The 144,179-nt window shown below is 44.5% G+C and overlaps 1 protein-coding gene and 1 long non-coding RNA gene across 2 annotated transcripts in view; one reads left to right on the top strand and one right to left on the bottom strand.

Moving 5' to 3' along the window:
* Window positions 1–27,626: 27,626 nt before the first annotated feature.
* LOC110529912 (forkhead box protein O3) lies at window positions 27,627–91,891 on the bottom strand. Its single transcript, XM_021612572.3, has 3 exons — window positions 89,072–91,891; window positions 37,291–38,763; window positions 27,627–36,367 (listed from the first exon to the last, which is right to left on the bottom strand). The coding sequence occupies exons 1-2, from the start codon at window positions 89,597–89,599 to the stop codon at window positions 37,324–37,326; spliced, it is 1,968 nt and encodes a 655-aa protein (XP_021468247.1). The 5' UTR covers window positions 89,600–91,891; the 3' UTR covers window positions 27,627–36,367; window positions 37,291–37,323.
* Window positions 91,892–143,474: 51,583 nt separating this feature from the next.
* The window catches only part of LOC149981654 (uncharacterized), a 7,076-nt gene continuing 6,371 nt past the window's right edge, over window positions 143,475–144,179 (top strand). Inside the window, exon 1 of the long non-coding RNA XR_016497792.1 lies at window positions 143,475–143,858. This is a non-coding gene — a long non-coding RNA (uncharacterized LOC149981654). The remainder of the gene's footprint in view (window positions 143,859–144,179) is intronic.

Below are 144,179 nucleotides of genomic sequence, written 5' to 3' on the forward strand. Positions count from 1 at the left end.
GAGGCCAGTTCATGAAGGAAGTCTTGCTCATTAAAGTTTTTTAGCAAGCATCTATGACAAATCAGGACAGGACGTTTCACTGAGCAGCCATTACGAACACAGGCTGTAAAACAGTTATCACTAAGGTCATTACAGAAAACACCAGACTGATACCTATCAGGATTATTTGTGACAATAACATCGAGGAGAGTAGCCTTTTCTGGGTGTTTGGAGTCATACCTTGTAGGATTGGTAATAATCTGAGAAAGATTTAGGGAGTCCCATTGCTTTAGGACTTGGTCAGGTGGTTTAAGCATGTCCCAGTTTAGATCACCAAATTCAGACTTAGTGTAAGGGGCCAGGAGAGAGCTTAGGGCAGGTAGGGTACAGGCCGGTGCTGATGGAGGATGATAACACCCCTCAACAGTCAACGAAAAGTTATTTGAAAGTTTAATGCTTCAAACCATCAAATCAAATTGCTTGTGGACAGACTTGGTGGAGACAACAGAGCACTGAAGGTGATCCTTGCCACTCCCCCACCTTTGGAAGATCTGTCTATAGCCAGAAAGGTTGACATCAGTATTCAAAACACCTTTTCATAATTAACCAAGTCCGATTTGGGGCTAGCAACTGTAGATGGGCCAGGGTGTACATGCACATTTCCAGATATCAACAGTAATACAATCAAGGCACGGCAGAGGACAGGGAGAGCTCTGCATTGTTGATTTATGACATTTGAATGTGCATTAGATGGCAACAGGATCATATTATACGGCAATTTCAACAGGTACCATGAATACCAAGCCAGCGAGAGGTGGTTAGAATGGGATGGTGGGCCAAAAGTCTGTGTAACCAATAGAGAGTCGGGAGTCCCGAGTATGGGAACAGTAGGGTAAACAAGAATGTTCATAGCCAACAAGGCATGCAGGAGTCATGAGGCAAATAGCAAAATGCACAAGAAAAAAAATAATTAAAGACTTGGGGCGGGAGACAAGCCAGGGCAGACGGTGAGCCCATCCACTTGCATTTTCTACAAGAAATCTGCCTCCAGAAATAAAGGCTGCCTGCTGCACTGCTGCTTGGATTCCACCTGGCGATCTGTTCACCGTCTGCCCTGGCTTGTCTCCCTCCCCCTGTCTGGTACAGGTACCCCCAACACCCCCTCCCCCCTTTCTTCCCGAGCTTTCGATCGCTTCCAGCACACAGGCACTGTTGGGGCGAGTGACTCTGAACAATGGAAATGAAGCTTTATTTCTGGAGGCAGATTTCTTGTAGAAAATGCAAGTGGATGGGCCTGAACAGCAGGAGGGTGCTTCAAGGCCTCTGGATTTGTGCCTCCTGCCATGTGTCCAGATAGTGACAAAAACAGATTGGTGTTGGTTAAATTGTGATTTTAATGAATGGAGTGAATTTAGAGCGGCAGTTTTTTTTCCTGTGAGTGTTGAGCATTTTTTTGAGGAGTGAACTGTTCCATGAGAGATGAGCGGGATTTCAAACTGCTCAACTCTGCTCACATGCTCTGTTCTAGACTAGAGTAACCAAATGTGACAAAGGCCTACATATTTTTTAGCAGCTCTAGTATTATATGGGTTTACTGTCATCTAGGATAAACTTGGACCTGAAATGTAAATGGGGTCCCCTGAGAAACTGTAATTGTATCAAACAAATGAAGTGGTTATCAGTGGCGGTCGGTGCCGTTTAAGATGAGGGAGGATGATTATTTTTTTCATGAGCATGGCCTTGTTTCTATTACAGCATATTGGATGACTGTTATTCATATTCCATTCACCCCGTTCAATGTAACATCAATAGGTTTAGGCTACTACACGATATTCACATTTTCCCCATACTATTGTTTCTGTTGGACAAAATCAGGTATGTTTATCCACATTTTGTTCAGTTTGCTTCCGTTTAAGAAATGTTTTTCAACAGAAATGGCGGAATGAATACACCCCTGATCACACGCAAACATGGTTCACTTTCATAGCAGCCACACCCAAACAGCTCGTTGGATTCCTTCTTGCGTCTACACGCTCTCCTCCTCTCACCTTTTCCCTTCGCTTGTGGACTTCAATGCACAACACATCAGCTGTCTGTGACCAGGCGAAAAAACGTTTCCAAGCAACATTCAAATCATAACCGTTAGCCACTACACACAGCCTACATTGTTGTCACAGTATTAGCTAAAGTCTCATCATAGTCAACATATAAAATATAATTAACACGTTAGTAAACCTGCTACAATCATGCAGTGCACTGTAGAGTCAGTAAGCAGTTTACCAGTTACACCAGCAGACCCCGGTGGAAATACATTTGTAAAACCAAAAGCTTACGTTGACTTGGAAGTGTTCCTGTGTTGGATAGTCATAGCCAGCTAGCTAACATATAATCCCTCTGTTTGAACCGGGTGTTTGAGTAGGCTAAACTCGCTAGCTGTTTTCGCCAGCTAAGTGAGTGGGCTCCCGAGTGGCAAATCAAATCAAATTTTATTTGTTCCATACACATGGTTAGCAGATGTTAAAGCGAGTGTAGCGAAATGCTTGTGCTTCCAGTTCCGACAATGCAGTAATAGCCAACGAGTAATCTAACCTAACAATTCCACAACTACTACCTTATACACACAAGCATAAAGGGATAAAGAATATGTACATAAAGATATATGAATGAGTGATGGTACAGAACGGCATAGGCAAGATGCAGTAGATGGTATAGAGTACAGTACATACATATGAGATGAGTAATGTAGGGTATATAAACATAAAGTGTCATAGTTTAAAGTGGCTAGTGATAATTTTTTTTACATTAATTTCCATTATTAAAGTGGCTGGAGTTGAGTCAGTATGTTGACAGCAGCCACTCAATGTTAGTGGTGGTTGTTTAACAGTCTGATAGCCTTGAGATAGAAGCTGTTTTTCAGTCTCTCGGTCCCTGCTTTGATGCACCTGTACTGAAATCGCCTTCTGGATGATAGCGGGGTGAACCGGCAGTGGCTCGGGTGGTTGTTGTCCTTGATGATCTTTATGGCCTTCCTGTGACATCGGGTGGTGTAGGTGTCCTGGAGGGCAGGTAGTTTGCCCCCGGTGATGCGTTGTGTAGACCTCACTACCCTCTGGAGAGCCTTATGGTTGTGGGCGGAGCAGTTGCCGTACCAGGCGGTGATACAGCCCAAACAGGATGCTCTCAATTGTGCATCTGTAGAAGTTTGTGAGTGCTTTTGGCAGTCTAAGGCAGTCTAAGGCAGTGCTAGAAACTCTGGTTTGAATCCAGGCTGAATCACAACCGGCCTTGATTGGGAGTCCCATAGGGCGGTGCACAATTGTCCCAGCGTCGTCCGGGTTTGGCCGGTGTAGGCAGACATTGTAAATAAGAATTTGTTTCTTAACTGACTTGCCTAGTTAAATAAGATAAAAAAAAGTGAAAATATAGCTAGCTCTCTCATGTTTGAATGAATTAATTTTTTCAAAACTGTTCAACTATTCTTTGTCTCTCTCGTACCAGAAGGGAGATGACGAGGGCTTTTGGTTTGGGCGCAGACTGGACAGGAGAGTACGTAATCCCTTATGTCGGATGCCAGTGAGGACCATCAGAACTTACGGGGTAGAACTTACGGTGGTTTGTGTAATTCCCGGATGTCCTGACCCCAAGGATGTGTAACACCATTTTATCAGTTGGGGTCTAACAGCTGCTGGTACGTTACTCTTCCCAGCTGGTGTCTCAGGAGGAGCTGGGTCTGAGGTTAGGGCTTCTTGTATGGCAGAGTGAGCCTCCCACTGTACCGGTCCCATAATACAAGAGGAAGGAAGAATGGGTGTAGGGTCTGAGTTACTGGTCGGAAGGTCAAACTGGCGGGAGAGAGCATCAGCTTTTATGTTTTATCTCTCCAGGGATGTAAGTAACATGAAAATGGAAGCTGGTGAAGAGAGCCCACCGGGCTTGTCTGGAATTCAACCTTTTGGCCCCTCTGATATATTCCAGATTACGATTATCTATTAGGGCGAGAAAGGAATGTTGTGCGCCCTCCAACCAGTTGCGCCATTCCTCGAGGGCCAGCTTGATGGTAAAGATAACTGTTCCCCATATCGTAATTCCTCTCAGCGGATGATAACTTCCTGGAGAAGAAGACACAGGGATGTGATTTTGGAGGTGTTCCCACCCACTGAGAGAGTATGGCTCCTACTTCGGAGGCATCCACCTCCAGGGTGAAAGGAAGGGGCGGATCAGGTTTGGCGAAGGACAGGAGCTGAGGTGAAGAGACGTTTCAAGTTGTGAAAGCAGTCAGGGCGGTATCAGTCCATTGAAGGATCCTGGTCTTTTTGGTGGTAAGGGCAGTGAGCGGAACGGCAGTAGAACTGAAGTTCTGAATGAACCGACGATAGTAGTTGGAGAACCCAATGAAACGTTGGAGTTCCTTAATGGTGGTGGGTTTGGGCCAGTTACTGATGGCGGTGACTTTGTTCTCATCCATGCGGACCCCTTAATGTGTCAGTACAAAACTGAGGAAGTTTACCGAGGTTACATGGAAGGTGCTCTTTTCAGTCTTCACATAAAGGTTATGGTCAAGGAGCTGTTGAATAAGCTTTTGCACATGCTGTCCGTGTTCCTTCAGGGAGTGGACGTAAATCAGCATGTCATCAATGTAGACGATGAGAAAGCGTTTGATCATAACCTGGAAAACCTTGTTCATAAAGGATTGGAAGACGGCGGGGGCGTTAGTAAGGCTGTAGGGCATGACCAGGTATTCGTAGTGCCCTCGTGCGGTGATGAAGGCCGTCTTCCATTCGTCGCCTTCACGTATACGGACAAGGTCATATGCACTTTGCAGTTTTGTATAGATGTTGGTGCGGCCAACTTGTTCAAGGGTCACTGGGATCAGAGGAAAACAGTTTTTGACCTTGACATCCTTCAGGGAACAGTAAGCAATACAGTACATTTTTTCCAACGAAGAAGCTGGACACAGCTGGGGAAGAAGAAGGAAAGAATGAAACCGTTTGAGTGTTTCAATGTAGTTCTCCATTGCCTCATTTTCCAGGATAGATAGGGCCATGTTTACCCTCTACAGTGGAGACACTCCAGGGAGTAGGTAAATAGCACAGTCCCCTGGGCGATGTGGTGGCAGAGTGGAGGCCTTGATTTTGCTGAAGACATTGCTGTACTGGGTGTATTCAGATGGTATGGTGGGTGGCACTGCAGAGGCATAGTCCTCAATGGTGGTGGCTCTGCAGGGTAGGCTGAGACAACTGGTGAAGCAGGTAGAAGACCAGAAGTCGGTCTCCTTGTCGCCACAAGATTGCAGGGTCATGACGAAAAAGCCAGGGGTGTCCGAGGATGAGTAGCTGTTTGGGGGATGAGAGTTCCAATGGTTTCGGTGTGGAAGACTCCAATCTGGAGGGTGATGCTCTGTCAGGTACGTAATGAAGCCCGTGCCCAATGGCTGCCCGTCCAGGGTGTTAATCCTTATTAAGGGAGGGGTGACAGGTGTTAGGTCAATGTCAAGCTCTTGTACTAGCTGGTGATCGATAAAATTACCAGCTGATTCCGAATCTATCAAGCCCTCTACGTACTTAGTAACCCCCTTCACGGTTATTAATACTGGGATGGAGAATTGCTTCTGGGAGATAATTCGAAATAATGACACGCCTACCTGCATGGCAGCGGAGGGACCCTTCTCATCCCTTTGTGGGGGGCGAACAGGGCAATGGCTGAGTAGATGATCTTTCCCTTCACAGTATAGGCAGAGCGCTTCTTGGATCTGTCTTTGATACACGGGAGAGGAGCATGGCCCAACTGCATGGGCTCTGTACGACTCGGACGGGATGACAGAATCATGGAAAGAGAAGGTTTCGGGTTCCTGGGTGGCAGAGTTCTTCAGCGGTCGGTGATGAGGTGGTCGATGGAGATGGACATACGAATGTATTGATTTAAATCCTGAAGGTCACCTTTACAGGCCAGCTCCGCCTGAAGTTCCCTGTTGAACCCTCTTCGGTAGATGGTAAGTAAAGTAGCCTCACTCCATCCACTTCCTGCAGCCACGGTGCAGAACTTGAGGGCATACTCGGCAGCTGAATTGCATCCTTGTTGAAGTTCTAGGAGGTCTCCTATAGGATGACCGGAAGGAGAGTGATCGAATACCTATGTGAAAAGGGTGTGGAAATGGATCTCGGATCCGAGTTTTTGTAGGATAATGGACGCTGCTTTTCAGGGTATGAAGTGCTGTTCTGGACAGGATTTGCATCTGTCATGTCTTTGGCATCATTAAACTGAAGATTCATCTTTATCAAATAACTCTCTGTAATTATTATTATGTGATTAATCATGTAACTGTAATTAACTAGGAAGTCGGGGCACCATGGAAAATATTCAGATTACAAAGTTATAGTTTTCCTAATATAACTTTTCAGATATTTTCATATCTGATCAATAGTCTTCTGATTAATGAATTATTCTTTATCTCACGTTAGTCTCATTCCAAACGTCGTAAATTGTTGGTTATCTGCACGAACCCAGTCTTCACTATGAGTCATCCATACATCAATTGTCTTAAATAATGTATTTATTAACTAACTAACCAATCACAGAAGTGAACACACAAACAAACAAAGTAAATATGGTTACAATAAATGATAGGGGAATGTGCCCTAGTGAGCTAAACCGGCATGGCGACTTGTTAGACAAAAGGGGAGTGGGGGTCAGCTGAGATGTCACTACAGAGTTGATAATTATAACAATTGAAATGCTAATCCTTTGCACATGAACGCTCACTCATTCGGGAACAATTGCAATCAATATATATATTTACGCTCAGTGTGTCGGCGGGGTCTCTGGTGAAAAGTTTGTTTCTGTTGGAGAGTGTTCGTCCTCTCTCTCTCTCTCTCTGTCGTGGTTAGAATGGATAGTTCAGAGTGACATTCATTCATGTCGTTATAGAATAGGTGTTTTGGCGGTTGCCAGTCTTCGTGTTCAATGATACCGAATTCCTAGCTGCAGACTAGTAATTAATATCAAAGACTTATTCTTATTCTGTCGGTATTGATAGTCTAAGAGTTTAACCACATGGTATGGTTAAAATATTCAGCCATCTACTCAAACCTTGGCCCTCTCGTCATCGAGGTAAGCTGGTCTGCAGCCTTTGTCCTCTCGTAATTGAGGGAAACCTGGTCTGGTGAGAAATTCTCAAAGTGGGGTTTTTTATTCGGGAGAGCAGAAAAAGGCTGTCTCATGATGCCAGGTCTTAGCTGTGCTCATAGGCGGTCTGATTTAGTGAAACTCAAAAGGGAATTGGAGTTTCCTTCATTAAACAGTCCAAAATCACATTACACAATTTTACAAACAGTATCATCTTCACTCATTCACCTTGTACAACAATTAGATTAGACCTCATATCTGAGGCTATTATATAAACAGCGTTATGGTAATGTGGCCGTATTGTCTCCCATGAGTTTCACAAAATTGTACCAAACGGACCAGTTCGTAGCTGGATTCTTCACAGATCTTTTATACCTTCTCCAGAACATAAATGTTGTTCGGACCTCAAGTTCTGTGAAGTGGAAGAAATTCCTTTGTTCTCTTCTATGAAATCTCTCTGTACTGTGGCCATGAGGAGATAATCTCCTCAGGAATTTACGACCTCTCTCTGACCACAGCAGCCTGGGTGTAGGAGACAGGGAGAGGGGGATGGGGCTTGCTGTACACAAAGAGGGCAACGTCATGACACATCCTAGATCCGCCATACAGGGATTGTTACATCCACACCAATGACCAATGCGTGGCAGGTAGCCTAGTGGTTTAGAGCGTTGGCCCAGTAACTGAAAGGCCGCTGATTCGACTCCTTGAGCCATTTTGCCCTCATTTTGTCCTCGAGCAAAATGCTAGATCTTTAGGAGCAAGGTCTATGCATTGATTCTAACAGTAAACCAGTAGCATATATAACAGAATGGAGATATACCCTTCAGTCTCTCCAGGACTTGGGACATTCTTTTAGACCTTCGTCCGCAGACAGGATTCAGCAGCTTTCACAGGTCTCTGTATCTGAGGTTATGAAATATATAAATTAGACCAGGACTTGCTTTATTATTCTCAAGTGATATAACATTTAATATTTCGTTGCAGTTGTGTTTTTGTATTGTCATAGTTCCCGCTTTGGGACTGAAAATATGTTCATTAGCTATCTAGCTTAGCTACAGTGCCTTCAGAAAGAATTCATACCCCTTGACTTATCCCACATTTTATTGTGTTACAGCCTGAAATCAAAATGTCTTAAATAAATAAAAAATCTCACCCATCTACACACAATACCCCATAATTACAAAGTGAAAACATGTTTTTAGGCATTTCAGCAAATGTATTGAAAATGAAATGCAGAAATCTAATTTACATCAGTGTTCACACCCCTGAGTCAATACATGTTAGATACATGTCACCTTTGGTATTAATTACAGCTGTGAGTCTTTCTAAGAGCTTTTCACACTTGGATTGTAAAATATTTGCACATTATTCTTTAAACAATTCTTCAAAGTCTGTGAAGTTGGTTGTTGATCATTGCGAGACAGCCATTTTCAAGTCTTGCCATAGATTTTAAAGCCGATTTAAGTCAAAAATGTAACTAGGCAACTACAGTGTATATTTGGCCTTATTTTTTAGGTTATTGTCCTGCCGAAAGGTGAATTTGTCTCCCAGCGCCTGTTGGAAAGCAGACTGAACCAGTTTTTCCTCTAGGATTTTGTCTGTGCTTAGCTCTATTCCGTTTCTCTTTATCCTAACAAAAACTCCTAGTCCTTGTGAATGGCTGCAGCCACCACCATGCTTGAAAATATTAAGAGTGGTACTCAGTGATCTGTTGTGTTGGATTTGCCCCAAACATAAAGTACATTTCTTTGTCACATTTTTTTGCAGATTTGCTTTAGTGCCTTATTGCAAACAGGATAGATGTTTGGGAATATTTTTTATTCCGTACAGGCTTCCTTCTTTTGACTTATTTAGGTACGCATTGTGGAGTAACAACAATGTTGTTAATCCATCCTCAGTTCTCTCCTATCACAGCCATTAAACTCTGTAACTGTTTTAAACTACTCAACATTGGTGAAATCCCTGAGCAGTTTCCTTCCTCTCCTGCAACTACGTTAGGTAGGAGGCCTGTATCTTTGAAGTGACTGGATGTATTGATGATACACCATCCAAGTGTAATTAATAACTTCACCATGCTCAAACGGTTATTCAATGTTGTTTTTTTTGCCGTTCTTTGCGAGGCATTGGAAAACCTCCCTGTTCTTTGTGGTCGAATCTGTGTTTGAAACTCACTGCTGCACCGAGGGACCTTACAGATAATTGAGGTGAAGTAGTCATTCAAAAATCATGTCCATGCAATTTATAATGTGACTTGTTAAGCAGATGGTTGCTCCTGAATTTATTTAAGTTTGCCATAACAAAGGAGTTGAATACTTATTGACTCAAGACATTTCAGCTTTTACTTTTTTTATTAATTTGTAACAATTTCTAAAAACATACACTACATTCGGAAAGTATTCAGACCCTTTTACTTTTTCCACATTTTGTTACGTTGCAGCCTTATTCTAAAATGGATCAAATAAATATATTTTTCCTCCTCAATCTACACACAATATGTCACGTCCTGACCTTAGTTCCTTGTTCAGGTCTCTGTTTTAGTTTGGTCAGGGCGTGAGTTGGGGTGGGCATTATATGTTGTGTTTTCTAGGTTTTCTATTTCTATGTGTTTGGCCTGGTATGGTTCCCAAACAGAGGCAGCTGGCAATCGTTGTCTCTGATTGAGAGCCATACTTAGGCAGCCTGTTTTCCCACTATGATTGGTAGGTAGTTGTTTTATGTTTAGTGTGTTGTTTCACCTGACATGACTGTTTTGTTTCTTTCATTCACTTTGTTATTTTGTTTTGTGTGTTCAGTTCTAATAAATTAACATGGACACTTACCACGCTGCGTGTTGGTCCGATGATTCCTATTCCTCATCATCAGACGAGGAGATTCGTTACACAATACCCCATAATGACAATGCGAAAACAGGTTTTTATACAAAATGTGCCCAACAATGTTTGTACCCTGTTTTGTGCTGCTGCCATTTTGTGTTGCTAACATGTTGTTGTCATGTTGTGTTGCTACCATGCTGTGTTGTCATGTGTTGCTGCCATGCTATGTTGTTGTCTTAATCTCTCTTTATGTAGTGATGTCATAAAACACAACATCTTGTCATAATGTGTGTTTTGTAATACTTTTTAATTTAATTTATTTTTAATCCCAGCCCCCATCCCCAGGCCTTTTGCATTTTGGTAGGCTGTCATTGAAAAAATAATTTGTTCTTAACGGACTTGCCTAGTTAAATAAAGATTCAATAAATTAAACAAAGGACAAAAAATGTACGAAAGTATTCAGACCCTGAATACTGCATGCTATGAGACTCGAAATTGAACTCAGGTACATCATGTTTCCATTGATCATCCTTGACATGTTTAGTGGTAACATTTAATTGATTGGACATGATTTTGAAAGGCACACACCTGTCTATATAATTTCCCACAGTTGACAGTGCATGTCAGAGCAAATACCAAGCCATGAGGTCGAAGGAATTGTCCATAGAGCTCCGAGACAGGATTGTGTTGAGGCACAGATCTGGGGAAGGACACCAAAATATTTCTGCAGCATTGAATGTCCCCAAGAACACAGTGGCCTCCAGTATTCTTAAATGGAAGAAGTCTGAAACCACCAAGACTCTTCCTAGAACTGGCCGCCCGGCTAAACTGAGAAATTGGAGGAGAAGGGCCTTGGTCAGGGAGGTGACCAAGAACCCAATGGGTACTCTGAAGGAGCTTAAGAGTTCCTCTGTGGAGATGGGAGAATCTTCCAGAAGGACAAACATCTCTGCAGCACTCCATCAGTCATGCCTTTATCGTAGAGTGGCCAGACGGAAGCCACTCCTCAGTAAAAGCACATGACAGCCCGCTTGGAGTTTGCCAAAGGCACCTAAAGTCTCGGAAACCTGGCACCATCCCTATGGTGAAGCATGATGGTGGCAGCATCATGCTGTGGGGATGTTTCTCAGCGACAGGGACTGGGAAACTAGTCAATATCGAAGGAAAGATGAACGGAGCAAACTACAGAGAGATCCTTAATAAAAACTTGCTCCAGAGCGCTCAGGACCTCAGACTGGGGCGAAGGTTCAACGACCCTATGTACACAGCCAAGACAACGCAGGAGTGGCTTCGGGACAAGTCTCTGAATGTCCTTGAGTGGCCCAGCCAGAGGCCGGGCTTGAACCAGATTGAACATCTCTGGAGATACCTGAAAATAGCTTTGCAGTGACGCACCCCATCCAACCTGATAAAGCTTGAGAGGATCTGTAGAGAAGAATGGGAGAAACTCCCCAAATACAGGTGTGCCAAGCTTGTAGTGTCATACCCAAGAAGACTCGAGGCTGTAATCACTGCCAAAGTTTCTTCAACAAAGTACTGAGTAAAGGTTCTGAATACTTATTTAAATGTGATATGTCTTTAGCTTTGCTAAAATGTCTAAAAACCATTTTTTCTTTGTCATTATGGGGTATTGTGTGTAGATTGATCAATTTGAATCAATTTTAGAATAAGGCTGTAACGTAACGAAATACTGAAAAAGTCAAGGGGTCTGAATACTTCCCGAATGCACTTTAATTCCACTTTGACATTATGGGGTATTGTGACACAACATATCTATGTATAACATTTGCACAAAGTCAAGGGTTGAATACTTTCTCAAGGCACTGTCATGACATGGCCCTTTATGGGTATAGCTAGTGGCTTCCCTCCTCTCTCTCGCTCTCTCGTACACCTAGGTTCTGTTATCTCAGGTTGTACATTCCTGGAGGAGACTCTCTCCCCCTGGCCATGCAGAAAGAGACACATAGAGAGAACAACGGATTTCACATGGCAAACTCCTAAATCCCCAAAATTAGGATTTGATACAAAATGTCCACTTGTGAGGAGGTGGGAATGGTCCGTGGACACTTAAGGGACGGGTATGAAGAGTGTGTTTCATTTGGTGACCTCAAAGAGGACAGAAAACACACATAACTATATCTCTGAATATGTCAATTTCTCAATGATGGGGTTTGCATCTAATTCTTGAATAAAATGAATGAGTAAAGATTAAATTATTTGTGAAATTATGTAATGTACCTTTGTCCACCAAGCCATCATTTTGGCTTAGCCCACTAAGGAACCTCCCCCATCATTTCCTTGTAACTATATCTACTGTGTTGTTTGCTTATGTAGCTAACATTGTTGTTTTTAGCAGATCAAGCATACGTTACTCTTCATACAGGCAATGCAGACCGCTGCGATTTTTCTTTGGGAAATCTATCAACTTTCATTTTCAAAAATAGATGTGTCCCTGGATGTAAGGACCATACCCCGTGAATACTATTATCAAGGCAACAAGGCGAGACCCAGATGCAGACACAGGAGGCAGATGGTTGGAGTCTTACAATGTTTATTCATCCAAAAAGGGGTAGGCAAGAGAATGGTCGTGTACAGGCAAAAGGTCAAAACCAGTTCAGAATCCAATAGGTACCGAAGGGCAGGCAGATTCAAGGTTAGGGCAGGCAGAATGATCAGGCAGGTGGGAAAGTAGCCCATAGTCAGGCAGTGGTACAAACTAGGAAGACTAGTAAAAGTGAATAGAAAAGGTGTATGGTGAAAACCACGCTGGTTGTCTTGACTAAAAATTCAAGGCGAACTGGCACAGAGAGACAGGAAACACAGAGATAAATACACTGGGGAAAATAAGCGACACCTGGAGGGGGTGGAGACAATCACAGGGACAGGTGAAACAGATCAGGGCATGACAACTATGGTCCATGAGAAAACAACTACACTAAGTTAGCTAGCTTAGTAACTAGCTGTTTACAGCCACGACAGAACCACTGTTGTTATGTAGGCAGGTAGCCTAGTGGTTAAGAGCGTTGGGCCAGTAACCAAAAGGTCACTTGTGTGAATCTCCAAGGTGGAAATATCTGCTATTCTACAAGGCAGCAAGGCTTTTAACCCTCAACATCAACTGCTCTCCAGGTGTTGATGATGTCGATTAAGGCAGCCCCTGCAGCCCCTGTGGTTGGGTTAAACATGGTAAACACAATTCAGTTGTGCAATTGACTATTTTTCCCAATGCACCGGAAGTTCTTTGGGGTTCCAGGGTTTACTTCAGCTCCTCCTCAAAAAGCCATAATTGTTTTTGATAATAGATAGGTTAGCTGACAGTGTCACAAAAACTATGTGCACGCTTCAATGGGGCATAAGTCCATGACTTGTTGTGATTCTTGATGGCCAGATAGCTACCAACAATGACAACCTGTCATGAGGGGAAACTTAAGTGACTCGTTTCAGCTAGATTCATCTTGTTTGATTGCATGTCAACACTAATATGGCTCAAATTTGCACGCTAACTGTAACGATGTATTTGAGAGACAAGAAGTACTCATTGTGCAAATGTGCATGTGTCTGCTCAAACGGTCAGAAACAGACTCTATGAGGGTGGTATGAGGGCCCGACGTCCACAGGTCGGGGTTGTGCTTTACAGCCCAACACTGTGCAGGACGTTTGGCATGTGCCAGAGAACACCAAGATTGACAAATTCGCCACTGGCGCCTTGTGCTCTTCACACATGAATGCAGGTTCACACTGAACACATGTGACAGACGTGACAGTCTGGAGACGCCGTGGAGAACGTTCTGCTGCCTGCAACATCCTCCAGCATGACCGGTTTGGCGGTGGGTCAGTCATGGTGTGGGGTGGCATTTCTTTGGGGGGCCGCACAGCCCTCCATGTGCTCGCCAGAGGTAGCCAGACTGCCATTAGGTACCGAGATGAGATCCTCAGACCCCTTGTGAGACCATATGCTGGTGCGGTTGGCCCTGGGTTCCTCATAATGCAAGACAATGCTAGAACTCATGTGGCTGAAGTGTGTCAGCAGTTCCTGCAAGAGGAAGGCATTGATGCTATGGACTGGCCCGCCCGTTCCCCAGACCTGAATCCAATTGAGCACATCTGGGACATCATGTCTCGCTCCATCCACCAACGCCACATTGCACCACAGACTGTCCAGGAGTTGGCGGATGCTTTAGTCCAGGTCTGGGAGGAGATCCCTCAGGAGAACATCCGCCACCTCATCAGGAGCATGCCCAGGCGTTGTAGGGAGGTCATACAGGCACGTGGAGGCCACACCCACTACTGAGCCTCATTTTGACTTGTTTTAAGGACATTACATCAAAGTTGGATCAGCCTGTAGTGTGGTTTTCCACTTAAATTTTGTGTGTGACTCCAAATCCAGATCTCCATGGGTTGACAAATTTGATTTCCATTGATCCTTTTTGAGTGATTTTGTTGTCAGCACATTCAACTATGTAAAGAAAAAAGTATTTAATAAGAATATTTCATTCATTCAGATCTAGGATGTGTTATTTTAGTGTTTCCTTTATTTTTTTTGAGCAGTGTATATAAGGGAATTCACTAGGGAGTTACGACAAGCAGTGAACTGTTTTATATGGAAGCTTAAACCCGCTACCCCCAGAAAATTATTCAATGAAATGCCTCATGATTAGTCAAATCGTGCACATTTAATCTGCGCTTCAGTTTTATCTACTGCAGCCTATAACAACCACAGCTGCCTGGTCAGGAGAAACTAAGAGGTAATTTAATGTATTTATAGCCTTAGCTATGTATGTATTTATAGCCTAATATAGGCCCATTTATTTGTGTTCTGAGAAAATGTGAATAAGATCAAATTTGGTTTATATTCAAACTTCAGGTGGCTAACTTGATCTTTTTTATCCAAATAATTATTAACTGGAATTTATCAATCAACACAGTAGTGATGACATACTCTCTGAATATCCGTACTTATGTCCTAAATAGTAGTATATTTGAGTATGTGGGAAAAAAAGAAAGTTTAATAGTATGTGAAATTTTGTAAATCAATTATACTCCAAATGCCCGGATGTCATACGCATTTTGACTTTGTTAACAGCTGATGTCGGGACGTGCTACCGAAATCAACGAATAGCGGGAAACAATGCAATCACGCGTGACACATTCTCAGTATGCAAAAAATCTATATGCTTTAAATGCCAATATGTTATACTAATTTTGGCTTTTCATTCATTAGAATTCGCTGCACACTTTTCGGGAATTTCACAGCCGCAATGCATTGGAAGGGGGGGGGACTGCGAGTTGTGATAGATCTCTTCAATGAAACAACTTTGAAGATGGCGAATAGCGAAGATTCTGCGGTGGTGTTCAAATGTAAGTCATTTTTCTTCTCCTTAAAATTATCACTACCATTTATTCATAACGTTACAGCTTTGAAAACAGATCTACAGCCTGCTGCCTTTAGCTAGTTATGTGCTTTAGAAGGACTAAAAGTTAGAACTGTTTGAACAGTAATGTTAGATACAAAGTGACTTGCACGCTGTTGAGCGACAACTTCATGTACTGAACAAAAATATAAACGCAACATGTAAAGTGCTGGTGCTGTGTTTCATGAGCTGAAATAAAAGATCCCAGAAATATTCCGTAAGCACAAAAGCTTATTGCTCTCCAATTGTGTGCACACATTTGTGTGCAAGATAATCCATCCACCTGACTGGTGTGGCATATCAAAAAGCTGATTATGCAGCATGATCATTACACAGGTGCACCTTGTGTTGGGGACAATAAAAGGACACACAACACATTGCCACAGATGTCTCAAGTTTTGAGGGAGCCTGCTATTGGCATGCTGACTGCAGGAATATCCACCAGAGCTGTTGCCAGATAATTTTATGTTAATTACTCTACCATAAGCCGTTTTAGAGAATTTGGCAGTACGTCCAACTGGCCTCAAATCCGCAGACCTCGGGTAACCACGTGTAACGGTCTTCTAGGTGTGAAGGAGAGTCGGACCAAAATGCGGCGTGTAGATTGCGATCCATGTTTATTGTGACTACAGCAACATGAATCCAAATACAAACAGTGCAAAATAATAAACGTAATGAAAACCGAAACAGCCTAAACTGGTGCAAACTAACACTAAGGACAATCACCCACAAACACACAGTGAAACCCAGGCTACCTAAATATGGTTCCCAATCAGAGACAATGACTAACACCTGCCTCTGATTGAGAACCATATCAGGCCGGACATAGAAATAGACAAACAAGACATCCAACATAGAATGCCCACCCAGTTCACGTCCTGACCAACACTAAAACAAGGAAAACACACACGAACGATGGTCAGAACGTGACAGTACCCCCCCTCCAAGGTGCGGACTCCGGACGCACAACTTAAACCTATGGGGGAGGGTGTGGGTGGGCATCTGTCCGCGGTGGCGGCTCTGGCGCTGGACGTGGACCCCACTCCATAACAGTTTTAGTCCACCTCCTTAGCGTCCCTAGATAGGTGACCCTTCTTAATGACAGCTCGGGACAGAGGGTCAGCTCGAGACAGAGGGGCAGCTCGGGACAGAAGTAGCTCGGGACTGATGGGTAGCACAGCACTGAGAGGAAGCTCAGGCAGGTAGTTAGATCCGGCAGATCCTGGCTGGCTGGCGGTTCTGGCAGATCCTGGCTGACTGGCAGATCTGGAAGAGTCTGGCTGACTGGCAGATCTGGAAGAGTCTGGCTGACTGGCAGATCTGGAAGAGTCTGGCTGACTGGCAGATCTGGAAGAGTCTGGTCGACTGGCAGATCTGGAAGAGTCTGGTCGACTGGCAGATCTGGAAGAGTCTGGTCGACTGGCAGATCTGGAAGAGTCTGGTCGACTGGCAGATCTGGAAGAGTCTGGTCGACTGGCAGATCTGGAAGAGTCTGGTCGACTGGCAGATCTGGAAGAGTCTGGTCGACTGGCAGATCTGGAAGAGTCTGGTCGACTGGCAGATCTGGAAGAGTCTGGTCGACTGGCAGATCTGGAAGAGTCTGGTCGACTGGCAGATCTGGAAGAGTCTGGTCGACTGGCAGATCTGGAAGAGTCTGGTCGACTGGCAGATCTGGCTGCTCCATGCTGACTGGCGGCACTGGCTGCTCCATGCTGACTGGCGGCCCTGGCTGCTCCATGCTGACTGGCGGCCCTGGCTGCTCCATGCTGACTGGCGACCCTGGCTGCTCCATGCTAACTGGCAGCTCTGGCGGCTCCTTGCAGACTGGTAGCTCCTTGCAGACTGGCAGCTCTGGCGGCCCCTGGTTGACTGGCGGCGCTGGCGCTGGGCTGACTGGCGGCACTGGCGGCCCCTGGCTGACTGGCGGCACTGGAGGCCCCTGGCTGACTGGCGGCACTGGCGGCCCCTGGCAGACGGGCGGCACTGGCGGCTCCTGGCAGACGGGCGGCGCTGGCGGCGCTGGGCAGACGGGCGGCGCTGGCGGCGCTGGGCAGACGGGCGGCGCTGGCGGCGCTGGGCAGACGGGCGGCACTGGCGGCGCTGGGCAGACGGGCGGCACTGGCGGCGCTGGGCAGACGGGCGGCACTGGCGGCGCTGGGCAGACGGGCGGCACTGGCGGCGCTGGGCAGACGGGAAGCTCCGATGGCGCCGGGCAGACGGGAAGCTCCGGCAGAGGCGCCGGGCAGACGGGAAGCTCCGGCAGAGGCGCCGGACAGGCGGGAGGCTCCGGCAGAGGCGCCGGACAGGCGGGAGGCTCCGGCAGAGGCGCCGGACAGGCGGGAGGCTCCGGCAGCGGCGCCGGACAGGCGGGAGGCTCCGGCAGCGGCGCCGGACAGGCGGGAGGCTCCGGCAGCGGCGCCGGACAGGCGGGAGGCTCCGGCAGAGGCGCCGGACAGGCGGGAGGCTCCGGCAGAGGCGCCGGACAGGCGGGAGGCTCCGGCAGCGCTGGAGAGGAGGAAGGCTCTGGACGGATGGGCCGGAGAGACAGCCTGGTACGGGGAGCTGCCACCGGAGGGCTGGGGTGTGGAGGTGGTGACGGATAGACCGGGCCGTGCAGGCGCACTGGAGCTCTTGAGCACCGAGCCTGCCCAACCTTACCCGGTTGAATGGTCCCGGTCGCCCTGCCAGTGCGGCGAGGTGGAATAGCCCGCACTGGGCTATGCAGGCGAACCGGGGACACCGTGCGCAAGGCTGGTGCCATGTAAGCCGGCCCAAGGAGACGCACTGGAGACCAGATGCGTAGAGCCGGCTTCATGGCACTTGGCTCGATGCCCACTCTAGCCCGGCCGATACGCGGAGCTGGAATGTACCGCACCGGGCTGTGCACCCGCACTGGGGACACCGTGCGCTCCACAGCATAACACGGTGCCTGCCCGGTCTCTCTAGCCCCCCGGTAACCACAGGAAGTTGGCTCAGGTCTCCTACCTGGCGTAGCCATACTCCCTGTTAGCCCCCCCCCAAGAAATTTTTGGGGCTGCTTCTCAGGCTTCCATCCGCTACGTCGTGCTGCCTCCTCATATCTGCGCCTCTCCGCTTTCGCCGCCTCCAGTTCTTCTTTGGGGCGGCGATATTCTCCTGGCTGAGCCCAGGGTCCTCTTCCTTCTAATTCGTCCTCCCATGTCCATACCTCCTCTTTGGGCTGCTCCTTTGGGCGGCTACACTCCCCTGGTTTAGCCCAGGGTCCTCTCCCGTCGAGGATTTCCTCCCATGTCCAGAAATCCTTATTGCGCGTCTCCTCGCGCTGCTCCTGCCTGTTGACACGCTGCTTGGTCCTTTTGTGGTGGGTGATTCTGTAACGGTCTTCTAGGTGTGAAGGAGAGTCGGACCAAAATGCGGCGTGTAGATTGCGATCCATGTTTATTGTGACTACAGCAACATGAATCCAAATACAAACAGTGCAAAATAATAAACGTAATGAAAACCGAAACAGCCTAAACTGGTGCAAACTAACACTAAGGACAATCACCCACAAACACACAGTGAAACCCAGGCTACCTAAATATGGTTCCCAATCAGAGACAATGACTAACACCTGCCTCTGATTGAGAACCATATCAGGCCGGACATAGAAATAGACAAACAAGACATCCAACATAGAATGCCCACCCAGTTCACGTCCTGACCAACACTAAAACAAGGAAAACACACACGAACGATGGTCAGAACGTGACACCACGCCAGCCCAGGACCTCCACACCTCCACCTATGGGATTGTCTGAGACCAGCCACTCGAACAGCTGATGAAACGGAGGAGTATTTCTGTCTGTAATAAAAAAAAACGTGTTCTGCTTGGCTGAGCCTGGCTCCCCAGTGGGTGGGCTTGAATTCCAAATGGGTGGGCCTGTTCCCTACCCTCTGTGCCCCTGCTCAGTCATGTGAAATCCATAGATTCGGGCATTATTTATTTCAATTGACTGATTTCCTTAAATGAACTGTAACCCAGTAAAATTGTTTAAATTGCTGCAAGTTGCGTTTTATATTTTTGTCAGTATAGTTAATCTTACAGACGTGGTTCCTGCACAGGAACACCTCAGCGGAAATTTCAGAGCGCCACCTATAGTACTATAGTATAGTACTCGATAAATCTCAAACTTTCATTAAAACACACACGCAAGACACTCAATTAAAGCTACACTCGTTGTGAATCTAGCCAACATGTCAGATTTGTAAAATGCTTTTCGGCGAAAGCATGAGAAGCTATTATCTGATAGCATGCACCCCCCCAAAATACCTGAACGAGACCTAAACAAAAGATTTTGCGGTAGCCGGCGCTACACAAAACGCAGAAATAAAATATAAAACATTCATTACCTTTGACGAGCTTCTTTGTTGGCACTCCTATATGTCCCATAAACATCACAATTGGGTCTTTTTCCCGATTAAATCCGTCAAAGTATGCCAAAAATGTCAATTTATGAAGGCCGTCTGATCCAAGGAAAATGCACCTTTACACGACGCAACGTCACTTTTTAAAATTAACAAAGTTGCCTATAAACTTTTACAAATCACTCCAAACTACTTTTGTAAACCAACTTTAGGTATTAATAAACGTTAATAATCGATAAAATTGATCACGGGGCGATCTGTATTCGATAGCAGCAAGTCTTGAAATCATCGTCCATTTTTTTCACTTTCATAATTTCCTGGGTGCACCCCAAGACAGGAAGTGCCTATACGTCATCCCACCAAGGATAAACGTGCAAAGAAATGCCAGTATTGGCGACATCGTGTGGAAGCTGTGGGCGTTGTAAACGGAACCTCATCTATTTTCTATCGCCTTAGACAATTCAAAGACTGGCAGGTGAATTTCTTTTTTGTGTTTTTGGTGAACAGTTTTCCCTGGGATTTTTACTCCTGAACACGTTCTGTTATAGCCACAGACATGATTGAACCAGTTTTAGAAACGTCAGAGTGTTTTCTATACACACATAGTTATTATATGCATATACTATATTCCTGGCATGAGTAGCAGGACGTTGAAATGTTGCGCGATTTGTAAAAAAAAGCTGCGAAAATTCGCAGCATCCTTAAGGTAACATTAGCCTAGTTAGCAAGCTAGCTAGCTACTTGTAAATACTAGAGCTGTCACACCCTGATCTGTTTCACCTGTCCTGTGCTTGTCTCAACCCCCCTTCAGGTGTCACCCATTTTCCCCATTTTCCCCTGTGCATTTATACCTGTGTTGTCTGTTTGTCTGTGGCCAGTTTGTCTTGTCTCGTCAAGCCTACCAACGTGTTTTTCCGTACGCCTGTTCGCTTTAGTCCCTGTTTTCTAGTTATTCTGGTTTTGACCATTCCGCCTGCCCTGACCCTGAGCCTGCCTGCCGTTCTGTACTTTACGGACACTGCCCTGGATTACGGACCTCTGCCTGCCCTTGACCTGTCGTTTGCCTGCCCCATGTTTTCTAAATAAAACTCATGTGATTCGAACTGTCTCCCCAGGCCTCCCCGGCTTCCCGAGAACCCCGCTTACCTCCTCCGGAATGCTTCGCTGGAGAGTCAGGAACCTGTCGAGCATTTCTCTCCTAGTGTTCCCTGATCTTCGAGCTGCAGCCCTTGTCCTTTTCCTCACACCATCTGTAAATAGTCCACCCAACTACCTCATCCCCATATTGTTATTTATGTTTTGCTCTTTTGCACCCCAGTATCTCTACTTGCACATGCATCTTCTGCACATCAATCACTCCAGTGTTTAATTGCTAAATTGTAATTATTTTGCAACTATGGCCTATTTATTGCCTTTACCTCCCTAATGTTACTAGATTTGCACACACAGTATATAGACTTTTCTATTTTCTTATTGACTGTATGTTTGTTTATCCCATGTGTAACTCAGTGTTGTTTGTGTTGCACTGCTTTGCTTTTGTGTTGCACTGCTCGCAGTTGTAATTGAGAACTTGTTCTCAACTGGCCTACCTGGTTAAATATAGGTTAAATAAAAACATTATAAAAAGACCAGGTTCATCAGTAGGTACGAGTACTCTGGTGGGCCATATGGATAATTTTCCTTCTCCCTTTCTCCGCTATCCCGCTCCATGCCATCCTGCGGTGGAACGACCAGTCAAACTCTTTCCGTGTAGTCATTGACTCTGGGGCCGATGAGAGTTTCATGGACACTCTCCTGGTGTCAAAGCCGGGAATCCCCACTCACTCCCTCTCCATTCCCATGGACATTAGAGCGCTGGATGGGCACTCTATAGGCAGAGTCACCCAAGATACAACTCCTATTAACCTTTGAGTGTCAGGGAACCAAAGTGAGACTATGCAGTTCATGCTCATCAAGTCTCCTCAGTTACCCGTGGTATTGGGGTTTTCATGGCTCCATCATCACAATCCCCTCATCGACTGGACTGCTGGTGCTATCATGGACTGGAGCCCGTTCTGCCATGCTCATTGCGTGAAGTCCGCAGCCTGCCCCGGGACGTCTTCCTGTGGGCTCAGAAGAAGCCTTGAACCTCTCCACCATTCCTATGGAGTACCAGGACCTCCGAGAGGTTTTCAGCAAGGCCCGGGCCACTTCGCTTCCTCCACATCGACCCTATGACTGCGTGATCGACCTTCTCCCGGGCACCACACCACCCCGGGGAAGGCTGTATTCACTGTCGCGTCCAGAGACCAGAATACCTGATGATGCCATTCGGTCTGTTCAACGCTCCTGCTGCGTTCCAGGCTCTGGTTAACTTGTTATGGCTGGGGGCAGTATTGAGTAGTTGGATGAATAAGGTGCCCAGAGTAAACGGTCTGCTACTCAGGTCCAGTTGCTAATATATGGATATTATTAGTAGATTTGGATAGAAAACACTCTGAAGTTTCTAAAACTGTTTGAATGAGTATAACATAACTCATATGGCAGGCAAAAACCTGGGAAAAAATCCAACCAGGAAGTGGGAAATCTAAGGTTGTGGTTTTTCAACTCTTTGCAGTGTCTATGGGGTCAAATTGCACTTCCTAAGGCTTCCACTAGATGTCAACAGTCTTTAGAACCTTGTTTTATGCTTCTACTGTGAAGTGGGGGCGAATGAGAGGGGAATGAGTCAGAGGTCTTCTAGAGAGGCATGAGCTGACCACGCGCGTTCACGTGATAGTTAGCTTGCGTTTCATTGCAATTCCTCAGAAAAAGGAATTCTCCTGTTGGAACATTATTGAAGATTTATGTTAAAAACATCCTAAAGATTGATTCTATACATTGTTTGACATGTTTCTACGGACTGTAACGGATCTTTTTTTACTTTTTGTCTGCACCTAGTGATCGCGCGTCATGAATTTGGATTACTGGGCAAAACGAGTGAACAAAAAGGAGGTATTTGGACATAAATGATGGACTTAACCGAACAAATTAAACATTTATTGTCGAACTGGGATTCCTGGGAGTGCATTCTGATGAAGAACATCAAAGGTAAGTTAATATTTATAATGCTATTTCTGACTTCTGTTGACTACACAACATGGTTGATATCTGTTTGGGTTTTTTTGGTCTCTGAGCGCTGTACTCCAATTATTGCATGGTGTGCAGTTTCGGTAAAGCTTTTTTGAAATCTGACACAGCGGTTGCATTAAGGAGAAGTTTATCTAAAGTACCACGCATAACACTTTATCTTTTATCAATGTTTATTATGAGTATATCTGTAAATTGATGTGGCTCTTTGCAAAATCACCGGATGTTTTGGAACTACTGAACATAATGCGCCAATGTATACTGAGATTTTTTTATATAAATATTAACTTTATCGAACAAAACCTATTGTGTAACATGAATTCCTATGAGTGTCATCTGATGAAGATCATCAAAGGTTAGTGATTCATTTATCTCTTTCTGCTTTTTGTGACTTGGCTGGAAAAATGGCTGTGTTTTTCTGTGACTAGGCACTCACCTAACATAATCGTTTGGTGTGCTTTGGTCGTTAAGCCTTTTTAAAATCGGACACTGTGATGGAATTAACAAGAAGTGTATCTTTAATATGGTGTAAAATACTTGTATGTTTGAGGAATTTTAATTATGAGATTTCTGTTTTGAATTTGGCACCCTGTACTTTCACTGGCTGTTGGTCCCAACACTTCTCTTTTCTTCTAGTACTCCTGATTTGTCAATTTGGTTTATCTGTGTTGTAATGTTCATGCTATGCAATATTAGTTTCTATCTCAACGGTTACAGCCTGACTGGGTCTAGGCTAGCTAGCTACAGTGTACATAAACTGTTGGTGAAAGTAATGGTAAGCTCCACCCGTTACTGTTTCACCTTGGCACTCCAAGGTGAAATAAAGGATGTGGCAGTCTAGCTCTCTAGAGAAAGTTTGCACAACTCTACTTTGCTCATGTTTTGGTGAATGCTCATGTAATGTTGAATTTCTTATGTTTTTTCAGGGTCTACTTGATGGAGTGTGAGCTGGAGGGGCAGCTATCACCTGCATGGGTGGAAAATAAGTGGGAGAACCATAAGCAAAAATAGTATGTTATCTTGACATTTGTTAGCCAAGTATAGCACAGCAATAAAGTTACTCTTTTCTCTGAGAGCAACAATACTTTCCCATCTATTTCCTATGCTTCATTGGCACATTCAAGTGTGAAGATATACATGTTAGAACGGTGCAAGTATTCCAGAGAAATATACTGCAATTGGCATAATACCTTTTACAGGCCTTTACATGTAGCTAGTATGTTTGATGCTGAAAGCTATCCTTTTCCATATTTTTCAGGAGTTGAAAGCTACCCCCACCGGAGTCAGCACGGAGGGAGGGGAGGCCACAGCCACTCCACCACCCCACCGGTCATCTCCTCCCTCCCAGAAGGGTCCAGATGTGGAGGCGGGAGAAGAGGTGATTGCCAGGGAGACACGCCTTATGTCCATTTTAGAGGCCCTGATTAAGAAGTAGTACTATGCATTTTGTATGTAGCTATTGATTTATTTTTATACTGTTTTCAATTAAGTCCTTTTTTTTATTAAGTGGATTTCTGTTTTCTCATTGAAAAGTGTTTGTTTGTAATAAACATTTATTGTTGGTGTGTTTTACTTTCAACATTTCAACATTCAAAAATGTACTCGCAAATCTGAGCTATGTTGTTGCAGGTGCATGGTAACAATGAGATAAGTTGAAAGAAAAAATGAACCTGCACACTGCTCTTGCTAGTATCACTTTTTTATTGAAGCTTAAAGTGCCGGCTTCTTGGCCTTCGTCAGAGCTTTTTGCTCTACTAATATAAATAAACCATCTTTTTATAATAATAATTGATTACATTTCCATAGCGCTTTTGATAACAATCTCAAAGCGCATCAAAAGCAAAAAACAAACAAGCAATACATCATCAGTAGCCTAGTTGACTAGGGCAACCAAGAGAGGCCAGGTCTTTTGAGTGGATGCACTCTCCATAGATGCGTGGCTCCCGAGTGGCACAGCGGTCTAAGGCACTGCATCTCTGAGCAAGAGAAGTCACTACAGACCCCGGTTTGATACCGGGCTGTATCACAACCGGCCGTGATCGGGAGTCCCATAGGGCGGCGCACAATTGTCCCAGCGTTGTCCGGGTTAGGGGAGGGTTTGGCCGGGGTAGGCCGTCATTGTAAATAAGAATTTGATCTTAACTGACTTGCCTAATTAAATGAAGGCAATAAAAAGATGGAGAGGGACAGTTCATGGCTTGATCAGAGGAAGGTGGTTGGGGAAATGGTTGATGAAGATAAAGTCTGGTGACCTTGTAGAGGGAGAGCTACTCTGGGGACCAGCCCGAATCATGTAGCCACTGGACTTTTCAGCTGTGTAGTGGCTGATTCAAATAATCTGAAAAAACATGCTCCAACTCGGAATTACAAGTCAAGAAACTTGGGCATCATCCTAGACCTCCTATTTATTTGACCTGAAGATTACAGACATTAAGATTTTTCCCAATCTGAGCTCATTTTGTTTCCAAATTCCCAGTTTAATGTTAAAAACATTTGTTTCGTATGATCTACTATCAACATTGTACATTTTGGTGGTGGGGATGGGCTTTCATAGTTTTACTTGGCTCAGTGCAGCCGTTAATTTCAGAATGTAACAGGCTGTTACTGCAACTTCAGGTAAAAACTCAATAAAACAAGTCTCAAATATTAGGAAAATGTCTGCACAAAATCTTATCTCTGCTATTACCATACTGTCGGAGAGTTGGGCCTAATGAGACAATTCTGTTCTCACTGCCCTGCTCGGAGGGGGGCAACTGTCGGAAGCGCTACTTCTGGAGGTAGCGGGAGAGCCGTAACAAGTTCGCAAGTTCACATTATTAAAAAAGGTGTAGCTGAGGGTATGCTCTCGAAACTTCTAGAGAATCTGACATAGTGTGAAAAAGGTCATAGTTCCTGACAAATAGGAGTCAGACAGAAAAAAAGTGAGAGAGAGACAGAAAAAAAGACAAACAGTGAAACCTGGAGAGAGGTAGATATAAGTTAAGTCAAACCCCATGACTTCCAGTGAGTATGCAGCAGACTGGTCAAATTGGCTGAATCAGTTGTCTAGGTCACATTTTGTTTTTTGCCCAAGCACTACACAGCTGATTCAAATAATCGAAGCTTGATGATGAGTTGGTTATTTTAATCAGCTGTGTTGTGCTTGGACAAAAAAAAAAAACATGCACCTGGGGAATGCCACACAGAAGAAACATCAGCACGTGCAGAGAAGCATGAGATTGAACTTCACTCAACTTTATTGCTTTTCCCCCATTAGTTAACACTATCAATGTTTCCCTTTACTGTGGGAATTGTGATCGAATCAACACAATATTAGCCACTTTCAAGACAACATACTGAAACAAAATGAACTATGCAAGACTTAGTATTCAAAACAAATTATATAAGAGATTTTGTTGTAGGCAGAACGCATTGGAGTAGGATTCTATTGCATTGACAGGCACGACTCAAGCACCTACTCTACAAAGACCGGTGCACCATAACCAATCAGTGCTACAGTAGGCCTATACGCAAATAGACCATTGTATGGAAATGCCATTCACTTTGAATTGGACTGTTTTTACAGCATCAGCGGTCGTGAGTAGATGCGCTTGTTTTGAGATCAAAGCGAGAGCTACATGTAGTAACATGTGCACATTTGTACATTTGTTCATATCCTTTGCTAGTTAGTGAGTTATTAGCCCAGTTATACACAATTTGTAGTCAGCAATGTGGGAGTGATTGATTCCTACAAGAGAACAAAACGTGTGCATTTCTAGACAGCAAGTCAGGTAAAGAGCTTTTTTTTTTTGTCTTAAAAGGGAAGTGTTGTATTTTGAGACCGGCTTGAATAAGCTTAAGTAGCCAGCATGCAGAGGGTAGTATGCTCTGTCTGATTCTCTGTAATAATGGTATGGGAATTATAATGCATTTTATTTTGTAAAGTATTTATTTTGCATCAAACAACACAACATTTTCAGTCACCTCGTTGTCTGAAGGACAGGTGGATAAACAGGTTAATGTCAAGCCCTGCATGCTTTTGGAATGTAGGCCTACATTGAACATGAAACATTAGCTGCTACTGTAGGCTGAAAAATGGAACAGCTATTTCCATGTTAAAATGTTATTGGATGCATTTTCTCCATTGTTTTTGATGGAAGGCCACTCTGTTAGGCCTACATTACAATAAAATTGCCACAGTAGCCTACTTGACCACTGTTAAAACTAACTTAAAGCAGGTACAGCCTCAGTGTTCACAGTGAACAGTTTGCACTCAGCAGGCCTGAAATTTGCTCAGTGATGAAAACAATTACAGGGAACATAGTTTAGTTCAATATAAATGCCCTGAAGCTAACTCACCTCTGGCCTCATAGCTGAAAATACTGGCCTTTCTTAGTTAGCCAGCTGGAAACTTGACACCATAGAGATAAAAGTTTCTATCCGACCGAAACCTTACCTTGAGGAGGTGGCAGGCATTGTGTGAGGGGTGGTCGGGGGGCTGCGTGATGGAGATTTGGGCTGACAAAGTGTTTATGAGCAACATTACTACACTAAATATGTTCTCTACATCCTCTTCTCCCCGTGATGCAATAATTATGGGAAAGTACCCATCCCAAGTCTCAGATGTCCGAGTGTACTTAAGGTTTTATTAATAGTAACTATTAATAACCAATATATTACCTATTCGTTCTGCTTTTCTAATTTCGAATAACCAAAAAATGGCACATTCATGTATAGTTGTACATTTGAATACATTTTATAATCCTATGTGCATTTTCAGTAAACCCAAAACATGTCATAAAGAAAATGAGCACTTCTGGAAACAGTAGAGTGTGGAGCTTCACCAAGGTTTATTTACATGCGCACCATTTGTTATACAAACTAGATTACAATTCAAAATGGAATACACAGGAAAAATACCCACTAACATCAACATCGTTGAGAATAAGCGAGTGTACTCCAGGGGTCAAAGAGCAGAGATCACAACTTGCAGACTTGTTTTTGATTTGCTGTGCGTTTTGTTGCCAACCTGTTTTGCTACCTGACAAATTTACGGTTTTTACTTTTTAATTACCATTTATATTTTTGTTTTTTCCTCCTCAACTTTTTCACGCCGGACGCTTTATCTGGACACGATTCGTCAGGACCTCCAACAGCCGAAGCTAAGTAGTAACATTAACATGATGCCTTCTAATCTCACTAGGATAAAGACCACCTCCATTCCTGTCATTATTGAAAGAGATCATGATACCTCACATCTCAAAATAGGGCTACTTAATGTTAGATCCCTTACTTCAAAGGCAATTATAGTCAATGAACTAATCACTGATCATAATCTTGATGTGATTGGCCTGACTGAAACATGGCTTAAGCCTGATGAATTTACTGTGCTAAATGAGGCCTCACCTCCTGGCTACACTAGCGACCATATCCCCCGTGCATCCCGCAAAGGCGGAGGTGTTGCTAACATTTACGATAGCAAATTTCAATTTACAAAAAAAAAAATGACTTTTTCGTCTTTTGAGCTTCTAGTCATGAAATCTATGCAGCCTACTCAATCACTTTTTATAGCTACTGTTTACAGGCCTCCTGGGCAATATACAGCGTTCCTCACTGAGTTCCCTGAATTCCTATCGGACCTTGTAGTCATAGCGGATAATATTCTAATCTTTGGTGACTTTAATATTCACATGGAAAAGTCCACAGACCCACTCCAAAAGGCTTTCGGAGCCATCATCGACTCAGTGGGTTTTGTCCAACATGTCTCTGGACCCACTCACTGTCACAGTCATACGCTGGACCTAGTTTTGTCCCATGGAATAAATGTTGTGGATCTTAATGTTTTTCATCATAATCCTGGACTATCGGACCACCATTTTATTACGTTTGCAATTGCAACAAATAATCTGCTCAGACCCCAACCAAGGATCATCAAAAGTCATGCTATAAATTCACAGACAACACAAGGATTCCTTGATGTCCTTCCAGATTCCCTCTGTCTACCCAAGGACGCCAGAGGACAAGAATCAGTTAACCACCTAACTGAGGAACTCAATTTAACCTTGCGCAATACCCTAGATGCAGTTGCACCCCTAAAAACTAAAAACATTTCTCATAAGAAACTAGCTCCCTGGTACACAGAAAAGACCCGAGCTCTGAAGCAAGCTTCCAGAAAATTGGAACGGAAATGGCGCCACACCAAACTGGAAGTCTTCCGACTAGCTTGGAAAGACAGTACTGTGCAGTACCGAAGAGCCCTTACTGCTGCTCGATCATCCTATTTTTCTAACTTAATTGAGGAAAATAAGAACAATCCGAAATTCCTTTTTGATACTGTCGCAAAGCTAACTAAAAAGCAGCATTCCCCAAGAGAGGATGACTTTCACTTTAGCAGTGATAAATTCATGAACTTCTTTGAGGAAAAGATTATGATTATTAGAAAGCAAATTACGGACTCCTCCTTAAATCTGCGTATTCCTTCAAAGCTCAGTTGTCCTGAGTCTGCACAACTCTGCCAAGACCTAGGATCAAGAGAGACGCTCAAGTGTTTTAGTACTATATCTCTTGACACAATGATGAAAATAATCATGGCCTCTAAACCTTCAAGCTGCATACTGGACCCTATTCCAACTAAACTACTGAAAGAGCTGCTTCCTGTGCTTGGCCCTCCTATGTTGAACATAATAAACGGCTCTCTATCCACCGGATGTGTACCAAACTCACTAAAAGTGGCAGTAATAAAGCCTCTCTTGAAAAAGCCAAACCTTGACCCAGAAAATATAAAAAAACTATCGGACAATATCGAATCTTCCATTCCTCTCAACATTTTTTGAAAAGGCTGTTGCGCAACAACTCACTGCCTTCCTGAAGACAAACAATGTATACGAAATGCTTCAGTCTGGTTTTAGACCCCATCATAGCACTGAGACGGCACTTGTGAAGGTGGTAAATTATATTTTAATGGCATCGGACCGAGGCTCTGCACCTGTCCTCGTGCTCCTAGACCTTAGTGCTGCTTTTGATACCATCGATCACCACATTCTTTTGGAGAGATTGGAAACCCAAATTGGTCTACACGGAAAAGTTCTGGCCTGGTTTAGATCTTATCTATCGGAAAGATATCAGTTTGTCTCTGTGAATGGTTTGTCCTCTGACAAATCAACTGTAAATGTTGGTGTTCCTCAAGGTTCCGTTTTAGGACCGTTTTAGGACCACTATTGTTTTCACTATATATTTTACCTCTTGGGGATGTTATTCGAAAACATAATGTTAACTTTCACTGCTATGCGGATGACACACAGCTGTACATTTCAATGAAACATGGTGAAGCCCCAAAATTGCCCTTGCTAGAAGAATGTGTTTCAGACATAAGGAAGTGGATGGCTGCAAACTTTCTACTTTTAAACTCGGACAAAACAGAGATGCTTGTTCTAGGTCCCAAGAAACAAAGAGATCTTCTGTTGAAACTGACAATTAATCTTAATGGTTGTACAGTCGTCTCAAATAAAACTGTGAAGGACCTCGGCGTTACTCTGGACCCTGATCTCTCTTTTGAAGAACATATCAAGACCATTTCAAGGACAGCTTTTTTCCATCTACGTAACATTGCAAAAATCTGAAACTTTCTGTCCAAAAATGATGCAGAAAAATTAATCCATGCTTTTGTCACTTCTAGGTTAGACTACTGCAATGCTCTACTTTCCGGCTACCCGGATAAAGCACTAAATAAACTTCAGTTAGTGCTAAATACGGCTGCTAGAATCCTGACTAGAACCAAAAAAAATGATCATATTACTCCAGTGCTAGCCTCTCTACACTGGCTTCCTGTCAAAGCAAGGGCTGATTTCAAGGTTTTACTGCTAACCTACAAAGCATTACATGGGCTTGCTCCTACCTATCTCTCTGATTTGGTCCTGCCGTACATACCTACACGTACGGTACGGTCACAAGACGCAGGCCTCCTAATTGTCCCTAGAATTTCTAAGCAAACAGCTGGAGGCAGGGCTTTCTCCTACAGAGCTCCATTTTTATGGAACGGTCTGCCTACCCATGTCAGAGACGCAAACTCGGTCTCAACCTTTAAGTCTCTACTGAAGACTCATCTCTTCAGTGGGTCATATGATTGAGTGTAGTCTGGCCCAGGAGTGGGAGGGTGAACGGAAAGGCTCTGGAGCAACGAACCGCCCTTGCTGTCTCTGCCTGGCCGGTTCCCCTCTTTCCACTGGGATTCTCTGCCTCTAACCCTATTACAGGGGCTGACTCACTGGCTTACTGGGGCTCTCTCATGCCGTCCCTGGAGGGGGTGCGTCACCTGAGTGGGTTGATTCACTGATGTGGTCATCCTGTCTGAGTACTTCTCCTGTCCTATTCGGTGTCCTGTGTGAATCTAAGTGTGCGTTCTCTAATTCTCTCCTTCTCTCTTTCTCTCTCTCGGAGGACCTGAGCCCTAGGACCATGCCCCAGGACTACCTGACATGATGACTCCTTGCTGTGCCCAGTCCACCTGGCCATGCTGCTGCTCCAGTTTAAACTGACCTGAGCCCTAGGACCATGCCCCAGGAATACCTGACATGATGACTCCTTGCTGTCCCCAGTCCACCTGACTGTGCTGCTGCTCCAGTTTCAACTGTTCTGCCTTATTATTATTCGACCATGCTGGTCATTTATGAACATTTGAACATCTTGACCATGTTCTGTTATAATCTCCACCCGCCACAGCCAGAAGAGGACTGGCCACCCCACATAGCCTGGTTCCTCTCTAGGTTTCTTCCTAGGTTTTGGCCTTTCTAGGGAGTTTTTCCTAGCCACCGTGCTTCTACACCTGCATTGCTTTCGTGTTTGGGGTTTTAGGCTGGGTTTCTGTACAGCACTTTGAGATATCAGCTGATGTACGAAGGGCTATATAAATAAAGTTGATTTGATTTGAGATCATAGGTGACAGCATGAAAGGTGAGGGGCGCGGTAAACAATGTTCACAAGGTTCTAGGATCAAGAAGAGCTTTGAAGAACGGGGGGCTCGTGTCAAGACTAAAAGAGTAACTAGTGGCACTTCTGTCTTTTTATTCTGGACATGGGGGTAATTATTATTATTATTATTATTATATTGAACCTTTATTTAACTAGGCAAGTCAGTTAAGAACAAATTCTTATTTACAATGATGGCCTACCCCGGCCAAACGCGGACGACGCGGTGCTAATTGTGCGCCTTTCCATGCGACTCCCAATCACGGCCAGATGTGATACAGCCTGGTAATACTGTGTGTGGATGGCATGCGCCATCATTATGGGGCTAAACGCAGTAGCAAAGAATGCATTTCTTTGCATGCCCTTCTCTGTCTGTCTGTACACTATAATACAGGGGCATTTCTAAAAGGGTTAAGGTGCAGTGAAGAGTCAGAAGTTCTAGGTTTGTTGGAAGTCACAGATTCCAGAAAACAATGGGGTTAGAAGATTTCAAGTTTAGGGGATCTACTGGGACTCATAGAGATTCTCCCCATACTGAGAGAGCTGAGTGCACCACTGGTGTAGAACTTCAGTGAAGGGGTGCAGGCTGTAAAGAAGCAGTTAGGGGTCATGCACTACATTTCGGGTAGCACTGCTACAGTAGATCACCTACCCAGCCATACACAAACACTCCTCTGCCTCAGCCTCCGGGTGACGGATATACATACACATGTTTGTTTGTACACTATTTTACAGGACAGCCAGGCCAGGACAACCCTCTGAGTAACTACCCCAGACACAGAAGGGGTACCTGCGGCCCAGATGCTGCTACAATGATGGTTTCCTGGTTCTCTATCTGGTTCAACAAAAGCATTGCTAATACTAGCGTAGTGTCTTCCCTCCCACCCGGCAAGTAATGTAAAGTTCTTTCTTCAACTCTACCTTTCCGAGGCATCACAAAAAAACAAGGGTCAAGTACTACATGAGTATATAAGGACATAGACTGAGTATATATATATATGCATTTCACATAATTCATTATGCATAAATACAGTACATGCATACAGAGGGGGTGCTGTATGCGCCATGAAGGATAAGGAAGGATAACATATCCTTGTGAGATAAAAATCAATAATTGAGATAAAAGTCCCCAGTCACACACACTTGAACACACACTCGGGAGATACAGGAGAGACCTGTAGGAGCACCAGGTGTGTCTGTGAGGGGTGTGGGTGTGCGCGCATCATGAATTCCACATGAGAAGAAAAAACTACGATGACAAAAAAATGAAACGACAGGACCAAGTGAAGATTTTCCTCTTGAAAGGTCATAGTTCACAGGTTACAGGTTCACGACACAAGTATTACTTTTTTGCCAACAAAGGACATGTTGTTGCGTGTCCTACCATGGAGATGTGACCTAGGGTAATGTTAGGTATGGGCTAGCTCCCTCTTCCCCCTGAGTGATGGTATATGCAGATACTAACATGCCCCTCAAGCCCACAGCGAAACAACAAGCAGAGCTAAAACACATATCCCTGCTCTTATTTTTTATTTTTCAATGTGTGTGTGTTGTGAATTTGGCTGCCAGCATCACCTACATGTACATGTTTCAAGTAATTTGGCAATATACACAGATAGCTTATGGTTTTGCTCAAGAAAAACAAAATGGCTGCCAGAGGGGGTGGAGCCTGACTGTACAACCTCCTGGCCTCTCAGCGCCACCCTGCTGTTGCTACTTCTATGGCTACGGCTCAGCAGGCCGCGTAGGTAAAACGCACGGATCGCTAGAGCCTGGACTCAAACACTGTTTACATCATAGCACCTGTTATGGTGTGTAAATGTACACAACGCAAGAACATAGGTATTCATTTTGGCTACATATGCTGTACTACAAGTCCTGGATGCAACCTTCCAATTAGCTAAGAAATAACGGCTAAACTCCCCCCTCCTCCTCGGCTCTTCCTTTAACTTGAAGCTTCCACTGCAGTGTACTTTACATAGATCCATGACAGATTATTTATTTATTTTTCCTTTTTTTACAGTTACAAAGTCGGAAGTTTACATACACTTAGGTTGGAGTCATTAAAACTTGTTTTTCAACTACTACACAAATGTCTTGTTAACAAACTATAGCTTTGGCAAGTCGGTCAGGACATCTACTTTGTGCATGACACAAGTAATTTTTCTAACAGACAAATTATTCCACTTATAATTCACTGTTTCACAATACCAGTGGGTTAGAAGTTTACATACACTAAGTTGACTGTGCCTTAAACAGCTTGGAAAATTCCAGAAAATTATGTCATGGCTTTAGAAGCTTCTGATAGGCTAATTGACATAATTTACATCAATTGGAGGTGTACCTGTGGATGTATTGGAAGGTCTACCTTCAAACTCAGTGCCTCTTTGCTTGACATCATGGGAAAATCAAAAGAAATTAGCCAAGACCTCAGAAAAAAAATGGTAGACCTCCACATCTCTGGTTCATCCTTGGGAGTAATTTCCAAATGCCTAAAGGTACCACGCTCATCTGTACAAACAATAGTACGCAAGTATAAACACCATGGGACCATGCAGCCGTCATACCGCTCAGGAAGGAGATTATGTTCTGTCTCCTAGAGATGAACGTACTTTGGTGTGGAAAATGCAAATCAATCTCAGAACAACAGCAAACCTTGTGAAGATGCTGGAGGAAACGGGTACAAAAGTATCTATATCCACAGTAAAACAAGTCCTATATCGACTTAACCTGAAAGCCCGCTTAGAAAGGAAGAAGCCACTGCTCCAAAACCACCATAAAAAAGCCAGACTACGGTTTGCAACTGCACATGGGGACAAAGATCATACTTTTTGGAGAGATGTCCTCAGGTCTGATGAAACAAACAGAACTGTTTGGCCATAATGACCATCGTTATGTTTGGAGGAAAAAGGGGTAGGCTTGCAAGCCAAAGAACAACATCCCAACCGTGAACGACGGGGGTGGCAGCATCATGTTGTGGGGGTGCTTTGCTGCAGGAGGGACTGGGGCACTTCACAAAATGGATGGCATCATGAGGAAGTAAAATGATGTGGATATATTGAAGCAAAATCTCAAGACATCAGTCAGGAAGTTAAAGCTTGGTCGCAAATGGGTCTTCCAAATGGACAGTGACCCCAAGCATATTTCCACAGTTGTGGCAAAATGGCTTAAGGACAACAAGTCAAGGTATTGGAGTGGCCATCACAAAGCCCTGACCTCAATCCTATAGAACAGTTAAAAAACATGTATTTTTTAACCTTTATTTAACTAGGTAAGTCAGTTAATAACCTATTCTTATTTTCAATGACGGCCTAGGAACAGTTTGTGGGCAGAACTGAAAAAACGTGTGATAGCAAGGAGGCCTACAAACCTGACTCAGTTACACCAGATCTGTCAGGAGGAATGGGCCAAAATTCACCCAACTTATTGTGAGAAGCTTGTGGAAGGCTGCCTGAAACATTTGACCCAAGTTAAACAATTTAAAGGCAATGCTACCAAATACTAATTGAGTGTATGTAAATTTCTGACCCACTGGGACTGTGATGAAAGAAATAAAAGCTGAAATAAATAATTCTCTCTACTATTATTCTGACATTTCACATTCTTAAAATAAAGTGGTGATCCTAACTGATTAAATGTCAGGAATTGTGAAAAACTGAGTTTAAATGTATTTGCCTAAGGTGTATTTAAACTTCCGACTTCAACTGTAGATACACACAAATAATTACCAATCTCTCTGTATAGTATTTGGCTAAGGATAATTGTACATCATTATTATTTTTATTATAAGTAATTTTAAAAATGGAACTAATCAATCAAACTCATGTAAAACAACAAAACCTGAAGTGCATGGCGTTATGTTTATGTCATCATCGCTCCTAAGGGGCTATGGAGTCTTGTCATTTTGGGAGGTGTGTGGGTGTGTACCATGTGTGTGTTGTCGCTATTTTAAATGCAGATATTGTCTCCTTCCTTCAATTGAATCAATACTTTTTTTATACAAACAGGTGTGGTGCAGATACAGTGATGATGATAAAACAGGAATTTAAAACAAAAATTAAATATTTAAAATCACTGAGTGAAAACAGAAGGAAGATGTTCAAGGTAACTCACCCCAGAAACCACTGTATTAGATTTCACACAACATTACTTTTGTTTTTGTTCAACTTTTTTCATCTTTCAAACAGGAATTACTTCACTGTACATTACAACCTTTGCTTGCCACATTTCCTGTTGTCCCATCCCAAGATCCCTTCAAATAAACAAAAGAGTCTCTCTCTCTCTGAAATCTTTCCAATTAATTTTGTCCCGACTGGTATTTTCTCAAAGGAAGATTGCATAATTCTGAGATGAGCTTTTTGTGAAGATTTCACATAGTTTATTTTTTATTTGTTTGTTTTGCAGAAGGCTCTGAGTAACTGACAGTAGCGTCTTGTGAGTCTGTGTCTCTGAAATCATTCATGGTTGGTCAGAGTGGGAGCAAAGGTAGGTTTCTCTAGAGGAGGTCTTGTGTAAACAGAGGGTTTTTATTCCACGTTGTGCTGATGGCAGGTTTGGCAAAAAGGACATTTTGTGTCTGATCTTCTCATGCTTTACAGTTGGGACCTGGAGAGAGGGAGATATGGGAAATGACATCAGTTCTGAGTGAATGGGATGAATTTATAATCATAATTCAATATCAGATTATTACCCAGCAAAAATGTCCACATTGGCACTATGTGGGCCCAAATATTGTCCCCATGTAAATTTATTGTGGACAGACTATGTAAACATAAATGGTACCGTAGATAAAGGGTGGTGTAAAGAGAGAGAATGGAGCTTTTCGTTCCAGTTCCGATACTTGTTCTATCTCTTCTCTTAACACGTATGGACCCAGAACTTAATTCAGTGTCTGACCAATTACGCAAGACTTCCCAAATTGGGCCAATGCGCCTTTGCTCATGTTGGCCCCCAAAGGCATTTGCCCAGTGTGGCCCAGTGTGTATGGCCCATATCTGGTGAAGGCACCCCTCACTTTACCTGAAGTAAGCCCATCTGTTCCCAGAAAACATGTCTAAATTGGCATAACGTGGGCCCAATACAGGCATAAATATTGGGCTGCTGATGCACTTTTTCTATTTAAAAGGAATTTATTAAATTATAATTTATTTATTACAATTTAATAACTGTGTGGGCTAGCCTGTGTTGGGCTGGTGTAGGCTAGCCCATGTTGGGTTTGGTGAGGGCTGGACCGTGTTGGGCTGGTGTGGGCTAGCCTGTGTTGGGCTGGTGTAGGCTAGTCCGTTTTGGGCTGGTGTGGTCTAGCCTGTTCCCACCACCGAATACCCTGGGCCAATGGGGTGGTTTTTGCTGACTAACTGTAATCCAAGTGACACAGTCCAAAATTACTTTCAAGGAACATGACAAATTGATAAACATGCTTTCACTATTCTCTGCTAGACAGCTAGAAACAGACAGAAAATCTCTCTCTCTCTCTCTGGCACTAATGGCAATCCCAGATGTACACAGACAGTGACATGGACTCTGACCTGCTCCGCCACCTCCAGAGCGAGTCCTCCCTCTCAGCCAGGGACCCAGTTCTGAGGTCCCTGCTTGGTGCTGGTGAAGCTGCCAAGGTTGGCTCCGTTCAGGTTGGCCAGAGACTCAAAGTTAAAGTCCAGGCCATCTGCGTCCATCAGCTCATTTCTGATGATGGACTCCATGTCACACTCCAGGCTCCCGTTAAACATGTCCAAGTCCAGGTCAGTGGGAAAGCGGTCGGGGCCTAGCGAGCAGATTCCACCACTGCCACCAGCGCTCCCGTTCAGGAAGAGAGACGAATCAATCTGCATCATAGAAGATCCGTTGGATCCAAGTCTCAGTGGAGAGTGCAGGAGCTGCTGTTTGGCGTTGGCCTCGTTGTTCAGGCTCAGGCCCCCGTTCAGGGTCCTGAGGGAGCCCTGGTTGTGGTTGTGAGGGTGCAAGAGACCTCCCTGCCCTCCCTGTCCAGCAACCGTGGTCCCAAAGGACATCATGGGGTCGCTGCAGAGCATGAGGCCTCGCCGGGAGTTCTGGGAGATGACGGCGGCGGCGCTGGCCTGTGACATCAGCGGATCGGACTGGGTCATCATGACGTCGCTGTGGCTGTGGCCCTCTGAGTTGAGCAGGTCCTGCAAGGTCTGGCTGCCGAAGCGGGAGATGCAGGAGAAGGACGTCTGCTTATTCTCCTGGATGGTCTGCATGGGGGCGGGCCGCAGGGAGGAACCCGCTGCGAGGGGCCCGAAGATGGAATTATTGTAGCCACCGCTGCTTGCACCATTAGAGGGGGATGCAGCGGAGGGAGAGCTGGCTGAGGAGGTGGAGCCCAGCCCGGCAGGCTTGGAGCCAAAGCTGAACCCGGTGGATCCTCTCTGGGTAGTCGGTCCGGTTGGGTTGGGGGCCAGAGTAATGTTATCCATCAGGTCATCCGCCAGCCCGTCGTTCAGGTTCATGGTTCCTGCCAGGTCTGCCAAGCGAGGCAGCTCTGCGGGTACTGCCTTCCCATTGGGTGTGGGGGCGTTCCCGGGCGACAGCACCCTGCCAGGGCTGGAGTATAGCATGGGCGACAGCGGCGGTTCATCGTCCGGCACCTCGTCCAGCTCTGGGTTGGCCAGGATGGGCGAGAGGCGCCCGCTCAGCGTGCTGGCGTTGGAGTTGGTGCGTGAGCGGAAGTCTGTCCAGGCATCCAGATCCTCACTGCTCCGTGATGTGGGGCTGCCCGGCCACTTGGAAAGCCCTGAGGGGCTGTCTCCGCCCCCCTCGCCTGCCGCCACTGCCTGGAGGGCCGCCTTCTTCTTGGCTGCGCGGCCGCGGGCAGACTTGGTGTACTTGTTGCTGTTGTCCATGGAGACAGCACGGCGCCGGGGGGCCTTCCCACCTTTTCCTCCCTCCGGGTTTATCATCCACCAGGAACTCTTTCCCGTTCCCTCGTTCTGGACACGGATGAAACGACTGTGGAGGGAGAGGTTGTGCCGGATGGAGTTCTGTCAGAGAGATTGAAAAGAAAGAGCGAGACAGAGAGAGAGAGAGAGAGTTAGAGAGTCCACTACAGTGCTCAAACTCATTGAAAAGTAATTAAGCAAACAATGCATGTAATCAGTATTGAGTATTCATGTTATTTTTCATTTTCCCATCAATGATTGTATGAATCATGTTCATTAAGTCCAGGAACATTGATTTATAAACCACCCATTGAGTTTGTACTCAATGTTCTTTGAGACGAGCGCTGCTAGAAGAATAAAGCTTTGACTGTTCGTTCCCTGCTGAATGGAACGCCACAGCAACACATGAATAACATGCAGCAACAATTAGCGTTGATGTTCCTATTGTTCCCATTGTAGTGTGTGCATGTACACACACACACACACACACACACACACACACACACACACACGGCACCCCCGCCACGACATTGCGTAACGGGCAGGTTTTGAAGTGTGTGTGTGTACTTGGCACGGGTATTGTGAGTCATCGCTGGTGTGTATTGATCTGAGACAAGCTCCTTCATGTTCAGAACAGAGTTGGGAGACACACAGCAGGTTGTGTTATTCATCATCAAATATTCAAACTGTTTGTTTTTATAGCAGGGATAAGCCTACATCAGGGATGGGCAACTGGCACCCTGTGGACCAATACCATTTTTTTTTAAACTCAGTCTCAACTGTTGAGAGTTAGAATAATATAATACACAAGGTGCAATTCAAATGTTGGTTGTGCATCAGCAGTCACTTAATTAGACCATATCAGCAAACATTTTTTAGATTGGTAAATTAGTCTAGCGGCAAGCTATCTAGACTTAGTAAGCATGGTTCGAATTACTGACCGGGGTGGGGCCCATTGATCATCAAGCTATCATATTAAAAACGGCAAACATTTTCCTCCACCCTATGGCAAAATACGTAGAATTGCAGGAAATTAGCTGTAAAACGGCAACATTTTCTCTCCACCCCATGGCAAAATGAGTAGAATTACATGAAATTAACTTTAAAAATGTAAATGTTCTTTGCTGTCATGAGGGGGGCCGCTATAAAATGTTTTGCTCACAAGATTATGATTTCATAATGGTACCAGTAAAATTAAAGGCACCATAATACCATACCACTCACAGCATCCACATGTCCATCGCACCACACTCACACACAGAAGATAACACCCATCTATCCATGGCCACGTGGATGCTTCAGCTGACATTTTTTTATATATATTTTTTTTAATCTTTATTTAACTAGGCAAGTCAGTTAAGAACAAATTCTTATTTTCAATGATGGCCTAGGAACAGTGGGTTAACTGCCTGTTCAGGGGCAGAACAACAGATTTGTACCTTGTAAGCTCAGGGATATGAACTTGCAACCTTTCAGTTACTAGTCGAATGCTCTAACCACTAGGCTAGATGCTTTCATATACAGTACCATGGCCCATTTATGATGGAGTAATGAACACACACTCTCTAACCTCACATATCATCACCGGACAAGGGAAGACTGTGTAAGAACAAAGCTCCAGACTCTACTGGTCTATTGGTTACATCCTCTACACACAGGATGAATGGACATAACTACTTAATAATGTGTGTTATGTGTGGCTTACACATAGAGTGATGGCTGTGCATGGTTACTCCACAAACAGTACGTTTTATACCAAACATGTTTCAACACACAAACATCTTGGTAATTTTGCTGATTATAAATAGGGAGGCAACCCAAAAGAACTGACCACATTGAGGTACTGCAATGGATATTCATCCACGCCTCTTTCCAGTTTCTTTCCAAACATATGCTTCTCTATGGGCCCTGAGAGAGACTGGGCTTTTGATATGTGACCCGTTTCAGGAAACTAGGCGTATGTCGCAAGTCACGATTTTACAGGAGAGCCATTTGAACGTTTACATTTGATTTTCAAATCAAAATGCGTTTTTTGGCAGAAATGCCTTCTGGAACATGTGAACTTTCATGTGCCTTAATAACAAACGTGTATGCCATCTGTAAATACGAATACCATTTTTAAATTACGAGTGTAGTTAGTTTAGCCAGAGAAAAAGGAAGCAACCTTCCCGCTAGCCATGATTGGCTGAGATAATGAGTGGGCTGGACAAGTTCGGAGTTCGGATTGGTCTGAGTTCGGATTGGTCTGCCATATAGATGGCTTCTATTTATGTGAGCTCTCAGTCTGTGTTGGTGATCATGTCGAACAAGGCTTTTTAAAACATGTATAGTGTAGTGGAGCTGCATGAGTGTTGCTCTCCACTTTCTGGAGGGTTGAGTTTCGAAATCAGTGGAATTAGAGTTTGATAGCTAAAGAGATGGAGAAAACACCTGTCACCAGATTACATCTTCAAACTAAGGGCAACCGTGACATGGCATCCGTGACAGGGAGACGCGTCCATCACGCATGATGATGTATACGGGTAAGATAGCTAGCTACATTTTTAGATATTACACATTTCTAATTTTGACAGAAAGTGGTTTCATTTCAAGCTAAATTGAACTGTTAGGTAGCTAGCTAACGTTATGTTTATGATGTTATTATTCATATCCCAGAACCGTTTGCTAGTTAGAGCCTAATGTTAGCTAGCTACATGTCTTAACTTCTCTGGCCAAAAGCCAGGGAAAATGCAGAGCGCCAAATTAAAATAAATTACTATAAAAATCGAACTTTCATTAAATCACATATGCACACAACGCTACACTTGTTGTGAATCCAGCCAACATGTCAGATTTCCAAAATGCTTTTCGGTGAAAGCAAACAATGCTATTATCTGAGGATAGCACCTCAACAAAGAGAGAAACCATATTTCAACCCTGCAGGCGTGACACAAAACGCAGAAAAGTCCCATAAACATCACAAATGGTCCTTTTGTTTGATTAATTCCGTCGATATACAGTGGGGCAAAAAAGTATTTAGTCAGCCACCAATTGTGCAAGTTCTCCCACTTAAAAATATGTAATTTTCATCATAGGTACACTTCAACTCTGACAGAATAAATGACAACAAACAAAATCCAGAAAATCACATTGTAGGATTTTTAATACATTTATTTGCAAATTATGGTGGAAAATAAGTATTTGGTCACCTACAAACAAGCAAGATTTCTGGCTCTCATAGACCTGTAACTTCTTCTTTAAGAGGCTCCTCTGTCCTCCACTCGTTACCTGTATTAATGGCACCTGTTTGAACTTGTTATCAGTATAAAAGACACCTGTCCACAACCTCAAACAGTCACACTCCAAACTCCACTATGGCCAAGACCAAAGAGCTGTCAAAGGACACCAGAAACAAAATTGTAGACCTGCACCAGGCTGGGAAGAATCTGAATCTGCAATAGGTAAGCAGCTTGGTTTGAAGAAATCAACTGTGGGAGCAATTATTAGGAAATGGAAGACATACAAGACCACTGATAATCTCCCTCGATCTGGGGCTCCATGCAAGATCTCACCCCGTGGGGTCAAAATGATCACAAGAACGGTGAGCAAAAATCTCAGAACCACACGGGGGGACCTAGTGAATGACCTGCAGAGAGCTAGGACCAAAGTAACAAAGCCTACCATCAGTAACAAACTACGCTGCCAGGGACTCAAATCCTGCAGTGCCAGACGTGTCCCCCTGCTTAAGCCAGTACATGTCCAGGCCCGTCTGAAGTTTGCTAGAGAGCATTTGGATGATCCAAAAGAAGATTGGGAGAATGTCATATGGTCAGATGAAACCAAAATATAACTTTTTGGTAAAAACTCAACTCGTTGTGTTTAGAGGACAAAGAATGCTGAGTTGCATCCAAAGAACACCATACCTACTGTGAGGTATGGGGGTGGAAACATCATGCTTTGGGGCTGTTTTTCTGCAAAGGGACCAGGACGACTGATCCGTGTAAAAGAAAGAATGAATGGGGCCATGTATCGTGAGATTTTGAGTGAAAACCTCCTTCCATCAGCAAGGGCATTGAATATGAAATGTGGCTGGGTCTTTCAGCATGACAATGATGCCAAACACACTGCCCGGGCAACGAATGAGTGGCTTCGTAAGAAGCATTTCAAGGTCCTGGAGTGGCCTAGCCAGTCTCCCGATCTCAACCCCATAGAAAATCTTTGGAGGGAGTTGAAAGTCTGTGTTGCCCAGCAACAGCCCCAAAACATCACTGCTCTAGAGGAGATCTGCATGGAGGAATGGGTACAAATACAAGCAACAGTGTGTGAAAACCTTGTGTAGACTTACAGAAAACATTTAACCTCTGTCATTGCCAACAAAGGGTATATAACAAAGTATTGAGATAAACTTTTGTTATTGACCAAATACTTATTTTCCACCATATTTTGCAAATAAATTCATTAAAAATCCTACAATGTGATTTTCTGGATTTTGTTTCTCATTTTGTCTGTCATAGTTGAAGTGTACCTATGATGAAAATTACAGGCCTCTCTCATCTTTTTTTTTTTGCCCCACTGTATATCCAAAATGTCAATTTATTTGGCGCGTTTGATCCAGAAAAACACCAGTTCAAACTTGCTCAACATGACTACAAAATATCTCAAAAGTTACTTGTAAACTTTGCCAAAACATTTCAAACTACTTTTGTAATAGAACCTTCGGTATTTTTTTACGTAAATAATTGATACAATTGAAGACGAAGATCTGTGTTCAATACAGGAAGAAAACAAACTGAAGCTAGCTTTCTGGTCACGCGCTTCTATCTAACAGTACACTTCAAGTGATCCTCGTTCAAGATGGCCGTACTTCTTCATTACACAAAGGAATAACCTCAACCAATTTCTAAAGACTGTTGACATTCAGTGGAAGCGATAGGAACTGCAAGAAGGTCCCTTAGAAATCTGGATTACCAATGAAAACCCATTGAAAAGAGAGTGACCTAAAAAAAATAAAAAAAATCTGAATGATTTGTCCTCGGGGTTTCGCCTGCTAAATAAGTTATGTTATACTCACAGACATGATTCAAACGGCTTAGAAACTTCAGAGTGTTTTCTATCCAAATCTACTAATAATATGCATATCTTATCTTCTGGGGATGAGTAGCAGGCAGTTGAATTTGGGCATGCATTTCATCCGGACGTGAAAATACTGCCCCGTCACCAAGAAGTTAAGCTAAAGTGTACAACACCCGTTGAATATGGCCGGTGTCAGTAAAAGTCAGCAAAAAAGCGTAATGAAATTGTTGCCAGCAGAGCTTGTTAGGCTGTTTTCATGTTATCCAGAGGTAAACAAATGTATTTTATTTTACCTTTATCTAACTAGGCAAGTCAGTTAAGAACAAATTCTTATTTTCAATGATGGCCTAGGAACAGTGGGTTAACTACCTGTTCAGAGGCAGAACGACAGATTTGTACCTTGTCAGCTCAGGGATTTGAACTTGCAACCTTTCGGTTACTTGTCCAACGCTCTAACCATCAGTCAGAACCATGCTGAATGGTTGTAGACAAAGAAGGGCTCTTCACTAGATACCAAAACATTCAAAGGCCATTTTCTCAAAAGTGAGTTTACAAGTTTATAAATTTCAAAGCAGAATTACTTTTCCATTGTTCCTCAAAAATGCAGTGCAAAATATACAATTTTGTAGCCGTGAGTCTCTACCTTTATCCAATGTAAAAAACACAATTTCAAATTTTGCTACATAAGACCAAATCCAGGTGGTGAGTCATATATCCATATAAACAACCTAAACACCATCCAAAACATCATTTTTTCTTTATATTATATCTTTGCATGTTTTTTCTCTGCCCCAAAACAGAACAGATTATTGGGTTTGAATCAGAGAGAGCCAAAGTAGTTTTTTTTTTGTGGGAATCCAAATATTGTTTTTCCCAACCAATCTCCTCTTTCCCTTCCTCTCTTACAGTACACTGACAACGTAGATTGGATTGTTATTCTGTTCGGAAAAATAGGAGAGTTGAGGGCAATAGCAGTACTGAGTATGCTTTAAATGCCAGGATGTCATATTAATTTAGGCTTTATTGCTCATTGCTTCATCTAGTAGAATACATTGCACACTATTGAGGAAGAGAATTGTCTTTTCACACCCACGTGTTTTTGACAAACGAACGAATAGCAGGGAACAAGCACGATTGCGCATTAGATGACGCCTTCTCAGTATGGATGAGTGGTAGGTTGACATTTGTTTCTTACTGCACACATTTTTACTAAACGGTAAGTTCTCAATAGTATGTACTATTAGTACACAGTATGTTGTTTTACTAAGTAGTAGGCAAGACTTCGGCCACGGTGTGTATATGTGTATGTGCGTGTAGGTCTGTCCTATGAAGTAAGATGAGGAGAGATACCAAGGAAACCAGTGTTTACAGCCAGGCAGCCAGCCAGCCAGCCAGCCAGGCAGCATCTCCAGAGGTTTGACGTTAGGCTGCTTTATTACAGCAGCTAAAAACAAACAGCCCCAGAACATACACACTCCCACACTAAGTGTTTACAGCTGCTATGAGCTAAATGAATGAAGGAAGAACGCTTAAAGAATTATTGAAATAACTAGATACATCAAATTATAAAGAGGGTGGGGGTGTGAGCAGAGAGGGGGATAACATCAATGGAGGGAGCGAGCGAGAGGAAGCAAGTGAGGGAGGAAAAGAGAGGGAACAGAGTGAATGGAATCTCTGAGGTTCTCTCCCCCTGTAAACATATATCTGCCAGCTCCTGACACTTAATACATTCTCACTCCTTCTCTCCCTTCTTCCCTCGCTTTCTCCACTCCTCCCTCTCTCTGCCAACACTGGAACTCTTTAATATTTCCTCTATCACCCACCCCTCTCTTTTCCGTACCACTAAAAAGTAATTGTTAAGAGAGGGTGTAATATGTGTATGTAAGTGCGTGGTTTGTGTGTGTGTCTGTGTGCTTGCGACACTGCAGTGAGAGTACAATATACGTACTACACTTGCTCCTCTGGGTTATTCCCAAAGCCCATTAAGAAAAACGAGACAGTAGCTCTGATTCATATCTCTCTCTCTCTAACTCTTTGTCTCTCTCTTTCTTTCTTATACACACGTACAAACACACACACCTAAACTAACTACACAAATACACCCTTTATCCCTACTACTGACACGACGCATAAATACAATGTATGACTGCACATGTATACACAATGCTAACAAACACTCATGGCCTTGAACACACACACAGCTCTCTACAACATCTCCTCAGTTGTCATCTCGTCCCAGTTGTCATCTCGTCCCCTTCCACACCTGTTCCGTAGCTAATGTTTAACTGACAGATTCTTATGCATGTATGTATGTATGTATCTATGTAGACACCAGCTGCAGCCAGAGCTCTGGAGCACAGAGGACTTTTTGTCCATCAGCAACATGTGGGAACAATTAATCACTGTCAGCAACCACTCTAGGAATCCACACACACACACACACACACACGCACACACACACACACACACCATTTTTTAGAGGCTTGTATGAAATAGTAATATTATAGTAATACTGAGCTCTACAGTCTCTACCACCAGGAGTTGTTTAAGTTGGTTTCATCACCCAGCTACGCCTCATATATCACTGTAGACTGACAGGAGAGCCTGGGTCATTCTGGCCTCATATGTGACTTGGAAGAAAAGGATGAGCGGTTTGTCCTGTCCTAAATCTCTCTGCCGGCCTCCAATCTCCCTACACCTCCCCGCCTATCCAGTATTCTAACCCCCCCACCTTCCCTTCTCCTCCCCTGCTTTACTGGTTCAAAGCAAGCCTGAACCATGCCTTCAGCCACAGGGGGAAGTGCTATCTCTTTCCTAAAAGACCTGCCCTACCCTCCGAGGTTATGTAACACATGCACACACAGACTGAGAGCTCTTCACACCCTGTATAACAGGAAGTGTCCAGGTCGTGAGGTGAACATCAGGCTGGGAGGCTGGGCGGGGTCAAAGGTGAGAGTGCACTGAGGTCGTTGGCAACTCCTCTTACACCATTACTTCGCCTCCAGACCTGCTCTGTCAGCACTGATTGCTTGGGTTCAGTGACCTGAGCCTTACACCTCTGGGTGTACTTTACCTCCCTTGCGTCACCGGACGGACGGACGGACGCCGTCCGGGAGGCAGGTAAAGTACACCCAGTACGTCCTTCCGTCCGTCCGTCCTGCCTCAGTTTGTATGATGGTAATTTGCAAATACTCCAGAATGTTATGAAGAGTGATCAGAGGAATTGCAAATTTACTGAATCCCCAGAAAACATTTCCACTGCATTTCAGCCCTGCCAGAAAAAGGACCAGCTGATATCATGTCAGTGATTCTCTCATTTACACAGGTGTGAGTGTTGACGAGGACAAGGCTGGAGATCACTCCGTCATGCTGATTGAGTTTGAATAACATACTGGAAGCTTCAAAAGGAGGGTGGTGCTTAGAATCATTGTTCTTCCTCCGTCAACCAAGGTTACCTGCAAGGAAACATGTGCCGTCATCATTGCTTTGCACAAAAAGGGCTTCACAGGCAAGGATATTGCTGCCAGTAAGATTGCACCTAAATCAACCATTTATCGGATTATCAAGAACTTCAAGGAGAGCGGTTCAATTATTGTGAAGAAGGCTTCAGGGCGCCCAAGAAGGTTCAGCAAGCGCCAGGACTGTCTCCTAAAGTTGATTCAGCTGCGGGATCGGGGCACCACCAGTACAGAGCTTGCTCAGGAATGGCAGCAGGCAGGTGTGAGTGCATCTGCACGCACAGTGAGGCAAAGACTTTTGAAGGGTGGCCTGGTGTCAAGAAGGGCAGCAAAGAAGCCACTTCTCTCCAGGAAAACATCAGGGACAGACTGATATTCCACAAAAAGGTACAGGGACTCAGCATTGGACTGCTGAGGACTGGGGTGAAGTCATTTTCTCTGATGAATCCCCTTTCCGATTGTTTGGGGCATTCGGAAAAAAGCTTTTCATGTGTGGGGTTTCTTATCATCCAAAGGAGTGGGCTCACTCACAATTTTGCCTAAGAACACAGCCATGAATAAAGAATGGTACCAACACATCCTCCGAGAGCAACTTCTCCCAACCATCCAGGAACAGTTTGGTGACGAACAATGCCTTTTCCAGCATGATGGAGCACCTTGCCATTTGGCAAAAGTGATAACTAAGTGGCTTGGGGAACAAAACATCGATATTTTGGGTGCATGGCCAGGAAACTCCCCAGACCTTAATCCCATTGAGAACTTGTGGTCAATCCTCAAGAGGCGGGTGGACAAACAAAAACCCATGAATTCTGACAAACTCCAAGCATTGATTATGCAAGAATGGGCTGCCATCAGTCAGGATGTGGTCCAGAGGTTAATTGACAGCATGCCAGGGCGGATTGCAGAGGTCTTGAAAAGGAAGGGTCAACACTGCAAATATTGACTCTTTGCATCAACTTCATGTAATTGTCAATAAAAGCCTTTGACACGTATGAAATGCTGTAATTATACTTCAGTATTCCATTGTAACATCTGACAAAAATATCTAAAGACACTGAAGCAGCAAATTTTGTGGAAATTAATATCTGTGTCATTCTCAAAACTTTTGGCCACGACTGTATAAGGAGAGAGAGAGAAACAGGACTGGTCCTCTTAGGTCTGCAGGCTAACAACAAAAAGTGTCAACAACATACACACACACACACACACACACACACACACACACACACACTGATTCCTCACAAAGACCAGTCAAAAAAAAAAGCCCATGATCTGGGGGATTTTCACATGTAATCCATAGAATAGTCCTTTGGAGGAAGGGTTGTTGACATATATTTGACATTTGTATCTAAAAGAGTTGTGCAAAAGAGGGATTAAGGAAAATAATGGTTGTGTGAGAGAGGAGAGATACATGCTTTTTATGAGTGTTTATTGAATTTTCTGGTGTATGTCCTATGTGTAATTTGTGTAATAGTAAGATGCAGGGCTCCCTTGCAAATGAGACCTTGGTCTCAACGGGACTCACTGTTAATATAAAAGTAAATAATAATAACAAAGAAGATTATGCGAGAGAGAAGATGTGAGAGAGGATGCGAGAGAGACAGTAAGAGGGAGAGAGGGCTAACTGTACGTTCTTGAGAAGATGCGAGAGAGACAGAAAGAGGGAGAGAGGGCTAACTGTATGTTCTTGAGAAGATGCGAGAGAGACAGCAAGAGGGAGAGAGGGCTAACTGTACGTTCTTGAGAAGATGCCAGAGACAGAAAGAGGGAGAGAGGACTAACTGTACGTTCTTGATGAGATACGAGAGAGACAGAAAGAGGGAGAGAGGGCTAACTGTACGTTCTTGAGAAGATGCGAGAGAGACAGCAAGAGGGAGAGAGGGCTAACTGTACGTTCTTGAGAAGATGCGAGAGACAGAAAGAGGGAGAGAGGACTAACTGTACGTTCTTGATGAGATACGAGAGAGACAGAAAGAAGGAGAGAGGACTAACTGTATGTTTTTGACACGAGGTGGATTATAAATAAACTACAGGCCAGGCGCTGATACAGAGGACAGGAGAGTTAGTACAAAGTTATTTATATTGTAACCCTCCATGCACACACACACACACACACACACACACACACTACACACTATACACTACACACACTACTCCCAATTCCAGCTGCCCTGAGTTCTGGAGAGTGAAGAGAACATTCCATTCCATTCAACCAAACGTGCTCTTTCCCAGCCTGGGCTGGGCATCGCTCCACTTATTTGTGTGTGTTTAGGTTGTGTGTGTGTGTGTCTAAACTGTACATGGATCAAGAGATCAGGATTGTGAAAGTGGTCACACTCTATTCTGGCATTCTTCTTATTTTCTCTCTCTCCCTCTCGCTCGTTCTCTGTCTCTGCACATTGCATTTACATTTGACTAATATACTACTGTCATGACGTTGGCCTGGGGGTAGGTTTATGACAGTCATAAATACCTCTTCCCCCTTTTTTCTCTCTCTACCCTGCTGATGTGACATATGAAAATCCCTTGGTTAACAGAGATTCTGGCAACATCAGAAGGTGGGGTGAAATGAACTATATTCTGGTAATCCGACCAATTGAACATATGCGGGGGTACTTAATGAATATGATGTCAGTTCGGTTGTCATCTTAGACATTCTCATAGATGATAGGATGACAAACTCTACAGTAGAAAGTCTACACATCAGAGTTATCGGATTCACATGGAATTGTTGTTCAATTGAAATGTTTGAATATAAAATTATTGGTGAAAAGATTAAATGTAATTTTAGCTTCCAAATGAGAGATTTGGGCTTTCATAAGTTTAGGGCTCTGCTCAATCAGTGGTCCGCCCCTGTGAAGAGACATGGGTTATAAAACTTTTCAGACACACTCTTCTCGCTCTACTATATAAAGCCTTGGACGAAAATGTAACCTCCTGTTCCAAGTACGTGAGGTCTGCAGCCTCTGCGTTAAAAGGACTAACATGTCAACTACAGAACTAAGCCAACCTCAGCGTGAGCTTTGGTTGCGAATGGTATGAACTTTGAACTGTTATTCACAACAGAAGTGATACCTCCTAGACGTTGAGTTAGCAACAGCAGCTGCAAATGCGGGCTAGGAAAGAACAGAGTATCCCGTCTACCACACAACGATGTTACTATAGCATATCCAATTGACCACCAGAGACATTCTTCAAAGGAAAATGGACTTGGTTTGGCAACACGGCCTTCCATTTACCACCAACCTACTGAAGCGCAGCTCAGAGTAAATATTTATTGCATTTTTCTTTTCCAAATGGGCGGTAATTTAGAATGTATAAGATACTGTATTTACGATAGCACAGCTTCTCCCTTTGTCCCTTAGTCTTCCCGCTCTTTCACTCAAACCCAGCCCCCTTTCTTTTGTGTAACCAGCTGTCATATCTGTTCCGCCCGCCAGGGACGTTTTCCTTTATGACGTAATTTGTAATCAAGGTATGATTCATTCTTTGTATATGTAATTCTGTGTGATTAGTTAGGTATTTAGTAAATAAATAATTAAACCCAATTTTGTATTGCTGATTCAATTTGTTAGCCAGGGTCCGTGAAACTTTCAGATGAGACTGAATTAAGGTGACGATTAATATTGACTGCTATTGATGTAAAATATTACTAGGTCTTTAAGAGTTTATTCGGAAGATAACAGCTCTATAAATATTATTTTGTGGTGCCCCGACTCTCTTAATTAATTACATTTACATGATTAGCTCAATCAGGTAATATTCATTATGGAGAAAGGATTTTATAGAATAGCATGTCATATCACTTAATCCGGCATAGCCAAAGACACGACACTACATTCACACAACAATAGTCCAACCCACAAATAAGCCCACACGAAATAATGTACATATGAACAGGAAACTCTCAAATTGTCCACAGGTCTCTGTCACTCCAACAGGGTGGGCCCCTTTCTCTTTTCACAGTCCACAAGAATAAAGAATTAGGAATCATGGATCATTCTCCTGCCACTAAGAAGCCTAATGTGTGGGTCACACACAGTCATACATGCACACGCACACGCACACACCCACTCTTCCGCCATTCATCCCGTCCTGAGCTCAGTTTTGCATAAGGCCACATGCTCAAAGACCGTGTTTACCCTCCGTTTCCTCCAATCAGGAGAGAGGGGGTGTTGGCTGAGAGAGGGGGTGTTGCCCTGAGAGGGGGTGTTGGCTGATCAAGCCCACCTTATCTAACCAATCAGAGCCCTAAAAATCAGGCATGGTCTGTCACATTGTCCTGGTGGCCCTCCTGTAGGTCAGTGTGTTTCATGATCCCAGTCACCTCGTTGCTGAAAACGTGCTTGACTTATGCTGTCGTGAGTTACTGCATACACACACACATGCATAAACAGAAATATCTACAGTGTGTGAATGTGTTCACAACATACACAGCACAGTAAACATACACAGACCGTATGAAACAAAAAGCTCCCTTACTTTAGATCCGTTCTGTATAGATCCCTTCTGTATAGAGTCTCAAATCTACCCAAAGCTGAGAGAATCAGCTCCCCTCAGCAGTAGAGAACATAACGCACGGTATCCTGTGCGTTCATTCGTGTACGGCTCAGTATAGTTCACTATGGGATGTTACAGCTGGCCTTGCTGTGCTTTACCACCAGAGTTCCCGACAGAACGTCCCACAGCCAAGGCCCTACCACGCTTGCCAAGAACACACACAAGCAAGCATGCACGCAAGGATGGACGCACTCACTCACTCACTCACTCACACACACACACAAAGCCTGCAGATCATCTCCACAGATATAGAGAGAGAAAGAGAGAGGGGAGAGAGCGAGAGAGAGCAAAGCGAGAGGGGGGAGAGAAAGACAGACAAAGAGGCAGACCAACAGACACGTGCACCAAAACAAACAGATGGCTTGCTTCAGATGTAGAAAGACTCGAACAAATATATATTTATTCTGTCTCTGGAACAGTATGTCTCCATTATGAGGCTCATCCAACGGTTCTCTTAGCAAGATCTGCTCAGTGGCCATCCACAACTCCCACCGTGTTTAAAGTCAATATCGAGAGCGGTATTTAAAGCCTGTTAACGTCTGATGTGTGTAGGGTGTGCCACCTCCAGATCTAGCACCATGGTGTGAGCTGATGGTGTGAGTATATAGCCTGTCCTGTTTACTAACCATCACACCATCTATTTCAACATTTCACATCTAAAAATAGAGAGCTCGATCAGAGTGCAAGTCAGCCTGGGTAATGTGTCATGTGATGGCCCTGGCCTATGAGTGAACTAAGAACACACACGTACAGACTGAGACAGAGAACATACTGGTCTAGAGACAGAATGATAAACTACGTGAATAAATGCACTAACAAAAACAATAGGGAAGTCCATCAGAGGCACGCGGTCTCGGGAGTGTCGCACTGTAACCACACACACACACACACACACACACACACGTATGTGTAATTGGACTTTTCCACATGGATGGTTGATTAATGAGATCTGTGGAGCGTGTTTGTGTGTGTGTGTGTGCTCTGCAGATTCAGAGAAGCATGATGCCTACATGATTACTGTCCCATATGAGAGAGGGAGATGTAGATAGAGGGGAGAGAAGGAGAACATTTCATATTAGGAAAGAAAGGGGGTGAGGTTTCTGAAAGGAAAGAGGGGGGGAGGGGAAGGGGAGAGAGAGGAGGTCCTACAGCACATCTCAGGGGGAGAGGGAGAGAAAAGAAGAGTAGGAGAGAGTTTGTCTAGTCAGGAGAGAGGGCCTCTACCATTGAGGGAGAAAATTAAGGTTTAGAGGTTTACTACCACTATAAACACTGCTCTGCCCTGGCTGTTTCACATGTCTGTGTGCGCCCCCTCCCTAAATACCCTCCTTTCCCCATACCCCTGCAATGCTTCTGATTTCCTAACCGCTTCCCGAAAACGACAGCATTCCACCCCCCTCTGTGTCCTCTCATTTTTTCAACCATTCCCGGATGTTAGGCCTTGTTAATGCCATCTCCCCCATCCACACACACATACTAAAACTGTCATGTATTGTCATGTTGTGTCTTGTTCCTGTTCTTTCTCTTCACCCTGTCTCCCTCTGCTGGTCGTATTAGGTTACCTTTTCTTACCCTCCTTCCCCCAGCTGTTCCTTGTCTCCTCTAACTACCTCGTTCACCCCTTTTCCCACCTGTTCCCTTTTTCCCTCTGATTAGGTCTCTATATCTCTCTCTGTTCCTGCTTCTGTCTTTGTCGGATTCTCGTTTGTGTTTCTCATGCCTGAACCAGACTATCGTCGTGTTTGCTGCAACCTTGTCCTGTCCTGTCGGAATCTGCCAGTTCATCTAACCTTGTCCTGTCCTGTCGGAATCTGCCTGTCCATCTGAGCCTACATGTGTTTCGTCATTAAAGAAACTCTGTTTTGTTAATTCGCTTTTGGGTCCTCATTCACGCACCTGACAGAAGAATCCGACCAAAAATGGACCCAGCGACTTCGGATCCTCTCCACTCAGCCGTCGAGATCCAGGGAGCGATGCTAGGCAGACACGAGCAGGAATTGTCTGCTGCTCGACATGCCGTTGAGACCCTGGCCGCCCAAGTCTCCAACCTCACAGAACAGGTTCACCATCTCCGCCTCGATCCACCGGCCACTTCCAGGGCTTTCGAATCTCCGGAGCCCAGAATCAATAACCCTCTGGGGAGCCCACTGAATGCCGCTCGTTCCTCACCCAGTGTGATATTGTGTTTTCTCTCCAGCCCAACACTTACTCCAGGAGCACTGCTCGTATCGCCTACGTCATATCTCTCCTTACTGGACGGGCTCGTGAGTGGGGCACGGCAATCTGGGAGGCAAGGGCTGAGTGTACTAACCAGTATCAGGACTTTAAGGAGGAGATGATACGGGTTTTTGATCGATCTGTTTTTGGGGAGGAAGCTTCCAGGGTCCTGTCTTCCCTATGTCAAGGTAATCGATCCATAACAGACTACTCTATTGAGTTTCGCACTCTTGCTGCCTCCAGTGACTGGAACGAGCCGGCTTTGCTCGCTCGTTTTCTGGAGGGTCTCCGCGCGGAGGTAAAGGATGAGATTCTCTCCCGGGAGGTTCCTTCCAGCGTGGATTCCTTGATTGAACTCGCTATTCGCATAGAGCGACGGGTTGATCTTCGTCACCGAGCTCGTGGAAAGGAGCTCGCGTTCTCCGTTGCCCCCCTCTCCGCATCACTACCATCTTCCTCTGCCGGCTCGGGTGCTGAGCCTATGCAGCTGGGAGGTATCCGCATCTCGACTAAAGAGAGGGAACGGAGAATCACCAACCGCCTCTGTCTCTATTGCGGTTCCGCTGGTCATTTTGTCACTTCATGTCCAGTAAAAGCCAGAGCTCATCAGTAAGCGGAGGGCTACTGGTGAGCGCTACTACTCCTGTCTCTCCTTCAAGATCCTGCACTACCTTGTCGGTCCATCTACGCTGGACCGGTTCGTCAGCTTCCTGCAGTGCCTTGATAGACTCTGGGGCGGAGGGCTGTTTTATGGACGAGACCTGGGCTCGGGAACATGACATTCCTCTCAGACGGTTAAGGGAGCCCACGGCCTTGTTCGCTTTGGATGGTAGTCCTCTCCCCAGGATTCAGCGTGAGACGCTACCTTTAACCCTCACTGTCTCTGGTAATCATAGCGAAACCATTTCTTTTTTGATTTTTCGTTCACCTTTTACACCTGTTGTTTTGGGCCATCCCTGGCTAGTTTGTCATAATCCTTCTATTAATTGGTCTAGTAATTCTATCCTCTCCTGGAACGTCTCTTGTCATGTGAAATGTTTAATGTCTGCTATCCCTCCTGTTTCCTCTGTCTCTTCTTCACAGGAGGAGCCTGGTGATTTGACAGGGGTGCCGGAGGAATATCACGATCTGCGCACGGTGTTCAGTCGGTCCAGGGCCACCTCTCTTCCTCCACACCGGTCGTATGATTGTAGTATTGATCTCCTTCCGGGAACCACTCCCCCCCGGGGTAGACTATACTCTCTGTCGGCTCCCGAACGTAAGGCTCTCGAAGATTATTTGTCTGTAGCTCTTGACGCCGGTACCATAGTCCCCTCCTCCTCTCCCGCCGGAGCGGGGTTTTTTTTTGTCAAGAAGAAGGACGGGTCTCTGCGTCCCTGCATAGATTATCGAGGGCTGAATGACATAACAGTGAAGAATCGTTATCCGCTTCCTCTTATGTCTTCAGCCTTCGAGATCCTGCAGGGAGCCAGGTTTTTCACTAAGTTGGACCTTCTTAACGCTTACCATCTCGTGCGCATCAGGGAGGGGGACGAGTGGAAGACGGCATTTAACACTCCGTTAGGGCACTTTGAATACCGGGTTCTTCCTTTCGGCCTCGCTAACGCTCCAGCTGTCTTTCAGGCATTAGTCAATGACGTCCTGAGAGACATGCTGAACATCTTTGTTTTCGTTTACCTTGACGATATCCTGATTTTTTTCACCGTCACTCCAGATTCATGTTCAGCACGTTCGACGTGTCCTCCAGCGCCTTTTAGAGAATTGTCTTTTTGTGAAGGCTGAGAAGTGCACTTTTCATGCCTCCTCCGTCACATTTCTCGGTTCTGTTATTTCCGCTGAGGGCATTAAGATGGATCCCGCTAAGGTCCAAGCTGTCATTGATTGGCCCGTCCCTAAGTCACGCGTCGAGCTGCAGCGCTTTCTCGGCTTCGCGAACTTCTATCGTCGTTTCATCCGTAATTTCGGTCAGGTGGCAGCTCCTCTCACAGCCCTTACTTCTGTCAAGACGTGCTTTAAGTGGTCCGTTTCCGCCCAGGGAGCTTTCGATCTCCTCAAGAATCGTTTTACTTCCGCACCTATCCTTGTTACACCTGACGTCTCTAGACAGTTCGTTGTCGAGGTTGACGCGTCAGAGGTGGGCGTGGGAGCCATTCTTTCTCAGCGCTCCCTCTCTGACGACAAGGTCCACCCTTGCGCGTATTTTTCTCATCGCCTGTCGCCGTCGGAATGTAACTATGATGTGGGAAACCGCGAACTGCTCGCCATCCGCTTAGCCCTAGGCGAATGGCGACAGTGGTTGGAGGGGGCGACCGTTCCTTTTGTCGTTTGGACTGACCATAGGAACCTTGAGTACATCCGTTCTGCCAAACGACTTAATGCGCGTCAGGCTCGTTGGGCGCTGTTTTTCGCTCGTTTCGAGTTCGTGATTTCTTATCGTCCGGGCTCTAAGAACACCAAGCCTGATGCTTTATCTCGTCTCTTCAGTTCTTCAGTAGCCTCCACTGACCCCGAGGGGATTCTCCCTGAGGGGCGTGTTGTCGGGTTGACTGTCTGGGGAATTGAGAGGCAGGTAAAGCAAGCACTCACTCACACTCCGTCGCCGCGCGCTTGTCCTAGGAACCTTCTTTTCGTTCCCGTTCCTACTCGTCTCGCCGTACTTCAGTGGGCTCACTCTGCCAAGTTAGCCGGCCACCCTGGCGTTCGGGGTACGCTTGCTTCCATTCGCCAGCGTTTTTGGTGGCCCACCCGGGAGCATGACACGCGTCGTTTCGTGGCTGCTTGTTCGGTCTGCGCGCAGACTAAGTCCGGTAACTCCCCTCCTGCCGGCCGTCTCAGGCCGCTTCCCATTCCCTCTCGACCGTGGTCTCACATCGCCTTAGATTTTATCACCGGACTGCCTTCGTCAGCGGGGAAGACTGTTATTCTTACGGTTGTCGATAGGTTCTCTAAGGCGGCTCATTTTATTCCCCTTGCTAAGCTTCCTTCTGCTAAAGAGACGGCACAAATCATCATCGAGAATGTTTTCAGAATTCATGGCCTTCCGTCAGACGTCGTTTCGGACAGGGGTCCGCAATTCACGTCTCAATTTTGGAGGGAGTTTTGCCGTTTGATTGGGGCTTCCGTCAGTCTCTCTTCCGGCTTTCACCCCCAGTCTAACGGTCAAGCAGAACGGGCCAATCAGACTATTGGTCGCATCTTACGCAGTCTTTCTTTTCGTAACCCTGCGTCTTGGTCAGAACAGCTCCCCTGGGCAGAATACGCCCACAACTCGCTTCCTTCGTCTGCGACCGGGCTATCTCCTTTTCAGAGTAGCCTCGGGTACCAGCCTCCGCTGTTCTCGTCTCAGTTCGCCGAGTCCAGCGTCCCCTCCGCTCAGGCTTTTGTCCAACGTTGCGAGCGCACCTGGAAGAGGGTCAGGTCTGCACTTTGCCGTTATAGGGGGCAGACTGTGAGAGCCGCTAATAAGCGTAGAACTAAGAGTCCTAGATATTGTCGCGGTCAGAGAGTTTGGCTCTCCACTCAGAACCTTCCCCTTAAGACAGCTTCTCGCAAGCTGACCCCGCGGTTCATTGGTCCGTTCCGTATTTCTCAGATCATTAATCCTGTCGCAGTGCGACTTCTTCTTCCGCGATATCTTCGTCGCGTCCACCCGGTCTTCCATGTCTCCTGTGTTAAGCCCGTTCTTCGCGCTCCCGCTCGTCTTCCCCCCCCCCCCCCCCCCATCCTTGTCGAGGGCGCACCTATCTACAGGGTCCGTAAGATTTTGGACATGCGTCCTCGGGGCCGTGGTCATCAGTACCTAGTGGATTGGGAGGGGTACGGTCCTGAGGAAAGGAGTTGGGTTCCCTCTCGGGACGTGCTGGACCGTTCGCTGATCGATGATTTCCTCCGTTGCCGCCAGGTTTCCTCCTCGAGTGCGCCAGGAGGCGCTCGGTGAGTGGGGGGGTACTGTCATGTATTGTCATGTTGTGTCTTGTTCCTGTTCTTTCTCTTCACCCTGTCTCCCTCTGCTGGTCGTATTAGGTTACCTTTTCTTACCCTCCTTCCCCCAGCTGTTCCTTGTCTCCTCTAACTACCTCGTTCACCCCTTTTCCCACCTGTTCCCTTTTTCCCTCTGATTAGGTCTCTATATCTCTCTCTGTTCCTGCTTCTGTCTTTGTCGGATTCTCGTTTGTGTTTCTCATGCCTGAACCAGACTATCGTCGTGTTTGCTGCAACCTTGTCCTGTCCTGTCGGAATCTGCCAGTTCATCTAACCTTGTCCTGTCCTGTCGGAATCTGCCTGTCCATCTGAGCCTACATGTGTTTCGTCATTAAAGAAACTCTGTTTTGTTAATTCGCTTTTGGGTCCTCATTCACGCACCTGACAAAAACATACACAGCCACACACACAGTTAAAATATACAGCCTCAGTCACACACTCACACACACACACAGTTCCGCAACAGTGCCATTCTCTGACCCCCTCTCTGCGTTTCAGCACGTACTCTCCATTCATCTTCATTATGTCACCCTCCCTGATTATCCCTCCCTGTGTGTGTTTGTGGTCTTGTTCTTCTATCCTTGTGGGGACCTGAAATCCCCAAAAGTCCCAACAGAGATAGTAAAGCAAGGAAAATTCTATCCCGTAGGGCCATTCCCTTCCCCCACAAGGATAGAAAAACAAGTGTGTGTGACATTGAGGTGTACGGACTATTTGATCCTGTGTTTCTGTAACACTCTCCTCTCACCTACATCAAGTGCTTTCTTTGTCCAGGTCAGATGGAAGGGTAGCAACAGCTGAAGTAAGGTATGCTAATGTTGGGTGCAGTTCAGTTCAATGACCTATATAACCTCCAGTTAGCTAGTACTGGAGGCAGAAGGCCAGCACTCCTCAGTTTAGTTGTCTCAGTATTTAAAACATCTCTATGTACACCAGTATGTATTTCACTGGTGGTAAGTGTAGCTCCAGTGTGTAGGAGGATGCAGTCTTTGACATAACATGTAGTGTATGCGTTTGACTGGGAGCGGTGTAGTGTGTGTGTTTAGGGACTTGGGGTGCGTTCCTCTGATGCTTTAGCCATGCTGGAGGCTGGAGGACCAGCTCATCTGGTAGAGATTAGTCTGGGGGCCCCTAGCTAGCTATCCTCCTGGGGCTCCGCTCTACTGTTACTGGGCCTGGTTCAGTCTAAAAACATCCTGGACGTACAGAGTACACGAGCTACAGCAACACACACACAAACTGAGAGACGCGCACAGCTTTTTCAGGAACATGGTAAAGATATTATATGAATGAGAGGTTACCATAACTAAAAAAAAGTGCTGTCCTTGTTATCTGGTAGTTTTCATTCTTGCCCACACCTAATGGCTCATAGAAGAATTCTCTGTTGAATGAGTTTCATCATATCTCTTTGAAAGAGGGTTTATTTGATGCACACTCAGGTTTGACTGGTCTGAGGCTTACTCTGTACATGTGAAATGTCACAGCTGTAATGTTAAAGGGATACTGCTAGCAGATACCCATAGACTTCCAGTCATTTCACTAACGCATTGGCTAGCATTCACTAGCATTGGCTCACGAATCTACCTCTTTCTTCATACTAGACACAGAGACATAAACATGGTATCCACGAGTTCATCCGACTCTGGGGAAGAGTTGAACAAAGATATCGCCAAAGCAAGGGGAAAAAATCCCTTTAAGTGTCAGTAAGGGTCACTGATGGCTGACTGGTTCAGTTGATCTCAAACATGCCTGACCCTGACCTACATTCACCCCCTGCACAAGAACTTTCTGCTCCGTTTCAGTGTGTGTGTGTGTGTGTGTGTGTGTGTGTGTGCAAAGGCTCAATGTGTGCTGAGCTCAGCACTTTCAGGCCTGTCAGTTTCATTCCTCCCCCACACACACCAGCTGAGCAGCTGCAGGGGAGAGGGAAAACTTTGCAACAGCGAGCCTTTATCAGCAACACCCACGCACACATAAAGCATTGTACATCCACGGCATTGTACATGCATACACACACATATATCCCGTTACTGTCCCCGCAACAGTGGGCCTTTTCCTTAGTTCCTAGGCTACACCCTTCTGAGAGGGTCACATGATTTCCTGTTCTACTGTGACCGAGTGCAGCGAGGTGAGGTGACTGTGGCTACTCTATTCTTTTCCCAATTCCTCACCCCCTTTATCTCCATCTATCTTCATCCAACCCCCCTATTTTCTCCTCTCTCCCACCTATCTCCCTATCACTCACTTCCTTCACCCTCTGTTCCATTCATTCACTCTCCTGCGTCCTAACTCCTCTCTTCTCCTCCCTCCCTCTCTCCTGTGGCTATGTGACTGAATCAGTAGGAGATGAAGAACAAGCTTCTCTCTAAGAGACCAAGTCTTAGAAGCAAAGCTATTGTTCCACGACTCCATGACCTACTTCAGTACTACATACAGTGTGTATGCGTATGTGTGTAGGCTATAAGGATCCATTTGCGTGTGAGCATATGTCTGTGTGTGTGTGTGTGTGTGTGTGTGTGAGCATATGTCTGTGTGTGTGTGTGTGTGTGTGTGTGTGTGTGTGAGCATATGTCTGTGTGTGTGTGTGTGAGCATATGTCTGTGTGTGTGTGTGTGTGTGTGTGTGTGTGTGTGAGCATGTGTGTGTGTGTGTGTATGTGTGTGTGTGTGTGTGTGTGTGTGTGTGTGTGTGTGTGAGCATGTGTCTGTGTGTGTGTGAGTGTCTTAGCTAAGCTTATTAATCAATGCCACATGACGGCAGAGAAAGCCATGTATTCCTGTTGTCGCTCCACTCTGCTAAGTCAGCTTATATCTGCACGTCTCTCCCTTCATCTCTCCATCCCGCTCTCCTGTCCTCTCTCTTTTTATAATCACTCCACTTCTACAGCCTACACAGATGCTACTGGACTCCATATTTATTGTTACTGCACAATGTCTATTTATTTTTTCACTATCTATTGCACAATCCCCCGGCACATGTAAATATCCTATTTTTATTCATTGAGCTTTTATTGTTATTTCATTGCACTGTGTACTCCATGTACAGTGCCTTGCGAAAGTATTCGGCCCCCTTGAACTTTGCGACCTTTTGCCACATTTCAGGCTTCAAACATAAAGATATAAAACTATTTTTTTGTGAAGAATCAACAACAAGTGGGACACAATCATGAAGTGGAACGACATTTATTGGATATTTCAAACTTTTTTAACAAATCAAAAACAGAAAGATTGGGCGTGCAAAATTATTCATCCCCTTTACTTTCAGTGCAGCAAACTCTCTCCAGAAGTTGAGTGAGGATCTCTGAATGATCCAATGTTGACCTAAATGACTAATGATGATAAATACAATCCACCTGTGTGTAATCAAGTCTCCGTATAAATGCACCTGCACTGTGATAGTCTCAGAGGTCCGTTAAAAGCGCAGAGAGCATCATGAAGAACAAGGAACACACCGGGCAGGTCCGAGATACTGTTGTGAAGAAGTTTAAAGCCGGATTTGGATACAAAAAGATTTCCCAAGCTTTAAACATCCCAAGAAGCACTGTGCAAGCGATAATATTGAAATGGAAGGAGTATCAGACCACTGCAAATCTACCAAGACCTGGCCGTCCCTCTAAACTTTCAGCTCATACAAGGAGAAGACTGATCAGAGATGCAGCCAAGAGGCCCATGATCACTCTGGATGAACTGCAGAGATCTACAGCTGAGGTGGGAGACTCTGTCCATAGGACAACAATCAGTCGTATATTGCACAAATCTGGCCTTTATGGAAGAGTGGCAAGAAAGCCATTTCTTAAAGATATCCATAAAAAGTGTTGTTTAAAGTTTGCCACAAGCCACCTGGGAGACACACCAAACATGTGGAAGAAGGTGCTCTGGTCAGATGAAACCAAAATTGAACTTTTTGGCAACAATGCAAAACGTTATGTTTGGCGTAAAAGCAACACAGCTGAACACACCATCCCCACTGTCAAACATGGTGGTGGCAGCATCATGGTTTGGGCCTGCTTTTCTTCAGCAGGGACAGGGAAGATGGTTAAAATTGATGGGAAGATGGATGGAGCCAAATACAGGACCATTCTGGAAGAAAACCTGATGGAGTCTGCAAAAGACCTGAGACTGGGACGGAGATTTGTCTTCCAACAAGACAATGATCCAAAACATAAAGCAAAATCTACAATGGAATGGTTCAAAAATAAACATATCCAGGTGTTAGAATGGCCAAGTCAAAGTCCAGACCTGAATCCAATCGAGAATCTGTGGAAAGAACTGAAAACTGCTGTTCACAAATGCTCTCCATCCAACCTCACTGAGCTCGAGCTGTTTTGCAAGGAGGAATGGGAAAAATTTCAGTCTATCGATGTGCAAAACTGATAGAGACATACCCCAAGCGACTTACAGCTGTAATCGCAGCAAAAGGTGGCGCTACAAAGTATTAACTTAAGGGGGCTGAATAATTTTGCACGCCCAATTTTTCAGTTTTTGATTTGTTAAAAAAGTTTGAAATATCCAATAAATGTCGTTCCACTTCATGATTGTGTCCCACTTGTTGTTGATTCTTCACAAAAAAATACAGTTTTATATCTTTATGTTTGAAGCCTGAAATGTGGCAAAAGGTCACAAAGTTCAAGGGGGCCGAATACTTTCGCAAGGCACTGTATATCATGTGTATATGACAAACAAACTTGAACTTGATGTGTGCGAGTTTGTTTGAGAAAGGGTGCGTGTATGTTAGTGTGTATCCCAAGGGAACTGTATTAGTCCCTCTTCACCCACACACTGAACTTAATAACCCCTGGGTAGAAGGGCTAAATGAGGGGTTATTCTGTCTCTCTATTCCCCAGGATTGAGAAGCTTAGCCGGGGACACGGGAGGCCCTCTCCTCCATCCCTCTCTTAGTCCCTGCTCTCTCAGGCACTCACAGCTTAGTGACACTCTGCGTCATACAAGACAAAACACACATGCAGATGCAGACACACAACACAGACACACACACTACTTACTGTTCATGGTTATTATGAAACCCCGGCACATACATACACACACCACATATGGCTACACATGCGTTCCTGAACACACAGGCCCACACACATAGGCAGGCCCACACACACTGCTGCCCCCTCCCTCCCTCTCTCCCTCCAGTAGAGCTCTTTTCCCCATACACAGCACTTTGTCTTTATATTGGCCCTCTATTAATAGACTGTATGGATCACACTGCCACTAGCAGCATCCCTACTACCCCTCCTTTCCTCTACTCCAATCTGCATCCATCGTCCAAGTTTTATTTTCTGTTAAATCAAAACATTTTTTTTATTAAAAATTGGCCCACACACACACAGAGAGAAAGGCAGAGTGAGTTAAGAGAAGGTAAGGACAGAGATTAAGGACACTAGTCTACAGTGAGAGACAAAGGGATGGATAAAGGAGTAGAGAAATCCAGAATGATTAAGTTTGATCCCTATTATTCTCATTGCCTGTACACACACACACACACACACACACACACACACACACACACACACACACACACACACACACAGAGTTGACTCTGAAAAGCTTTGAGTCTCAAAGAGGTGTGTGTGAAGGCCTCGTAAACCGGAGACTGAAATCAAAGAGTGTAAAAAGAGAGAAAGAAAGCACCGACAAGCTTTTTGACTGAGAGAAGGCTTTACAGACAACAGCTTCTGATAGGTAGGAGCATGGGCCAGTAACCAAAAGGTTGCTGGATCGAATCCCCGATCTGACAAGGTAAAAATCTGTCCCTGAGCAGGGCGATGAGCAGGCATCCCCCCGCACCTCTGATTCAGAGGGGTTGGGTTAAATGCAGAAGACGCATTTCAGTTGAATGGATTCAGTTGTACAACTGACTAGGTATCCCCCTTTCCCTTTCAACATAGACTTTGTTGCTGGAATGGTAACCCCTGAGTAAAATGGTAACCCCTGAGTAAACTTTTGGTTGTCCAGACTGGGTTCTCTCTTTTGCTTTGTATTCCTACAGTCAGATAGATAGAGCCTCAGAGTAAAAGGTTGCCGTCTGGCCCGGTTGTATTTGACAGTAAACTGGGTCACTCTCTGGCTGACTAATAAACTGAGTGTGTAAAGTCAGGATAAAGTTACCCGGCGCTAAGTGTGTGTGTGCCTGCCAGCCTACTGAAAAATACAATGCCAGCCACACTGGGGGAGGGGTCTGTCTCTGTGTGTGTGTGTGTGTGTGTGTGTTAGTGCGAACGACTCAGACAGGCAGGAATGTACTGTACCACATTGGGAAGGGGGGGGGGGCATTTCATATGAAGTGAGTGTAATGTACGAGGCTAAATGAGGGTCTTTTTTTTTTAGACTACCATGGGTACTGCCTAGGGACCGGAGCTGAGTAGGGCAAGTGTGTGTGTGTGTGTGTGTGTGTGTGTGTGTGTGTCTGTGGTAGAAGGAGTAGAGGTAGCAAGGAGAATTTGGGTTAGTGTGAATAATTCAGCTCCCAAAGCTTAGCAGTACAGCAGGCAGCAGCCATGAACAGTCAGTCGACCAACTCCTTCTCAGGCACTTCACAAGAGGAGGGGACTGTGCCATAAGGGGGGCAGGGAGTAAAAACGCCATGAAGGCCATCTGGATGTTGCTGATTGGAGGAGGCAAAAGAGATCCCTGTGTACAGAATGTGGGAGAATGGATGTTTTTAAATGTTTTATTTAAACTTTATTTAACTAGGCAAGTCAGTTAAGAATTTTTTTTAATTTACAATGACAGCCTACCAAAAGGTAAAAGGCCTCCTGCGGGGCAGGCTGGGATTACAAAATAAAAAAAATATAAATATAGGACAAAACACACATCACGACAAGAGAGACAACACAACACTACATAAAGGCAGCAACACATGACAACAGCATGGTAGCAACACAACAAAACAACAACATGGCAGCAACACAAAACATGGTAGAAAGATTATTGGGCACAGACAACAGCACAAAGGGCAAGAAGGTAGAGACAACAATACATCACACAAAGCAGTCACACAACTGTCAGTAAGAGTGTACATGATTAAGTTTTGTATGAAAAGATTTGAGATAAAACTGTCCAGTTTGAGTGTTTGTTGCAGTTCGTTCCAGTCGCAAGCTGCAGCGAACTGAAAAAGGAGTGACCCAGGGATGTGTGTATTTTGGGATCTTTAACAGAATGTGACTGGCAGAACGGGTGTTGTATGTGGAGGATGAGGGCTGCAGTAGATATCTCAGATAGGGGGGAAGTGAGGCCTAAGAGGGTTTTATAAATAAGCATCAACCAGTGCATCTTGCAACGGGTATACAGAGATGACCAGTTTACAGAGGAGTATAGAGTGCAGTGATGTGTCCTATAAGGAGCATTGGTGGTAAATCTGATGGCCGAATGGTAAAGAACATCTAGCCGCTCGAGAGCACCCTTACCTGCTGATCTATAAATTATGTCTCCATAATCTAGCATGGGTAGGATGGTCATCTGAATCAGGGTTAGATTGGCAGCTAAGGTGAAAGAGGTACTTGTATGGTACAAGTACTTGTATGAGGTGACTACCTCAAGCTCTAAACCCTCGGAGGTAGTAATCACACCTGTTGGGAGGCGGCATTCTTCTTACCAAACCACATGACCTTTGTTGTGGAGGTGTTCAGTACAAGGTTATGGGTAGGGAAAGCTTGTTGGACACTAAGAACGCTTTGTTGTAGAGCATTTAACACAAAATTCAGCCAGCTGAGAATAAGACTGTATCATCTGCATATAAATGGATGAGAGAGCTTCCTACTGCCTGAGCTATGTAATTTGACAAGAGCGTGGGGCCTAGGATCGAGCCTTAGGGTACGCCCTTGGTGACAAGCAGTGGCTGAGACAGCAGATTTTTGGACTTTATACACTGCACTCTTCGACAGAGGTAGTTAGCAAACCAGGCCAAAGACCCCTCAGAGACACCGATACTCCTTAGCTGGCTCACAATAATGGGATGGTCTACAGTATCAAAAGCTTTGGCCAAGTCAATAAAAATAGCAGCACAACATTGCTTAGAATCAAGGGCAATGGTGACATCATTGAGGACCTTTAAGGTTGCAGTGACACATCCATAACCTGAGCGGAAACCAGATTGCATACGAGAGAGAATACTATAGAGATCACGAAACCAGTCAGTTGATTTTTCCAACACTTGATAAACAGGGCAAAATAGAAATAGGCCTATAACAGTTGGATCAGCTTGATCTTAAATAAAGGACGAACCGTGGCTGACTTCCAAGAAATGGGAACCTCCCCAGAAAGGAGAGAGAGGTTAAAAAGGTCAGAGATAGGCTTGGCGATGATAGGGGCAGCAACCATAAAGAAGAAAGGGTCTAAACCATCTGACCCAGTTTATGGAGCTCCTTTAGCACCTCGGACTCAGTGACTGCCTGCAGGGAGAAACTTTGTAGCAGGGCAGGGGAAAGAGAGGGAGAAGCATCGGGGATAGTCGCATTAGAAGGGGTGGGAGATGAGGAAATGTTGGAAGGGCAAGGAGGCATGGCTGAGTCAAATAGGAATCCTGACTTAAGGAAGTGGTGATTAAAGAGCTCAGCCAGGTGCTTCTTGTCAGTTACAACCACATCATCAACATTAAGGGACATGGGTAGCTGTGAGGAGGAGGGTTTATTCTCCAGGTCTTTAACCGTTTCCAGAAGTTCTTGGGATTAGACCCACAGAGAGAGAACTGATCCTTAAAGTAACTAACTTTGGCCTTCCGGATAGCCGGAGTGCACTTATTTCTCAATTGCCTGAACGAGGGCCAGTCAGCCTGAGTGTGTGTGCTGAGCCTTTTGACAAATGCAATTCTTGAGGTGGAGTAACTCTGCAAGATCACGGTCAAACCAGGGGCTAAACCTGTTTTTAATTCTAATTTTCTTGATGGGGGCGTGTTTAACAATAACACTGAAAATAGCAAAAAAGAATGTCCAAGCATCTTCGACAGAGCTGATTCTATACCAATTTACAGAGGCCAGGTCATGAAGGAAGACTTGCTCATTAATGTTTTTTAGCAAGCGTCTATGACAAATCAGGACAGGTCGTTTCACTGAGCAGCCATTACAATGGACCCAAAATATCAATGTTTTGTTCCCCAAGCCACTTAGTTATCACTTTTGCCAAATGGCAAGTTGCTCCATCATGCTGGAAAAGGCATTGTTCATCACCAAACTGTTCCTGGATGGTTGGGAGAAGTTTCTCTCGGAGGATGTGTTGGTACCATTCATTATTCATGGCTGTGTTCTTAGTCAAAATTGTGAGTGAGCCCACTCCCATGGATGAGAAGTAACCCCACACATGAATGGTCTCAGGATGCTTTACTGTTGGCATTGACACAGGACTGATGGTAGCGCTCACCTCGTCTTCCCCGGGCAAGCTTTTTTCCGGATGCCCCAAGATTTTCGGAAAGGGGATTCATCAGAGAAAATAAGTGTACCCCCGTCCTCAGCAGTCCAATGCTGAGTCCCTGTACCTTTTCAGAATATCAGTCTGTCCCTGATGTTTTTCCTGGAGAGACATGGCTTCTTTGCTGCCCTTCTTGACACCAGGCCATCCTTCAAAAGTCTTCACCTCACTGTGTGTGCAGATGCACTCACACTTGCCTGCTGCCATTCCTGAGCAAGCTCTGTACTGGTGGTGCCCCAATCTCGCATCTGAATAAACTTTAGGAGACGATCCTGGCGCTTGCTGAACCTTCTTGGGCGCCCTGAAGCCTTCTTCACAACAATTGAACCGCTCTCCTTGAAGTTCTTGATGATCCGATTAATGGTTGATTTAGGTGCAATCTTATTGGCAGCAATATCCTTGCCAGTCAAGCCCTTTTTGTGCAAAGCAATGATGACAGCACGTGTTTCCTTGCAGGTAACCATGATTGACAGAGGAAGAACAATGATTCCAAGCACCACCCTCCATTTGAAGCTTCCAGTCTGTTATTCGAACTCAATCAGCATGACAGAGTGATCTCCAGCCTTGTCCTCGTCAACACTCACACCTGTGTTTATGAGAGAATCACTGACATGATGTCAAATGGTCCTTTTTGTGGTAGGGCTGAAATGCAGTGAAAATGTTTTTGGGGGATTCAGTTCATTTGCATGGCAAAGAGGAACATTGCAATTAATTGCAATTCAACTGATCACTCTTCATAACATTCTGGAGTATATGCAAATTGCCATCATACAAACTGAGGCAGCAGACTTTGTGAAAATTAATATTGGTGTCATTCTCAAAACTTTTGGCCACGGCTGTACATCACATGGCAACAAGATCATATTGTACAGCAATTTCATCAGGTAAGATGAATACAAAGCCGGGGAGAGGTGGTTAGGATAGGAGGCCAAAAGTCTGTAGGATGTAGAGTTTTCAAGGAAAAATAACAAGCTGCTCTCCCTCTCTCTCTTCTTCTGCTCTCTCCATTCTCAAAGGTATCTCATTCTATGCCCCTCTGCTTTCCTCTTTCAAGGGCTGCCCTTCTCCTCTACCTCTCTCCCACTCTGACAGACAGAGAACGTCCACTGCAGTTCCTATAGTGTTAAACAGTCTATAGTTTTCTCCAGTGATGTTCAGATTGCTGTGTGTGTGACAGACTGACTGACACACTGTACTATTGCACCCAGCAGTGCAGCAGGGCACAGCACATTGTGTCATTCCCCTCCCCCTCCTTCCCTTTACTTCACTCTCCTCCTCCTTCCTCTCTTCACCCCCTTCTTCTTTCCCCTTTTCCTCCTTTTGCTCTCTTACCTCAGTTTAAAAAACGACGAAGCTGGAACGCAGCCAATTAACACAACAGGCCATTTCACAGAGCCGTGCAGAGGAATGAAGGAAGGGGAGAGAGAGGGGGAACGAGAGAGAAGCAGAGCTTACATAGCTACACACTGACCTACATACGTTTCCACCCAGCTGATTGAGTCTTACGCTGAAGCCTCCGGCCAATCATGGGCGGGGAGAGAGTGCCAGCCAGCCAATTGCGTGGGCCGTTCTCCACGGAGCTCTCACTGTCTCCAGAGTCTGTATAGTTTTCAGTAATCACACACGGAGAAAGAGTAAGAGAGTGCGAAGGAGAGCTCTACAGATGAAAGAGGCAGTAAAAAGAAAGAGAGTGAGGGGAGGGAGAGAGAGCAGTTGACAGAGAGGGGAAAAAAGAGACCTGGGAAGCTCAATGTGGCCCAGACAGACAAATATAAACGGACATTCCTCTCTCTTTCCCTCTCTCTCCTACGACACTAGTGAGACTGGCTGCAGACAGACAGATGAGGGCTAATTCGAGCTAATGCTAAAGAGTGGATTACCACCCTATATCTGTCCCTGTTCCTTTACCTGCCCACAGACTAAGCTAAGTCTAGCCTTTTCTGGCCTAGCACAGTCTGTGTCCTGACCTCCCTGGGTCTTAGAGCTTTAACATGGGCCTTGAAGATCTTTAAGACACACCAAAAATATCAACTATTAAAAGAATGAGCCAAGAATAGTTTGGGCTCTCATTAAAAACAGTTAGTTAACATGGGTTCATGTACAGTATGATGACAAAGTGGTTTGGTAGGTTCCAATCCGAACACCTACCATACATTGGTTTCTCCGCATCTATTCCTAGACCTTACTGAGTGTGCGTATGAGTGTTTGTGTATATCTGTGGACAGTCCATGGGTACAGTAAACAGGTTATGGCGTGTGCGTGCAGACTGTATTCATCCAGCTTTTTACATGACAAGGCTGTCTGTGTTTGGTGTTCAAAGTAAGCTGAGACTGACAACATAAACTTCTGACTCATCTCACTGTGCATACAGAGAGACAGAGACAGAGACAGATACACACAGACAGACAGACAGGCAGACACAGACAGACACAGACAGACAGACACAGACAGACAAACACAGACAGACAAACACAGACAGACAGACAGACAGAGAGAGAGAGAGAGAATTGCAGACAGACACTGTACACAGATCAGTCAGCATAGAGCACACATCAAACAGCATGCTGGCTTGTCTCTGGATGGCATGGCACACACTCTACACAGTACCCACACAAACTCCTGAATGTTGTGAAACCACCACAAGACAGACGGGTACGGATGGTACTCAAAAGTCATACTGGGGCCCATCAGAGGTGGCACTATCACCTAATAACATCACTTCATTCAGTTTGTCTCTCTTTGTCTAGGCTATTTCCCTCTTTCCTTTGCCATGCCATCCCTCTTTCTGCCATTGTACAAATGTTTCTCTCTTACATGTTTCATTGTTATTTACTAAAACCACGAATAACACTAAAACCAACCTCCCTTTAAGCAGAAGCATCCTGTAATAACACTAAAACCACCCTCTCTTTAAGCAGAGGCATCCTGTAATAACACTAAAACCAACCTCCCTTTAAGCAGAGGCATCCTGTAATAACACTAAAACCAACCTCTCTTTAAGCAGAAGAATCCTGTAATAACACTAAAACCAACCTCCCTTTAAGCAGAAGCATCCTGTAATAACACTAAAACCAACCTCCCTTTAAGCAGAGGCATCCTGTAATAACACTAAAACCAACCTCCCTTTAAGCAGAGGCATCCTGTAATACCACTAAAACCAACCTCCCTTTAAGCAGAGGCATCCTGTAATACCACTAAAACCAACCTCCCTTTAAGCAGAGGCATCCTGTAATAACACTAAAACCAACCTCCCTTTAAGCAGAGGCATCCTGTAATAACACTAAAACCAACCTCCCTTTAAGCAGAGGCATCCTGTAATAACACTAAAACCAACCTCCCTTTAAGCAGAGGCATCCTGTAATAACACTAAAACCAACCTCCCTTTAAGCAGAGGCATCATGTAATAACACTAAAACCAACCTCCCTTTACGCAGAGGCATCCTGTAATACCACTAAAACCAACCTCCCTTTAAGCAAAGGCATCCTGTAATTGAAGCTGAATGAGATTGCAGATAAATAAAGAGAACCATCACAATAATAGAGAGTGACGGACAGGACCAACAGTTTGTTGATGAAGCTAGTGTGCTGCTAGTTGAATAGGAGAGGTTTCATCTGACTAGGCAGGGCAGGGGCTCCTCTGGCACGATATCTTGTTCTGTTCCTCTTTCCATTTACAAAGAAAAAAACAGGCCTCTTTCTGCCGCGGCTACAAAAAAGGCACAGACGTCGTATAAGAAAAGGGTGAGAAAAACAAACAGAAGGAAGGGGAGAAAGTGAGGGAGGGAGGGAGAGAGCAAAAGGCCCACTAACCCATACTTAAAAAGAGACTACACTAACTGTTGCAGTAAGAGCTCTCCATCAGGACTAACAGCAATACACTATGCCACTGTGTATTGCCACTACCGTAGAAGTGCCACTTTGCAAGTGCCAGCTTCTGTATCATGGTAAAAAAAAAAAAACACATCACGGCCGACCGACCGACAGAGCTGGTCCCATCTGAGTCCATTAGAGAAGCCTTGGTATTACCGGGACAGTGGACAAGCTGGCCTAACAGGCTCCGTGTCTGGGTAGAACAACGTCCAATGTGATTTGGGGCTCTGGAGCAATTTCATGCCCCCATAAGCAATGCACACACACACACCCCTCTGTGTGTGTGTGTGCGCACTACTGCTCCATTGGTAGCACTGGTGCTCTCAACTTCAAAAAGTTAAGAGCACCACATGAAATTTAGGAGAGCCAGAAATAATTGTTTTAATTGATTGAGAAACAGCCTATATTGGGCCTATATGAATTCTATCTACTTTTGAAGCACATGTTGTGCCCTAGAAACTGTTTCTTTAAAAACATCAGGTTTGTGAGGAGGACATGCAAGATACCTGTCATTCATTCACTTCTATGATCATTGATTTCCTGAAGAAGCTATCCCTTTTTCCTTTATTTCTGTGCCCCCAAATGTTTAAAAATACTGGTAAAGTTATCAGGTTGTTAGCTAGTTAGCCAATGAGGTAACATGACTGAACAAAGTTGTCACGCCCTGGTCTTAGTATTTTGTGTTTTCTTTATTATTTTGGTCAGGCCAGGGTGTGACATGGGTTAATTATGTGGTGTGTTTTGTCTTGGGGTTTTGTAGGTATTGGGATTGTGGTATAGTGGTATAGTGGGGTTGTCTAGAAAAGTCTATGGTTGCCTGAAGTGGTTCTCAATCAGAGGCAGGTGTTTATCGTTGTCTCTGATTGGGAACCATATTTAGGCAGCCATATTCTTTGAGTGTTTCGTGGGTGATTGTTCCTGTCTCTGTGTTTGTTTGCACCAGATAACCTAAACAGCATTTCACGTTACGTTTATTGTTTGTATTGTTCGTGTTTATATTTTTATTAAACATGAATCGAAATAACCCTGCTGCATTTTGGTCCTCCTCTCTTTCGACGGAAGAAAACCGTAACAGAATCAACCACCACAACAGGACCAAGCGGCGTGGTGACAGGCAGCGGCAGCAGGAGCTGAGAAATCCAGATTTCTGGACATGGGAGGAGATATTGGATGGTAAAGGACCCTGGGCTCAGCCTGGAGAATATCGCCGCCCCAAAGAAGAACTGGAGGTGGCGAAAGCGGAGAGGCGCTGGTATGAGGAGGCAGCACGGTGACGCGGATGGAAGCCCGAGAGTCAGCCCCAAAAATGTATTGGGGGGAGGCACACAGGGAGTATGGCTAAGCCAGGTAAGAGACCTGCGCCAACTTCCTGTGCTTACCGGGGGGCTAGAGAGACCGGGCAGGCACCGTGTTATGCTGTGGTGTGCATAGCCCGGTGCGGTACATACCAGCTCCGCGTATCGGCCGGGCTACAGTAAGCATTGAGCCAAGTGTCATGAAGCCGGCTCTACAAATCTGGTCTCCAGTGCGTCTCCTTGGGCCGGCTTACATGGAACCAGCCTTGCGCTCGGTGTCCCCGGTTCGCCTGCATAGCCCAGTGCGGGCTATTCCACCTCGCCACACTGGCAGGGCGACCGGGAGCATTCAACCAGTTAAGGTTGGGCAGGCTCGGTGCTCAAGAGCTCCAGTGCGCCTGCACGGTCCGGTCTATCCAGTACCACCTCCACGCACCAGCCCTCCGGTGGCAGCTCCCCGCACCAGGCTTCCTGTGCGTGTTCTCGGCCCAGTACCACCAAGGCCAGCACCACGCACCAGGCCTTCAGTGCGCTTCGCCTGTCCAGCGCTGCCAGAGCCTTCCTCCTCTACAGCGCTGCCGGAGTCTCCCGCCTGTCTAGCACTGCCAGAGCCTTCCTCCTCTACAGCGCTGCCGGAGTCTCCCGCCTGTCTAGCACTGCCAGAGCCTTCCTCCTCTACAGCGCTGCCGGAGTCTCCCGCCTGTCCAGCACAGCCAGAGCTGCCAGTCTGCAAGGAGCTGCCAGTATGCAAGGAGCTGCCAGTCTGCAAGGAGCTGCCAGTATGCAAGGAGCCGCCAGAGCTGCCAGTATGCAAGGAGCCGTCAGAGCCGCCAGTCAGCATGGAGCAGCCAGAGCCGCCAGTCATCATGGAGCAGCCAGAGCCGCCAGTCAGCATGTATCAGCCAGAGCCTCCAGTCAGCATGGAGCAGCCAGAGCCGCCAGTCAGCATGGAGCAGCCAGAGCCGCCAGTCAGCATGGAGCAGCCAGAGCCGCCAGTCAGCATGGAGCAGCCAGAGCCGCCAGTCAGCATGGATCTGCCAGAACCACCAGCCAGCCAGGATCTGCCAGAGCCATCTACCTGTCTGAGCTTCCTCTCAGTCCCGAGCTACCCCTCAGTCCCGAGCTACCCCTCAGTTCCGAACTGTCCCTCAGTCCGGAGCTGCCCCTCAGTCCAGTGGGGCCCTTGGTTAGGGTTACTAAGCCAAGGTCGGTGGCGAGGGTTGCCAATCTAAGGACGAGATGCATGCGGACTAAGACTTTGTTGGAGTGGGGTCCACGTCCCGCGCCGGAGCCGCCACCGTGGACTGACGCCCACCCGGACCCTCCCCTATGGGTTTAGGTGTGCGGCCGGGAGTCCACACCTTGGGGGGAGGGGGTGCTCTGTCACGCCCTGGTCTTAGTATTTTGTGTTTTCTTTATTATTTTGGTCAGGCCAGGGTGTGACATGGGTTAATTATGTGGTGTGTTTTGTCTTGGGGTTTAGGTTTTCACGTTACGTTTATTGTTTGTATTGTTCGTGTTTATCTTTTTATTAAACATGAATCGAAATAACCCCGCTGCATTTTGGTCCTCCTCTCCTTCGATAGAAGAAAACCGTAACAAGTTTAAACAAATGGTTAATGACGTCGACGTGCGAGTGTTTTAGACCTGCCCACAGCATGGTTTATGCAGTAGTGGTGCGTGGGTCAAATCATTGGGGAAGCTAGGGAAAAAAAGCCAAATTATAACCTGTGTGTTGTAATAATTGCTTTGTAACCTGTTAGTTCATATGCCTTGCCACCGTGATATATATGCCTATGGCCGAGACAATAAGAAGACACAATGGCAGAAAAAATTCAAACACACCTTTGTTTCATCACAGAGCAACATCTGTCCAGTGGAGTCCATAAAGTATTGAACAACCAATTACATGGCCTCCCGGTCGCGAACCCAGAGTCTCTGGTGGCACAGCTAGCCCTGCAATGCAGTGCACTAGACCACTGCGGCACAATTGGCCAAGCTTCGTCCGGGTTAGGGAGAGTTTGTCCGGTAGGGTTATCCTTGTCTCATCGTGCACCAGCGACTCCTGTGGCAGGCCGGGCGCAGTGCACGCTAACCAGGTCGCCAGGTGCACAGTGTTTCCTCCGAGACATTGGTGCGGCTGGCTTCCGGGTTGGATGCACGCTATGTTAAAGAAGCAGTGCGGCTTGGTTTGGGTTGTGTTTTGGAGGACGCATGGCTTTCGACCTTCGTCTCTCCCGAGCCCGTATGGGAGTTGTAGCGATGAGACAAGATTGTAACTACTAACAATGCCCTCATCAGACCACACACAGCATTGTAACCCAATGCTGCTGTCAGAGAGAGAGAGAGGAGGGTGGAAGTGAGACAAAGCAATTATTTTCTGTGATTAGGATGGCAGCAAAGCCATGTCTCCTGTCATTAAAGTATATATTTCCCTCACACTCTCTCTCTCTCTCTCTCTCACACACACACTCTCCCTTCCCTTTCTCTCCCTTGGCTGGGTAATGGCAGCTAGGTGGAGTGGTGTACATCGTAGAGACAGGCTCGGAAGAAAACAAATAAACATTTTAAAACCCAGACTCATAGTGGCAAGACAAATTCTAAAATGGTAACTTAAATTGACTCAAGGACTAGGGATTGCTGGAACGTCGGCGTGTGAGTATGTGTCTGTGTGTGTGTACCAGGGGGCTATTTGGGGCCCACGCAGTAAGTGCCACTATTGGGTTAAACTCCAGATATTAAGCCCACCCTATACTAGTGTTAAGTTCGCCAACAAAAAAAGTTACGAAAATATTAATCAAACAACTATTTTTATTTGGCAATTCATGAGATGATAACTGACTAAATAGACCCAGGAAGAAAAAAAACATTTGGTTGATGGAAATGAGACCAGACAAAATGATCTCTGTGACTAGTAAGTGGACTGGACAAGATTTTTTGAGAGATTTTCAGTGTCATTCGTTTGGTCCAATCAAAAGCATACATGACATTAGCAGAATTGTAAGGCTTTCTCATTGCAATGTTGGTATTGGTGGAAAATAAATTCCATGCCCAGGTCATTCACAACTCACGAGTCACCTCTCTTCCCGGCAACCATTCTCCAATCTGGCGCCAACAAATCATTGATGCAAATAAGGCATACCACGGCTACACCACGGTACAGCTCCAGGTAAAAAAAAAAGGGCCTACGTGACGTTTGGAGCCACTTTACCTAAAGTGTCAATTCAAACAAGACTGAATGCAACGTTTCCACGGGAGATGACAGTGTTTGTACCCACAAGATGACGGGGAAAAATATTACCTACCTCAAGAGACATCTGAAAGCACATCATCCCAAAATACAGTGCATTCAGAAAGTATTCAGACTCCTTGACTCTTTCGAAATTTTGTTACGTTACAGCCTTATTCATCAATCTACACACAATACCCAATAATGAAAAAGCAAAAACAGGTTAAGACATTGTTGCAAATCTCTCTCAAAAAAAAAAAATTAAATATCATATTTACATAATTATTCAGACCCTTTACTTGGTTCAAAATCAAATAACATTTTACTGGTCACATACACATGGTTAGCAGATGTTAATGAGAGTGTAGCGAAATGCTTGTGCTTCTAGTTCCGACCATGCAGTAATATCTAACAAGTAATCTAACAAATTCACAACAACTACCTTATACTCACAAATGTAAAGGGACGAATAAGAATATAGAAATATATGAATGAGCGATGGTCGTGCGGTAGATGGTATAGCATACAGTATATACATGTGAGATGAGTAATGTAGGATATGTAAACATTATTAAAGTGCAATTTTTTAAAGTGACTAGTGATACCTTTATTAAATACATTTTTTAAAGTGGCCAGAGATTTGAGTCTGTATGTTGGCAGCAGCCACTCTGTGTTGGTGATTGGCTGTTGAACAGTCTGATGGCCTTTTGAGATAGAAGCTGTTTTTCAGTCTCTTGGGTCCCAGCTTTGATGCACCTGTACTGACCTTGCCTTCTGGATGATAGTGGGGTGAACAGGCAGTGGCTCGGGTGGTTGTTGTCCTTGATTATCTTTTTGGCCTTCCTGATGTAACGGGCCTAACGAGTGACTGCATCACAGTGTTGTGGCGTCACTACAGCCTGGGGTCCGACCGTAAGGCACTACAGAGGGCAGTGCGTACGGCCCAGTACATCACTGGGGCCAAGCTTCCTACCATCAAGGACCTATATACTAGGCAGTGTCAGAGGAAGGCCCAAAAAATTGTCAGGACTCCAGACACCCAAGTCATAGACGGTTCTCTCTGCTACCGCACGGCAAGCGGTACCGGAGAGCCAAGTCTAAGACCAAAAGTCTCCTTAACAACAGCCATAAGACTGATGAACAATGAATCAAATGGCCACCCGGACTATTTACATTGACACCCCCCCCCCCCCCCACTTTAGTTTATTTGGTCAATATTTTTTTAACTCTTTCTTGAACTGGATTGTTGGTTAAGGACTTGTAAGTAAGCATTTCATGGTAAGGTCTACAACCTGTTGTATTCGGCGCATGTGACAAATAAAGTTTGATTTGAATTGATCCCAGACTGTGTCAAAACTGTCTGTGACCAGGAGTCCCATAGGCTGGCACACAATTGGCCCAGCGTCGTCCGGGTTTGGCCCGGGGGCTTTACTTGGCTCATCGTGCCAGCAGGCTGACTTCGGTCGTCAGTAGAACGTTTTTTCATCCGACAAATTGGTGCAGCTGGCTTCCGGGTTAAGCGAGTGGGTGTTAAGAAGCGCGGCTTCACGGGTCATGTTTTGGAGCCTCTCGTGAGCCTGTTGGGGAGTTGCAAAGATGAGACAAAATCGTTATCACAAAATTTGGGGAGAAAAAGGGCGTAAAAATGACAACAACAAAAACAAAAAATGGTGAAGTGACTAAAATGTAAGGGCATTTAGTTGACTAAAATGGCTGACAGTTTTTGTCATTTTGACAATAATTAGACTAAATCCTAATACAAATGAAGACTTAATGATGTTTTAGTCAAAATGACTAAGACTAAATCTAAAAAGAGTTCAATAATTAACACTGCCCTATACCCATGCCAAACCATTCATTCTACCCCCCATATTTCCCCTCCTCCAAACCCCTTTTAAACACCAGCACCCACCAGTCTGTGTGTAATTAATCAAATATGAGAATATGCCTGTCTAAGTGAAGCACTGGGGTGAGGACCACAGGAGTGGACTAGGAAAGTAGAGGAGCGGAGCAGAGTCGACCTCAGCATTGCGTGACTTGTGCACATCACACTGCAGAGAGTTACTCCAGACCAGGGATTTAAAATGACACATTATTCAGACCATCACCATGGCGCCACAGACTCACATTACACAGACGCTACTTAGAGAACTGGGAGGGGGGGGGGGGTGGCGAAAGAGGGAGAGCGAGAGAGAGAGATCATGGCCAGAGCTTGCGTGAAAACACAAACACAGTGACAGGTTCAGAGGGGAAGGTAGTAATTTGAGGGTCATTAAAGGAGCCTGTGCTTCTCCTCACGGTAGGCCATGGTCTCTATCCTGCTCTTGCCCAGTAACACTTCCTGTTAAGCACTGCTTATTTCCGGTTTCATATAAACAAACCAGCTAGGGGTGGACTGTATAGTCTCCAAGACATATGTAAACGGGGTGAATTGGGTCTCACTTGGGTCTCACTTGTTGCAACTGTTTGAGATGCACCATTTTTACAATAGGGCCCTGTGCTGCCGTAACCAAAATTAAGATGCATTCCCAAAATACATCTGTGTGTGTGTGTGTGTCTCCAGTGATGTAAACCTGGCACACACACACACACACACACACACAGTGTAAGATTTTCCACCTGCGCGTGCCAGTCTAACCACATCCCTGTCTTTAGTGTAATCAGTGTGTAAGGCATGATGGGAGTGATTGTTAGTGAGATCCTATCTGAAGCTTGGCTCCTCCACAGAGCACAGAGGGAACACACACACACACACTATTGCCATCCATTTTGGGAATGCATCTTAATTTTGGTCGAGAGCAACAAGATGGAATCGAGTCATGGAGATTAACAATGGGAGAGTAGTGCAAATACAGAGAGCTGTAGGAGATTTTTCTTCATTTATAGAGGCTACAGCAGACTTCAAGGGCTCTGCTTGTAGTGAGGAGAAGTGCTATGGGGGACAACTTGTTTTTGCTCACTTCACTGTTTTACATCCAGCCAAATGAGGGGGCTAGCAGTGTGTGAGAGAGAGAGAGAGAGAGAATGAGTGAGCAAATGAGAAAAGGGGAGAGACAGAGACAGAGAGCGAGAGCGGGTAAGCTTTCCCTTCAGCCAAGAACATGCTCTTAAAAATGTATACAGTGATCTGAATTAATCCAGAGAACATTAAATGATTGAGACGCAGCTTTGAACAGAGCAGATCAGAAGTGTGTGACATGGGTTAGAGTAGAGAGGATAGGGAACATTGGCCTGACGACTCACACAAATTTATTCATCTGTTCTGTCATTTGCTACATACTTTAGTCTGAGACTACCATCATTGAAATCATTTGTGGTGACGAGGGGTACGAGGGGCGTTGTACAAAACAAAACATTGCATTTCAATGCCTTTCAATAGAATAGACATTCATTGTTATTGCCTGTCTCTATGACTCCAGAATGAAATCCATCAGCCTGTCTTTTGTACACAAACACTGACAGCAAAGGGGTGATGTCAGCACCATAACAACCTCCAAAGCATACTCCCGTCCCATCTTCACAGAAAGACATCTGATAAAGGCCTAATGGCTTTTGTTCATCCCCTTCTTCCATTTTTCTCCCTCCCTCTATCCCTCCCTCCCCAAGTGGCATCCTCCCCCCTATCTTGATAGGAGCACTAATCATTTTGGTGCTGGAGAATCCACACATACACCATGGAGAGGGAAGGGAAGTCCACTAAAATGATAATCACCATCTATCTCTGCTGGTTTATTGGGGTACGTTTTCATATACTGTATGCCCCCTGACCAAATGGAGGTTGGAGGTGAGGTGGGATGCAGTCTATGACAGACATTACTGCAATAACACAGTAATAAATGACTGTGACAAATGAATGGATGAGTTATTGTTTAATTGTACTTCAAGAATGATGTTCCCTCCAGCTTAATACAGCACACACACACAAACTAATCCTAGAAAGTGGAAACTAGGTGAGTGTGTGCGTGGGGTGTTTTCAAGATAATTAACATGTGTCTGGAATGTACTACACAGTGCATATGTAAGAACTGGAACATTGGGGGGGATTTCCTTCAAATACATTTGTGTGTATATGTGAGTTTTTATGCATGTGTTTATTTAGCAACAGTGTATGTACAGTGGCTTGCTAAAGTATTCACCCCCTTTGCATTTTTCCTATTTTGTTGTCTTACAACCTGGAATTAGAAATAGATTTTTGGGGGGGTTGTAATCATTTGGATTTACACAACATGCTTACCACTTTGAAGACGCAAAATATGTTTACAGCTGCAAGTCTCTTGGGGTATGTTTCTATAAGCTTGGCACATGTAGCCACTGGGATTTTTGCCCATTCTTCAAGGCAAAACTGCTCCATTTCCTTCAAGTTTGATGTGTTTTGCTGGTGTACAGCAGTCTTTAAGTCATACCACAGATTCTCAATTGGATTGGGTGTGGACATTGACTAGGCCATTCCAAGACATTTAAATATTTCCCCTTAAACCACTCAAGTGTTGTTTCAGCAGTATGCTTATGGTCATTTTCCTGCTGGAAGGTGAACCTCCGTCCCAGTCTCAAATCTCTGGAAGACTGAAACAGGTTTCCCTCAAGAATTTCCCTGTATTTAGCATCATTCCTTCAATTCTGACCAGTTTCCCAGTCCCTGCCGATGAAAAATATCCCCAAAACATGATGTTGCCACCACCATGCTTCACTGTGGGGATGTTATGCTCGGGGTGATGAGAGGTGTTGGGTTTGTGCTAGACATAGCATTTTCCTTGATGGCCAAAAAGCAAAATGTTCTTCCATATGGTTGGGGAGTCTCCCACATGCCTTTTGGCGAACACCAAACATGTTTGAACTCCAATCTCCGCTGTGGAGCTTTGCAGCTCCTTCTGGGTTATCTTTGGTCTCTTTGTTGCCTCTTTGATTAATGCCCCCCTTGCCTGGTCCGTGAATTTTGGTGGGCGACCCTCTCTTGGCAGGTTTGTTGTGGTGCCATATTCTTTAAATGTTTTAATAATGGATTTAAAAATGGTGCTCCGTGGGATGTTCAAAGATTCGTGATATTTTTTTAGAACCCAATCCTGATCTGCACTTCTCCACAACTTTGTCCCTGACGTGTTTGGCAAGCTCCTTGGTCTTCATGGTGCCGCCTGCTTGGTGGTGCCCCTTGCTTAACCTCTCTAGGGTATGTGGGACGCTAGCGTTCCATCTAGCCAACATCCAGCGACACGTTAGGGTCCACTCATTCAGACTGGCCTTACTCCCTCATTTATAAGAATACAAGCCTGAAACAATTTCTAAAGACGGTTGACATCTAGTGGAAGGCATAGGAACTGCAAATGGAGTCCTAAGTCAATGGATACTGTAATGGCATTGAATAGAAAACTACAAAACCAACAACAAAAAAACTACTTCCTGAATGGATTTTTCTCAGGTTTTCGCCTGCTAAAGCAGTTGTTATACTCAGACACTTTTTTAACAGTTTTGGAAACTTTAGAGTGTTTTCTATCCAAATCTACCAGTTATATGCATATCATATCTTCTAGGCCCGAGTAGCAGGCCGTTTAAATTGGGCATGCTTTTCATCCAAAATTCTGAATGCTGCCCCCTACCCTACAAAGGTTAAAGGTATTGCAGACTAATAAAAATCCATTTAAATTACAGGTTGTAATGCAACAAAATAGGAAAAAAGCCAAGGGGGATGAAAACTTTTGCAAGGCACTGCATGCATGCATGCATGCGTGTGTATGTATGTATGTATATGTGTATCTCCCTGCTCCGCATCAGTGACATAACTGAGCCTGAGAATGGGCCTCTGCTCTGCAGCTGTTGAGGGGGTCTAGACTCTGAGCTGCCTGGCTGCTTGTTGCATCAGGCTTAAGTAACACAGGGGCCCAAAGTTCACTGGAGCAGCGCTAGGAACACAGACACACACACACACTTTAACCACACTCAGTCACATGTTCACACACACACAGAGAAAAAAGCACACACACACACTTACCTGTGCTTCAGGCATGTTTACAGGCCCTATTTTGGTCTCTCTCGCTCTCCCTTTGTTCTGCCATACCATAGCTACACTTAGCACACATTTCAACAGCAGCAAACTTTGTGAAGTACCTCAACTCCTCCATGGAGTTGAAAGGAGACTAGAGGTTTTGAAATTAAACTCCAACGTGCTATGCATGATACATCAAACATGGAAATTCTTAAACCTTTACTGTCCTCTATTGTTGCATGCCTTTCTTTGTTTGCTGAAATCCATACTTTATCAAATACAACCACCAACTGTTTCCTTGTTGAGATTCAATTGGCACATGCACATTCGTGCTGAGTTGACATCTTAGAGCAACAACAATGAAGAAACAGTCGGTGGTTGTATTTGATTTTTTTTAAATTAATTAAGTATGGATTTCAGCACAGCGACTTCAAGGAGTCAGAGGTTCATTTAAAAAAAACTATATTCTGTAATCAACTCCATGGAGGAGTTGAGGTATTTGGCAACTCCAAACTAGACCTCTCCCTCCAGACAGGAGTCAAGCTGTTATATTCCCTGTGGAGCAACCATAGTCTACCCTGGAATTGTTAGCAAGAAAGACTGACTTCAGTGGTGATTTTAGCAAGTAAATCTTGGTGGGGCAAACTTACCAAAAATATACGTGGGTAACAAGCCAGCAAAGCCACTACACAACACAAAACAATACATGAATTGCACCATAACGGTGACAAACAATGCCCACAAGTTGCTAGATCCTACATAAAACAGTCCCAACAGCAGAGCTTTCTTTTCAGCACCATGGAATGAATGCTTACCACCACTACACCTGGTTATCAGCAGAGCCTTACCTGGGAGCAAAACAGTTCATTCAGCCTCATTTACCACCATAGCTGATATGGCTGACTTGCTACCTCTTAAGGCTAGGCAGAATACTGCCCCCTTTGGAGGAATTGCGTGCCCATAGTAAACTGAAAAAAAATCTGTCAAAAATTGCTAATATATGCATATAATAGATATATTATTATATTATATATTATTATTGGATAGAACACACTCTAAAGCTTCTAAAACCGTTGGAATTATGTCTGTAAGTATAGCAGAACTCACAGGGCAGGCATTCTTCCAAACTAGTTTTGTGGTCATGAAAGTTGGGGCAACTTTGACGTGATCGCCCCCACCCTTCCCAACCAGCTATGGATCTGGGGATACTTTCTATGTCTTCCACTAGATGTCCTCATTCAGTAGAGCGTTTAATCGTTCAAATCCCGCGAGGGAGGGGTCGTTCCCAAAAGGGAACCCTAACCCGTCATCAGGTTAAAACTTATTCAGGGTTGGTGGGTCCCCTGCGGGACAGTTGAGCTAACATAGGCTAATGCGATTAGCATGAGTTTGTAAGTAACAAGAACATTTCCCAGGACATATGTGATATTGGCAGAAAGCTTAAATTCTTGTAAATCTAACCGCACTGTCCAATTTACATTAGCTATTACGGTGAATAACATGCTAATGTTTGAGGAGAGTGCACAGTTTTGAACATGAAAAGTTAAAAATAAACAAATTAGGCACGTTTGGGTAGTCTTGATACAACATTTTGAACAGAAATACAATGGTTCATTGGATCAGTCTAAAACTTTGCGCGTACACTACTGCCATCTACTGGATAAAATCAAAATTGCACCTGGCATGGAAAAATACATTATGGCCTTTCTCTCAAATTTCAAAGATGGTACAGTTTTTTTTCTCTGAATTATCTTATACCAGATCTAATGTGTACAAATGTGGTTTCTACTGACAATTGAGATGTACAAACTATGACATAAGGGAATGAGAGGATAAGAGGCAATCCTTAATTTTGATTAAGAGCAAGCTAAGGCTGACGTAGTCAATATAACTATTTGTTCAGCACTTTTGAAATGTACAGCAACAGAAATCAGAACAAGGGTCGTTCTTACAGTATTCTTCCTGTACACCAAGTCAGTACCGAAGGATAAGTAAAGGGAGCATATAAGCAGACAATGAAAGCTCTTACTATATTCAATGATGACATTTCTCTAAAACAGGCAATAGACTACATGTGCACCACCAAGTCAGAACAGTAGGCTGAATTATGAGGGGGAAAGGGACCAAATGGGCTACTAACAGCTTACTACTACATGACATACACTTAGTATTACTTTCTTAGCTACAGTATACACATCTCCCTGGCATATTACATAATTAATGCAGCAGTATACAATACATTTTTGGTGAGACAAAACCGCGACTCGTCGGTGAAAGTACTTTTTGCCAGTCCTGTCTGGTCCAGCAACTGTGGGTTTGTGCCCATGGGCGAAGTTGTTGCCGGTGATGTCTGGTGAGGACCTGCCTTACAACAGGCCTACAAGCCCTCCGTCCAGCCTCTCTCGGCATATTGCGGACAGTCTGAGCACTGGTGGAAGGATTGTATGTTCTTGGTGTAACTCTGGCAGTTGTTGTTGCCATCATGTACCTGTCCCGTAGGGGTGATGTTCGGATGTACCGATCCTGTGCAGATGTTGTTACACGTGGTCTGCCACAGCGAGTACGATCAGCTGTCCTTCCAGTAGCGCTGTCTTAGGCGTCTCACAGTATGGATATTGCAATTTATTGCCCTGGCCACATCTGCAGTCCTCATGCCTACTTGCAGCATGCCGAAGGCACATTCATGCAGATGAGCAGGGACCCTGGGGATCTTTCTTTTGGTGTTTTTCAGAGTCAGTAGAAAGGCCTCTTTAGAGTCCTAAGTGTACATAACTGTGACCTAATTGCCAACCGTCTGTAAGCTGTTAGAGTCTTAACGACCGTTTCACAGGTGCATGTTCATTAATTGTTTATGGTTCATTGAACAAGCATGGGAAGCAGTGTTTAAACTCTATACAATGAAGATCTGTGAAGTTATTTTGATTTTTACAAATTATCTTTGAAAGGCACGGTCCTGAAAAAGGGACGTTTCTTTTTTTGCAGAGTTTATATATTTTTTCTATTGTTTGCAAACTGATTTGTGACACGCATTGATTCTAAAATAACATGAAAAACAGGCAACAGGTGGGGCTCAAAACATGACCGACGGGTAATCACTGCTGAATTTTTACATTTCCCAACCTACTCATAACTGTGTTCAATGAAAGATGGATGATCTACATGACTGCACTAAATGTGATTGATTATCTACATCAGGGGTCTCCAACAGGTCAACCACGAGCTACCACCTATGAGTAGCTTGCTAAACAATTCCAAAAGTACATGCAATTTGTCATGTGTTCCATACCAAACTGTCATAAACAAATCTCACAAGTAAGCTCTCCACAATGAATTTCAATAGAAAACTTTTAAAAATAGACAAGATCCTGCAGAGGAAATACCTGTCTATTTATGGAAAAATTGCCCTGATTAACTCCTTAGTCATATATCAGTTTACTCACTTACTTATGGCACTGCCTACTCCTGATTATTCATTTTTCAAATCATATGAGCAAAACAATATTTTGCTTTATCTGGAACTCTAAACCAGGAAAAATCAAATGAGCCTATCTATATAATGAATATGAATTGGGTGGGTTGAGATTATTAATTATAAAAGCACTAAACCTCTCTGTAAAAGCTTCACTTAATCAAAAGTTTTACTTGAACCCTAAATGGTTCTCAGTAGATTACTAAGAAAAGATCATCCAGATTGCCATGTCTCATTTTCGATTAATTGAAAATTATACTTTTTTCAAAGTATCTGTATTTTTCAAACAAGCATTGCAGAGCTAGCTACAATTTCAATTTCATCCACCTGAAAGGATAGAACAAATATTACAACAAATATTATGGCTGAACTCAAATGTGCTGGTTGATAAAATACCTGTATTTATGGGAAAGATGTTTGAAAAGGGTATTTTGTTCATAAATTATATTGTAAATTAGAATGGTAGTTATCAGAATTGTAGGGGAAGGTCTGCTCAATCCAAGAGTAAACCCAGTTGATTAAAGCATTACCCCAAAAATGGAGGAGGCAGGTGGCAGCGGGAGGGGATGTAGGGAACTGGTCTGTCTGCCCAATATAAAGGATCTGGCGGAGGAATAAAAACAGCATAAATAGGAAAGTATTCCAGTTTCATTTGAGGACCAGGATGTTGACAATTGTGCCATAGAGATTGCAAAATAGTTGGGAAGAGATTTTTGATGTACCAATTCCATGGTACAGGGTGTATGAGTTGATATATAACACAACGCAAGATTCAAGACTTTGTGCTTGAAAAAATTATTATATTGAATTCGTGCCACCAACAAATGTTGAATATTTGGGGCATAAAATCATCGAAACTCTGCAGATTTTGTTATGAGGATACAGAATCAATAGACCATTTATTTTGGTATTGCCCTCAGGTAGCCTGTTTCTGGTCTCAGGTTCAAGAATGGCTGAAAATGCATAGCATTGATCTAAAATTGACCCTAGAAATTGTACTGCTAGGAGATCTGGAGAGACCGGGTCAGTCAATTACTAATACTCTTAGTAAAAATATTTATCTTCAACTCGCAATCTGTGGATTCTATTCGAATAGGATAGAAATTATACGTTAAACATCACAGCATAGTTGAAAGATATATGGTGCAGAGAAATCGAAGAGGGGGGCCAGCAGAGATAGGTGGGATGGGCAGAGGGAAGCTGAGGGTTGGGATGTGGAATTAGAGACAAGTGGGAGCGGAGTTGCTGTGCGGGAGATAGAATGATGGTCAAAGATATTAAAAAAATAAAGTCAAAATAAAACATAATAAAAAGTATGTTTGAATGACACTGAGGGGCAGTGTTTTTACAACTAATGCCGGTTTATTTCTATATATATATTTTCATGCATTGTTGTTTGCTGTTTTCTCCTGTCTTTTTCTTTTTTCTCTTTAGTTCATTTTCTTGGTTGTTGCTGCATTGGGGGTTCTTGGGGATGGGGAATGGAACTAATTGTATCTTATTTTTATTTTTCTTCTTGGGGGTGGGGGGGGCTGTGGGAGGGGTCTCGAATGGTTGAGGGACAGCTATTGGGGAACTGTGGGGGGGATCTTGGAGGGTTCATGTTCATGTTTTTTGGCCTGGTGGGAGATCTGTCAACGTGCCCTTGAGCAGGGCATTGACCCTGGATGCTTCTGTGTGTAGCTCTGAATGGGAGTCTATTGGATGACTGGTGTGATGTAGTTGTTGAGCGGCTTCACTGCAAGTATATCCAACACCGCATGCTTACAAACAACTGACATTATACCACCCCTGCTTAGCCACTATTGGCTTAAAAAAGCAAAACCTAACACAATATTTGCCAATAAATTTCCAGCAATATCACCCGTCTGTATGTGTGGTGTGCGCATTTGTCTATCACTCCGTGTTAACTGCAAAGTAGGTTTACCTGGCAGAGGTACTGTATTCATGAGTAAGTATATAATTTGTATCTATTATTTGCTATTAGCAAACTTTGTGACATGAGTAGCAGCAGTACAGAACCATCGCTAGACCAGCACATTCTTCACTCCCTAGACCCACAATTAAATGGCCAGATGCCTAATTAAAGGGGAATTACATTGAAAAATAAATGTTTGTTTTCTGTCAGACCAGCACATTCCTCAATAGATACAACCTAAAACAAAATATATTCTGATCTGATTTAACCATCGACATGGAATTTCATTTTTCCTCTATGAACAATTGTAATTTTGAGAGCGAAAAAAAATACAAACAAACAATCTAAAACCAGGAAAAATTAAACTGAGAAAACAGAATTTTGGAAAATATAAAACCAAAAAAAAAATCACAGATTTTAAATTGGCCCCCTTAGAGTTGTTTATTAACCATTATTTTTTACCGGGTATATTAACAGAAAACATAGTGCACTACTTTCTTTTGTACACAAAGAATCCAGGGAAGAGTTACAAGGGAGAGGAAGAGAAGAATGTGCCTACTTGAAAGCTAGAAAAAAAAAGTGACATACATTTTTTTTTTTTAAGTAGTGTGTGTAATGAGTGACGTCATTCAGTGAGAGGAGAGAAACCAACAGGGATTATTAGGATCTGCTGAGCAAATCTACTCAACAAAGCCAGCTCTCCCATCTGACCTGTATGAAACCTAAGACGACAAACTAACCACTCTGTCCTGGACCCCAACTGACAGTGAAATCACAAACTGAACGCGGGTGAAAACACCATGGTTGCCTTGTTGAACACCTGCCACTAAAGCTGGTCTTTAGTTTCATTGGATGTTTTCCTAATGCCAGTAGCCATTACATGTTGATACCTTAAAGCTGGTGTCGTTGGTTGTCTTATATTGAACTACATTGTCCTGGCCGGCAGATTGATCTGTGTGATTGAAAAGCGAAATTATGTAGTAACGACATCTGTCCATGCATCCTGCCTCTTCCAGTTTTTTTAATGTCCACTGAAACATGAGTACCCTAGCCGCCAGGCCCTCCAAGACCAATATTCCATGAGCGGCACGGCACATAGGCCTACTCCAGCTGCCCCCTTTGCCGCCTGAGCACAGATAACTCATCCCCTCGTGAGAATATATGGCCTTTTCGGTCAACGAGGCAAGTTCCACGGGCTCCCGACACAGTGAGTTTTGATCCATGACATCATGTGTCCCATCCCTCGGCACTTTGCGACCATAGCGTCCCCATTGAAGGTAGTCTTACCCCAGGCTGTTCACCCGAGCCCGCAGCATTCCAAGTCGTTATGTAATTCCCCAACGGCGTTTTAACAACATTGGCTGTAGTCCTACAGTAGCCTACCTGACCCAGAGGATCGCAGGCATTAGCCTAAGATGTACAAAACAAATATATAAATATCATTTTGAACTGACTGTCTGGCTGGAGCTGGTGCCATTGACGTTGATGGCCATGGAAGTGGCATGTTGTTCCTCTTCGTCGTCCTCTTCCTCTGGTATAATGTCAGTGTCATTGCTCTCTGGTTTCCCAGCATTGGACTCGGGTCAATGGTCAGGTGCACAATCATGTTTTGTTCTTTACTCTTAAATGTTGATTAATTGTAGGACTGTACAGTCTAATGATTTATGTAGCCTAATTGTATCAATCTCTGTGCGTCGTAAACTCATTTGATTAAAGTCTCTCTAAATAAGCTACAGACAGTCCGGACTCACTTGCTGATACAAAGTTTTGTGTTGTTTTTTGTGTTTCTCAATTCCAAATGCGGGAAATAGAGAGAGAGAGAATGACAGAGTGTGTGTATGTTTATAAACAAAGCCAGGGAACATCCAAAAGCACAAACTCTCTAGACATGTGTTTCTTGTTATTGTTTTTGTTTTGATGACAGGGGAAGGGAGGAAGGGGGAATGAATGAGGAGATGAGGAAAACGTGCTTACCTTCCACCCAGCTGAGCTGTTACTGTCACCTTTGTCTTTGAAGTACGGCACACATCTCACCATCCACTCATAAATCTGAGACAGAGTCAATCTCTTGTCTGGCGTGCTGCTTATGGCTTTGGTTATCAGGTCAGCATATGAGAGATTCCCCCACGCGTTTCTGCGCGACGAGGACTTCCGTGCAGTCTGCGCCCCCGGGCTGCTGGTGCTGACTGTGCCAGAAGTGGCCGTGGGGGACTGGGAGGGGAGCGGGGAGCCTCCATTTTCCTGTCTGGACAGCAGTCCTTCGGCCATAGGGCTGTTGCTGTTCTGGTCGTCTGCTCCCAGGCTGGAAGTGGCATGTTGTTCCTCTTCATCATCGTCTTCCTCAGGTATAATGTCAGTGTCGTTGCTCTCTGGTTTGCCAGAATTGGACTCGGGTCGGGGCAACGGCCATGTGCACGATCGTGGCCGTTTTTGTGGCTCGAAGTCTGGGTCTATGGCCACGTCCAACTCAGTGTGAATGCTGGGGGCTGGAACCTCGGCCATCTCTCCTTCAGTCACTTGCACGTCCCTGCTGCCCGCTGATAAGGTCAGTAGATAAGTAGTGGAGAGTTGTCAAATTCGCATTCCATGAATGCGCGCCCCCGCCTTTGTTGCTATTCCAGACCAGCAGTCCCCAAGGGTCACTATCAACTCCGCGTGAATTGAGAAAATCCTCTAGTAGCAAAAAAAAGCACCGCTATGCTGATCAGGATATATTTTAATCGTATTACTCGTGGACCATTATAAATGTCTTCGCACCATAACTATTAAACGATGACTATTCTCCCTGGCTCCATATGCAAGCCACAGCGACTTTACATTTGACAATCGCAACAGTTCAAAACGGGTTGCTGCATATTCGTCGTATTTCTCCTCGCCTGCATATTCGTCGTATTTCTCCTCGCCTGGAGCAATGTTGATAACAACAGTACAATGACTACAGTTCGTTCACGACTAATCTACTGTGTAGCGCGAGTTCGTTCATCAATGAGCGGATTGCACATTCCTACCTTGCGCGTTCAAGATCAAATCCCGCATTGATGCAAGGCAAGTGAATACACCAATTTGAACCTCCTCGTCAATAGCCACGGAGAACCTGGTAAAACGTCATCACACTGAAGCTGTCCGCCACGGATAAAAGCGTACAGTCACTGCGCGCTATGGTGATGGAAGCGATTAATTCCTGCATAGTCCTATCCCTCCTGTCATTGCTGCCATCTTGCCAAATTCCCTTTCACTCTCAAGTCCCTTTTAAAATGAGACTGGATACAATACTGCGTATTGTTGAAAAAACAATACGCAGCGAAAAGGAACGGGATTTCGAATGCTATCTCCGTTTCTCAAAAAGCCGCCTTTACTGACGAACGCAGCTCAGTTGGTATGGAAAACGAAACGCCACATCATACTCGCGGTTACAGTAGGCCCGATCTCTTCTGCTGCACACATATCTATCTACTTAGCACATTCCGTCATGTGACAGCCCTCAACAAGCTCAAAGTTATACAGCAACAGCAGCAATAGTGGTGGCTAGATAAGACTAACGTTACCACTGTAAAGGCCACCCCTTCCGCCTTTTAAAGAGACACCCTCCAAGATACAGTAGCCTATGTGCGCGCTGGCATATCCAGGCAAGCAGTTTGTGGAAGGGACACATGTCCTGGCATGTTGAGGGATCCAGAAATAGACAAACAGATCATACAAATATTATTGTACAATAATAAGAACACAAAGAAATTCAACGGTGGATAGAGGACATTTACTTTGAATTCCAAATAATTATATTGCTCCTTTTAGAAATATAATTCATAGACTAATGACAAAGGCTACATTATGGCAATTATTGTTAAAGGTATGGTTGACATATGTAGCATTATTTCCACTTCCGCTGTGGTGCACTGTTAGAATGTAACAACTGACATAGGCCTACACATATGTAACAATTTAGGTATATGCAAGTAGGTGTTTGTTTTCCTTGTGTTGGATATTAGCCTATACTTTATTCATAACTTAAATGACATGCATTCTACCAAATATTATAATGAAATAGTGAAGTCTTTAAGTCAAGTTAAGTCATTTTTCTTTTAATGACAGTATCTTTAAACCTTTAATCCGTGAGCATGGGTGTCAATCAATGTGGACAGCACGCGCAGAACACGCCCCCTTCAAACCAGATCGACCTCTTCAAACACATGACGTCATTCATAATGAAGAGATAAGGGAATAAATGCTATGGTTATCTGTCCTGTATGTGATACTTCGGAGTGGTTGCCCCTCCCCTCCCCTCCCACCTCCAAGACCGTACCAAAACCGTACCAAAACACCAGCATCAGTCAGCCTCCATACGTCTTTGTTCCAGAGAAGATGTTGTGTAAAGTGCGCGTCCACCTTGCAGGGGGGACACGCTCTCTCGATTTATGTACAGGAATGCGCGAATTCCACCTGTGCGCGGTATTCATCAATTCATTCTTGGAACGGATGGCATTGATTAGGAATGGATAACAATCCTATATACTAAATCAGACAAAACACACACATTCTGCAAGGCATTGGTTGTGTTATGGCTTTGAATTTTACATGGAAAACATCAACACTATTTCATTTATAATTATAACAAACGAAGTACATACACATGCATGTATACTGACTATTTCAAATGACTGACTTCCTTCTATGAACTCAATAAAATCTTTCAAATTGTTGCATGTTGCGTTTATATTTTTGTTCTGTATACAAAATTAACACAAGAACGAATGCACGCACGCTCACATGTAAACATGCTCCTCTTTGTTCCTCCTGTCCCAGCTATGTATATAAAGAGGAATGGCTGATACAGCAGTTTGGTGCCTGCAGTTAGCTACTGCAGTGGAGGGTTAAAGACACACTCCAGCTATATTTGAACCTTTCCTGTTGAAAAACAATATCCCAAGTATAAATACAGTAATGTACATCCACTTAAGGGTAAGAAAAATACATTTTAAGCAAAATAGTGTTTTTTAGACAACTGCAAACTTCAAGGAGTATGCCATTCAAGGAGTTAGTCTGATGCTCTTATGTCATCGGCCTCCCCCTTGCTTGCGAGAAGGGCTCTGACCCAACTTGGTACAATGTCTTTGGGCATCAGAGAGAGGAAAGGGACACAGGGGGTGGATGAATGAATGCTTCTGTAGGCTGTTCTAAGAGAAGAGAGAGAGAAAGAGAAAGAAAACAGGTGGAGAGATAGGTCAACACAGGTGGAGAGATAGGTCAACACAGGTGGAGAGATAGGTCAACACAGGTGGAGAGATAGGTCAACACAGGTGGAGAGATAGGTCAGCGACAGAGTTGCCCACCCGTGGTGTATTCAAAATGAACACATCACAGCAATGTCAGATGTGTTGCCTATTAATGTGAGGCTGTGTCATTCATTTCAGGCCAAGTACATGTATACTGTAGCTGTTTTAAGTACGTAGTTCCATTCTCTCCTGTCACTTCTATCCCCCTTCACCTGAGATGCATACAACAAGACTCGCGGCTCGCTGCGAAGGCTCACGGCTAAATGTTTCAACAGAGTTTGTTTAACGTTTTTAACTGACATTACTCAGCACATCACAAAGACCTCCATTCAGTGCCCCTAAGAGTACGAACACACCAACAGGATTGTTGGTCTACAGAGTGGGGGGCCGTTTTTTTAAGTGCTCTCTGCGCTGTGTGTTATAGGGTTAACATACTGTCGGTCTACAGCAGGGATGGGCAACTTTGATGAGGGTGGGGGCCACAAAAAAACGGAACTCATCATGAGGGTGCCGCAGTGTCTCGTGGGTCCCCCACCTTGCGAGCAAAACATTTTAGTGGTCCCCCTCATGATTTCCTGCAATTCTACACATTTTACCATAGGGTGGAGGCAAATATTAGCAGTTTTTAATATGATAAGCCCCACCGCGGTCTAATCTTACTGTAAGATTAGATAGCTGGCCACTAGACTAACTTACCAATTAGCTGATATGGGCTAATTAAGTGACTGCTGATGCACAACCACATTTAGAAATTGCACCTTGTGTATTATATTATTCTAACTCTCAATAGTAAATTGAGACCCCTACTGACTTCTCAAAAAAAAACTATTTTTATAACATTTGTCCGCAGGCCAACAAAAGAGGGGCCGCGGGCCGCAAGTTGCCCACCCCTGGTCTACAGGGTACTGTAGGTGTACAGCAGGGGCCTACGCACTTAAAACAGCTATATTAGTGACTCTTTCTCCACCCCTGTGTGACATCCACCCTTTTATATTGTCCCCTGGCTAGTGTAATGTTGCATACACAAAAGAGGGCTACCATTTATGTTTCTGCCTGATGTTTTCCCAAACATTGTAATGCTCTGATTGGATTAGAGCCCTCGGAATAGACCGTGATTGATTTTCCCTTAATTGAGAGTTATGGTGGAATAGACAGCTAACAAACTGACAGTAACACACCAAGACACAAACACATGCACACAGAAGGGGCATGCACACACACATACACACAATTCCAGTGGCCTCTAGATATGTACCAGGGAGCTGGCACAAATACGATGATCATATGATCATAACGTTCCCAAACACTACACAATACACACACTTTAAAACTCAATGTACTACACTGCATTAATACTGTGACATTAATTGCACACAATTTTATGCCAGGTGGCTCAGACTACAGGAGTCTTGAGGGCAGGAAGCCAAAATTGCGTGTGGTTCTGTAGGTGTACTGGGCACTTCACAGATACTGCTTCACTAAGACAAGGTAGGTTGGCCCATGCTGGACAGGCTATTGTGCGCTAACAGGATGACATCATTAGAAGCAATAATAACTAATCTTTGTCATCACTTACCCATCATTTGCTGCCATCTTCTGGTAGAAATGTATAAAGTCAGCCCAGCATTTCAGTCAGTTTCTCTCTTCAGCTCGTTCAAGCCATGCCTGCCATTTGAATGAACCCGGAGGCATCCAACACATCTAACATAAGATACAAAGTAAAAGTATGTCATTGTTTCATAATACATTTGCATTTGACATTTTAGTCATTTAGCAGATGCTCTTATCCAGAGTGACTTACAGTTAGTGCAACCACATATCCCGGGCATAGAAAGTACATTTCTTCTCAGTAAAGTAGCTATCATTAGAGTCAGAGCTAGAAGGGGGGGGGATCAAGATGAGGAAGAGGATTATTTAAGATAATGTTTGTCACTCTCCTTCACCGGAAGAAAACCTTAACAATGTTAGATGAGGTAGTAATAAAAAATGTGTATTTAATTTATTTTCTTTGCTCAATCTGATTGGGTGGGCCTGGCAGGGCATTCCTATGCACCTGAGTTAAGTAATACCATGTTTTGCCTTTGCAGTTTCATCCCTAAAAAGGCACAAGACCCATTTCTTTTCACCTTTAGTTTATTAAACAGTAGGCGCAAATAAATTACCTTTGGCATTTTTACACAGCAGATGGCTGGTTACATAAAGTATCAGCACACACAGTAAGTACATTGTTTATTTTCCAGTGGCACAATTCAATTCCAACCACAAGGGGGTGGTAGTTATCCACTAAGAAGGACACTTTTCCATCCCTTCAGCTCTCACCGATGTGGGTTGTCCCTTATTCTGCTCAGTTTAGCTAACTATACATCCCTCTGTTTTAGGAAGATTAATAGTGGGCTTGAATGAGTTTCTCTTGTTTCCCTGTCAGTTCCTTTTTAGGTACGTGAGGAGGATGTCAGTAATAAAAGCCGATTTATGGTCATTCTGGAGTCTGCTTTGCCGTACTACATTTACTGTGATGTGGCCTCTGCATCATACTTCTTGTGCTTCACGGAGCAGGGCTGTTGTGAAGGAAATTGTCAAGGAAGTGAGTTTCTGTTTATACCGAACACACCGCCCACTCCTACAGTTAACCAATCCTGTGGAGCCCTCCACATCATTACAACATTTGGGAGGCGCACGACAATGCAGTACGGACCTTGATTTGGCAGCGAAAGCCTCTGGAGGCGCTGCAATTGTGTCACACGCGGACCGCATTTTCATGTCTAGCATAAATCATATTTTAAAACCTGTTAAACTGACCACCTCTGGTGGAATTTTCTAAATGATGCATAATATTTTATACTACCCTCAAAGTAAATTTAGATTTCTCATAATGGAGTGTCCGTCGACTGAAAATTCCCCTAATGCCCACTTGAAATGTTGGAACCCTTGCTGTACACTGGATAAAGCCTATGAAGTAGTAGACATTGATTGCTATATTGCATTTCGTCTTAGTATAAACTCCAATAGTGCCTTTTATGACACCCAATATTTCTTACTCTTGGAGAGGTAAAAACTGTGGGATTCAGATAAAGGTGTCAAAAACAATTTGACTACTATAGAGCCTAGATACAGCCGACCAAAACCCCCAGATATTTAAAAAAAATATATATGTTTTTCACAATAAATGTTTTTGTTTTTTTAATCAAGGGGTGTGGGTCTCCACATTTGTCCCCACGTTGGGGAATTGTAACAAAGACGCAGGGAGTCAGGAAGCAGGTGCAGATGGTGTGTTTAAACATGGAACATTACAAAACAAGAGAAGCCTCATGTGGGCAGCGTTCCACACCTCTGTGAGCCGGGAACTACTCGTCAACTGCAGGGGCCTTGGTCTGGCTTGGAGTCCACGGAGCCAGGGCCGGCTGATGTCCCAGGTTACCCCGGAAGGGAGTCAGCCCGGGGGATGAGTGAAGGATTTCTTGCCGTATTCCGCCCAGGGAAGAAACCGGGCCCACTCCCCCTGCCTTTCCTGGCAGTGACTCCTTAGGAACCTCCCCAGCTCCTGATTGGTCCTTTCCACCTGCCCATTAGACTGAGTCCAGCACCCAAATGTGAGGCTGACCATGGCCCCCAGCTTCTCCATCCCAGACAAACTGAACAACTTCTTTGCTCACTTTGAGGACAATACAATGCCACTGACACGGCCCGCTGCCAAAATCTGCGGGCTCTCCTTCACCGCAGCCAACGTGAGTAAAATATTACGTGTTAACCCTCGCAAGGCTGCCGGCCCAGACGGCATCCCTAGCCGCGTCCTCAGCGCACGCGCAGACCAGCTGGCTGGTGTGTTTACGGACATATTCAATCAATCCGTATCCCAGTCTGCTGTTCCCACATGCTTCAAGAGGGCCACCATTGTTCCTGTTCTCAAGAAAGCTAAGGTAACTGAGCTAAACGACTCACTTCCGTCATCATGAAGTGCTTTGAGAGACTAGTCAAGGATCATATCACCTCTACCCTACCTGACACCCTAGACCCACTCCAATTTGCTTACTGTCCCAATAGGTCCACAGACGATGCAATCACAATCACACTGCACACTGTCCTAACCCATCTGGACAAAAGGAATACCTATCTAAGAATGCTGTTCATCGCTTACGTCTTAGCATTTAACACCATAGTACCCTCCAAACTCGTCATTAAACTCGAGACCCCGGGTCTCGACCCCGCCCTGTGCAACTGGGTCCTGAACTTTCTGATGGGCTGCCCCCGGGTGGTGAGGGTAGGAAACAACATCTCCACCCCGGTGATGCTTGTGCCAGTGGAAGCCACTCAGCTGACGAGGAGAAAATAGGATTCTGTTCTATTTTTTAAGCGGTGCCGTCGTTGTTGACCAATCACAGTACAAAATGTAGCTTGCATGGTGATATATCAGCACCACAGGAGGCTGCTGAGGGGAGGATGACTCATAATGGTTAGTTTGGAGCGAATGGAATGGCATCAAAAACATGGACACCATGTGTTTGCTGTATTTGATACCATTCCACTAGCTAGCTGGCTAACAGTGTAAACTGATAGTCACGTTTAACAATAAAAATCATTATTTTCTAATACTTTTTTTGGTCAATTATTTCTGTTGCGTGTAAATATGTTTTTATGCATTCTTATGGTGTTATAGCGATTCTTTTTTAGCACGTTGATAATGTTTACTTATTTCATTGCTATGGTTACCGGCAACTGTCGCATTCGGCGCGTTCAAGGGGATCACTTTTGTCAAGTTGGTGACCATTGTTGGTCACCACCTTTTAAAGTGTTGCATCATAGTCATAAAAATTCTCTGACTTGAGACTACATGTCGACTGCTAGAACTATAACAAAAATTATGTCATGCAGTTTTTAATGACGTCTCCTTCAACTTGTTGCAATTGGAGCCATCACCTGCATTGTTGGAAGCACTTTTTGTCGTTTGGGTGTTTTTGTTTGACCCATGTGAATGTGGCCAAACACTTGAATGAAACAGGAACCAACTTTGCTGCGATATTAAAGCTACAGGTGATACAAATGAAAGTGACCAATGAGTTGTACACACTTTATGTTTTCAGTTTGTGAGTGTGTAATATGCAGATATAGAAAAGTTGAAATAGATATTGCACAGAAAAACTTTTAGAAACAATAATAGCTTTGTTGACACTGCTATGTTGATCTGAGCCTTGCTGTTGGAAAACCACTACAGTGTCCGACTTTCAGCTGTCACAGATGCACCTTCCACAACTTCACTGGTCGACTTTCGTCTACAGCCGGTTTCGTTAGGCTTACTGCTCGAACACACCCGTAGACTGAGGGCTTGTGTGTGAAGGCCACTTTGACAAGAGGGACAAGTTGTGTATTCGGCAGGGCACTAGGCGATACTCCTTTGGCTGTCTGAAAAGCACTTTAGTTCTTACCTCCCTGACTGAATGTCTGTTGTGAGGAGTTTTGGCTCATCACGTTATACTCCAGTCTAAAGGACTAGATTTGATTAATCACTCCTGTACCAATTGTCTGTGTTTTGTGAGGTATTTGGACTTGTTTTATTGTACTTCAGCCTGAAAGTAGTTGTAGTTGGTTACCTGTCCCCTCTATGTGTTTTCAGGTCTTTAGAAGTACTTTACTGCGGATCCTCACTTTGTGTGTGCTGTGTGAAATCGGTCCCTTTGGGTCCAGTACATCTCCGTCTGCATCTCGGTCAGTCTGGACTGAGATGGTCCTCTGAAACGTAAAGATCTCCTCCTCTGCTGTGAACAGAGACAGGCAGTCCCCCACATCCTACAAACAGGACCACAGAACAGAGTCATTAACAGAACCACAACCTCAAACAGTGGGGTTAACCATTACCAAAACCTCAAACAGTGGGCTAAACCATTACCAAAAACAAATCGGGTTGACACAAACATTACCAAAAACAATCGGGTTGACACAAACATGACCACCAAGAGGGTTTAACACAAACAGCCACAAACAGAGGGGTTAACAACACAATAACAGAGATGTTTATATCAAGGAATGTGTTTGTGGTCATGTTGTGATCTTGCTGTGGTTGGGCCGTGGTCCACCCCGCTCAGAACCAGGATGTCGAGTAGCTGGCGTTTGCGGTCGTCCTTCCTCCCTCCAGAGAAGCCTCAGCCAACAGCACCACCCTCACCTGGGACAGAGGGACAATGGAATCATAACAACACTAAGAATTGCAGTGAATCAGTGACACCTGCTGTGGGAGAGTGTGGATTTAGAAAATGACGGGGAATGCTGTTACACGTACGGTACTTTCACAACAATACAGTACACCACAGTACAAATGTTGCTGTTTTAGAGCTCAGAAATTCTTAAAAGACGGGACAATCTCAATTTTTTTCGACAAATATTTGTCTTCATATTAACTAAATTTGTTGGACCAAAATATCAGCTATCATACCATGTAAAGGAACAACATAATTTTTCAATTTATAAAATGAAACTAACTGGACACCATCAGTGTCATGAGATACTAGGAGTGGTGGGTGGAATCAGGCGCAGTAAGCAGGGTTCAGTAGAGTGTCAATTTATTCTCCGGCGCACAAACGGTCACGCCAACACACAGGGCGCATACAATTAACCAGGACCAAAATAGTCCGGAGAATACATGCACGAAAAACCACCGTACAACAGAGTAACAAAAACAATCCCGCACAAAACAAGGGCGGGACAACCTACTATATATAAGGACGCTAATTAAACTAAAATACACACAGGTGAAACTAATAAGACAAAACCAACAGACAAACGAAAAAGGGATCGGTAGTGGCTAGTAGGACGGTGATGACGACCGCCGAGCACCGCCCGAACAGGCAGGGGAGCCAACTTCGGCGGAAGTCGTGACAATCAGACACCATAAAATTATTGTGCAACAAGTGTTTATTGGCCTTGATTGTTTAATACTAACATTATATGTAATACAAATCTCCAAACCTATTTTGTTTTGTTTTATAGCACTATCAAATGCTCCAGGGCCAATTTCGTTAGCATTTCTACATATTTTTATAGATTTAGAACATAAAACAACATTAATAAAGCAAACATTATCCATTAGGTCTAGCACAGCAAATACTTAAATTATTTAAGCATATGTTGCAGAACAGTGATTAAAATATTGTTCCGAATATGGACCAAAAACGATTGACTCCTTCAGTGACGGAGTTGACAAGCCACTGATGGAGGTGACAACAGATACTCAAAACAGACATTTTTTGTCTCTAAAAATACAACTTCAAATACAAACATTTGGAAAATATGGAAAATGATTCATTAGAAAATTCCCAATAAAAACATTTACCATTCTATCAGATCTTTCAGCACTCTGACGCCGTTGACGTTAGACAAAAATCTGACGGAGTTGATGTTTTTGTCACACCCTGATCTGTTTCACCTGTCTTTGTGCTTGTTTCCACCCCCCACCAGGTGTCTCCCATCTCCCCCCATTATCCCCTGTGTATTTCTACCTGCATTTTCTGTTTGTCTGTTGCCAGTTTGTCTTATCCAGGCAAGTCCTACATTACCAGCGTGTTTCGTTGTTTCCTGTGCTCCAGTTTTTGTTTTCCTAGTCTTCCCAGTTCTGACCTTCCTGCCTGTCCTGACCCTGTTCCTGCCTGCCGTCCTGTACCTGCCTGACTCTGATTTGGATTACGACTCTTTGCCTGCCCCTTGTCCTTTAACCTGTTAGAGCTCTAGGGGCGCTATTTCATTTTTGGATAAAAAACGTTCCCGTTTTAAGCGCGATATTTTGTCACGAAAAGATGCTCGACTATGCATATTCTTGACAGTTTTGGAAAGAAACACTCTGAAGTTTCAGAATCTGCAAAGATTTTGTCTGTAAGTGCCCCAGAACTCATTCTACAGGCGAAACCAAGATGATGCATCACCCAGGAATTAGCAGAATTTCTGAAGCTCTGTTTTCCATTCTCTCCTTATATGGCTGTGATTGCGCAACGAATGAGCCTACACTTTCTGTCGTTCGCCCAAGGTTTTAGCAGCATTGTGACGTATTTGTAGGCATATCATTGGAAGATTGACCATAAGAGACTACATTTTCCAAGTGTCCGCCTGGTGTCCTGCGTCGAATTCGGTGCGCAATTGCCAGCTGCTTCTACTTTACCATTTGATTCAGGGGAGAAAGCATGTGTCCAAGAACGATGTATCAATGAAGAGATATGTGAAAAACACCTTGATGATTGATTCTAAACAACGTTTGCCATGTTTTCAGTCGATATTATGGAGTTAATTTGGAAAAAAGTTTGCGTTTTGAGGACTGAATTTTTTCGGGTTTTTTTTGGTAGCCAAATGTGATGTATAAAACGGAGCTATTTCTAATACACAAGGAATCTTTTTGGAAAAACTGAGCATCTGCTATCTAACTGAGAGTATCCTCATTGAAAACATCAGAAGTTCTTCAAAGGTAAATGATTTTATTTGAAGGCTTTTATGTTTTTGTTAATGTTGCGTGCTGGATGCTAACGCTAATGCTAACGGTAAATGCTAACGCGAAATGCTAACGCTAGCTAGCTACTTTTACACAAATGATTGTTTTCCTATGGTTGAGAAGCATATTTTGAAAATCTGAGATGACAGTGTTGTTTACAAAAGGCTAAGCTTGAGAGATGGCATATTTATTTCATTTCATTTGCGATTTTCATAAATAGTTAACGTTGTGTTATGCTAATGAGCTTGCTGATAGATTTACACAATCCTGGATACAGGGGTTTTTTCATAGCTAAACGTGACGCAGAAAACGGAGCGATTTGTCCTAAACAAATAATCTTTCAGGAAAAACTGAACATTTGCTATCTGAGAGTCTCCTCATTGAAAACATCTGAAGTTCTTCAAAGGTAAATTATTTTATTTGAATGCTTTTCTGTTTTTTTTGTGTAAATGTTGCCAGCTGAATGCTAATGCTAAATGCTACGTTAGCCATCAATACTGTTACACAAATGCTTGTTTTGCAATGGTTGAGAAGCATATTTTGAAAATCTGAGATGACAGTGTTGTTAACAAAAGGCTAAGCTTGAGAGCTAGCATATTTATTTCATTTCATTTGCGATTTTCATGAATAGTTAACGTTGCGTTATGGTAATGAGCTTGAGTCTGTATTCACGATCCCGGATCCGGGATGGGGAGATCAGAAAGGTTAATAAACTCGGAGACTCGTACTATCCGCCTGCTGTGTCTGCATCTGGGTCTTAGCCTGAGCCTTGATAGTTTTACAGAGTTGACAAAAATTGAATTTTTATTCTTCATTCAAGTGGTATAAACAGTAGCAATTGAGTTTTTCTCAGATGCTTTATGACTCTAAAACCTTGCGGGCGCTGCTTCAGGGTGAGCATGGGGATGTGACGGATAAACACTCAAACGCCTAGGCCATCTTGAGGTAGTGACTGGCATCCACTGGCTGGAACATACAGAGACAGGGATAATAAGCATAAACACATACGGATGCGTGCATGAGTTTACTATCAACACACTCACACACGTATAGTACAATATGTATGTTACCTTTGTGAAGGTTGTATTTTGCCAGTATTGGGATTTAACCCTGACCACGGTGTGCAACCCCCCAGTACATTTTCTCTGAGTGGAGTAGAACGGGGAACAAGAGATGAAGGCTTGGCCCTGTAACGGTCCTTCACAAATACATTGTACTACCCAGTGTGTGTCATGCTATGGGAGGGTTGTATCTGTCACACACGTGCACACACAATTCTAATTATTTTTGTTTCTGTGTACACTCATACACTAGACTGTGGTATGACTTGGTGAAAGAGCAGCTATTGATGTTAATAACGGTCCCACTCACGCATGCATAAGAGTATATAGAAACACTTAAAGGCCAATGCTATTCTCTGCTCAACAACAACTGTCAACAATAGCCTGTAGTCATTGACATTGAAAAGAGCACAGAGGAATTATAATAGAAATGGAGTGGTTAGGAGGCGGGAGCATGGTCGAGAGAAGGGGGAACAAGAATGAGGAAGAGAAAAAAAGAGGTAGGCACAAACGGAAGGACACAGAATGAGGCAGAAAAAGAGAGAAAAAGTACATGGAGTGGATGAGTTGAGGAGAGAGAGAGAAGGGGGAAGTGAGGGCAAAAAGAGAGAAAGAATAAGAAAAAATAAAGAGATATGGTTAGAAACAACAACAAACAGGAGAGAGAATGGAGTTGGGAGAAAGAGAGAACGAAAGGCTGCCGAGTGGCACGGTGGTCTAAGGCACGGCATCTCAGTGCTAGAGGTGTCACTACAGACATCCTGGTTCTATTCCAGGCTGTATCACAACCGGCCCTGCTTGGGAGTCCCATAGGGTGGCGCACATTTTTTAAATGTTTTTTATTTCACCTTTATTTAACCAGGTAGGCCAGCTGAGAACAAGTTCTCATTTACAACTGCGACCTGGCCAAGATAAAGATCAAGCCCAGCGTCGTCCGGGTTCAGTGTAGGCCGTCATTGTAAATAAGAATATGTTCTTAACTGACTTGCCTAGTTACAGTTTTTTTCGATTGCTAAATGACAGTGGACACAACTGGAGTCACATGTGCAAAACTCTAACTACAACCTGCACAGCAGCAGTTCATGTGGACCAAACTCTAGTTCGTTTTTCATTGCTTGAACACAGTTTTCAAAACTCTACACACTTATCCCATGACTTTAACCACAACCTGCACAACACTGTGGATTTACAGCACTTTGTTCAAATGCTAACACACTGTTGTCAAAACTGTGAACCACACATTCAAAACGGAATAGATTTCAGCCTTATGCCTTTCAAACACTGCTGATTGCAATTTCAGCTGAAAGGCTAAGCAGGTGTCTTGTTTTAGACTTGTTAGTGAACACACACACATATTACAGTATATATAGGTAGAGCTCAGAAAGTAATGCGAATTTTCCATCATGCAAACAGGTGAGAGTTACAGTACATCCTTACAGTAAATGAAAACATTACAGGAATCTATTTTGTATTGCAATTATAGAATATTTACACAGATATATATTACAGTAAGTTTGACTGTAAAATATATTTTTACAACAGGACCCAAAGGCTGCCCCCAACAGGGGGAAGAGGTAAAATATTTTCAGATGCGCAGGAAAATGCTATTGTTGACATGGTTGTTGTCAACAATGCAATAAAACTGCGGGAGATTCAAGATAGAGTGCTGGCTGATAATGATATATTTGAAAATGTTAATTCTGTCAGCACAACAACTATTGCTCGAGTCCTAAAGAAACACCAAGTTACAATGAAACAGTTATACACTGTACCGTTCGAGAGAAACAATGAACGGGTAAAAGAGCAAAGATACCAATATGTCCAGGTAAGATGTCTGAGGTTACGTACACAGCTATACAAAATATTTACATAAAAAAAAAACACTAGCATTTCTACAGTAAAACTGTGCAGTTACTGTTTTTCAGAGAGTAATGGAGGTGGAAGCACTGGAAAGACCACATTCATTTGTATTTATCGATGAAGCTGGATTTAACCTTGCCAAAACACGGCGCAGAGGTAGGAATGTTATAGGTCAAAGGGCCACTGTGGAGGTTCCAGGCCAAAGGGGGTATCACCATGTGTGCTGCAATGGCCAATGATGGTTTGCTTCTCAACACACCACTCATTGGCCCATACAACACAGAAAGGCTTATAGCTTTCCTAGAACTGCTCTATGCTCAGCTAGTGCCAGCAGAACAGGGGGAGCCAGTAAGAAACCCCCAAGTTTTTGTCATAGTTTGCGATAACGTTGCTTTTCACCACTCTGCAGCTGTCACAGATCGGTTTGCAGCACATCACAGATTTATGGTTTTGTATCATCCTGCATATTCACCCTTCCTCAACCCAATAGAGGAGTTTTTCTCTGCCTGGAGGTGGAAAGTGTTTGGTCACCACCCACATGACCAAATGTCTCTTTTGGAAGCCATGCGTGCCGGATGTGAGGACACGAGTCCAGAGGACTGCCAGGGATGGATAAGGCACTCCAGAAGGTTCTTCCCCAGGTGCATGGCAAGAGAAAACATTAGATGTGATGTTGAAGAAAACCTGTGGCCTGATGCTAGAGAGAGGCAGGATTAGCCCCTCAATTATTTGTTCGAATTACAGTATGTACTTTTAGTTTCTACCTTTTTTTTCTCATTACTGTAATTCCGTAAATTACTACATACTATTGAAGCAAACTGCTAATTTTCATTTACCTTAAAGAATTGTTATGTTCTAAAAAAAATTATAAATCATGTGAACGAATGTCACTCTTTTCTTTGAAGAAAATATTACTTTGTATGAAGTCACTGAAATTGTTCAAACTGTAAAGATGAAAAGTTTGTATTTTCTGTATTGGTGTTTGATGCTAGTGTTTTTACTCTCAGTGTGTTCTGAGTGACCGTGTGTGTTATCTCAGTGAGGGTTGTGCATAGTGTTTGGCTGCACTGAGCGTGTTTTGAGCCATGTGTTAAGAGTTGTGTTGCTTGGAATGAGTTTTGCAGGTGATGTGAACTGTTTAGCTCAGGTGACTGTTGGTAGTGCAGACTGTAGTTAGAGTTTTGCACATGTGACTCCAGTTGTGCCCACTGTCGTTTAGCAATCGAAAAAAACTGTAAACACATACCTTAGCCTGTCAATGCAAGGTGGAATGAGTCTATCTGTGTGTTCTAACTCTTGTTCAGGTTAAGAGGGTTGCGATGTGTTTTATTTGCATACACTGAAAGCCGAAGGCACTTCAAATCTCCTGATCACCAATGAGCAACGTTATTCATACTCTCTCTCTCTGTGTGTGTGTGTACAGGCAATGAGAATAATAGGGCTCAAACTTAATCATTCTCGATTTCTCTACTCCTTTATCCATCCCTTTGTCTCTCACTGTAGACTAGTGTCCTTCTCTTAACTCACTCTGCCTTTCTCTGTCTCTCCTCTTCTCTATCTTCTGTTGCCTCTCTCATATTGCATGCAAAGTTGCAGAACAGTTGTGTGTGTGTGTTTTGTTAGGTTGATGTAAAAGTATCCTAGCTGCCATCACTCTGTGTACTTTGTACTCAGGGATTGTGCAAATGGGAGGTGTGTGTGTGACTCCATGGATAGACAGCTCATGAGAACCTCTCGTGTTCAAAGTGAGGTGCATCCACTCAGCACTGATCCTTCCAGTTGCGAGGGGGGAGAGGTTAGGGACACGTGAAAACAGAAAACTCCCACAATCACCATCATAGAGGGGCACCGGGGCTTAGAGTGAATGAGTGTGTGTGTGACCTCCATACTGTCCAACACAAGGCAATGGATGTACAGAGTGAAGGGAAAAGAAAGCACACACATCCAAGCATACATACGTACGCACACACATGTAGTAAACACACTCATGTACGCACGCAGGCCCAATCACAGACGCTCTTACATATAGTATAGGTTTCCTGCTGTCTTCTCTAGTCAACCCCAGAGTCTAAGCTCATGGCCTGGCAATATTCTAACACACATAAAAACAAAACACATTGATTTGCCAATGTGGACAAAACAACCTCGGCACCAAAATCAATGTGCGTTTGTTTGTAAGGGGGTTAAGAAGAGAGAGGGTTGTGTGTAAGGGGGTGAAGAAGAGAGAGGGGTGTGTGTAAGGGGGTTAAGAATAGAGAGGGTTGTGTGTAAGGGGGTTAAGAAGAGAGAGGGATGTGTGTAATGGGGTTAAGAAGAGAGAAGGTAGTGTGTAAGGGGCTGAGAGGGTTGTGTGTAAGCTAGAGCGATAGAGTGAGTGAGTGAGAGGTGGACAGCAGCATTGCCACAGAAGGGTGACACAGGAAACTGCGGCTGAAACAAATATGTCAGGTAAGCACAAATGTCTGAACTAACTTGTTTTGCAGAAGGAATTTTGTCATGTTTCATTTGTCTTATTTATCTAGCTGATCTGCCATCCTTTATTTATTCAAGTGGTACAGCAGAGTTTAAACTTCTTCTGCAGAGTTCAAGCTTTCCCAGCCAGTATAAAGCGTCAACAGGATACATGTCAGCGAGTGTGACAATCTATAATCATCATTTCGTCCATTCTCAGAAAAAAAACAAGAAAAGAAAAACGTATATCATCAAACGATCCAAGCGATCGCCGTGCTAGGCAAATCAGTATTCAATGACAGCACGGAGCAAATTATGAAATCAGTGAATTTGTGCCACGGGTCTTGAGCTGTGGGATAATTAGCAATCACCACAAAGCAAGGGGACGGAAATACTCCATTCTTCTCTCTCCGCTGTCAACTTCTTAACTACGCGCCCGCTCACACGAACAGGGTTCCCACTCCGAGCCAATTGGTTGAATCAGGCTTAATAACAACCTGACAAACTTACCATTCCCCACGCACAAAAGGGACATGTCATTTCATCAACCTAGCCGCGACCTCGCCACGCAGTGCCGCAGCCGACAGGTAAATAATTCCTCCACCATAACACCATGACGATGCACCAACCGCCACGTAACATCACAAACTAATGCTAATCTTTTCTTCTCTCTCGCTCTCTCCTTTTTACGTATCTTTGATTTATCTGTACTATAGACGCCTGAGCTCCAATGTGGCCCGCCACACACACACACGAACCCAGGCAGACAGTAACACACACACGGTAAAACATGCACACAAACAGACAGACGTATAACTAATACTCAGAGCAGCTCTTGAAGGAAAAGAGAAAGAAAATAAGAGTGAGAAAGACAGAGAGGGGGGAAGAGAGACGTGAAGGGAACACAGTCAGTTATTTATAATCAAATGAGGAGGAGGCCTTGTGGGTTATTAGATGATTACCGTCTTGAGGGGTTTGATAAGTTCTCACTCCTTCCTCGCAGATTTCATCCACCCATGTACTCTACCCTTTTCTACACCCCGCACCCCCCCCCCCCCCCCCCCCCCCCCACATGGTAGGATGTTCCTCTCCACACTACTTCTCCACACAACCTTATCCCCAATTACACACTATCATATCCCATACTGTCCTCTAACTGAAAATCCTACACCACATTCTGAACATCCCTTTCCAATACACAGGTAGTAATCCAGTCACTGTCAAGATAGCTGGCTACCGGTCAAAGAGCACTATTGCTTGCTTGTTTTCTCACAGAGTCATGACAGACATGAGATTCAGAGTCTCTTTAGAGACACATGCGGCACATTTAACACATGTAGGTCCAATCATGTCATTGTCCAAGCTGTCCACCGCTCTCTCTCTGGACAGCTGTTTAGCATAAAAACAGAGTTTTTTTCCTTCTGTCGCTCGCTCCTCAAAAAGTTGCTTTTGAGTTTTTCAAAGAGCGCGGTGCCATTGAGAGGCAACAAAAGCCAAGGATAGCTGACTACTGCGGCTTGATGAAGTCCACTCCCTCATTACCAATCGCAGGAAACAGTTGATGCTTTTTTTGTTTGGCCCAGAGAATTGACCAGGTCTCAAAGAACATGGGGTGGGAAGGCTGAAAAAGAGATGGGGGGGGGTGTAAAGGTTGTTGTCCATTCATCCATTTGTGTCTTGCAGCTTGTGTAGAGGGAGAGAAGAAAAGGGAGGGATAGATGATTTGGGAAAAAGAAAGAGAGTAAAGAGAAAGCTTAAAACAGTGCTTTTATGCTGGCCCGTCCTGGACGACTCTTCTGACATCAAAGTATTTTCACTAACTGGGGAGTGGGGCGGGTGTCTGTGTGTGTAAGTGTGTGTGTGTGTGTGTGTGTGGGGGGGGGGGGGGGGGGTATTCAGTCCAAGTGAGGCTACATGGAGGGAAATAACAATGTGAGCACCCTAATTACACCTAATGATCTAGTCCCTTAAAGTGTGCCTGCCTTGGGTCCTGGGTGGTTTGTTCCCCAGGGTCGTTCTCACAACCTCCCCCTGCCTCGGCTGGTCCTCTTGGGAAAACATTTTTGAGCGCAGGGTGACCCAGGACACCACTGGACCCCCCAGCTCCCCTTCTCCAGACCCCCAACCCCCAGCTGGAGCCTCCCTTTCGTACATGCAACTGCATGGGTAGGGGGTGTCCCAACTGCACCTGGCCACTCGGGGCTCCACTAAACCTCCAGAGAGGAGCAGACACTCATAGCAGTAGTCCTATAAGATGGAGCAAGGGAGGAAGGGAGGGAGAGAGAGACTGGAATGAAAAAACTGTGTGAAATGGAAGGAGAGAGAAATTAAATTAGGTGAAAATGGGAAAAGAGGAAAAAAGAGATGTGATGACGAGAGATGCGAAGAGTGTAAAACCCCAGGGCTGTACAACTAATATTGTAGGGACAAAAAACAAAGACAGAATGTCAGTCAGAAAAGAAAAGGCAAAAAAAAAAAAAAAAAAGACCATTACATTTCACCAATAGAATGTCAATGAAAGCAACAAATGCAAGGCTATTTCTATCCCATTGCATTGCATTAGAAAACACATGATTTGTACTCTCATTGTTGTGAAAATAAAACCTGAGGCACAAGGATCATTATTGTTAGGTAACTAAATGCCGGAGGGACAATAGCAGTCATCAAACATCAATTTTCTTTTACTGGGAACTCGTGGGCTAGCGACTCTTCAAACTCTCTACGTAGGTCCTCAACAGACTAAAGGCCTTCACTAGATATGAACACAACCATTTCAGTCCTTCATTTTCCCTTGGAGCAGAGCACTCTGCAACTGTGGACTTTTATTTATTACATTTTCCCTTTTTATTTACAAAACAGTACTGGCTACCATAGCAATCAGCCACCACAAAGGACAGAAGACAGAGGTTTTATAAAGGTTATCATATATTTCTGGCACCAACAGAAGGAGGGAAATAAATCCTGACCTTCAGCCTGCAGAGAGGGGCAACAGAGGGAGAGAAAGTGAGATGGGGGAGAAGGAGGATAAAGAGGGGTTGAGGGAAAGAGAAGGAGGAGGGATAAAGGAAAAGGGACTGGGGGAGGGACAGAGGGAGAGGATGAGAGAGGACGGGGATCCCGAGAAAGAAAGAAGAAGGAAGAAGAGAACGTTGGAGGGAGTGTAGCGTATCTGTAGCCCTTTGAGTGCTAAGAGCAGAAGGAGGCTAGCGACCTGGAGGGGGTCTACGCAAGAGGGGAGCAGCGGCCTCGATAGGGTAGCTAGCCGGAGGCAGATGCAGGGTGGTTTGGGTGGCTTGGCAGGGTGGTTCAAGGGTCCCTGGGGCCTATTTTCATAACCTGACTAATTCACAACTCTCACTCGTCCTCCCCTCTTCACCTTGACCACACACACACACACTGACTCTACATCCAAAGTGTCAGACGGATGGAATCATTTAAGGGTTATCCAGTGGAGGCAAGGAACCACCCCCATCACACCCCACCACCCCTGGCTAACTTGGCAGGATGTCCACTGTGTGGAGGGGAGCCCCCACCATGTTAATAGGCCATCGTTGAAAATGAGAATTTGTTCTTAACTGGCTTGCCTAGTTAAATAAATGTAAAATAAAATAAATAAATAAATTGTGTATGTGTGTTCTAGCACCCAAGTAACCCTCAGATTCAGAAGAGGGATCCATGCCCTAATGTTTAACTACTATTTACAACCTTCGGAAAAAGGGTTCCAAAAGGGTTATTTGGCCACACCCATTGGAGCTCTGTAAAAAGGATTCTACATGGACATTAAAAAAGGCTAGTCCTGGAACCAGAAAGGGTTCTTCTGTCACACCCTGACCATAGTTTGCTTTGTATGTTCTATGTTTTGTTTGGTCAGGGTGTGATCTGAATGGGCATTCTATGTTGGATGTCTTGTTTGTCTGTTTCTGTGTTTGGGCCTGATATGGTTCTCAGTCAGAGGCAGGTGTTAGTCATTGTCTCTGATTGGGAGCCATATTTAGGTAGCCTGTTTTGTGTTCGGTTTTGTGGGTGATTGTTCCTGTCTCAGTGTTTGTTTGCACCAGATAAGGCTGTTTAGGTTTTTCGTTACGTTTCTTGTTTTGTGGTCGTGTTTATCTTTTATTAAACATGTATCGAAATAACCACGCTGCATTTTGGTCCGCCTCTCCTTCACCAGAGGTAAACCATGACATCTTCAAACGGTTATGCTATGGGGACAGCCGAAAAGCCCTTTTAGGTTCTAGATAGCACCTTTTTTCTAAGAGTGTAGGTGAATGCCTATGAAAAGTGGAAGAATGTTTTCCTGCTCTCCTCTCCTGCAAAATGCAAAATTATTTTGCAATTATTTATTATCATAGACACTACAAACACCTCGCAATTATCTCTGGTGTTGCCAGGATAATGGTTCTACCTGCTTACAATAATGCTATTAAATTGCAAAGTAGTTTTGGAGCATCGCTAGCTTCCATCCATGGTACTGTCCCCCACCCCACCCGCCGCCTCACCCCCTCCCTCACCCTTTTCTCTCCTCACTTTGAAATGCAAGCAGGCTGGTTCATTCCCTCCGCTCGCTCTCTCGCTTGCCCATTTTCCATTCACACAACCAGCGTTCGCCCTCTTCCTAGCTCTCGGTTTCTCTCTCTTACCCACCCCACTCACCCTCGCTCTCTCTGTGTCCGTTTGAGTCTTTCACCATCACCAGGTATGACCGAAGACAGCTTTGTGACACCGTGTGTGACACTGTGTGCTTCTCAGGTAGAAAACCCATTTTTAAAAAAGACACAGAGGAGCGAAGAAGGGATGACTTAGTCTTCACCTTCAACGCGTCGATGAAAGGTAGGAAGGTGTCCCTCTGAAGTCCGTTTTTGTACAGATCTGAAAGGAGAGGGAGGAGCTGTGTTAGCGCTGCTGTTTAGCCCCTAATAATGTCACTCTTCCGCCAAAGATAGGCACATAAAGTGGCTATTGATGAAGTAAAGGATGGGTGGGGATGCAGGACAAAAGGGCAGAGGAAAAATTGATTTCTCTACCGGCAGCAGCAGCTAGCAGCAGCAACATAAAATGTATTACATTCTCAAACAATGGTGGCGAGAAAGGACTCTCGCTTTTTCAGCTCGGACAGTGTCCGCACACTCCCGTGAATAGATTTTCCAATTAGCTCGGCTGGAACAAATTACATCTGAAGTAGCATCCCCGAGAGACAGAAAAAACACAGAAATACACACACACACACAAGCGTTGGTTTCACTATCCAAGTGGGGACCATAAAATGTATTCCCATTCAAAATCCAATTTTCCTTAACCCTAACCCTAAAATAGCATTTTTTCTTTTGGGGATGGCGAAATGTCCCAACTTGTCAGAATTTTCCTTGTTTTAACTATCCTTTGGATAGTAAAGTTAGATAGTAAAGACCACACACACACACACACACACACACACACACACACACACACATGCAAACAAGCAGGTGTTGTTGTTGTTGATGTTTGGTTAAATCTCACAGAAGTAGAAGCTGACAATGTCGTAAGACTTTACACATTGTTAAAATAACTTCTTATTGGAGAGAACAGCGGTTAGATCTATACTACGCTTAACAATGTGTGTTGTGAGGAGGCTCTTCAAGTGACACTCCTATCAACGTGGTAACTGTTTCCCAATGGAAAAAGTCAAGCAACACATTAAAGTGAGGTACTTTCTTTATATTCTTGTGGATGGAAATCATACAGCCCATATCTATCAATCCAGGTTGTATGTGAGATGTAACATTCGATCACATTGAAATGTATGGTGGTCTTGCCGACAACGGGCCTGAGAGGCAAAGCAGCCTCTAACCTAGAGTCACCACGGTCACCACAATCTCTAGTGTGTCAACCCTGAAATTAAGCATTCAGCCTGTCCTTTTCTACCTAAACATCCATTAACACTAGAGCATCAAAAAGGACAGGCTCTAGCTTCGCAACAGCAAACAAAAACAAGAGCGTGCTGGGGAGCGTAGCACATCATTTCTAAACAAGCTCCCCTTCAATCATATAAACCACTTCAGCTGCGTTTGATGGCCTAGCCGCCATCTATCAACCACATAGCCCACTTCAGCTGTGTTTGATAGCTTAGCGACATCTATCAACCACATAACCCACTTTAGTTGCTTTTGATAGCCTAGCTAGCGCCATCTCATGTGGAGATCAATAAAGGAGGAATCCTTTCCTTTCATGTCAGGTTGTCTCTGAGGGCTTAGTGTTCCATTAGCCGTCTAATTAAAAAACAAACAAGCGTCTCTTTCGAGTTCGCGTGGTCCGATGCTTTGTTCTTAATGACTGGTAAATGTCAGACAAGCTTAGCTTTGTATTTGAGATAGAGAGAACGATCTCGGTTGCCATCAACTCAAAACCCACTCGAGCAACGAGACATTGACGACGTTAGCCCTGAGATGAGGAGAGAGCCAACATCATGTCTTTATGTCTCCCTCCACTCTTATTTCCTCCCTCGCTCCTTCTCTTTCTGCACCTTGCTCACTTAGTATTAAATGTAACGTCACTACCCTGACAAAACGACAGCGGTAGAATCAACAAAGGCATAATGAGACTAAGAGAAAGAGAGGATGGATGGAGCAAGAGGGAGAGAGAGAGATTAAAGAGTTTACATGGCTCATGCATCAGATCATTTTATCCTGGGAGGGAGCAGTTCAACATCAGTTCAACAAACAGAAAGAGGACTCGTTCACTCCAGATTTCCACTAGATATCACAGCCATAAAGTAAGACTTCACAGTCACAAAGCCAAAATTGGCTAAAATAATATGCTTAATTTAAGGTTAGGGTTACGCATAAGATAGCAGTGTGGTTAAGGTTAGTGTTAAGGTTAGGTTTAACATTTTACGAGGATAAATTGTAGAAATTGCAGGGTTTTGCCCTAATTATGACCTTGTGGCTGTGTTAACTAGTGACTACCCTCTCTCCCTCAGTGTCATCATTAGGTTTGTGTTCAGTAGAGAGAACATTTTGGAACAGAATGAAACGGGGAGTAACTTTTTCCATAAGAACACAGCATTTCATTTTCTGTTGCCAAACGTTTTGCTACAGTGCACTGCTGAACACGACCCGATCTATTGACAGTCTCACTGACCTCCTCTGGCTGCCATTCAGACAGGACTTACATCTCTTCAATATCAGCTTATTACTGTAACTGAATCCAAAGGATCAAATATGCATCCACATGATAGGGCACTATAACAGATGTGATATCCTCCAGAAACAGTGAAAGTGAGAGAAACAGTTGTGAGTATAATTGAAAAACACAATTGAGTGTAGGAGGAAGGTGAGCTTGACACGATGTGAAGTGAACAGGTTGTACTGGATGTGAATTGGAGAGGGAGGTACTGTAGCATGTGTGACTTTGTTCAACAGCATAATAGGAGGAACGAGAGAGCTACATTCAAATCAAATCAAATTTATTTATATAGCCCTTCATACATCAGCTGATATCTCAAAGTGCTGTACAGAAACCCAGCCTAAAACCCCGAACAGCAAGCAATGCAGGTGTAGAAGCACGGTGGCTAGGAAAAACTCCCTAGAAAGGCCAAAACCTAGGAAGAAACCTAGAGAGGAACCAGGCTATGTGGGGTGGCCAGTCCTCTTCTGGCTGTGCCGGGTGGAGATTATAACAGAACATGGCCAAGATGTTCAAATGTTCATAAATGACCAGCATGGTCAAATAATAATAAGGCAGAACAGTTGAAACTGGAGCAGCAGCACGGTAAGGTGGACTGGGGACAGCAAGGAGTCATCATGTCAGGTAGTCCTGGGGCATGGTCCTAGGGCTCAGGTCAGTTGAAACTGGAGCAGCAGCACGGCCAGGTGGACTGGGGACAGCAAGGAGTCATCATGTCAGGTAGTCCTGGGGCATGGTCCTAGGGCTCAGGTCCTCCGAGAGAGAAAAAGAAAGAGAGAAGGAGAGAATTAGAGAACGCACACTTAGATTCACACAGGACACCGAATAGGACAGGAGAAGTACTCCAGATATAACAAACTGACCCTAGCCCCCCCGACACATAAACTACTGCAGCATAAATACTGGAGGCTGAGACAGGAGGGGTCAGGAGACACTGTGGCCCCATCCGAGGACACCCCCGGACAGGGCTAAACAGGAAGGATATAACCCCACCCACTTTGCCAAACCACAGCCCCCACACCACTAGAGGGATATCTTCAACCACCAACTTACCATCCTGAGACAAGGCTGAGTATAGCCCACAAAGACCTCTGCCACGGGGGGGGGGGGGGGGAGCCAACCCAGACAGGATGACCACATCAGTGAATCAACCCACTCAGGTGACGCACCCCCTCCAGGGACGGCATGAGAGAGCCCAAGTAAGCCAGTGACTCAGCCCCTGTAATAGGGTTAGAGGCAGAGAATCCCAGTGGAAAGAGGGGAACCGGCCAGGCAGAGACAGCAAGGGCGGTTCGTTGCTCCAGAGCCTTTCCGTTCACCCTCCCACTCCTGGGCCAGACTACACTCAATCATATGACCCACTGAAGAGATGAGTCTTCAGTAAAGACTTAAAGGTTGAGACAGAGTTTGCGTCTCTGACTTGGGTACGGTCTGTTCCATAAAAATGGAGCTCTATAGGAGAAAGCCCTGCCTCCAGCTGTTTGCTTAGAAATTCTAGGGACAATTAGGAGGCCTGCGTCTTGTGACCATAGCGTACGTGGAGGTATGTACGGGAGGACCAAATCAGAGAGATACAGTGCCTTGCGAAAGTATTCGGCCCCCATGAACTTTGCAACCTTTTGCCACATTTCAGGCTTCAAACATAAAGATATAAAACTGTATTTTTTTGTGAAGAATCAACAACAAGTGGGACACAATCATGAAGTGGAACGACATTTATTGGATAATTCAAACTTTTTTAACAAATCAAAAACTGAAAAATTGGGCGTGCAAAATTATTCAGCCCCCCTTAAGTTAATACTTTGTAGCGCCACCTTTTGCTGCGATTACAGCTGTAAGTCGCTTGGGGTATGTCTCTATCAGTTTTGCACATTGAGAGACTGAAATTTTTTCCCATTCCTCCTTGCAAAACAGCTCGAGCTCAGTGAGGTTGGATGGAGAGCATTTGTGAACAGCAGTTTTCAGTTCTTTCCACAGATTCTCGATTGGATTCAGGTCTGGACTTTGACTTGGCCATTCTAACACCTGGATATGTTTATTTTTGAACCATTCCATTGTAGATCTTGCTTTATGTTTTGGATCATTGTCTTGTTGGAAGACAAATCTCCGTCCCAGTCTCAGGTCTTTTGCAGACTCCATCAGGTTTTCTCCCAGAATGGTCCTGTATTTGGCTCCATCCATCTTCCCATCAATTTTAACCATCTTCCCTGTCCCTGCTGAAGAAAAGCAGGCCCAAACCATGATGCTGCCAGTGGGGATGGTGTGTTCAGGGTGATGGGCTGTGTTGCTTTTACGCCAAACATAACGTTTTGCATTGTTGTCAAAAAGTTCAATTTTGGCTTCATCTGACCAGAGCACCTTCTTCCACATGTTTGGTGTGTCTCCCAGGTGGCTTGTGGCAAACTTTAAATGACACTTTTTATGGATATCTTTAAGAAAATGGCTTTCTTCTTGCCACTCTTCCATAAAGGCCAGATTTGTGCAATATACGACTGATTGTTGTCCTATGGACAGAGTCTCCCACCTCAGCTGTAGATCTCTGCAGTTCATCCAGAGTGATCATGGGCCTCTTGGCTGCATCTCTGATCAGTCTTCTCCTTGTATGAGCTGAAAGTTTAGAGGGACGGCCAGGTCTTGGTAGATTTGCAGTGGTCTGATACTCCTTCCATTTAAATATTATCGCTTGCACAGTGCTCCTTGGGATGTTTAAAGCTTGGGAAATCTTTTTGTATCCAAATCCGGCTTTAAACTTCTTCACAACAGTATCTCGGACCTGCCTGGTGTGTTCCTTGTTCTTCATGATGCTCTCTGTGTCATGTACTGTCATGTTGTCTTGTCTCTGTCCTTTCCCTTCACCCTGTCTCCCTCTGCTGGTCGTTGTTAGGTTACCTTTCCACCCCCTCTTTCCCCCAGCTGTGCCTTGTCTCCTCCTAACCACCTCGTCACCCCTTTTCCCACCTGTTCCCTTTTTCCCTCTGATTAGTCCCCTATATCTCTCTCTGTTTCTGCTCCTGTCCTTGTCGGATTCTTGTTTGTTTGTGTCATTCATGCCTGAACCAGACTGTCGTCATGTTTGCTGTAACCTTGTCCTGTCCTGTCGGAATCTGCCGGTCCATCTGAGCCTACCTATGTTTGGTAATTAAAGAAGCTCTGTTTAAGTTGATTCGCTTTTGGGTCCTCATTCACGCACCGTAACAGAAGAATCCGACCAAGAATGGACCCAGCGACTTCGGATCCTCTCCACTCAGCCGTCGAGATCCAGGGAGCGATGCTAGGCAGACACAAGCAGGAATTGTCTGCTGCTCGACATGCCGTTGAGACCCTGGCCACCCAAGTCTCCAACCTCACAGAACAGGTTCACCATCTCCGCCTCGATCCACCGGCCACTTCCAGGGCTTTCGAATCTCCGGAGCCCAGAATCAATAACCCGCCGTGTTACTCTGGGGAGCCCACTGAATGCCGCTCGTTCCTCACCCAGTGTGATATTGTGTTTTCTCTCCAGCCCAACACTTACTCCAGGAGCACTGCTCGTGTCGCCTACGTCATATCTCTCCTTATTGGACGGGCTCGTGAGTGGGGCACGGCAATCTGGGAGGCAAGGGCTGAGTGTACTAACCAGTATCAAGACTTTAAGGAGGAGATGATACGGGTTTTTGATCTATCTGTTTTTGGGGAGGAGGCTTCCAGGGCCCTGTCTTCCCTATGTCAAGGCAATCGATCCATAACAGACTACTCTATTGAGTTTCGCACTCTTGCTGTCTCCAGTGGCTGGAACGAGCCGGCCTTGCTCGCTCGTCTTCTGGAGGGTTTCCGCGCAGAGGTAAAGGATGAGATTCTCTCCCGGGAGGTTCCTTCCAGCGTGGATTCCTTGATTGAACTTGCTATTCGCATTGAGCGACGGGTTGATCTTCGTCACCGAGCTCGTGGAAAGGAGCTCGCGCTCTCCGTCGCCTCCCTCTCCGCATCACTACCATCTTCCTCTGCCGGCTCGGGTGCTGAGCCCATGCAGCTGGGAGGTATCCGCATCTCGACTGAGGAGAGGGAACGGAGAATCACCAACCGCCTCTGTCTCTATTGCGGTTCCGCTGGTCATTTTGTCACTTCATGTCCAGTAAAAGGCCAGAGCTCGTCAGTAAGCGGAGGGCTACTGGTGAGCGCTACTACTCCTGTCTCTCCTTCAAGATCCTGCACTACCTTGTCGGTCCATCTACGCTGGACCGGTTCGTCAGCTTCCTGCAGTGCCTTAATAGACTCTGGGGCGGAGGGCTGTTTTATGGACGAGACCTGGGCTCGGGAACATGACATTCCTCTCAGACAGTTAAAGGAGCCCACGGCCTTGTTCGCCCTGGATGGTAGTCCTCTCCCCAGGATTCAGCGTGAGACGCTACCTTTAACCCTCACTGTTTCTGGTAATCATAGTGAAACCATTTCTTTTTTAATTTTTCGTTCACCTTTTACACCTGTTGTTTTGGGCCACCCTGGCGTTCGGGGTACGCTTGCTTCCATTCGCCAGCGTTTCTGGTGGCCCACCCGGGAGCATGACACGCGTCGTTTCGTGGCTGCTTGTTCGGTCTGCGCGCAGACTAAGTCCGGTAACTCTCCTCCTGCCGGCCGTCTCAGGCCGCTTCCTATTCCCTCTCGACCGTGGTCTCACATCGCCTTAGATTTTGTCACCGGACTGCCTTCGTCAGCGGGGAAGACTGTTATTCTTACGGTTGTCGATAGGTTCTCTAAGGCGGCTCATTTCATTCCCCTTGCTAAGCTTCCTTCTGCTAAAGAGACGGCACAAATCATCATCGAGAATGTTTTCAGAATTCATGGCCTTCCGTCAGACGTCGTTTCGGACAGAGGTCCGCAATTCACGTCTCAATTTTGGAGGGAGTTTTGCCGTTTGATTGGGGCTTCCGTCAGTCTCTCTTCCGGCTTTCACCCCCAGTCTAACGGTCAAGCAGAACGGGCCAATCAGACTATTGGTCGCATCTTACGCAGTCTTTCTTTTCGCAACCCTGCGTCTTGGTCAGAACAGCTCCCCTGGGCAGAATACGCCCACAACTCGCTTCCTTCGTCTGCGACCGGGCTATCTCCTTTTCAGAGTAGCCTCGGGTACCAGCCTCCGTTGTTCTCATCTCAGTTCGCCGAGTCCAGCGTCCCCTCCGCTCAGGCTTTTGTCCAACGTTGCGAGCGCACCTGGAAGAGGGTCAGGTCTGCACTTTGCCGTTATAGGGCGCAGACTGTGAGAGCTGCTAATAAGCGTAGAACTAAGAGCCCTAGATATTGTCGCGGTCAGAGAGTTTGGCTCTCCACTCAGAACCTTCCCCTTAAGACGGCTTCTCGCAAGTTGACCCCGCGGTTCATTGGTCCATTCCGTATCTCTCAGGTCATTAATCCTGTCGCAGTGCGACTTCTTCTTCCGCGATATCTTCGTCGCGTCCACCCGGTCTTCCATGTCTCCTGTGTTAAGCCCGTTCTTCGCGCCCCCGCTCATCTTCCCCCCCCCCCCCCATCCTTGTCGAGGGCGCACCTATCTACAGGGTCCGTAAAATCTTGGACATGCGTCCTCGGGGCCGTGGTCATCAGTACCTAGTTGACTGGGAGGGGTACGGTCCTGAGGAGAGGAGTTGGGTTCCCTCTCGGGACGTGCTGGACCGTGCGCTGATTGATGATTTCCTCCGTTGCCGCCAGGTTTCCTCCTCGAGTGCGCCAGGAGGCGCTCGGTGAGTGGGGGGGTACTGTCATGTACTGTCATGTTGTCTTGTCTCTGTCCTTTCCCTTCACCCTGTCTCCCTCTGCTGGTCGTTGTTAGGTTACCTTTCCACCCCCTCTTTCCCCCAGCTGTGCCTTGTCTCCTCCTAACCACCTCGTCACCCCTTTTCCCACCTGTTCCCTTTTTCCCTCTGATTAGTCCCCTATATCTCTCTCTGTTTCTGCTCCTGTCCTTGTCGGATTCTTGTTTGTTTGTGTCATTCATGCCTGAACCAGACTGTCGTCATGTTTGCTGTAACCTTGTCCTGTCCTGTCGGAATCTGCCGGTCCATCTGAGCCTACCTATGTTTGGTAATTAAAGAAGCTCTGTTTAAGTTGATTCGCTTTTGGGTCCTCATTCACGCACCGTAACACTCTGCGCTTTTAACGGACCTCTGAGACTATCACAGTGCAGGTGCATTTATACGGAGACTTGATTACACACAGGTGGATTGTATTTATCATCATTAGTCATTTAGGTCAACATTGGATCATTCAGAGATCCTCACTGAACTTCTGGAGAGAGTTTGCTGCACTGAAAGTAAAGGGGCTGAATAATTTTGCACGCCCAATTTTTCAGTTTTTGATTTGTTAAAAAAGTTTGAAATATCCAATAAATGTCATTCCACTTCATGATTGTGTCCCACTTGTTGTTGATTCTTCACAAAAAAATACAGTTTTATATCTTTATGTTTGAAGCCTGAAATGTGGCAAAAGGTTGCAAAGTTCAAGGGGGCCGAATACTTTCGCAGGGCACTGTAGGTAGGAGCAAGCCCATGTAATGCTTTGTAGGTTAGCAGTAAAACCTTGAAATCAGCCCTTGCTTTGACAGGAAGCCAGTGTAGAGAGGTTAGCACTGGAGTAATATGATCAAATTGTTTGGTTCTAGTCAGGATTCTAGCAGCCGTATTTAGCACTAACTGAAGTTTATTTAGTGCTTTATCCGGGTAGCCGGAAAGTAGAGCATTGCAGTAGTCTAACCTAGAAGTGACAAAAGCATGGATTCATTTTTCTGCATCATTTTTGGACAGAAGGTTTCTGATTTTTGCAATGTTACGTAGATGGAAAAAAGCTGTCCTTGAAATGGTCTTGATATGTTCTTCAAAAGAGAGATCAGGGTCCAGAGTAACGCCAAGGTCCTTCACAGTTTTATTTGAGACGACTGTACAACCATTAAGATTAATTGTCAGATTCAACAGAAGATCTCTTTGTTTCTTGGGACCTAGAACAAGCATCTCTGTTTTGTCCGAGTTTAAAATTGCTATATAAAACTGTAAATAGTGTAAGATTGTGATTGTGTGTGTGTGTATACGTGTGCTAAACCAAAAAAGAGTCTGCTAAATGACAGAAATCTAAATGTGCCCTGGTCCTGAACTAGGTCTCAAACAGCTGCTTCAGAATCATTGCATCAGATTAGTCAGTCACCTGAGGAGAGAGTAGAGAGAGAATTTAAAGGCAACCAGACTACTATGTGCCTTCTCTTATGGCAGACGAGCATATGGTTGTGTGTGTGTGTACAACACCTTTGTGTGTAGAGATGTAGTACTATTTATTTAGGTGAGGGAGTGCACATTTTCTTTATGATGTCATAATCTTCTCAAATTTGGTACCGACAAGTTGAAGCATGAGACAAAGAATATTCAACTAACCATCCTAAAATGTAATTAGATGTGTTTTCGGTGTAACAATAATGTCATAGGCCTAATATACTATGGTATTATATTAGGTTATGTTATCTAAAATGAAAATGTATCATTATGTGATCTTGCAAGACATTGATTCAACGTTGATCTGACTGAAAGGACAGCACAAGGATCACGCAATGATGTTAAAGAAGTTGAACCAACTTGTGGTGATGAAGGACAGCTAAAGGACCACTCTGCACATTTGGCCAGCTCAGGAACAAACAACAATCATTTGCAGTAGGCCTAATAGGTCAACGACTATGTGGTACAGCTATTTGTAGGCTATAGCCTAATGTAAATACATATAGCTTAATATCATTGCTCTGTTTGCGAGGAAGGCTTTATTGCAATTTCATTGTATTGTGTAGCATACAGTGGCAAAAAAAGTACAGTATGTTGTAGCGGTATTTATTAGAGAGGGGTAAAGAAAGCTTTTGTTCGGGCGCCAGGCAGGTATTAACCATGCCGAAAGGAAAAGAGTAGAATAGAGAGAACCACTACCAGACCCACACACATCAGCAGAAGAGACTGCCTAGAGCACATATGTCAGAGTCAAGGCCCGCGGGCCACATCCGGCCCGCAAGAAGGTTTTTTACGGCCCCTGGGATGATCTTGATTTATTATTAGAACCGGCCCGCAGCAAGCCGGCAGCCCGCAGATCTTTTACACGCACCAATACTACATTTCCCACAATGCAAAGGTGACGCACCGAGCAGTAGGCTGCTTCATTTCAATATTTATTGGCACAGCAGTCGTCAGCATCACAGTAAAATTAACTTTCAGATACCCATCAAAAATGGCAAAACGGAAGGTGGATACTGAGAACCGGGGGTTTCAAACAAGGTGGGAGTCGGAGTATATGTTCACGAAGGTAGCTGGAAAACCTGTGTGTCTTCTGTGTGGAGAAAGTGTGGCGGTACTGAAAGAGTATAATCTGAGACGACATTATGAAACGAAACACGCGGACACACACGCGGACGCAACTGTCAAGGCCAGTTTTATTTTGGCAGAAGAGATCGCTAAATCAGCCCGGCCATTTACGGAGGGGGATTTCATCAAAAACTGCATGATTAAAGTTTGTGACGAAGTTTGCCCAGAAAAAAGGCAACTCTTTTTAAATGTGAGTCTGAGCAGAAACACCATTGCCGAGAGAGTAGACCAGTTGTCCATCAATCTAAAAGAGCAGCTTGTGAAAAAGGGAAAAGATTTTATTGCATATTCCTTGGCTGTGGATGAGAGCACCGACATTTCTGACATTGCCCAGTTGTCAATTTTCATCCGCGGAGTGGACTCCAACCTAAGCGTGACAGAGGAGTTTTTGGCTTTACGTCCTATGCATGGCACAACTACGGGGCATGATTTGTATGAAGAGGTGTCAAGATGTGTAAATGAGATGGAGCTGCCTTGGGAAAAACTCGTGGGTTTGACAACCGACGGAGCACCTGCGATGTGTGGACACAGGAGCGGACTGGTGGCGAAGATACGGGAAAAGATGCAAGAGGAAAACGCGACAGGTGAGCTGACAGCTTATCATTGTATCATACACCAGGAAGCGTTGTGCGGTAAAGCCTTGAAAATGGAGCATGTAATGAGCATCATCACGCGCACAGTTAACTTTATCAGAGCCAAAGGTTTGAATCACCGCCAGTTCAAGGCATTTCTGACGGAGTTAGAAACGGAGCATGGTGATTTGCCTTATCACACAGAGGTGCGATGGCTAAGCCAGGGAAAGGTGCTTCAAAGATGTTTCGAGCTTCGTGAGGAGATTTGTCTGTTCTTGGACAGCAAAGGGAAAGACACAACACAACTCCGAGACGAAATGTTTCTGTGTGAAATGGCTTTTCTGTGTGACATTACGAGTCATCTGAATGCAATAAACTTGCAGCTGCAGGGTCGGGATCGTGTCATCTCTGATATGTACAGTACAGTGAAGGCATTTAAAACCAAACTGACTCTGTGGGAGACGCAGATGCGGAAAGAAAATTTGAGCCACTTTCCCAGCTGCCAGACCATGAAAGAGAAGCTCTCTACCAGTGCGTTCCCGAGCACACAGTTGGCTGATAAAATAGGTATGCTTGCCGCTGACTTTCGACGCCGATTTGCTGACTTTGAAGCACAAAAAAGCAGGTTGGAACTGCTCGGTAACCCATTTGCTGTTGACGTGGAAAGCTCACCACCAAACCTCCAAATGGAGTTGATTGACCTCCAATGCAATGATGCACTGAGGGCAAAATATGCGGCAGTGGGTGCTGCGGAGTTCGCCCGTTTCCTCCCCGGCACAATGCCCCAGCTGCGCATCCAGGCTGCTCAAACGTTGTCTATGTTTGGCAGCACATACCTGTGTGAACAACTGTTTTCTTTGATGAACCTGAACAAAACATCACACAGAAGTCGACTTACTGCTGAACACCTCCACTCAATTCTGAGGATTTCTTCAGCTCAGAGCCTTACCCCGAACATTGATGAACTTGTGGAAAAGATGGGACACCACCAAGTATCACCCTCAACCTCAAACAAGTGAACATTACTGTGCAATCACATATTTAGAGTTTTTACTCAGTTCAAGTTTAAAAGTTAAAATTTAATATTTGTTTTCACTGCATGTTACTTCTCCTTAAACAAAGTGTTGTTTTTGATTAATAGATTTTTGCACTTTATTTTTTTGTATTTCAATCCAATTATATTTTAAAAATATTTCAGTTGAGTGGATGATAGAAAATTGCTATTATTGTTTTTTCTTTGAAGTAAATTTAGCCCACTTTTGCTAAAATAGAAAATATAGTCTACTGATGGTGCCTTGAATACCGGTTTCTTTCATTTAATGTTCATGTTATGGGGATATTTATATAAAGGAAATTTGTCTTTTGTGTCTGTTGAAAATTAAAGATTACTGACAGAGCCATAAGAAAATATTGCTTTATTTATCTGATCATATTGTAATATATTTGTTAGGTTTTCAGTAGGTTCAATTAGGTTCACTAGACTATATGCGTCATTTAAAAATTTTTCAATGAACATTCGAACAGTCCGGCCCTCGTCTTGTAGCTGATTTTTTTATTTGGCCCTCCGTCCATTTGACTTTGACACCCCTGGCCTAGAGTGTAGCCTGTTTACCAGATAGCCAGTGGAGAGAAAAAAGAATACACACCATATAAAACCCACATCACAGCACAGGGGTAACCCCAACAAGAATACCTCATACAATAATACTAATACTAATAATGGCAGAGCAATTCAACAGCAACTGCATACAAGAATAAACCCAGTCATCAACATAGGATTTGCAATAATCTGTATTATTTTCTAGTGGATGAGTGCAGAGGGTATGAATGTGGGGGGTGTTCATCGACACAACAAAGGCCTTAAAAATGTCCAGTCTTCTCGGCCACATGTCATTAGTACATCTCAATACAGTTCACATAACAATACCCAACTTGCAAGCAACCTCCCTTTTAACAAAATGTCCAAATACTTCTGGCAGGGCAATAATAGTCCAGCTCTAATGAACTTCAATGGGAAGTGCATTGGAAAAATAGAGAGTCTGTTGCAGGGTAAAGCACTGGAACGATAGAGGGAAGAGAAAAAGAGAGATCTTAGCTGTGGTCTTCAGGCGTGCAGGTGTACTGTCTGACTGTCCGATGGTTTGTTGGTTTGTATGTTAAAGCTTCGCAACAATGTTGCTACTAATCCATGCGATCCATAACGGGCGTGGTCCCAAACGAAAACAACCACGACCTAGAGCGATTACACCGATGATTGAGTTAAATACTCTATAAACTACACACGCTGAAAACAAACAAAACTTCTGCAGCACAGCACACACAATCAAACTGTCGCGCCACCAAAGGGCCCCTCCCCAAAGAGCTGAACGAGCTCTCTTTATTTTCTCCTTCCTTACTGCTCATGCGCTCTTAAAGTGGCAGTGCACGGTGAAGGCTCCGTGCAGATTTCGCCACACTCCTCCCCCCATGAAAAAACAATGCCTGTAGAAACAGAGAGGATGCAGGCTTTGACAGGTTCATGTTCCTGCTACACAAAACCAGGGAAGTCCTCCTCATCAGAGTCCTCCACGAAGAGGTCCTGCAGGTGTTGCTTTTGCCTGTGATCCAGCTCTTCTGCCGTAGGGTAGCAGGGCTTTAGGTCAACAACATGCACTGTCCTGACATCTTCCCCAGTGTCCTCCAAACAGACCAAGTAGTTCACTGGTCCCAACTGCTGCACTACACGGTATGGACCTTTCCATCGCGAAGCTAGCTTGGCAGTGAACTTCTTAGATGCCTTTGACAGATGATGTGAACGTACCCAGACACGAGACTGGGGTGGAAAACACACATCTCGTCTATGTTTGTCATAGTTTCTCAGCTGTCGTTGTTTGGCTTTGGTTTTGCTGGCCTCCACTCTGGCTAGCAAGGTGTGGTGGTGTTGTACGGCATCAAACGCTGGGCAGTCAGGTGAAACATTCGAACTTTGCAAGACCCTGTCCATCGGACCTTTTAGTGGTCTTCCCAGGTGGAGTTCGGTGGGAGTGACCCCAGAAGTCTCCTGCACGGCAGAGTTCAGTGCAAAGCGAAATTCTGGAAGATGCTGATCCCACCTTGTGTGCTGATCCCCCACGAATGAAGCAATCATCCCCTTCAGGGTTCGATTTACCCTCTCGGTCAGGTTGGTCTGAGGATGGTAGTCTGTTGTCAGCTTGGCAATTACACCCCAGTAGGTACAGAGCTCTTTGTATATTCCTGATATGAACTGCGGACCTCGGTCAGAGAGGATTTGGTCCGGAATTCCGAATCTGGTAAAAACCTCCCTTCGCAGAATTAGAGCAATGGCTGATGCAGTGGCTTTGCGGAGGGGAAACAACTCCACCCAGTGTGTGTAGTAGTCCACTACCACCAATAAAAATTAATTCCGTGTCCCCCGGCTGGGAGGAAAAGGTCCCATGAGGTCAATTCCCAACATTTCATTTGGATGGTTCACCACGGTCTGCTGCATTTTCCCAGCAGGTCTGCCAATGTCTGGTTTGTATTTCTGGCAGACTTCACACTGCTGTACAAACTTCCGGGTATCAACCCACATGCCTGGCCAGTAAACCACCTCTTGTAGTCTTCGATAAGTTTTAAAAACTCCAAGATGGCCACTCATGGGATTGGCATGATAAGCTTGGATTATCTGGTCACACAATGTAGAGGGAATGAAGACGCGATAATGGGTGCTGTGTATTCCATCTCCTCTTGGAGTTTTTCGATACACTTTATCCTGAATTATGCTATACTTATGCTATACTATCATTGAAGCGACTCTTGGAGTCTTCTTCAGACAGACTCTTGTGGATCGCCATGATGGCAGCATCCTTCTGCTGTGCTCTCCATACACTCTCATCATCCAGAGGAAAGGAATCATCCAGACATTTAGCGGTAGTATAGGTACTGCACAAGGGAGGACAAACATTGGCAGTCTCTGTAATCCAAGAAAGGGCATCTGGTACAACGTTCAGTTTTCCTTTGCGATACTCAATGATGAAGTCAAACTTCTGCAGTCTGATAGACCAGCGAATAAGACGGCTGTTGGTCTTGCCTGATGCCAGAACCCACTGCAGAGCAGCATGGTCTGTGACAACGGTGAAGATCTAGTAGTAGTAGCTCCATTTCTCCAAAGCCCAGACCACAGCGAGGCATTCCCTTTCAGTCGTTGAATAATTCCTCTCGGCTGAATTAAGGGTGCGACTTGCATAGGCAAGAACTTCTTCTGTTCCAAGTCCTGTTTGTTGAGCCAAGACTGCTCCAAGTCCTGTTTGACTTGCATCCGTGTACACAATGAAATGAGCATTCAGGTTAGGATGTCCAAGCACTGGAGGAGTAATTAGACTGTTTTTGAGTGCTTCAAATGCACCTTGGCATGCAGGGGTTCATTGGAATTTCACACCTTTCTTCTTAAGGTGATTGAGGGGTTCGGCTACCTTTGAAAAGTCAGGCACAAACCTGTGGTACCATCCAGCCATACCCAGAAACCGCTGAACAGCCTTGAGGGATGTGGGAATTGGGAATTCCTGCACGGCTGCAACTTTGTCTGGATCTGCATGGATACCTTCAGCATTAACCACATGACCAAGGAACTTGAGTTCTGGCAGACAGAAACGACACTTCTTCAAGTTCAAGGTCAAACCTGCAGCCTTTAGTCTGTCGAAGACGGACTGAACGTCTTGCAGATGATCCGCGACAGAGGAGGAGTAGATTATGATGTCATCCAGATACACAAGACAGTTTCTACCCCTCAGATCTCCCAGGACAGTCTCCATCAACCTTTGGAAGGTTGCTGGAGCATTCTTCAAACCAAAAGGCATGACTTTGAAGGAGTACAAACCAGCAGGGGTGACAAAGGCAGTCTTGTCCTGACTAGCGGGATCCATTGACACCTGCCAATAGCCACTGTTCAGATCCAGATTACTAAAGATGGATGCTCCTGCCAGAGATTCCAGTATGTCATTTATGTTTGGTAGAGGGTAGGCATCGCTTTCTGTTATGGCATTCGGCTTCCTGTAGTCCACACAGAATCGATATCCACCATCTTTCTTAGGAATCAGGACAACCGGAGAAGCCCATCCGGAAAAAGAAGGTTCCACAATTCCATTCTCCAACATGCTTTTGAGCTGTTCATTGAGAATTGCCAGTTTGGCGGGGGACAGCCTGTAGGGACGCTGCTTAATGGGGACCTCATGCCGGGTATAGATTTTGTGTTTGAAGACGGTTGTACGGCCGAGTGTAAGAGTACAGACCTCACTGTTCACGTCCAACATCTGGGATAGCTGCCACCTTTCATCATCCGACACACATGCCTGTTCCACCGCTTGTTTGATGTAGAAATCAGCATCAGGTTTGCTTTTGCTCTCGGATAGAAGGGGGGGTACGGCGGTAATCAGGGTGATAGTTGGGTTCTCAGACTTCACTGGTGGAACATGTTTTTGTCTTTGTCTCTTTATATTTTCTCGGTCTCTGACTTGACCTTGTCCGGACTCTGCATAATGTAGCAGGCTCCAACCTGAAATCAGTGCATTACCAGGTTGAAATGGATGAGGCTGAGAATAGTCAGAGTGCAGCCGATAGGAGGGTTCGGACATCGAGATGGTCAGTCCACTGAAGAACAGGAAGTCTAGGCCAAGGACTACAGCAAATGCAAGGCTTGAATCTGCAAGAATAGCCACAGGAAGGTTAATAGTCTCACCATGCAGTTTTATTATTATACTAATCCAGCCCAAGGGAGTGGTAGGTACTCCAAGTACAATGGTCCCTCCTCCCAGGTTCGTAGCTCCTCATGAGGTAATGCCATGTTCTGCCACAGGGCCTCTTGCATCAGGGTGTAAGATGCCCCTGTGTCGATTATGGCCTTCCCTCTCCAGTTCCTAACAGTCAGAGGAACCAATAGTTGTTGCAGAATAGGAATAAGACTGCTAGCTGTGCTGTCTAAAGGCTTCATGGTGGGCATTAAGGCTGACCCAATTGTATGCAAGCCACCACGCCTGTCTAGACTTTCAGTCTTCGGTCCTTTCTGACCTTTTCCTGAATCCTGACGCTGGACATAGAGCGGGCAAGAATCTGGAGGATGTTGAACTTTACACCTCCAACACATAACTGGACTTTTGTCCCGGATCTTGGGTACAAATATCTGAGACGGTTTAGCCCCAGGAGAGTTATTGGTATACTGGGATGAGGGAACCGGGTTTTTAGTTTGGAGGTGGCGCTTCCAGTCCTTCTCAAACTGAGTCCCAAGACGCACCAGATCATCCACATTTTGCACACGTTCTCGAAGTTGACTAGCAAGGCGGGGAACCATGTTCTTAAGAAGGAGTTTGACCATCTCCTGCTCAGTAATGTCAGCCTTCCATCTCCTACATAGAACTCGATAGGAGAAGGCAAAGTCCCGTATGGGCTCTGCTTCACCCTGGACTCTGTTACGAACACGTTCCGCCAGTTCATCCCCATAGTCCTCTGAGAGGAAGGCTAAGAGGAATATTTTTTGAAACTCCTCCCAGGTTGACACATGTTCACGGGCTATCTCCCACCAGTCTCTTGCTGTACCATGGAGAACACTGCGGAGGGTGGCAAGAACCTCCAAGTCAGTAAGGGGCCGGATAGAAAGAAAATCATTACACTTAGATAAGAAAAACAGTGGATCCACATCATCTTCTGGGCTGCCAAAAGTGGGGAAAAGTAGTTTGATAGGGAGAGAGCGCTCTAGAGGAGGCATGACAGTGGCAGCGGGAGTTCTGTTGTTTAACAGTATCTTCAGAGGGGTTTTTGTAGTACTACCTGTTCCTATTACCTTACTGGCCAAGCCAGTGGCAGAGGTAAAACCTGAGGGAGGTGCAGAAGATTTGTCCAGAAGGGAAAAGCACTGCATTACCTCCTGGTGCAGCCCTTCCAGTTGAAGGTCTGTGGCCTTCTGTGCTTTTTCCATCTCATTAACGGTGTTCTTTTGAGTCTGTTCAATCAAAAATCGTAGTTCCCCTGTGAGAGAGTTCTTCATGTCCTCCATAACTTCCTTCAGATAAGAACACACTCCCTTCACAACAGAGGCTGACTCCTCTGCTCTCTGTTTTTGTTCGTCCTCAAGAAAGAGTATGACTTGATGATGGTTAGTATCCATTTGTGTTTTGAACCGGTGCAGTTTTCCTTGAATATCCTGCTTCAGAGAATCTTGTAAATATTTCTGTCTCTGAACAATTTGTTGTTGGTTTTCCTCCATTTGACAGGGAAGGTAATCCAACCTCCTCTGCATATCTGTCTGATGAGCCTCCACACATTCACTGAGTTTGCAAATGGCATTCTCCTGCATTGTCAAACTATGATTGGTGTGTGTCCATTGATGTTCCAGTTGTCCAGGGATCACAGAGACACCTCTCCCAGTCTCTCTGGACAGGGTAACCGGAAGGGTTTGGGTTTGAGGAGAGGGTAAGGGTGGAGATGTTATAGGTGAGCCAGAAGCCTGGGGATTAGGGGCAGTGCTATCCAACTCCATTAGTTCATCGAGTCCTTCCTGAATGAAAGATTCCCGAACATGATTACCATCAGGTGTGTCCACATTGACACAGTATGGGGTTCCAACAAAAGACATGATTCAACCTTGTGTGGATGGTGTCATGGGTGTTTCTCTTCAAATCCCTGTTTGGGTGCCAATTCTGTAGCGGTATTTATTAGAGAGGGGTAAAGAAAGCTTTTGTTCGGGCGCCAGGCAGGTATTAACCATGCCGAAAGGAAAAGAGTAGAATAGAGAGAACCACTACCAGACCCACACACATCAGCAGAAGAGACTGCCTAGAGTGTAGCCTGTTTACCAGATAGCCAGTGGAGAGAAAAAAGAATACACACCATATAAAACCCACATCACAGCACAGGGGTAACCCCAACAAGAATACCTCATACAATAATACTAATACTAATAATGGCAGAGCAATTCAACAGCAACTGCATACAAGAATAAACCCAGTCATCAACATAGGATTTGCAATAATCTGTATTATTTTCTAGTGGATGAGTGCAGAGGGTATGAATGTGGGGGGTGTTCATCGACACAACAAAGGCCTTAAAAATGTCCAGTCTTCTCGGCCACATGTCATTAGTACATCTCAATACAGTTCACATAACAATACCCAACTTGCAAGCAACCTCCCTTTTAACAAAATGTCCAAAATAACTTCTGGCAGGGCAATAATAGTCCAGCTCTAATGAACTTCGCAACAATGTTGCTACTAATCCATGCGATCCATAACGGGCGTGGTCCCAAACGAAAACAACCACAACCTAGAGCGATTACACCGATGATTGAGTTAAATACTCTATAAACTACACACGCTGAAAACAAACAAAACGTCTGCAGCACAGCACAGACAATCAAACTGTCGCGCCACCAAAGAGCCCCTCCCCAAAGAGCTGAACGAGCTCTCTTTATTTTCTCCTTCCTTACTGCTCATGCGCTCTTAAAGTGGCAGTGCACGGTGAAGGCTCCGTGCAGATTTCGCCACACTGTGAACCCTTTGGAAATACCTGTATTTCTGCATGAATTGGTCATAAAATGTGATCTGATCTTCACCTAGGTCACAACAATAGACAAGCAGAGTCTGCTTAAACTAATAACTCACAAACAATTATACGTTCTAATGTCTATATTGAACATACCGTGTAAACATTCACAGTGCAGGGTGGGAAAAGTATGTGAACCCTTGGATTTAATAAATAGTCTCCATGGGGGTGCCACAGGGTTCAATTCTTGGACCGACTATCTTCTCTGTATACATCAATGATGTCGCTCTTGCTGCTGGTGAGTCTGTGATCCACCGCTACGCAGACGACACCATTCTGTATACTTCTGGCCCTTCTTTGGACGCTGTGTTAACAACCCTCCAGGCAAGCTTCAATGCCATACAACTCTCCTTCCGTGGCCTCCAATTGCTCCTAAATACAAGTAAAACTAAATGCATGCTCTTCAACCGATCGCTGCCTGCACCTGCCCGCCTGTCCAACATCACTACTCTGGACGGCTCTGGCTAAGAATACGTGGACAACTACAAATACCTAGGTGTCTGGTTAGACTGTAAACTCTCCTTCCAGACCCACATCAAACATCTCCAATCCAAAGTTAAATCTAGAATTGGCTTCCTATTTCGCGACAAAGCATCCTTCACTCATGCTGCCAAACATGCCCTTGTAAAACTGACCATCCTACCAATCCTCGACTTCGGCGATGTCATTTACAAAATAGCCTCCAATACCCTACTCAACAAATTGGATACAGTTTATCACAGTGCCATCCGTTTTGTCACCAAAGCCCCATATACTACCCACCATTGCGACTTGTACGCTCTTGTTGGCTGGCCCTCGCTTCATACTCGTCGCCAAACCCACTGGCTCCATGTCATCTACAAGACCCTGCTAGGTAAAGACCCACCTTATCTCAGCTCGCTGGTCACCATAGCATCACCCACCTGTAGCACGCGCTCCAGCAGGTATATCTCTCTGGTCACCCCCAAAACCAATTATTTCTTTGGCCGCCTCTCCTTCCAGTTCTCTGCTGCCAATGACTGGAACGAACTACAAAAATCTCTGAAACTGGAAACACTTATCTCCCTCCCTAGCCTTAAGCACCAGCTGTCAGAGCAGCTCACAGATTACTGCACCTGTACATAGCCCACCTATAATTTAGCCCAAACAACTTCCTCTTTCCCTACTGTATTTATTTTATTTATTTATTTTCCTCCTTTGCACCCCATTATTTTTATTTCTACTTTGCACATTCTTCTACTGCAAATCCACCATTCCAGTGTTTTACTTGCTATATTGTATTTACTTTGCCGTTTTTTGCCTTTACCTCCCTTATCTCACCTCATTTGCTCACATCTTATATAGACTTGTATAACTCTGTGTTGTTGTATGTGTCAAACTGCTTTGCTTTATCTTAGCCAGGTCCCAACTGTGAATGAGAACTTGTTCTCAACTTGCCTACCTGGTTAAATAAAGGTGAAATAAAAAATAAATACAAATAAAAATAACTGGTTGACCCTCCTTTGGCAGCAATAACCTCAACCAAACATTTTCTGTAGTTGCGGATCAAACCTGCACAGCGGTCAGGAGGAATTTTGGACCATTCCTCTTTACAAAACTGTTTCAGTACAGCAATATTCTAGTGTGAACTGCTCTCTTGAGGTCATGCCATAGCATCTCAATTGGGTTGAGGTCAAGAGTCTGACTGACACTCCAGAAAGCACATTTTCTTCTGTTGAAGCCATTCTGTTGTTAATTTACTTCTGTGTTTTGGGTCGTTCTCCTGTTGCATCACCCAACTTTTGTTGAGCTTCAACTGGCGGACAGATTGCCTAACATTCTCCTGCAAAATGTCTTGATAAACTTGGTAATTCATTTTTCTGTCGATGACAGCAAGCTGTCCAGGCCCTGAGGCAGTAAAGCAGCCCCAAACCATGATGCTGCCTCCAGCATACTTTACAATTGGGATGAGGTTTTGATGTTGGTGTGCTGTGCCTTTTTCTCTCCGCACATAGTGTTGTGTGCTCCTTCCAACCATTTCAACTGTAGTTTCAACTGTCCACAGAATATTTTGCCAGTAGCGCTGTAAACTCCAGACGTGCAGCAATGTTTTTTTTGGACAGCAGAGGCATCTTCCGTGGTGTCCTCCCATGAACACCATTCGTGTTTAGTGTTTTACGTATCGTAGACCCGTCAACAGAGATGTTAGCATGTTCCAGAGATTTCTGTAAGTCTTTAGCTGATACTCTAGGATTCTTCTTAACCTCCTTGAGCATTCGGCTCTGTGCTCTTGCAGAAACCTTTGCAGGACGGCCAATCCTAGGGAGAGTAGCAACAGTGCTGAACTTTCTCCATTTACAGACAATTTTTCTTACTGTGGACTGATGAACATCAAGGCTTTTAGAGATACTTTTGTAACCTTTTTCAGCTATATGCAAGTCAACAATTCTTAACCTTAGGGCTTCTGAGGTCTGTTTTGTTTGAGGCATGGTTCACATCAGGCAATGAAAAGCAATGAAAAGCAAACAAAAAATATGTGTGTTTTTGATAGGGCAATGCAGCTCTAACCAACATCTCCAATCTCGTCTCATTGATTGGACTCCAGGTTAGCTGACTACTGACTCCAATTATCTTTTGGAGAAGACATTAGCATAGGGGTTCACATACTTTTCCAACCTACACTGGGATTGTTTAAATGATGTACTCAATATAGACAAGATATTAGTTGAAGCACACTATGTTTGTCTATTGTTGTCACAACAATAGACAAACATAGTGTGCTTAAACTAATAACACACAAATTATTGCTTTTTTCTTGTCTATGTTGAGTACATCATGAACAACTATATTTGATGACCAATTTATGCAGAAATCCAGGTAATTCCAAAGGGTTCACATACTTTTTCTTGTCACTGTATCACGCTGTATCATTTAAAAAATATATATATTTCACCTTTATTTAACCAGTGTCACATCTGCTCCTGCCACACCACTTAAGTGGACATCCGGTGTCTTCTTGACCTTCAGCCATTCCCCCAGTACACACTCTCTCCCTCTCTCTTTCTGTGTGTGTGATTGTGTGGTTGGAGACAGGTGTGCTGGAGTCAGAGCAGATCCCCACCAGCGGCAACCCGTTCCAAAATCAAGACCTCTACAAATACTCCTGCCACTTCTACTCTGCCAGATCGTAATCTCCGTTCAGTCAGTCATGCTTCTAGCTATTTGTTATTATTTAAGATCCTGTATCCTGCTGTGCCTGTTTCCCTGCCTGATGCTGTTTATACTCTCACTGCAGTTTTGCCACTCTGACTGTCTCCTGTTCCACATCTTACCACCCTGCTACCCTATTCTGAACTCACCACACCACCACTCCCTTGGATTCCCCTCCCCTCCGGATCTGTTTACCCTGTCCCAACCCAGCTCACTCGAACCTCAGCCTCCACATCTGGTTTCCTACAAATCATCCGAGCTTCCCCAGATCTGCACTCCATCTCTCCCTGTGTTGCAATAAATATCTTGGTTCATTCATCCCTGTTTCCAGGTCTGAGTCTGTTCTTGGGCTCCCCTGTGCTGCTCCGCCTAACAACCAGGTAGGCCAGTTGAGAACAAGCTCTCATTTACAACTGTGACCTGGCCAAGATAAAGCAAAGCAGTGCGACACAAACAACACAGTTACACATGGAATAAACAAACGCACAATCAATAACACAATAGAAAAAATCTATATACAGTGTGTGCAAATGAGGTAAGATTAGGGAGGTAAGGTAATAAATAGGCCGTACTGGCGACGTAATTAAGAATTAGCAAGTAAACAATGGAGTGAAAGATGTGCAGAAGATGAATGCGCAAGTAGAGATACAGGTGTGCAAAGGAGCAAAAATAATAATATGGGGATGAGGTAGTTGGATGGGCTATTTACAGATGGGCTATGTACAGGTGCAATGATCTGTGAGTTAGTGAGGGCGATATGAGTCTCTAGCTTCAATGATTTTTGCAATTCATTCCAGTCATTAGCAGCAGAGAACTGGAAGGAAAGGTATACAAAGGAGGAATTGGCTTTGGGGTTGACCAGTGAAATATACAGTGCCTTGCGAAAGTATTCGCCCCCCTTGAACTTTGCGACCTTTTGCCACATTTCAGGCTTCAAACATAAAGATATAAAACTGTATTTTTTTGTGAAGAATCAACAACAAGTGGGACACAATCATGAAGTGGAACGACATTTATTGGATATTTCAAACTTTTTTAACAAATCAAAAACTGAAAAATTGGGCGTGCAAAATTATTCAGCCCCTTTACTTTCAGTGCAGCAAACTCTCTCCAGAAGTTCAATGAGGATCTCTGAATGATCCAATGTTGACCTAAATGACTAATGATGATAAATACAATCCACCTGTGTGTAATCAAGTCTCTGTATAAATGCACCTGCACTGTGATAGTCTCAGAGGTCCATTAAAAGCGCAGAGAGCATCATGAAGAACAAGGAACACACCAGGCAGGTCCGAGATACTGTTGTGAAGAAGTTTAAAGCCGGATTTGGATACAAAAAGATTTCCCAAGCTTTAAACATCCCAAGGAGCACTGTGCAAGCGATAATATTGAAATGGAAGGAGTATCAGACCACTGCAAATCTACCAAGACCTGGCCGTCCCTCTAAACTTTCAGCTCATACAAGGAGAAGACTGATCAGAGATGCAGCCAAGAGGCCCATGATCACTCTGGATGAACTGCAGAGATCTACAGCTGAGGTGGGAGACTCTGTCCATAGGACAACAATCAGTCGTATATTGCACAAATCTGGCCTTTATGGAAGAGTGGCAAGAAGAAAGCCATTTCTTAAAGATATCCATAAAAAGTGTTGTTTAAAGTTTGCCACAAGCCACCTGGGGGACACACCAAACATGTGGAAGAAGGTGCTCTGGTCAGATGAAACCAAAATTGAACTTTTTGGCAACAATGCAAAACGTTATGTTTGGCGTAAAAGCAACACAGCTGAACACACCATCCCCACTGTCAAACATGGTGGTGGCAGCATCATGGTTTGGGCCTGCTTTTCTTCAGCAGGGACAGGGAAGATGGTTAAAATTGATGGGAAGATGGATGGAGCCAAATACAGGACCATTCTGGAAGAAAACCTGATGGAGTCTGCAAAAGACCTGAGACTGGGACGGAGATTTGTCTTCCAACAAGACAATGATCCAAAACATAAAACAAAATCTACAATGGAATGGTTCAAAAATAAACATATCCAGGTGTTAGAATGGCCAAGTCAAAGTCCAGACCTGAATCCAATCGAGAATCTGTGGAAAGAACTGAAAACTGCTGTTCACAAATGCTCTCCATCCAACCTCACTGAGCTCGAGCTGTTTTGCAAGGAGGAATGGGAAACAATTTCAGTCTCTCGATGTGCAAAACTGATAGAGACATACTCCAAGGGACTTACAGCTGTAATCGCAGCAAAAGGTGGCGCTACAAAGTATTAACTTAAGGGGGCTGAATAATTTTGCACGCCCAATTTTTCAGTTTTTGATATGTTAAAAAAGTTTGAAATATCCAATAAATGTCATTCCACTTCATGATTATGTCCCACTTGTTGTTGATTCTTCACAAAAAAATACAGTTTTATATCTTTATGTTTGAAGCCTGAAATGTGGCAAAAGGTCGCAAAGTTCAAGATGAAACCAAAATTGAACTTTTTGGCAACAATGCAAAACGTTATGTTTGGCGTAAAAGCAACACAGCTCATCACCATCCCCACTGTCAAACATGGTGGTGGCAGCATCATGGTTTGGGCCTGCTTTTCTTCAGCAGGGACAGGGAAGATGGTTAAAATTGATGGGAAGATGGATGTAGCCAAACACAGGACCATTCTGGAAGAAAACGTGATGGAGTCTGCAAAAGACCTGAGACTGGGACGGAGATTTGTCTTCCAACAAGACAATGATCCAAAACATAAAGCAAAATCTACAATGGAAAAATTAAAAAATCCTATTTGATGCTAAAGCAGTACACCACAGGATGTTTTTGTGCTGGTCAAGGGCAGTCAAGTCTGGAGAGAACCAAGGGCTATATCTGTTCTTAGTTCTAGATTTGTTGAATGGGGCGTGCTTATTTAAGATGGTGAGGAAAGCACCTTTAAAGAATAACCAGGCATCCTCTACTGGCGGAATGAGGTCAATATCCTTCTAGGGTACCAGGGCCAGGTCCATTAGAAAGGCCAGCTCGCTGAAGTGTTTTAAGGAGCGTTTGGCAGTGACGAGGGGTGGTCGTTTGACTGCGGACCCATTACGGACGCAGGCAGTGATCGCTGAGATCCTGGTTGAAGACAGCAGAGGAGTATTTAGAGGGCAGGTTGGTCAGGATGATATCTATGAGAGTGCCCGTGTTTATGGATTTAGTGTTGTACCTGGTAGGTTCCTTGATAATTTGTGTGAGATTGAGGCCATCTAGCTTAGATTGTAGGTTGTTAATTGTCGGGGTGTTAAGCATATCCCAGTTTAGGTCACCTAACAGTACACACTCTGAAGATAAATGGGGGGCAAGTAATTCACATATGGTGTCCAGGCCACATCTGGGGGCTGAGGGGGGTCTATAACAAACAGTTATTTCTGGAAAGGTGGATTTTTAAAAGTAGAAGCTCAACTGTTTGGGCATAGACCTGGATTGCATGACAGAACTCTAAAGGGTATCTCTGCAGTAGATTGCAACTCCACCCCCTTTGGCAGTTCTATCTTGGCAGAATATGTTGTATTTGGGGATGGACATTTCTGCATTTTTGCTGGCCTTCCTAAGCCAGGATTCATACATGGCTAGGACATCAGGGTTGGCGGAGTGTGCTAAAGCATTGAATTAAACAAATTTATGGAGGCTTCTGATGTTAACATGCATGACACCAAGGCTTTTACGGCTACAGATGTCAACAAATGAGAGCGCCTGGGGAATAGCAGTGGAACTGGAGGCTACAGGACCTGGGTTACCCTCCTCATCACTAGAGGAACAGAGGAGGAGTAGGATAAGGGTACGGCTAAAGGCTAATACGAACTGGTCATCTAGTGCGTTGAGGACAGAGAATAAAAGGAGCAGACAATGGTATGGTAGGATGTGAATAAAGTGGAGGTACACCTAGGCATTGAGTGATGATGAGAGAGGTTTCGCATCTGGAGAAACCAGTTAAGCCAGGTAAGGTCTCCGCATTTGTGTGGGGTGGGACAAAAGAGCTATCAAATGCATTTTGAGCAGGACTGAGGGTTCTACAGTGAAGTGAAACAATAAGAACTAGCAAAGACATCGGTAGACAAGGCATATTGACATTAGGGAGGTATAAAGCAATCACAGGTGTTTATCGGGAGAACAAAGACAGGTTAATCTGTCTAGGACACAGGTTCCGCTAACGGAACCCCCCCCCAACATACCGCTGAAAAGGCAGCGCGGGAAATTCAAAAATATTTTTTTGAAATATTTAACCATCACACATTAAGTCCAATACAGCAAATGAAAGATAAACATCTTGTTAACCTACCCATCGTGTCCAATTTTTAAAATGTTTTACAGTGAAAACACAACATATATTTATGTTAGATCACCAACAAATCCAAAAAAACACACAGCCATTTTTGCCAGCCAAAGATAGAGTCAAAAAAGCAGAATTAGAGATAACATGAATCACTAACCTTTGATAATCTTCATAAGATGACACTCATATGACATCATGTTACACAATACATTTATGTTTTTTTCGATAATATGCATATTGATATCCACAAATCTCGCTTTACATTGGCGCCATGTTCAGAAATGCCTCCAAAATATCCAGAGTAATTACAGAGAGCTACGTCAGATAACAGAAATACTCATCATAAACTTTGACGAAAGATACATGTTTTGCATATAATTAAAGATCCACTGGTTCTTAATGCAACCGTTGTGTCAGATTTTTTTGTAAATGTTACGAAAAAAGCATACCATGCAATAATCTGAGACTGTGCTCAGACGTAAATATATTTCTCTGCCATGTTGGAGTCAACAGAAGTACGAAATTACATCATAAATATTCCCTTACTTTTGATGATCTTTCATCAGAATGCAGTGCAAGGAATCCTAGTTCCACAATAAATCGCTGTTTTGTTCCATAATCTCCATTAGTAGTGTCCAATTAGCTACTTTTGCTAGCACGTTTAGTTCACATGTCCAAAAGCTGGCCGTGGTCCAGGCGAACTCGGACGAAAACTTCAAAAAGTTATATTCCAGGTGGAATAAACTGGTCAAACTCAATCTTCAGGATGTTATTATCATATATATCCAATAACGTTCCAACCGGAGCATTTGTTTTTGTTCATCCTTGGGAGCAATTTCCAAACACCTGAAGGTACCACGTTCATATGTACAAACAATAGTACGCAAGTATAAACAACATGGGACCACGCAGCCATCATACCGATCAGGAAGGAGACACGTTCTGTCTCCTAGAGATGAACGTTTAAAAAAAAAAAAAATATTTAACCAGGTAGGCTAGTTGAGAACAAGTTCTCATTTGCAACTGCGACCTGGCCAAGATAAAGCATAGCAGTGTGAACAGAGAGTTACACATGGAGTAAACAATAAATAATAAACAAGTCAAACAAGAAAAAAAAGAATATATATATATATATATATATTGTGTGCAAAAGGCATAAGGAGGTAGGCAATAAATAGGCCATAGGAGTGAATAATTACAATTTAGCAGATTAACACTGGAGTGATAAATGATCAGATGAACATGTGCAGGTAGAGATACTGGTGTGCAAAAGAGCAGAAAAGTAAATAAAATAAAAACAGTATGGGGATGAGGTAGGTAAATTGGGTGGGCTATATACCGATGGACTATGTACAGCTGCAGCGATCGGTTAGCTGCTCAGATAGCAGATGTTTAAAGTTGGTGAGGGAGATAAAAGTCTCCAACTTCAGAGATTTTTGCAATTCGTTCCAGTCGCAGGCAGCAGAGAACTGGAAGGAAAGGCGGCAAAATGAGGTTTTGGCTTTAGGGATGATCAGTGAGATACACCTGCTGGAGCGCGCACTATGGATAAGTGTTGCCATCGTGACCAGTGAACTGAGATAAGGTGGAGCTTTACCTAGCATAGACTTGGAGTCTGGGTAGCCACTTGCAGACTTGTTTTCGAGTTGCTGTGCGTTTTGTTGCCAACCTCTTTTGCTACCTGACAACTTTACGGTTTTTACTTTTTAATTACCGTTTATATTTTTGTTTTTTTTCCTCAACTTTTTCACTCCGGACGCTTTATCTGGACACGATTCGTCAGGATCTCCAACAGCCGAAGCTAAGTAGTAACATTAACATGATGCCTTCTAATTGCAGTCGCTGTACTCGCCTTACGGCGAGGATAGCTGTGCTACAAGCCCAGCTTCAGACGCAATCGTTAGGCAAGGGTAATTTCAGTGTAGGAAAGGATGAAACAGTGTCTGTGCCACCAGTAAGTACAGATAGTAGTATAAATCCCCTGGCACAGTCCCCACAGCCGGACAACTTTCTCACGGTTTCTGGAAGGAAATGCTGTAGGAACGCTCAACCGGTGTCGCTCATTCAGCTGACAGAAACTTTCAACCGTTTTTCCCCATTAAGCAGAGAGTCGGAGTCAGAGGCCGAGTCTTCTCTGGTCTCTACTCCTCCCGTTACGGGGTCTGAGACGCCGAAGCTTCCCACCATTAGCTCTGACAAATTGAAAACTCTAGTCATTGGCGACTCCATTACCCGCAGTATTATACTTAAAACGAATCATCCAGCGATCATACACCGTTTACCAGGGGGCAGGGCTACCGACGTTAAGGCTAATCTGAAGATGGTGCTGGCTAAAGCTAAAACTGGCGAGTGTAGAGAGTATAGAGATATTGTTATCCACGTCAGCACCAACGATGTTAGAATGAAACAGCCAGAGATCACATAGCTTCTGCGTGTAAATCAGCTAGAAAGATGTGTCGGCATCGAGTAATTGTCTCTGGCCCCCTCCCCGTTAGGGGGAGTGATGAGCTCTACAGCAGAGTCTCACAACTCAATCGCTGGTTGAAAACTGTTTTCTGCCCCTCCCAAAAGATAGAATTTGTAGATAATTGACCTTCTTTCTGGGACTCACCCACAAACAGGACCAAGCCTGGCCTGCTGAGGAGTGACGGACTCCATCCTAGCTGGAGGGGTGCTCTCATCTTATCTACCAACATAGACAGACTCCTCTAGCTCCACAATGAAATAGGGTGCAGGCCAGGCAGCAGGCTGTTAGCCAGCCTGCCAGCATAGTGGAGTCTGCCACTAGCACAGTCAGTGTAGTCAGCTCAGCTATCCCCATTGAGACCATGTCTGTGCCTCGACCTAGGTTGGGCAAAACTAAACATGGCGGTGTTCACCTTAGCAATCTCACTAGGATAAAGACCACCTCCATTCCTGTCATTATTGAAAGAGATCATGATACCTCACATCTCAAAATAGGGCTACTTAATGTTAGATCCCTTACTTCAAAGGCAATTATAGTCAATGAACTAATCACTGATCATAATCTTGATGTGATTGGCCTGACTGAAACATGGCTTAAGCCTGATGAATTTACTGTGTTAACTGAGGCCTCACCTCCTGGCTACACTAGTGACCATATCCCCCGTGCATCCCGCAAAGGCGGAGGTGTTGCTAACATTTACGATAGCAAATTTCAATTTACAAAAAAAAATTACGTATTCGTCTTTTGAGCTTCTAGTCATGAAATCTATGCAGCCTACTCAATCACTTTTTATAGCTACTGTTTACAGGCCTCCTGGGCCATATACAGCGTTCCTCACTGAGTTCCCTGAATTCCTATCGGACCTTGTAGTCATAGCAGATAATATTCTAATCTTTGGTGACTTTAATATTCACATGGAAAAGTCCACAGACCCACTCCAAAAGGCTTTCGGAGCCATCATCGACTCACTGGGTTTTGTCCAAGATGTCTCTGGACCCACTCACTGTCACAGTCATACGCTGGACCTAGTTTTGTCCCATGGAATAAATGTTGTGGATCTTAATGTTTTTCCTCATAATCCTGGACTATCGGACCACCATTTTATTACGTTTGCAATTGCAACAAATAATCTGCTCAGACCCCAACCAAGGAACATCAAAAGTCGTGGTATAAATTCACAGACAACAAAAAGATTCCTTGATGTCCTTCCAGATTCCCTCTGTCTACCCAAGGACGCCAGATGACAAAAATCAGTTAACCACCTAACTGAGGAACTCAATTTAACCTTGCGCAATACCCTAGATGCAGTTGCACCCCTAAAAACTAAAAACATTTCTCATAAGAAACTAGCTCCCTGGTACACAGAAAATACCCGAGCTCTGAAGCAAGTTTCCAGAAAATTGGAACGGAAATGGCGCCACACCAAGCTGGAAGTCTTCCGACTAGCTTGGAAAGACAGTACCGTGCAGTACCGACGAGCCCTTACTGCTGCTCGATCATCCTATTTTTCTAACTTAATTGAGGAAAATAAGAACTATCCGAAATTCCTTTTTGATACTGTCGCAAAGCTAACTAAAAAGCAGCATTCCCCAAGAGAGGATGGCTTTCACTTCAGGAGTAATAAATTCATGAACTTCTTTGAGGAAAAGATCATGATTATTAGAAAGCAAATTCCTGTGCTTCCTGTGCTTGGCTTCCTGTGCTTCCTGTGCTTGGCCCTCCTATGTTGAACATAATAAATGGCTCTCTATCCACCGGATGTGTACCAAACTCACTAAAAGTGGCAGTAATAAAGCCTCTCTTGAAAAAGCCAAACCTTGACCCAGAAAATATAAAAAACTATCGGCCTATATCGAATCTTCCATTTCTCTCAAAAAATTTAGAAAAGGCTGTTGCGCAGCAACTCACTGCCTTCCTGAAGACAAACAATGTATATGAAATGCTTCAGTCTGGTTTTAGACCCCATCATAGCACTGAGACGGCACTTGTGAAGGTGGTAAATTACATTTTAATGGCAATGGACCGAGGCTCTGCATCTGTCCTCATGCTCCTAGACCTTAGTGCTGCTTTTGATACCATCGATCACCACATTCTTTTGGAGAGATTGGAAACCCAAATTGGTCTACACGGACAAGTTCTGGCCTGGTTTAGATCTTATCTGTCGGAAAGATATCAGTTTGTCTCTGTGAATGGTTTGTCCTCTGACAAATCAACTGTAAATTTCGGTGTTCCTCAAGGTTCCGTTTTAGGACCACTATTGTTTTCACTATATATTTTACCTCTTGGGGATGTTATTCGAAAACATAATGTTAACTTTCACTGCTATGCGGATGACACACAGCTGTACATTTCAATGAAACATGGTGAAGCCCCAAAATTGCCCTTGCTAGAAGCATGTGTTTCAGACATAAGGAAATGGATGGCTGCAAACGTTCTACTTTTAAACTCGGACAAAACAGAGATGCTTATTCTAGGTCCCAAGAAACAAAGAGATCTTCTGTTGAAACTGACAATTAATCTTAATGGTTGTACAGTCGTCTCAAATAAAACTGTGAAGGACCTCGGCGTTACTCTGGACCCTGATCTCTCTTTTGAAGAACATATCAAGACCATTTCAAGGACAGCTTTTTTCCATCTATTGTGGCAAAGAAGGGGGTTGAGTGATAAATGGCAGATATGTGAGAGCAGAACTAATAAATGGGCTCTGCCCGATCACTAAAATGGCCACCCCTGTCAGAACTACAGATCACAAAATGGCCGACCGCCAAAACTACAAGTCCCAGAAGCAAGGGGAACCCTCAGAAGGTGGAGCCGACAAACAGATAAAGGGTCAAGAAAAACCAGGAAGAGAGAGAGAGAGTGCTGGAAGGATCTATGAACAATAGAGAAAGAGACAATAGAGATTGGCTGGATTTACCGTATATGAGCTGGATTGTTTTGGACTTACCTGTTGGCGTTTGGACCTGGACCTACCGAGAACCCGATTCGTGTACAGAACCCTGCTATCCTTGACCTCGCCTACGGCCTGGGTGGACCAGGACGGAGAAACAAACATACAGGTACTGTCCTGTTCGAAAGAATTTGGTGACAGTTTACCACTTAATTTGTGACAAACGCTCCTAACCTTGAAGAGGTTTGCCACACTATGTAACATTGCAACAATCAGAAACTTTCTGTCCAAAAATGATGCAGAAAAATTAATCCATGCTTTTGTCACTTCTAGGTTAGACTACTGCAATGCTCTACTTTCCGGCTACCCGGATAAAGCACTAAATAAACTTCAGTTAGTGCTAAATACGGCTGCTAGAATCCTGACTAGAACCAAACAATTTAATCATATTACTCCAGTGCTAGCCTCTCTACACTCGCTTCCTGTCAAA

This window comes from Oncorhynchus mykiss, chromosome 8, assembly GCF_057628025.1.
Source record: "Oncorhynchus mykiss isolate SJ-2025 chromosome 8, ASM5762802v1, whole genome shotgun sequence".
In the NCBI taxonomy this organism is placed as follows: Eukaryota; Metazoa; Chordata; class Actinopteri; order Salmoniformes; family Salmonidae; genus Oncorhynchus; species Oncorhynchus mykiss.

What these genes read in the sequence shown, in the direction of transcription:
- LOC110529912 (XM_021612572.3), bottom strand. Translation starts at nt 89,599, where the DNA reads ATGGCCGAGGTTCCAGCCCCCAGCATTCACACTGAGTTGGACGTGGCC. An exon ending in ACAGCTCAGCTGGGTGGAAG is followed by an intron (nt 38,764 to 89,071) that starts GTAAGCACGTTT and finishes TCTCTCTGACAG; the next exon opens with AACTCCATCCGGCACAACCT.